Source organism: Plutella xylostella, chromosome 9 (genome assembly GCF_932276165.1).
Source record: "Plutella xylostella chromosome 9, ilPluXylo3.1, whole genome shotgun sequence".
NCBI lineage: Eukaryota > Metazoa > Arthropoda > Insecta > Lepidoptera > Plutellidae > Plutella > Plutella xylostella.
The window spans coordinates 109,271-253,449 of NC_063989.1; the positions used below are offsets into that span (position 1 = coordinate 109,271).

The window sequence follows — 144,179 nt, forward strand, 5'->3', positions numbered from 1 at the left end:
AGTAGGGCTCCTCATACCTATCAATGTTTCTTAGTATTAATAATTTAATAACAAGTTTTTTTTTTAGTTGACTGAAGCGTCTTATTTAAATTTTTGTTCATTTTATTGAAATAAATGCATGCATATTACTTTATTTTTATGGAGTACATTGTTTTATTTAATTACCCTTATATTTCAACAATAAAATTTCTCAACTAATAGAATAGTGTTTCTTCAAATAGTTATTCCATATTATTTTTATTTTTTAAATGTGAGCTCATTATACTCTGCTCATTAGTGTATTTTTCAAAGTTGTTTTTGTATTCGAAACACTTCATTTAAGATAAAATGCCGCTCAGTATAAAAAATACATTTGCCAAATATTGAAAAAAATGCAGGACGTAACGTTGACACTCAAAAAAATATTAGGTCGCTCAAATATTATGAAGCTGCTCATTTTGTATTTTAAGTAACTCAAATTCATGTTTGTAAGTTGCTGTTCTGTTGATTTCTCGTCACTCGCAGTCAGTCGCTCACTTAGTAATTCTATAACCCAAATTAATTAATTTTGACACTTAGAACTGTAATTTACAGTCACTCGTTTTATTGCTACCCTTTATTAAATACGGTCTAACTGAGGGAAACATAACATCATATATAATTTTTTCGAACAGTTTAGGAATAACATTGAGCTTAGATATGCCTCTATAATTGCATACGTTGTGCTTATCACCACCTCCTTTATAAATAGGTGTAACCAGAGACTGCTTCCATTTTACTGGAACTACGCAGGTATCCAAAGACATTCTAAATAAAACAGTAATTGGAATTGAAAGTTGACGATGGCAGCGTTGCAAAAATAATGGATGAAGACCATCAGGCCCACATCCCTTAGAGGTGTCTAGCATTTTTAAATATTTTTCAACTAGATCAATGCTTATATCCACAGAGCAAAGTATTGTGGTGTTGTTAAGATAATTCTTATTGTCAGGAATATTGTCAGCAATTTGGTCCTTTTCGAAAACTGAATGAAAGAATGTGTTAAAAATGTTAGCTATTGATTGGCCGTCTAAACCCATAGAACTTTCACCAAAGTAAATTGTGTCTGGGATTTCATTAATACTTTTTCGTGATTTTATGTATGACCAAAAATGCTTTGAATTTATTTTTATATTATCTTCCGCATTTGAAATAAATGCGTTAAAGCAATCCTTTTCTAACTTTTTTTGCATCCGGCGCAACGAAGAGTAGTTTTCGTAGTCGGATAGCCTGTTGTATATTTTCCATTTTTTATGAATTTTATTTTTTTTGTTGATAAGGCTAATTAAAGGTTTTGAATACCACCGCGGATATTTCATTTCATTACGAACAACTCGACTGGGAATAAATCTGTGTATAATATCATTAACGACAGTGTAAAAGTTATCTACGGCAACCTCGATGCAGTCTACAGATAAATGCTGTTCCCAATTTACAGAAGCAAGAGCTGTGTTAATGATATTATAGTCGGCAGCATGGAAGCGGCGCACGGTGCGCGGGGCGGGCGGCAGCGCGGGCGGGGCGGGCGCGGCCAGCACGCGCGCGCGCAGCGGCGGGTGGTGCGCGTCCGCCGGGACCAGGCCCTCCGCACCCTCCACCGAGCACGACATGTTAGATACAACTAGATCCAGCATTCTGTTGTTGTGATTTAATAAGAAGTTATGCTGTGTGAAATTTGTAAATGACAAAAAGGTAGAAATATTATAAGTTAGGGAATCCTCGGATGGATTCTCTAAAACGTAACAATTAGAACTTTGAGGGGCGGAATGCCATTTACCGTTAGTAATATTAAAATCACCAATAATAAGGAATTTATCATCTGGGCATTCGATGAATAAGTCGGAAATAAATTCAAAAAATGCTAGTTCCGAATTAACTTGGTCTGCATTATGAGGAAAGTAGCAGCAATATATACGAAGTAAGTTATTTAAAGGTGGTTCGGATATTCGTATGTTAACGCAGGTAATGTCGGCGTCGGGCATGGCGGGGGGCGCGCGCACGTCGCGCGAGTCGGCCGCGAGCGCGCGCCGCGCGGCCACCAGCGTCCCGCCGCCGAGCGACATGTTCCTACCCACATAGTCCCGGTCTGTTCGGTATACACTGTAGCGTGAATCTACTAACTCGCTATCAAATATGCCAGGTAGCAGCCATGACTCACTGACGCATATTAAATCATATGTCTCACTTGAAACATTTTTTAGGAATGTGTTAGTTTTTGTTCGTAATCCACGAACATTTTGGTAAAAAACACTAAGCGCTGCCATGACTACATTGAATAAATAAAATTACTTTAAATAAATATGCCATCAATAATAAAAACCAGATGCTTAGAAACAAAATCATCACACCCGACTTAACACAATGGGCCAGTGAGAATTAAAAAAATAAATAAATATTTTTAGCGTCAATTAAATAAAGAATAATCCTTAATATTATCATATAGCTCTTTATTATAGTTCTCAAACGATAGTCTGGATCATTAAAGTTAAAGAGGAACAATAGACCAATCATCAAAATTGAATACGCATTGAGAGAAATAATTTTTATCGGATAAACAAACTCATTCAATGAGACAGAAGGCAATGTTAGCGCGTGACCGCTCGCTGCCGCAAAACAAGTTAGTCTGTCGAATGAATAGAAAAAACAAGCCCGAATAAAAATCACCTTTAAAGCACGCTGTGCAAGACTTACAATAAAATGAGGTGCGTTATCAGTAGTGTTCGTACCATTACAATTTGCGCACAAAAGCAAGGCAGGGGTTTGCAACCTTTTGTACAAATAGCAATAACATGTAACAAATGCAATAGCGAAAGGTAACAACAACATATTAAAAATATAGTTAGCACTTATGTAATTTTTTTTAAAGCATCGGCTGACGTTATATAAATTATTGGTGATTTTTCGTTGCGTCGAACCATTACAGTGCAATTACGAACCCAGCAGAAAGCGTAATTCTTGGCCTTAACTTTGGCTTTCGCCTGCTGCAAAAGGTATCTATTTTTTGTTGATAGATGGTCATTCGCATAAATTCTATCATCAACCCCAACAAAGCCAATATCGGAACATTTAATACCTTTCATTTTCCGGAGAGCAGCCAGAAAATCGTCCTTCTTATATCTCGCTTGAAATTTAACGATAATTGGTTTCGGACGCTTTACATCGGTATCGTTTTTGGTCGCGATTCGGGTTATGAAGTCGATATCGGTATCCGGTTTCAGAGAAAAACTGCAATAATCTGCCAATCTGTTCAAAATAGAAATGAGGTTTTCACCCTGCTTCTGCGGCACACCATTAATTTGGATGTTTGATTTTCTCACCCATTGCTCATTCCTACTGTTATCCTCAGTCAGGTCGGCGACAGTCTTTCGCAACTCGTTCACTTCGCTGCGTAGCTGTTCCACCTCCGTGACGCGGTTTTCCACATCAGAGATCCTATGGGTTAATTCTTCGATACTCTTACCGAGGTTACTGTTAAGTACCATGATATCCCCTTTCATCTCCTTAATGTCCGCTTCAATGGAAGAAACAGAGTCAAGCTTTTTCAGGATAACATCCATCTGCTGAGACATCTGCAACAACATGTCTTCCTTACCCGCCGTTTGCTTCGGTTCAGCCTTGGACGTCCAGGTAGTGTCGAGATCGGTAGGCGGCTTCACCTGCTTGTCCCGGCATGATGAGCATATCCAGGTCGCTTTACCGGTTCCAAGTCGGTCATATCCTCGCTCACTAATTCCAGCGCAGGAGAAATGGTATCTCGACTTGCAGCTAGAACAGTCCGGACCATGCCCGACATTATCAGCACAGGTAGCGCAGTTGGCAGGAACACAAGCTTTAGGCATTTTCTCGAAATAGTGTTGTAGTCGAAAATGTTGACAACCTCTGACTTAGAATAAACGAGTTTAATATGTGGTGATGTTCTGAGAGCGCGTGCAAGCGAGACGAATGCACGATCGCGAATGAATGTAGTGTGATGAACTACGGTTGGTAATGAAGATGGCTACTGTAGCATTAGCATCTAGAATTCTGAAAACTCCTGCACGAAAGTTAATAAGTAAATAAGTAAAGTACCTATTAATAACATGCCTAGTAATTTATTGCATTAGGGCACTTTGATTCGTTTTTATTAGCTTTGAGTTTGCAATGCGCAAATATAACTGTTAATGTAAATAAACACATTACTAATAAAGTATAATTATAAATTTTCCTCAAGAGTATTGCCCCGCAGTCAGAGGTGACCTATAGATAGAACAACGGTAACTGGTCCCTAGTAAATTTAAAGTTTTTTTTGTCGTGTATTTAGTAAGTATTGCACCCGTGTAAAGGGGTGGTCGCTAGTTATTTCACAACCCTTTTATTGATGCCCAAGAAGCCAACTAAGCAAAAGCGCACACTCAGGAGCCGGTGTCCGTGCACAACTAACACACTGTCACCCACTGCCAACCTTCACGTGGATCCAAGTCAAGTCACGGTACTCAATAGGTTTTTTTTTTTTTTGTAATGTTGTCCATTGGTCGGTCTCAGTTCATGACGTTCATGACCCATCGTTACCCATCGATCATCATAGACGAATTTGGGTATCTAACGAATTAACGATCAGTACCCTCCATATCGGTAGGTTGGTGGAGGGTGTAGTTAAAGTGATAATGCAATCTTGACACGCTGCGTGGCCTCCGTGCCTCAGACAACAGCTAACTATTGTAGGGAGGCTGAGTCAGTCAGTCATTTGTTTCATTTCAATTCGCAAATAAGGCAGAGGCAGAACCCAACAACACCTACAAATACAGTAAGTAATAGTTATTTCTAAGTAGCTGAACAAATAAGCGCCTCTATGTGAGGCAGGGCTTTCACCTTCGTTTATGTTTGTTCAGATTTATTGATTTTGCATGTGCATGGTTTATAAAAAGAGCTTCGCATGATCATGGCACCGTATTCAAGGAGTCGCTCCGTCGCTCGAGATCATCTCCTGGTTCAGAACAAGTCGACGACATGAAGTACTTGTCCGTGATGTGTGTCCTGGTGCTGGTGGTGATGGTAATAATAGTTTCACAGAAGAAAAAAAAAAACATTTTTAAACTGAGTGAATTAATTGAGTCTTCGTTTATGGTCAAGGAGAAACACCCGAGAAGACCCGAGAACACCCGAGACGCGAGAGTGTGATGAGTTTCCCGCCCTCTCGTTCTATCGCTCGGGTGTTCTCCGATCGTTGTCGGTCTTTTGGCCCGAAACAAATGAATTTCACGGGAGAGAAAGAGAATTACATCACACTCTCAATCGTTCTCGCGCTAAACTCTAGGGCTTTAAACAACAACAAAGCAGCTGCACCAAAGTCTACGGCCATGCCGGATAGAGATGAGAACATAAATGAGACAAAACCGTGAGTGTGGGTGGTTCACCGAGTTCCCGAGGAGTCTCGACGAACCTCTGAGTCTGGATTAGGCAATACACTCACGAGCAATTACAAAGTTCCACCTGCCGTTGAAGTTCCATATGCCTCTGGAACTTTTTCATTGCCCGTGAGTGTATTATTGTGTTTGATTTCATTCTCTGCACAAAATGTTCGTACTCTCTCTAGTAGTCTCGAAAACTTAGATGTTTTACCTTTTTTGAAAACGGTACTATTCTGCCCAATTTCATGAACTCTGGAAATACACCCTCATTATTATTGTAGATGTAAGCTAGTTTGTTCAACATCAGTAATAGGTATATTCTAAATGATAAGTTGTGTATAAGCTGTGTCACGTGCCCCCCAGCTGGCGCTGCCCGCGGCGCGCGCGTGCGGCGGCGGCGGCTGCAGCCCCTGCAGCACCTGCGGCAACAACCAGAAGAACGGCCCCGGCAGCAGCAGCAGCAGCAGCAGCAGCGGGGACACCGGCAGTAGCACGTCCAGCACACAGACCGGTGAGTTGACGCATCCCAGGTTGTGGTGGCGGTATCATTAAACCCTATATTTTCCTCAGCCATTCTTCACAGTGTGAACGTGGACACTGAAGGATGAATAATTAGTCTGCTGATTTAAAATTCTCAGCGTGCTATGAGAAAGCATTGCTCCAGATTGGGACGCCCTCTGGTCCGCTGGATCGTAGTGGCTGGTAGTTAGCTGTTAGATGAGGAAGGCTGACAACAGAGTATTAATTGTGGCATACCCATACCTATCACATGTCATAATATCTGTATAATATATTCAATTAAAATAATAAAACGTATAATAATAAAATGGTTTCAATTAAAATGTAGGTATGTGAGGAAAATATATTTCTTAGACACAAACAATAACAATGCAAGGAATCTATAAGTATATAAGTTACCTAGCAAAAAAAAAACTGCGGCAGGCTTCAGTGGTGGCGCCTAGAATATTTTTATGACGACAGGACTAACATACTTTTATTGCTTTTGTTTACAGGTGGAATTTTGAACAGTAAGTCAACCTTTATTATTATCACTCACATGGCAACACACAAACACACAGTGGGTGTTCAAGCCCGCGGGCTGGTGGTCGTGGGTTCGAATCCTGGCACGACAGTTATAGCTAAAGGAAAAGTATCTCAGGAGATATGTATCTACTAGGGTTTTTTTACAATTACATTATTATTTTATACGGAACCCTTCGGGTGCCCTATTCTGATTTTTATTTAATAATTTGCGCTCAAAAAAATAATTATCAAGAAATGGTTACGAATCTGTTTCATACTAACAACCATTGTCGAGGCATCTACAATGTTGTGTGAAAGTTAATCTATTTATTCATCAGTTCTATTATATTTCATATAAGTTATGATTGTATTATTTCTTACAGACTTCATGGCTACGACGAACAACTGAGCTGCGTGGATCCAACGAACCTTTTATATTTGTTAGAGGTATTATCACGCTAAGAAGTACAAGATTATTTTATAAACATAATATGTTATGAAATATTATGGCGATAAATAATAATAACAATTTCTAAACTGGGCCAACATTTTCATGTATGTAATTTTAACGTTAACGTTAACGTTAACGTTCCCTATTTCTTAAGTATTTTTTAAGCATGATTTATTGTTATTTATACCTGAATTAGAATAAGCCCTCTCTTATTGCCTAATGTAACATTCTTGTTTACTATTACAAACTAAGTGAAAATAATATATAATATTTACTTATTAGTAACATTATGTAAACTACTTATTATTTATCATTCAGTTACAAGTTAAGTGTAATTAAGTTTTATTTGAGTTTATTAAATAAAATGTATACTTTAGTAGAATTGAATTCGTATGAAATTATCGACTTCAATAAAAAACTGACTTTAAAATCACTGAAAAGTAAGAAATAATAACATTTTGAGACCAAGTTTTAACAGTGATTTTTGAACTCGATTTTATTCTTTTTTTGTTTATAAGTAACTGTTTTTTGATTATTTGAATAAATTAACAATGAATAATGTCAAGCTGCAAATGATACGAATAAGTCCTTCTAGTCTATATGAATCATTCAAGCCTAAACACGAGCTATGTGTTATATACCGTAGAGGAGTTCCCCTTGACTGATTTCTGTTTCAATCACCAGGTCACTATTATATTGTTTCTTATAAAAAACGAACTATGTTTAGGTTTCAGATTTCATTAGAATCGGTTAATGATGTAGATTCTGAAGGCAGAAATTCTAATTTTAGAGCTGTCAAAACCTTAATTTCTTTATTTAAAATTCGACTTTATTAGTGTTCCCGTAAATGTTATTTTTGGCTAGAAAAATTTATAGTTTGATTATGTGCCCAAAATGGAAATTCATAGCCAATTTTTACCTCTTTTTCCACGTTTTGGGGTGGAATATTTTTTGAAAATTTAATTGGGACCGCCCGTGACGTAAACCCAATTAGGTACATACATCAACTTTTTTTTAATCAATCCCTAACTGGCTAAAAAATATATAGTTACATTTATAACAAAGCCTACTATTTTTTGCGTCATCATCAGCCAATAATCATCCACTGCTGGACATAGGCCTCTCCCAAGGTGCGCCACAACACTCGGTCATCGGCCTTCCTCATCCAACCACTACCCGACACCCGCCTAAGGTCGTCAGTCCAGCGGGCAGGAGGGCGTCCCACGCTGCGTTTGCCTGTTAGTGGTCTCTACTCGAGAACTCGTCTACCCCAACGGTTATCGGTTCTTCGGCAGATATGACCAGCCAACCGCCACTTCAGTACCCGTATCACGAATATTCGAGCTAACGAATAGAATCGAATGCGAGTGCGACTATTGTCAACTTGACAGCACTTTCGAACACTTTTTACCTTTCGAATGAGTTTCGAAAAGAATGACCACAGAGTACATAATATTATTCTGACAATGACCTATGGAATGATAGCTGTCAAACTTTCGCAAATCTATACACCGCCATTTTGTTGTTGACAGGTTGACAGCACTTTCGAATAGACTATCGAATAGAATGTGCTGCGTTTTTTCCGGATCGCTCTACTGCTTGCATATTTTGACAGCTATGTCGGTAACCTTAGTCCTCTGACGGATCTCTTTTTTACGAAGTCGGTTAAAAGGAGATTTTTTTATATATATTTATACGGACGGTCGAATGGCGTAGTGGTTAGTGACCCTGACTGCTATGCCGAAGGTCCCGGGTTCGCTTCCCGGCTGCGGCAGATATTTGTTTAAAAACAAATATGTGTACTCGGGTCTTGGGTGTTGATATTTATATTTAATATTTATCTATCTATGTATTTGTGTAGATATATCAGCTGTCCGATACCCATAACACAGGCTCTGCCTAGCTTGGGGTCGGATGGCCGTGTGTGAGATGTCCTCACATATTATATTGTAATGTTATTATGTAAGTATGACTTAGTGCGGGTTCTAACAAAGTACAGTCATGAAACAGCAAGATAACATAATAATTTTGATTTTAGTGTAATGCTAATACAATAAGAGGGTAATCTTTAGGTGGATACTGATTGGTCAGTACGGACTGTAATGTAACATTCCCCGCGAGCATGTTACGCAACGCTCTGTTCTAAAAGCGGCTCGTTGCTCGCTGGTTTTCCCGTAACACTGATTGCACGAATGCTCGCTGTGTAACATGTTACATAAGACCCCGTAAAATTGGTCGGTACCCACCTTTTAATCCTGAATTGTATGGTATAAATACCTATTACTAGATTTCAACGAAGTTTGAATTTTTCTCTGCGATTATGTCACGTTTTTGATGTTACATAATAGGATAGTTAGGAGAAAAAAAACCTAGGTAAGTACCTACGTTTATAACGTTTTGACGTTATTACCGACTTAAATTAATGTATTTTTCTTATACGCTTGACATTCAAATAATTATGAACTTTAAAAATTCTAAAATACAGTCGCGAGCAATGTTTAAGTTCCACCTGCCATGCCGTTCCATAGGTATGTCAGTGGAACTTTAACTTGTATTTTCCCACAGAGCGATAGCGAGCAGGTTCACATATTCCCGTGTAAAATACTAAATTCTGGTGCCAAAAACATGGGCCATTAGTTCCCTCCGACCGAGATATCTCGCGTTCTGATGGGTGTCATCAAGTCTGGAGGCAAAAATCAGTGACTTACTTATAAATATTGTGAATGAAACACAAAGCGTTTACTCTTGGCAACTCAAGTGAATGCCACCATGAGATTGACATCTGGAGGTGTCCCACGCTGAGTCCGCCATGGCCGGGGGATCTCCCACCGGTCATTTTCTTTCTCCGTCCTATCCTGCAGTGAAGGGAGTAAAACTATTTTTTTACGATGAATAAAAAATCTATGAAACGACTAAAATATTTATTTTATTAAATTTAATATTGGTAATTAGGGTTAAATAGGATTCTTCTTCTTAGTGTGAGAGTGACAAACTCTTCTTTCTTCAGAACATAGAACAATAAATAATACAGGAAGTCCGTATAGTTTGTAGAAAGTATGGTTGTACCGGGGGTCCGTTGACTCTACGCTGCTTAGTTGTTTGAGGTAGCCATGAAGTCTGTAAACAATAGTATAAAATTAAAAACACCCGAAGGCTGTCTTGAAAAACGATATTTCCACCTATATTCATTTGAAGATACGATGACGTTTATCCACACTAGGTATCTACGTTAAATACATTACATACAAACGTTAACTAGCTAGGCTAGGTCATATTTAGTATCAAGTGAGAAAGCCTGCGGTCCTGCACACATTGGAGGGTTTCAAGAAGTGAGTGTGTGTTGCAATGTGAGGGACGTAACATTGAGGTTTACGTTTACTTACTGTTCAAAACTCCACCTGTAAACAAAAGCAATATTGTTAGCATCGCGTATCGTTATCCAAAATGTATTTACTTAGGTACCTAATTAAAATGTATAGGTTATATAAAAAAATGGTGAATCTTTGTTTCATCGCATCGTGACGCGGCCTACGGCGTGACGCTGGACTCGACCTGCGGCGTAAATAGGAGACCCAGGCCTTAGTTAGTGGCCCTGACTGCTACGCCGAAAATCCCGGGTTCGATCCCCGGCTGGGGCAGATATTTGTTTAAAGACAGATATTTGTACTCGGGTCTTGGGTGTTGATATTTATATTTAATAAATAAATAATAATAAATATGTGGCCACATCTCACACACGGCCATCCGACCCCAAGCTAGGCAGAACCTGTGTTATGGGTGTCGGACAGCTGATATATCTACACAAATACATAGATAGATAGATACTAAATATAAATATCAACACCCAAGACCCGAGTACAAATATCTGTCTTTAAATAAATATCTGCCCCAGCCGGGAATCGAACCCGGGACCATCGGCTCAGTAGTCAGGTCACTAACCACTACGCCATTCGGTCGTCGTTTAATATCTATCTATCTATGTATTTGTGTAGATATATCAGCTGTCCGATACCCATAACACAGCAAGCTCTGCCTAGCTTGGGGTCGGATGGCCGTGTGTGAGATGTCCCCACATATTTATATTTATAGACGACCGAATGGCGTAGTGGTTAGTGACCCTGACTACTGAGCCGATGGTCCCGGGTTCGATTCCCGGCTGGGGCAGATATTTGTTTAAACACAGATATTTGTTCTCAGGTCTTGGATGTGCCCGTAAAATGGCAATAGGCCCGCCCCCTATTACATTGGGACTAACATACACTCTGGCGAAAAGTGGGTGCAGCAATGCACCTCTGCCTACCCCGCAAGGGAGTACATTAGTACAAGGCGTGAGTGCGTGTGTGTGTGTGTTTATATTTATTTATTTATTACTGGAGAATATCTACCTAAGTACATTATAGACTTATGACTTTAAGGAATGGGTGAGGAAAGTATGTGTGGTAGCACCCGGAATGCAGGCCGACCGACGCGGGTGCCTTGCAGCCTCTTGGTCAAACTTGTTTCTGTAGAATATTCACAACTTCGATGGAGCATTCCCAACTATAACTTTACTATTACCTACTAATTAATATTCCATCTGGTTCAAGTTCATTCTAATGCTCTCAGGTGGCAGAGCAATAGCATTAAGGCCATTCAGTTTTCCGCCACCACAACCTGTGCTGACTGTCAACTCACCGGTCTGTGTGCTGGACGTGCTGCTGCCGGTGTCGCCGCTGCTGCTGCTGCTGCTGCTGCTGCTGCCGGGGCCGTTCTTCTGGCTGTTGCTGCCGCAGCTGTCGCAGCCGCGGGCTGAGGGCAGCGCCAGCTGCGGACACCACACGAGGCCTCAGTATGTATAGGGTGTTGCAAAAATGGTTTAATAAGCCGAAAGAGGGTGACTCAGGGGGTAAAATTCTAGATTGATGAAAATAGCTTCTCTCTCCGTGCAAATTCTTCAGATTATTGCTCCCCGTCATCCCCATCCCGCACCGCCCCATGCTCGCATCAACAACAACTCACCATCACCACCAGCACGAGGACACACAGCAAGGAGAAGTATTTCATTTTAACGATATGTTCAGAACGGATGAGAGGCCGTCGAGCGATAGAGCCGCTTGCTGCAGAGTAGCTGAATACGGTGCTACGAGCATCCGCCAAGCTTCTTATAATCCATGCACATGCTAAATCAATAAATCAGAACAAACATAAACAAGGGTTACTACCACATATAGTTATGCTAATTAAAATTTGTTCAAGTGCATAAAAATAACTTTTTAGTTTATTTATAGACATTTATTTATTTAAGATAGGTGCTACTTCAACAGCATACAATATAATTATTCTTTTTAGCATGTCGGTGTCTAACAGCTGCTTTGGGGGTTTTGTCACCGTGGTGGGATAGTCAAATTAGTTATGAGTAGCTATCTACCCAGGGTGCTCCTGACAAATATACTTAAGTTGATAGGTTATTAGATATATAAATGGGTTGTACATGATATTAATAAAGGGTATGTTATGGTATGACTCAGGGGGTCATTCTGAACATTCTGTGCTTTTGTTTTTTACGATTTATTATTATTTTTCTCTTCGAAACTTCGTTAGGGTAGGGTAGGGTAGACGAGTTCTCGAGTAGAGACCACGAACAGGCAAACGCAGCTTGGGACACCCTCCTGCCCACTGGACCGACGACCTTAGGCGGGTAGCCGGTAGTGGCTGGATGATGACGGCCGAGGACCGAGTGTTGTGGCGCTTCTTAGGAGAGGCCTATGTCCAACAGTGGATGATTATTGACTAATGATGATGATGATGATGAACTACGTTGGTCACGTGACGTCTTAGGCTGACCGCTGACAAGCCGACGTGAGTATTTCGCTGGCGAGTCACCACTGACTGACTACCCTACGGGGATTACAGGCGTGAACATGAACATAATGTATGTATGTATCTGAGCATGCTGTTAGATACTGCGTGCTGCACACGCTCCGAGTAAACATTCATAAAATTAAATTTATTAATCATACTTACCTCCATTGTACGAACCAATATAGGGTGTTGCAAGTGGTATAGTCTGGGACTCTGGGTCTCTGGGAGGGTCGAGTCAACCCTTAACAGTCACATGACCAGAAGAGAAATTTCTAAGGAGAAACAAAAGTAGTTCAGAGTTACCTTTTTCAGCTTACTCTTTTATTACACCGCGCACCGTATGTAGGTGTGCGTTGGTGCACCTTAAATAAATGATTGTTCATTAATAAACTAAAGCGGTGATACACGGTCACGACATACAGCGGAAATCCGGTGGCTCTCTTACGAGTCACCTCTGACTACCCTCTTCGGTACGAAATAAACGGAGAAGGTATTTCTACTCGTATGTAAGTACCTAAAGAAATGTACGATAAGTATATTGATAAATAAATGCCTATAAATAAATTATAAAGTTATTTTTATATACCTGAACAAATAAGCTGAACTATTTATGGAAGTAAGTCAACAGTAAATTTGTGTTTGTTCTGATTTATTGATTTATCATGTGCATGGATTATAAGAAGCTTGGCGGATGCTCGCAACATCATATTCAGCTACTCTGCAGCAAGCGGCTCCCTCGCCCTCATCCTCTCTCTCTTCCACTCTGAACAAGTCGACAAAATGAAATTCTTCTCCGCACTGTGTGTTTTCGTGCTGGTGGTGATGGTGAGTTGTCATTGTTATCAGCAAGTGTAGGTCTGTAGAAGCCGAACAGATAATTTTGTACTCGGGTATTGCATGTTGATATATGACATCCGCGCTCACTGCCGTAGAAGTCCTACTAGCCCCTGCTGAGGTCGCCGTCATCTCGTCATGATGAGGAGGACATCGTCATCATAATTATGTGTCTCTGCAGATATATCAGCTATCCGATACCCATATACATGCTCTGCGGCAACCTAGCTTAAGATCGGATGGCCGTGTGAGAGACGTTCCCACATATTATTAATATAATTTTACATACTATATAGCTGGCTCTGGCGGCGCCGGCCCGCGGCTGCGACAGCTGTGGCGGCAACAACGGCGGCGGCGGCAGCAGCGGCAGCAGCAGCAGCAGCGGCAACACCGGCAGCAAGACGTCCACCTCGCAGACTGGTGAGTCCACGCGCCTCTAGTTATGGAGGCTGAATGCTTAGTGGCCTTAATGAATAATTCAATTCAATTCATTTTATTGCAGATATAAAATCCATAAAAAAGAGTTAGTAACAATGTTAACTTACGCTAATGTTAGTACCTTATGCTAAACACAATAATGATAAATAATAAATAAAAAGTGTAAGTACACAGGTGTAAGCCTACTCACCGATCCTCCGTCCACCACGGCCGGACATGCAGACTGCACCAGTGGCGCAGGATCGGGGAGTCCCACCTGTCCACCAACGTACCTAGCAAGCTGTTGGAGCTGGCGCGCACTCGCCCGAGCAGAGACGCACACCTTTTCCGTAACACGGCATGGAAGCCATCGGTGTGCGCCTCAGCAAACATGCCGGAAGCGCTACAAAAGCGTCTCAGCCCCAGCAGCACCCTAAATGCGTTGTTATATTGCACGCGCAGGGCATTGTATGCTCCCTGCGTACAGCTGGTCCACAGGCTGCAGGTGTACATAGACTGGCAGAAAGCCTTGAAAAGCATGATTTTGACTTCCTTTGTACACCTAGCGAACCTACGGGCCAACATGTTAGCACGAACACACAACGCCCTGCGCTCCCTCTCAATGTCTGCCTTGTCACTTAAGTCGCAGGTGACCCAGTGACCCAGGTATTTAAATTTGTCAACTTGTTTGAGCGGAGTTCCATTTAAGGGGATGTCAGGAACAGTGGTGTATGTCTTGTTGACCGCCCTGAACACCATGAACTCGCTCTTAGACTCGTTATACCTGAGTCCATGAGTCACCGCATACTGTTCGCATATCGCCAGTAGATGTCTGAGAGCCCTCACCGTTGGGCTCAGCAACACCATATCGTCGGCGTAGCTGATATTGTTCATAGCTACCCCGTCAATTGAACAACCAACTTGAGCGTTGCTGAGCTCAACGATGAGCTGGTTGACGTACAAGCTGAAGAGCTTAGGGGAGGTTAGGCCACCTTGCCTCACTCCACACTCCAGCCTGTAAGCATCCGACAAGCTGCTCCCCGCCCATCTCACACAATTAGTCTGATTGCCGTACCAATACTTAAGAACCGATATTACCTCTTTAGGTAGTGTGGTTTCCCTTACCAACTTATCCCACAGCACTTTATACGACACCAGGTCAAATGCCTTGGACAGATCCAGAAAACAGGCGTATACCGGCGTCCTCCTGTCAGCGTAGTATTGAACAGTATGCTTGAGGCATAATATGGCAGTTTCGGTGGACAGATTGGGACGAAACCCGAATTGTGCATCGTGAATCTTTATATGCTCACCCAGACGCCGGTCAAGCATACTATCCAAAACCTTCGCTATGACAGTGGCCAGCGATATAGGCCTGTAGTTGGACAAGTCCGAGGCATCCCCAGTTTTGTTCTTAAGTATCGGCACCACAATCGTCTTCATCATCTCCGACGGCAGATATGAGTGACTAAGACAGAGATTGTAGAACATTGCCAACACTCTAGGTAGGTGGACCCCTGCACACTGGAGATGTTCGATGCTGAGATGGTCATGACCAGGCGACTTGCCACGCACCATCTTTCCAATAACTTTGGCAACTTCTTTGGCCTGAAAGCGGACCTCAAGTTCCTGTTGTGAACCGTCTACCACCTCAGCATCATCTACATGTACAGCCGGACCCAATGGTGAGCTAACCTGAAAATGAGATTTAAATAAGTTGGCAATGTCCTTAGGGTCATGCACTCCTCCTACGCTCACAGGGTGGCCCGACCTTGGGTTCAGCTTCTTAGTTTCCTTCCAAAAGGAGCCAAATTTTTTAGAAGAATGTAGTGAGGCAATTTTATCCATCTTGATCTGCTCTTGGTTGTTTTGTAACCATTTCAATTTTGATTTAAACTGCGACCTTGTTTCTTTCATTTTAAGATGGATAGGACCTGACCGGGGTCGATTATATGATACCCATTCAAGAAACCAAAGTCGAGACTCCGCATAAGCCTCCTTAACATGAGCATTCCAACCTGTTATATATTTCTTATTACTAACACGATTTATATTGCAACTTAAATTAGCAGCATCTTGTAAAATATTAACAATACTATGGTACATCCTATCTATTACACATTTATGAGATATATTTAAACAAATTTTATCACAGCAACTTGAAAACTCTTGAGGAAAATCTATATCTCTCAATTTTGAATTACAAAGATCCTTATATGTATCTATTTGAGTTAAATCCCTTTGCCCCCATATAATACAATTTTTATTAGCACTAGGTAACATAGTCTTTGGTTTAATATGATTAAGGTTGCAATTTAACTGTAATGGCATATGATCTGACCAGTATGAGTCATACAGAACAGCGGCGCTAGTTACTACGCGCCGCGCAGAATCGGTTACTAGACAATGGTCGAGCCAACTTGTACTCCCATGTACGTCACTTACATATGTGTACGTACTTGGCGGCAGTAGCTCCATGTCAACACAACACCATTTTTGTTCATTGCAAAATTCTAACATTTCACTGCAAAACACTTCACCAGGATGGGCATTGAAATCTCCTAAAACAAATACCGAGTCGACATTATGACTGTCTATAATGGCACTTATTTCACTCAGACAGTTAGTGAATTCTATAAGATTATCATTTCTAGATTCACTTCTGGGATCTGTAGGCATATATACACAAAATACTAGGAAACATCGCTCCGCCAATGATACTTTAATTGCCGACAGGCGATCACTACCGCACTGAACCACTGACACGTTTGGAAATATACTCTTACGCCATAACAGCGCCACACCTCCATAGGGGCGCCCGCGAAGTATTCCCGATGACGTATCGATGGCTGATTTTCCTGTGTATGCGAAGTCCAGGTCTATCTCGCCTAGGTATCCTAAGTTGTGCGGATAAAGCCATGTTTCTTGCAAAGCAACGATATCTGCCTCACGACATATGTTTCGTATGCAATCGGTGGATCGTATAACATTTTTACAATTAAATGACACAATCTTTGTTAAGGTAGTGCTATCCATGTGATGTCGTAATAGGTTTATTAGCACTATCTGTGGCTTTATCCGTCTCTTTCGGCTTAATAAACACGAATTTTCTGAACGATACACCCTCCGGCCAAAAACAATCATTTAGAACTGTATCTGTTTGGGATTTTGGGACATATAATTTAAAAGAGTTGTACTTGTACGGCTTATCAAGTTTCGGATTCATTTTATACACCGGTACTTCTACTCTTAATTTATCTTTTAGGTACTTAATAATATCCTCCTCAGTTGTCTCTTTCGCCACTCTGGATATGTAAATAGGTATCTTTGTTTCAAAAGACTTAATAATGCTGCTGTCCCGCAACGCAACGAGTGTGGCTTAGAGTATTATGAACTTAGACGAGATGGAAGTACTAAACCGGAGCCGGTGATAGTTGGGAATGCCACCATCGAAGTTGTGAAAAGATATATTATGTCTTGATTTACTCCAACGAGAAATTTGGCAATTATCTTCTACAGATTCAGCTAAAACTTTATATATATAAACTTAAATACCAGTAGGTACTTACTTAATACATTTTGGATGACGATTTTAACAACCTTGCTTTTGTTTACAGGTGGAGCTTTGAACAGTAAGTTAACCTCAATATTAGTTACTTCATTATTTACGTCAATATTCACTCACATAAAGTGATGTGCAGGGGTCCACCTACCTAGAGTGTTGGCAATGATCTACAATCTCTGTCTTAGTCACTCATATCTGCCGTCGGAGATGATGAAGACTATTGTGGTGCCGATACTTAAGAACAAAACTGGGGACGCCTCGGACTTGTCCAACTGCGTTGTTTTTGGTGCCTTCTAATAAAATATATGATAATATAGAAAGGTTCCCACTTTCCTTCCTCGTATAATATTGTATTTTTATCGACTCCTAATAGCTTTCAGGCTTCGAGCGAATGTGTTTGACACTGACTAACGTCGCTGACATATCTACTAGTATATTGTATCTGTCTGGTTTTGTATTAATGTTGTAATTATTTTATTCTTCTTACAGATATTTTGGCTACGCAAAACAGCTAAGCAGCGTGGATTCAAGCAAGCCTCGTTTCCGCAATAATTTCTATTTTATTTTGTAATGTTTGATGTATATTCTATCTATACTCGTACCTACGCTGAAGATCTATCAACATCACCACAGTGACAAGCCTTAGTCTAGTCTACAGCTGTAGTCTTAATCACGCTTATGTTAAGAAGAAAAATATTACTGTACCTATAATATAACGATCCTATTTATTTAATAAAATATATTTGTTAGTATTTTATACTGTTTTCATAAATCACATTGCCAGCTTTATATCTTTATACGGCCTCACGGTTCAAACGGTGAAACCTCGAGAATGGTAAACAAATCAACAAGGTAATAGAGAGAGAGAGAGAGAGGGAGAAGTTATCCAGAGGAGATTGCAACATTTTTTACCCAAGCTAAACACATCAGTTATATTATCAGCCATTTTAAAATTTAAATTTAACTGAACCATTTATTATGAAATAATAATTTTACCGATATCAGGGACACAAAAAGTAAATTAAAATTGGGGCCATTTCTGTCGGCATTTTGTAAGTGGAACGTTTTTATTGCTCGTGGCGTTAAGGTTGGACGTGTGGAGGGTATTAAATTATATGATTGTGTTTATTTGTGCTGGGCTGTGATGGTCAGCCACTAGTAGCTATGTAATGTTCCATCGATGCCGAAACATTAACTATTTCGCAAATAATGAATTTAAACTACGACTGGATGTTCCGAGGGATTTGTTGCGCTTTGGAAGGGTTTTCCCGTGGGATTTTTGGAAAAGTTGTCTATTAAATCATTCAGGGTGTCTGCTAACTTCATGCCAAGCTTCGTTGTACCGATTTCGGATCACAGAATAATCAAGATAATTATTCTGAGTGTAGGTGAGCCTTAATATTGATATCGGCGAGATGAGGGTAGAGGATAATATCCACGTAAGCGAGCAGCGCGTGGGCACTTTTCACTTTTTTGTGAGCAGCCGTGGTGAGCAGACGGTCAGATGGAGGGAGTTAGAGAAGGACGCTAACCCACGGCTGCAATTTCCATCACACTGGTACAGGGATTAGATAGGTACACTAAAGGTCTTCTACCTCGCTCATTCAGTATTTAGCTAGCTAGAGAAAAACCTAGACATTACACATTCCCTAGCTTTGGTTCAACTTATTTTAGTTTAGAATAGGGACTTCTGGATAGATACAAATACGCAGAAGCGGGCTGATGATGATGATGATGATGATTATCAAATAACTAAAACCTGACAATAGATCTCACTTCAAAAATAATAAATTCTTATCAAATAAAAAATATACCCCTACCTTCAAATTTGTTCTATGGTTCTTTGTTCAAATTATTGATTTTTCATTAGGTAAATAAATACTTCTATAGAATTTATGCTATAGTAATTATTCAAAGAATAAAGTAGATACATACTTAAATAAACTTTTCAAAGATGATTTATTGTAGTATCCATATGGTAAAGAAGATTATTTGACTTTGAGTTTTACAACAAGTATCAGCGCAGGGAAAGAATTGATTAACGGAGGAACATACTCTAAAAGTGTCAAGATATCACAAATAAGGGTTCTAGATACTTAAACTAAATCATTTCTGGTCCTATATTGCTCAATAAATACAAATGGCTTGAAGGTAGATCAGTTTCCTGTCCAATTTGCATATTTTCAGAAAGTTATGTAAATTCTTACCCATAGAAGTGTTTGTTTCCTTGTTAAATCAATAAATTCTAATGTAAATAAAGATAGCACGGATATAGTAGGAATAAAGTTAGCTAGGATATATTTATTACAACTATTTATAATATATTTGAATAAGATTATATAATATTCACTATTTCATAACAATTATCCTATATTCCAATAAGATCAAAGAATATTCACTAATTCATATTATATATTTAATCTTTTAAAATAATACCTAAATCACTTCCCACTTGGCTACAAAATTAGAGTCATATTATTATATTTTCAAATACTTATCTATTATGAAATTCATGATTTAATAAAGTTACTATACTGTAAATTATTGAACTATTCTAGTTTCAGTTAATTTATGATTATAAATAAAATTGTCCCCTTTAGCTTTGACAACATGTATTCATGTTGATTTATTTACATGAAAATAAAGACAAACCATGTAAATATATAAGTTAGGAGCAAGGGAAGTGATTAATAAGTTGGTCGGAGGAATGTCCAAGTCAATGGTTGTGTTCCACGAGGGCTCCGATTGAATATTTGCTATTATTTATCTATTTTAGAGTCTTATATATTGATTCAATCGGGTGTAGTGATCAAGGCCTACAAAGCGTATGGAGGGGCTTCCCTTATTAACCAACACCAAAAAACATTATTATCTATATTATTATCTTTATGTACTTACCTGTAAATATGTATTTATCGTACAAATAAAAGTTATACATCAAAGTTGTAGTATATAGGTCAATAATTATAGGCAGGTAGGAAGTATGTAATCAGTTCTAGGTCATAGTTTTATTTAATTCACTATCTTTCGTTTATTGGGTTACAACACAATATAGGGTTTCCCTGGATGTTTCATGGCCAATTCAAAGCAGTATTTGTTTCACTTTTATTTCACTCAAGTAAGTTTTGTTGTAGTTTCAAATATCTTCTTAGTAAATCCAATAGGTAGGAGTTAAGTAGGCAGGCGGTAGAGCGAAACGTTACAATTTGGCACCGTAAAGACCAGGATATTAGATTTTGCTTCATCTCTTCATGTTACATGTCAGGTAGGTAGATTTCTGTTCTTTTATCTGAAATTTTACAAGTCAATTTGATTAAGATGGTAATTATTTACAAACAGATCACAATATTGAACACTCTTTTGCATAGTATATAGGTAACTTACGTTTGTCTCGAAAAAACATTAAGTTTTGTTGTTTGCCTTTGCGATTAGTAAGTAAATATTTACTTGTTATGGTGGTTTTTACATAAAGGCATTTCTTTTAATGTTATGGCTAGAAGAAACTTGAAGAAAGTTTCAAAAGTTTGTTTTTTAGTTGGAAGGAAAAACTTTATGCAGTATTGCACCACAAACAATACAAAGACAAAAGGTTATTTTTTTTAACAGAGTAACTTTTATTGCGTCACAGACAAGTATAATATTTGGCAGTGTGCTGTGTGCATTATTTTACATTACATAAAAATCACTGCAAGTTATAATTTTTCACTTTACTCGTACTAATACTCTCAATATGTTTACGTTATAATAAGTCTCTTGTTCGTAATGATTTGTTACATACTAGGGGTAGGAAAGTGATTATATCCTTGATATAATCACAATTTGTTGCCGTGGAGTGATCGAACTTATAAACGAAAGAATTATTTATCATGAAATAGGAAGCGCAAGAGGCTAGGTTTTGTATTGGAACGGAATGTAATAGGGAAGCATTTGTGAAGATAGATAGGTAGGTAGTTGATAAAGTTAGGATGAGGAAATGGAAATAATCCATTTATTAAAATGTACTTAATAAGTAGGGATTGTAGTAATGTTATGTAGCTCATTAAAAAATTACAAAAGATTAGGGGTTGTATACTCGTATGTATAAGGCTATGCCCCTTGTGGAGTGAGAAGAAATAAATATCATCATCATCAGGGGTTGGATAATATAATGGATTCTTATTCAGGACATTATCTATAAAATTTAATAGGTAGGTACTTACCTTTAAAGAGAATAACATAAAACATAGTTGTATAGAGACTGATTTATTTGTAGGTAGGTCATATTAGTGTTGCTCTGAATCACTATGAACGGTCTCTCTGATTATGTAGCTGATTAGGGAATTATAAGTGAATAGGGGTTGTAGGTAAAATAATGATATGGTTTTATTTTAGGTAAAAGCAGTAAAAAAATTTATTAAAATCAATAATTATATTTAAAAAAAAAAAAAAAAAAGAAAGGTAACGAAAACGCGGCGCATTTTTGTCCTTATGAACAACCTGAAATGATTAGAATAGATAAAGAAATTCTGGCCGAGGTAGATGAGGGGTGGGGATTTTGGTCTGGAGGTGCGATCGGCTGCATCGGTGGATCGAGGAGTTTGCGTGGCAGAGCTTGTGTGATTATTGCTGGGCTGGACTGGCCTGGTTGGGGGGGGATCGGTAGTTATAGCAACTAGTCTATAATTATTAATCATCCTTTTGGCTGGGTTGGTTCGGTTTGGTATTGATTGTATGAGTTTTGTTGTGCGGGTTCTTTGGTTTGTTGATGTGGTTGATTGTGCTTCTGGATCGGATCTTTGCTTGTCATTGACTAGGTACTTTAAAAACTGGGCTCTAAAATTATTATAGGTACTTGAATGTTTGAAAAAGTAGATATATTATACAACATTGATCATAGGAGTTGGGATAGAACTGTAACACTATCTATGCTATCATCCAAACTTAAGAGTAACCGGAAAAGCCCAAATGTCTAATTATCAAATTCCAGAGAGCCAATTAGTAGCAGATGTTATCGGACATTTCCCTAAACAAATACAAGTATGAGTTACAGTAAATAAAGAAAAGAAAATTTAACAATAATCTCATTTGAAAAAAATTGCGATAAAAAGGTAGCGGTCCGACATAACAATAAATTTAGAAAACAATTAATGTGTAGCAAGTTACTGTTGTTGATTAAGTGTTAGACCAGGTGTAGTAGGCTAGGACCTCATTTAGTATCAATATATTGTTTGTAAGTTAAGAACTATGTGGGTAGTTTAGTTGTTCCTATTTTGAGCGCGGTTGCAATACACTTCTTCATCTGATTCAGGATGTTTACTTCATAGTATATAATCTCAGAGTTTGGTTGTCAAATAAAGGACATCATCATCATCATCAGCATTCAAAAAGTATGTCATATCCTGAAAAGAAGAATAGAATTTAATTAAAAAAGCTAGATATTATAAGAACTTACATAGTTATACTAATTCAGGAAAAGATTATTTAGACTATTTAGTCTGATGTATTTAGTTCAATATAAATTAAGTAGATTAATATCATACATTTAGGGAATGGTTTTATGATAGGTAATCAATATTGGATCTACAGGGGTATGATTTTCATAGCAGTCTAACAAAATCTAAGTACAGGCGGTATAAGGTGAGTCGGGGCAAGCGCGCCTACGGGGTAAGAGCGCCCCCCCCTATTATCTCAAAAACTACTGATGTGGGACTCTTAACGACATCTTACATCCATGGAACAAATCAAATGAAGTTCCGGGTTTAAATCACAGATGGCTCTGCTTGCTCTAATTTGAGATAATGGACATTCTATTTTTAGTGTCATTTTAACATCAATTACGAGATGAGCACGTGTTACAAATCCATTAAAATCTCAGAAAATCATCAGTGTTTGGGGAAACTAATAAGGTGAGTGTATAATTTAAAAGATTTCCTTTAAATCCTTACTTGTATTTTTCTTTTTAGTAGCGAAATTAATAATTTTCTAGCCAATTATAAATCTTAACCTAAAAATTTTCGAGAGGGGTAAGTGCGCCTGAGTACTAGCACCAGCCATTTTTATATGGCGCATTTGCCCCAAGGCAGGGGTTACCAACCATAAGGTGGCCGATTATTTCCAAAATTGCCTTTGATATCTTTTTTTATTTATTTAGCCAAATTCATACTGGAAGCTTTCCTAAGTGACTAGTATCACAACTCGAGAACACTTTATGCTAATTTTATAATATAAATTGGTAACCTGCCATAGTATAACTGACTCGGGACTGTCCTTGCGTTTGTAGGGAACATGTATGTTATTGTATTGCAGATTATTGCTCTAAGACCTCGGTAGGTACTGAGTTCTTACCGAATCTTCGGTAAAAATTTGGCTACATACATTTTATTAATTTACAGTGGGGGCCAAGCTAAATGTGACGCTCGCAGTTAAATTTAACTCTTAAATACGACGCATTAATTAAGAACGGTACAAAGTCAAATCTGTTACGCTTAGCTTTTCCCGTACTGTACTAAACTATGTTCAGTTATTAAAGACCCACAATCTGAATATAATCTGAATAAATCTATATGAAAATAAAATCATACTATATATCATTACTTTAACTTACACTGTTCGAATGTTTAAGTTTTGTTAAATTTGTTTATGAAAATTTTGTACGTTTTGTTTTTATGCTAATAAATATAATTATAGCCTGAAATTAAAGTTTTTTTAAATTTGTGTGTGAAAATTTTGTACGTTTTGTTTTAAGTAAATTTTGGTATGTTAAATATACAGTAATTCATACCATTTTATGCCTGTTGATTAAAATACAATAATTAGTACAATATATGATTAATACAATACGAGTTACAATACTGATTACGGGTTACAATACTGATTACAGGTGTTTATATTGTCTTTTCTAAAACATATATAATTTGAATTAAGTAAGCGAAGACTGCTATTCGACTGAATATCTATTAAGTGCTAGGTAATAAGAAAAAATGTTTAAGTTTTGTTAAATTTGTTTATGAAAATTTTGTACGTTTTGTTTTTATGCTAATAAATATAATTATAGCCTGAAATTAAAGTTTTTTTTTCCTATTACTGTGATTTGTCATAATTTATGCCAGTATAAAATTTCATCTACACATACATTAAAGTTTTTATCAAAATTCAAAAAGCTACCCACCTATGATTGTTGAGAACCCCTGACTCGAAAGATATGGCGCACTTGCCCCGAATTTCATTTGATGGCCGTAACTTATTTTGTATTGCCATTTTCAAAAATAACCCAAAAGTATTGTGTTTTTTTGTTGACGTTCTTTCAAGTAAATTTGGTGTTTTTCTGCTAAGCATTACTTTTGGCGGTTTATTTTGTGTAGGCGCACTTGCCCCATTTTCAGAGGCAAGTGCGCCTATCTCCATGTTTTTAAAAACTAGCATTATATCCTAAATTTATCAGTATATTCACTTAATCAACGTAACATTATTATCTCAAATAACCAAAGATTGTAAATTTTATAAATTTACATGTTTAGGTCAGTAAATAGAGAAGATATATTGAGTTGAATTCATCTATGAAAAAACTATGGCGCGCTTGCCCCGACTCACCTTAAATAAAAAAATGTATTACAATATGTAGAAAAGAAATAGGTACTTACTTATTGAAGAATAGTAACTTTGGTCTATAAGTAGTGAGGGATTGTGAATGTTTTGTCACAGTGGATGGTTGATCAGTGGTTTATCATGGGTTTTAGTTCAACAAAGAGTGTAGTTGGGTTTGCATTGTTATGTTTGGTCCTGAAATAAAACAAATAATGATATAGGTATAATTCAAATAAAATTATGTAAATATAGGAGTTGGAGACCAAATGATTAGGATAGGTACTTATTTAAAAGGTGAGGGGTTGACAATAAGTTAAAATAAGTTGATTAGTCTTGTCAGTTTTAATTCAAAACTGTATGGGAGATATTTAATTAAGTTAGATTTTTATAACAATAGGTCTATTATAAACACAAGATTCGTAAAACAGAGCTACCTATTGTATGTATAAATAACTAACAATCCAGAGGTTGTTTATTTTGAATCACGATAATTTGGGCATGAGGACTTAGTTTAGTAGCATGCAAACAGGGTATTTGAAAGAATAATGACACTTACCTGTAAGATTCACTCATTATTTTAGAGTTTCGTAAGTTTAATCGAGTAAACTTTAGATTTCTTCGTGCGATCGATGTTGTTGAACACAACGACGCATGCTTTTGTTTTGATTAGTGCGGAAAAAAAAACAGCCAAACAGGTTAAGGTTATGTCAGGTTGACATTGACAGTTTAGTTTTAATAAATTTGACAGTTAGACAGGTAAGGCACATTTACACAAACAGCCTAGAATAAAGGATATAGAAACCATGTTTTTCAAATAGGGGTTGTGAGGGAGAGCTGTAATATCTCAGAAATATTTTTAGTTACCTAGTAACATTATTTTCGACTTAGGTAGTTACGGATGGTAGGAAAATATTTGAAGTAGTTTAGTAGTAGTTAGGTACCTACATATTTGATAAAATAAATAGTGTATTAGGTTGTAGAAAAACAAAAATAGATGGCGGTATTTTGATGTTTTGGAATTGATGGAATATTGGGGTGGATTAGTCTGTTAAATGTGATTAGGCACTTAGAAATTTTGTAACATTGATCTGATATAATTATATCTTTCATAGAGAAAACAAAAGGGTAGGGTATTTACATAGCCATTTCCCGGGGATTATGTCGTGATTATAATGTTTCGAAAACCTGAAAGAGCAAAGAATGTGGAAGGAAGAAAAGTACTTTAAAGGTCATTTTAAAGTCTGAATGATAATAGTGTTAAAGGTACCCGGCCGGGTCTTACATAGTTGATTAAAGGATGATGAAGAATGAAGTTTTAATTATTTGATATTGAGTGCGATTTATAATCATGACAAATACAACTGGGAAATGAAGGGTTTATTGATACTTCGTTCAGACACACACACACACACATTTATAAGGGAAACTTTGGTATATTTGTTTCTGTAAAACTTGATGAGTAGTTATCTATTATATATATTTAGCTAAATAAGAAATTTATTCCAAAAGTTACCTTTATTTCACTAATATTTTCCAAATGATCAACTAGTGTAGATACAAGAATTATTGCTACTTATGTAATAAGTATTTTAATAATTAAAAAAAAATGAGTAAAATCTTAAAAGAAAAAAAATATTTTTATAAAAAATAGTTAACTTCATTTTAAAACTACTAACTTAATAATATGTGGGGACATCTCACACACGACCATCCGACCCTAAATAAGGCAGAGCCTGTAATATGGGTATAATATCGGACCGTCAGTTAGTAGTGTGCAAATTGGTTCAAGTAATTTACACACCATACACTCTTAGTCTTGCTTTTGTAGTAAATTGGCGAAGAAAGGCGGTTCTACTCGGGCACAAACGTGGTACAAACGCTTTAGTCGATTTATTATTGAAGTTAGCTATGCACGCATTAACACATGAGACGTCTATACAGGCTATAGATGTTTTTACAAAGTACCTTTTACAGACTCCACACGACACACTACACTTTACACAAAAAAAAAAAAACAATTACTTTGAAACAATTTGCTTAGAAAAATATCTACATAACAAAAGTTGATCATGACGGAAAACAAATACACTTTACACCAAAAACACATTCTGATCGAAGTGTAAATAAACTAGATGTATTTTCTTTTCAATTTAGGTAGGTAAATGATAGAAAAGAAAATTAATAATTAGATACATGATATTTTATTGATTTAATCAGTGGGGAGGAAGAAGGCCTTGATGTTTATTAGAGTGGCGTGAATCAGAGAAAGAGGATGAGAGTTGTGGTGAATTGAATATCTAAGAACCTATGTATTGAAAAAAATAATACCTACAAACATATAGTTATGTGAAAGTGGCTTTAGTAAAATATCATGGCTGTTCTCCTGCACTGAAGGAAAGATTCCGATTTCACCTTAATGACACGACACTATACAAAAGAGAATATTTATGAAGATTTTGGTGTTAGGTTAGGACAGCATAGTCAAATTATACTGTTGTATGTACAGTATCTTCATAATATTCTATACTCAACATGTAATTACTTACTTAAAGAAAAAAATATATTTTCAACACAAATTTTGTCATTTTGCTGAATTGGAGAGGGACTGAAAAGTTGTGAATCAGTTGTAAACATGAGTGCAATAATGGTTCACAATAATAATTCTCTTTCTAGTTTTGGTAAAATGATACTTGATAATTCTACACTCTACATCAAGCTCGGAGATTGGTGGACATTGTTCCTGGGGATTGTTAGAATGAGACTTGAACTTTATTAATTTCTATTGATGATGCATCGTCGAAAACATAGGGCGTGGGAGAGTTCGTGCTCTAAGAGGGCGTGTTAAAGATGCTATAGAATTCTTAAAAATAAATTTAAGGTTTTGTGGTTTCTCATTTAGTATTGGATCCTTCTGATCGACAGGGTATCCCCTTGTTCCCGGTTTATTGGAGCATGAATAATCTACTAAGTATTCGATCAATAGTTATGTAAATAATAAATAATAATAGGGATGGTCGTTGATTTTTGATAATTTCTGGGGATCTTGTTGGCTAATCATCTGAGTCATTTTACACTCACACACACAGACATATTGAGGTGATGATCGGAATTTCCTTTTACAAATTTTTCATCGTTTAAATTCAATGAATTTGATATTTGCGAAAATAAAGGGTGGTGTATATTATTGTGTATATTTTTTCCATATCTCAATTATAATATACTTGCGATACTACAAAAATATAAGGGGTTGAATGTAATGTTCCATCGATGCCGAAACATTAACTATTTCGCAAATAATGAATTTAAACTACGACTGGATGTTCCGAGGGATTTGTTGCGCTTTGGAAGGGTTTTCCCGTGGGATTTTTGGAAAAGTTGTCTATTAAATCATTCAGGGTGTCTGCTAACTTCATGCCAAGCTTCGTTGTACCGATTTCGGATCACAGAATAATCAAGATAATTATTCTGAGTGTAGGTGAGCCTTAATATTGATATCGGCGAGTTGAGGGTAGAGGATAATATCCACGTAAGCGAGCAGCGCGTGGGCACTTTTCACTTTTTTGTGAGCAGCCGTGGTGAGCAGACGGTCAGATGGAGGGAGTGATCGGTGCCGTGGGAGCTTGAGGACCAGGCGCGTGGAGCCGAGGCAGAACACCGTGTGCGAAGCTAAGTCACCTTTCTACTCGTATTTACTTTTTGTCTCTCGTATATGATTGAGAAGTTATACCTACACTTTATTTCTTGAAGGACGCTAACCCACGGCTGCAATTTCCATCACACTGGTACAGGGATTAGATAGGTACACTAAAGGTCTTCTACCTCGCTCATTCAGTATTTAGCTAGCTAGAGAAAAACCTAGACATTACACATTCCCTAGCTTTGGTTCAACTTATTTTAGTTTAGAATAGGGACTTCTGGATAGATACAAATACGCAGAAGCGGGCTGATGATGATGATGATGATGATTATCAAATAACTAAAACCTGACAATAGATCTCACTTCAAAAATAATAAATTCTTATCAAATAAAAAATATACCCCTACCTTCAAATTTGTTCTATGGTTCTTTGTTCAAATTATTGATTTTTCATTAGGTAAATAAATACTTCTATAGAATTTATGCTATAGTAATTATTCAAAGAATAAAGTAGATACATACTTAAATAAACTTTTCAAAGATGATTTATTGTAGTATCCATATGGTAAAGAAGATTATTTGACTTTGAGTTTTACAACAAGTATCAGCGCAGGGAAAGAATTGATTAACGGAGGAACATACTCTAAAAGTGTCAAGATATCACAAATAAGGGTTCTAGATACTTAAACTAAATCATTTCTGGTCCTATATTGCTCAATAAATACAAATGGCTTGAAGGTAGATCAGTTTCCTGTCCAATTTGCATATTTTCAGAAAGTTATGTAAATTCTTACCCATAGAAGTGTTTGTTTCCTTGTTAAATCAATAAATTCTAATGTAAATAAAGATAGCACGGATATAGTAGGAATAAAGTTAGCTAGGATATATTTATTACAACTATTTATAATATATTTGAATAAGATTATATAATATTCACTATTTCATAACAATTATCCTATATTCCAATAAGATCAAAGAATATTCACTAATTCATATTATATATTTAATCTTTTAAAATAATACCTAAATCACTTCCCACTTGGCTACAAAATTAGAGTCATATTATTATATTTTCAAATACTTATCTATTATGAAATTCATGATTTAATAAAGTTACTATACTGTAAATTATTGAACTATTCTAGTTTCAGTTAATTTATGATTATAAATAAAATTGTCCCCTTTAGCTTTGACAACATGTATTCATGTTGATTTATTTACATGAAAATAAAGACAAACCATGTAAATATATAAGTTAAGAGCAAGGGAAGTGATTAATAAGTTGGTCGGAGGAATGTCCAAGTCAATGGTTGTGTTCCACGAGGGCTCCGATTGAATATTTGCTATTATTTATCTATTTTAGAGTCTTATATATTGATTCAATCGGGTGTAGTGATCAAGGCCTACAAAGCGTATGGAGGGGCTTCCCTTATTAACCAACACCAAAAAACATTATTATCTATATTATTATCTTTATGTACTTACCTGTAAATATGTATTTATCGTACAAATAAAAGTTATACATCAAAGTTGTAGTATATAGGTCAATAATTATAGGCAGGTAGGAAGTATGTAATCAGTTCTAGGTCATAGTTTTATTTAATTCACTATCTTTCGTTTATTGGGTTACAACACAATATAGGGTTTCCCTGGATGTTTCATGGCCAATTCAAAGCAGTATTTGTTTCACTTTTATTTCACTCAAGTAAGTTTTGTTGTAGTTTCAAATATCTTCTTAGTAAATCCAATAGGTAGGAGTTAAGTAGGCAGGCGGTAGAGCGAAACGTTACAGCTACACTACAGTAACTCAGGACCAGGCTCCCACGCAGGTATCACGGGTATAATAAGAGTGTAGGTATAGGGTATCACTAGGTAACACCGTATCCTAACTTGAGTTATAACTGCCTAGCTGAATTTATAAGATTTATGATTGGAGAAATGGAGTATGTACGAAAGGCGAAGAATGAAATGTTATTATTTAACTTTTAACTATAGATTTTATTTAAGCACTAGATTATAAGTATTTACAAAAGCAATAGCACTAAGATATTTTAAAAAGCAAAGCGCGGATGATTCGCGTGCGGCGCAAGTAGCGAGAGTGTGCGAGGCGGAGTGGGGCGGCTGCCGCGGCGGGGCAGGCGGCCGGTCCGCATACCATGGGCGACGTCACAGCGGGCGTTGGCGCAAGCTTCATAAGCGGAGCGGATATTATGGCGATTCTCGGAATTGTAAGGAGTTGGTCCAAGTGTGGTGAATTGATAGTGACGCCACATATCCCCTCTGCTTAGACCGTTGCTACGGTCGGTAGAAGTCCGGGAAGCGTACTTTTCGGCCGCTGCGAGTCTGTCTTTCAGCTGTTCGTGCTATTGTAGGTTGGCTGGTTGGTTGCTCGATCGTCAGGTTTGGGTCTTCTTTTTCAGTGTACGCCGGTTTCAGCCTGTCGATGGATACGCTGACTGTCTTGCCTTTGACATCGAGGGTGAAGAATTTAGGCTGCCTCTCGATGACCTTGTAGGGGCCAGCGTATGGTGGTTGAAGTGAACCGCGTACATGGTCTTGACGTAGGAAGACGTGTGAAGAGGTTGACAGGTCACGTGGTATGTAGAATGGCGATGTAGATGATGAGTGCCACGAAGTTGGTCTCGGTCTCAGCTTGGCCATGTGTGACTGCAGACGGGAGGCATATTGCGTGATGTCTGCGGTGGTGAAGCTGTCGTCTGTTGACAGGAACTGGCCTGGCAAGCGAAGTGTCTCGCCGTACACGAGTTCAGCTGGGGAGCTCTGCAGGTCTTCCTTCCAGGAACTGCGCATGCCGAGGAGAACCAGCGGAAGAGTCTCAGTCCACTGTGGAGAAGCATGACACATTATTGCCGCCTTCATTTGCCGATGAAGTCGCTCGAAGATACCATTTGCCTGTGGATGGTAAGCAGTCGTGTGGAGGTGTCGTGCGCCAATCAAGGCGGTGAGGGCCTTGAACAGGTGGCTCTCGAACTGTTTTCCACGATCGGTGGTTACCCGGGTTGGGCAGCCAAATCTGGCTATCCAGCCAGACACGAAGGCAGCTGCGCAGGTCTCCGCAGTGATGTCTTTGAGTGGAAACGCCTCAGGCCACCGTGTAAAGCGGTCGATGGCGGTAAGGCAGTATCTGTAATCAGAAGACAAAGGTAATGGTCCTACGATGTCGAGGTGGACGTGGGAAAACCTCGAGGAAGGGGGAAGGAATGTGGAAAGAGGAGATATGGTGTGTCGGGAGATTTTGCTTCTTTGGCAATGTAGGCAAAGCCGTGACCACTCTCTACAGTCTTTCCGAATCCCTGGCCAAACGAATCTGTGTGTTACCAGTCGTACTGTAGCTGTGATTCCTGGATGATGTAGACCGTGCAGTGACTGGAAGACTTGCTTTCTGAGCGTAGGTGTGATGTATGGACGAGGAGGCTGTACAGAAACGTCGCAGTATACAGGTAAGTTACTTCCTGCTACCTTTCTCTTTTCCAGCTTCAAGGCAGAACCATGTAGAAGAAGACCTTGCAGTTCAGAATCGTTTTCCTGAAGTCGTGCAAGAGTCTCGTAATCGATGGTGTAAGAGACTTCCTCAATTCGAGAGAGGGCATCAGCGACGACGTTCTCCGGGCCAGGTATGTATCTCAGATCAGTAGTAAATTGAGAGATGTAGTCGAGGTACCTGAACTGTCTCGGAGAACACTTCTCTTTGCTCAGGGAGAAGGCGTGAGTAAGTGGCTTGTGGTCAGTGAAGATGCAGAAGTTCCGTGCCTCGACCATGTGTCGAAAGTATTTGATCGCCTCATATATGGCCAATAGTTCTCGGTCGTATGGACTATACTTCCTTTGAGCAGTATTGAGCTTGTGTGAGTAAAAAGCTAGGGGTTCCCAATCCTCACCTTTCTGCTGCTGAAGGACAGCGCCGATGGCAGCTTCAGAAGCATCTGTAACTATGGCTAGAGCTGCAGTATGCTTCGGATGTGCAAGAAGAGTAGCTTGAGACAAAGATGATTTACATTTCTCGAAAGCTTGTAGCAGATCCGGTGTCATATTGACTGGGTGTGATCCTTTCACTTTAGGGCCGGCAAGTAAGTCATTCAGAGGCGCTTGAAGTCGAGCTGCGTTGGGTATGAATCGGCGGTAGAAGTTTAGCATACCTAGAAATCGTCTCAGCTCCTTCACAGTCTTAGGTATTGGGAATTCCTGGATGGCCTGGACCTTGGGTTGAAAAAATCCTCGCGATGAAATTGAATTCTCTATCTTACGAGAACGGTGCAGTAAATTTCAAAGAAAATGCCTGTCAAATTACCACTTGGACATCGAAAACAATATCTGTGCAAATCCAAAACTATTTTGGGGTTTCATTAAAAATAAACAACAAAGTAACAGTAAATATCCTGCTACTATGTTCTTGGACGGCGAAACTGGTAGTACTGGACAAAAAGTTAGTAACTTATTTGCTGAGCATTTTTCGTCCGTTTATAACAATGCATCTACTCCAAATATTGTTGACACTGAGGTATCCCCTGACATCAATAATCTTTTAAGCCACTTTATATTGACAGAGGCAGATGTCTTACGTGCTATTAGGAAATTAGACCCAACTGTCGGGGCTGGTCCTGATGGAATACCCAGTATTTTTATTAAACGCTGTGGTAGGGAACTTGCTCTTCCTCTCACTATCCTCTTCAATTTATCACTATCTACAGGCAATTTTCCTAACAAATGGAAAGAGGCTAGGATTGTACCAGTTTTTAAAAAGGATGACAAAAGTAACATAAAAAACTATAGACCTATATGCATGTTATCTTGTTTGGCAAAACTCTTTGAATCACTTGTTTGTCCATTAATGAACAATCATGTTAAAAATATAATTGACTGCCGCCAACACGGATTTATGAAAGGGCGTTCAGTTGATACTAACTTAGTTTCCTTCATCAGTTATGTTAGTGATAGAGTTGATAAAGGTTCTCAAATTGATGTGGTATACACTGATTTCACGAGCGCCTTCGATAAAGTTGACCATTCAATGCTTTTATCAAAATTAAAGAGATATGGAATCTGTGGTAAATTCTATCTTTGGTTGTCCTCTTACCTAAGCTCACGTCCTCAATCAGTTGTAGTAAATGGATATTGCTCTAAAACATATTTTTCTACCTCAGGAGTGCCACAGGGATCTATTTTAGGACCTAAACTATTTTTGCTCTTTGTTAACGACATTACAAACAGTGTTAACAACAGCTCTTGTTTGCTTTTTGCGGATGATTTAAAAATATTTAAAGAAATAAAACATTCAGATGACGCATTAACCCTTCAATCTGATCTTGACTGTTTATTTAACTGGTGTAATAGCAATAACATGACAATGAACCCTACAAAATGCTTTCATATAAAACTTTCTAAAAAGAAGATACCACACCGCACTTCATATAATTTAAATAATATAACACTAGAAGAGGTTGATGAAATTCGTGATTTGGGCGTTATAATAGATAAAAAACTATCGTTTATTCCTCATGTTAATAATATTGTCTCAAAAGCAGCTAGGACCATAGGATTTATTAAAAGGAATACGAAAGATTTTCGAAGTACAAAAGTTAAAATAGTTTTGTATAAGGCTCTTGCTCGTAGTATTCTCGAGTTTGCTAGCGTTGCATGGAATCCTATGTATTCTATTCACTCTCAGCGGATCGAAAGACTACAGCGCGCATTCACTAGACATTTGGCCTATAAATCTCCAGGAATCTCAAATCGCGCTAGTTATGATGACCGTTTAAAATATTATAAACTGGATTCTCTCCATAGCCGTAGGCAAAAGGCAGATTTAATATATCTGCATAAGGTAATTAACGGCTTAAATGACGACAATAGTATTCTGTCTTCCATTAGGTTAACAGTTCCTCGGATCCGTCCAAGGGTACCATTAAAGAACACTTTTTGCTTGCCAGTTAGCCGAACTAACTTGGGTCGACAATCACCAATAACTCGTATGTGTAAACTGTACAATAGACTCAATAATGTAAATTCTGTTTGTAACTTAGATATATTTGATAACCATTTGGCATTGTTTAAAACTAATATTGATAAGACACTTATATAACAAAAACTCAGGTATAGATAGATACATATTTGCTTAATACTATAGTAACCACACAAAATTATCACTCACATTGTTAATTTAATACTAAATGTAAGTTGTGAACACATTTAATTTGTATAACTTCCTAGATTATTACCTTATTGTACTGAATATTGTGTATTTTACGGATGTGTACTGTTTGTGTTCCTAATAAATAAAAACTAAAACTAAAAAAAAGTATGCATTTGGCGGTGTTGACCAGTATGCCGTATTGCTTGAGTCGGTCGAACAGCTGACGCAGGTGCTCCTTGTGCTGCTGTGGTGACGCGGAGAATACCAAGAGGTCATCGATGTATCCGTAGCAGAAATCTAAGCCCAGAAGCACTTCGTCTATGAACCTCTGAAAAGTCTGAGCCGCATTACGAAGGCCAAGGTCATGTAAGGGAATTCGTACAGTCCAAAGGGCGTAGTTATTGCCGTTTTCGGAATATCGTCTGGGTTTACCCTGATCTGATTGTACGCCTTGACGAGGTCTACGGTGGAAAAGATGGTGCACCCAGAGAGCTGATGTGAGAAGTCATGGATGTGACGAACGGGGTACCTGTCTGGGATTGTCCTGGCGTTCAGTGCTCGGTAGTCACCACATGGTCTCCATCCGTCATCTTTTTTCTTGGCCAGGTGCAGTGCAGATGACCATGGACTTTCTGAAGGCCGTGCAGTACCACTGGCCATCATGTCCTCAAATTCTTTCCTGGCAATCTGAGTTCTAGCTGGATCTAGGCGTCTGGGTCTGCAAGTGACAGGTGGTCCTGGTGTAGTTTTAATGTGATGCAGAGTATTGTGCTTTGATGGAGATCCCTTACCTGCAGGTCTGGTTATTTCAGGGAATTCTCGGAGAAGTTCATGGAATTCAGAATCACCAGAGACAACTTTAATAGATGAGATGTCCTCAGATGATCCTGATCGTAGCCCGTTGACATAGAGGGAAGTTGTGTTGTCGATCAGGCGTTGGTTTCTGCAGTCTATGAGTAGATTGTAGAAGCTGAGAAAGTCAATTCCTATGATAGGCTTCGATACATCTGCAATGATGAAGTTCCAGGAAAAGTCTCTCCTAAGTCCAAAGTTGAGGTGTAGCTGTACCGGTCCGTAAGTGTGAATGACTGAGTTATTGGCTGCAGTTAGATCATACTTAGTCTTAGTACAGGGCGTCCTGACTGCTGACCGCGGAAAAACACACAGGTCAGATCCAGTGTCCACGAGGAACTGCATTTTTGATGCGTGGTCAGTTACAAATAGACGGCCTGTTGATGAAGGGCAATCGGTAGCCGCTATTTCCGACAGCCCTGGTAGTTTTCCGACGAGTACTTGCACGGTGACTTGCACTTCCTTGCCTTGGATCCGTAGGTAAAATGATAAAAGCAGTACGGATGGTCAGCTGGTGGTTGCCTGGGGCGAGAGCGGCTTCGCGAGCGGTTTTGGCTTCGAGAGCGTGAGCGGGAGCGTGAGTGATGTGTCTGGTTCACCATAGTACTGAGCATTGCTACTTGCCTGGTCAGTTCGCTGATCTGCTTAGTCAGTATGTCGTAGTGTGGTGGAACTGCTGGTGCTGCAGACGTACTGGCTACCTGAGGAGATGGTGGAGCTATCTCAAATACCTTGTCGGCCAGCTCCGCTAGTTTTTCCAGGGGAAGATCCTCCATTTGTGTAGCAATAACCGTTTGAATGTTTTGCGGTAGACGACCCGTCCATAATGTGCACAGGAAATCGCTCGGTGCAGATGGACCTGCTAAGGTTTGCAGGTGGCGCAGGAACTGCGATGGCTTGCGTTCGCCGAGCTCCTCATGCATCGCCAACTGGTTGAGTCGTTGTTGCTGTGAAACTGACAGACGTCTAATTAGCTCAGTTTTTAACTTTAGGTATTTATCTGTAGCGGGTGGATTTTTGATAATGTCCCTGACTTCTTTAGCATATTGGTGCTCCAGTTGCGAGGCTAAGTAATAGAACTTTGTTTCATCCGCAGTAATTCTCGAAAGTTCAAACTGGTGTTCTATCTGGGCGAACCATAATGTGGGGTCTTCCGGCCAAAATGGCGGTACTCTAACACCAACTCGTAGGACTTCACCACTGATTGTATCAGAATCAGGAACTTTTTCACGACCAGAATAGCGTTCCATTTTATAAAAGTAAAAAATCGCTCACCGCTTATGTTTTGGGCCACCACCTTAGATCGTGCGATATCAACTCCGGCGAATCTTCGTACGCTACCTCCAACTTGCAATAAAAATGCGTTGTCCAGCTCACCAATGTTCTTCTGGCTTCGTCGTGGGTCACCAATGTAAGTATAGGGTATCACTAGGTAACACCGTATCCTAACTTGAGTTATAACTGCCTAGCTGAATTTATAAGATTTATGATTGGAGAAATGGAGTATGTACGAAAGGCGAAGAATGAAATGTTATTATTTAACTTTTAACTATAGATTTCACACTACCTGGGTCCCCTTCCCAGGTGTCTGTGTAGATTTTCCTCCAGGAGTGCAAAAAAAAAACAAAAAATATTAATAATATATAGGTATATATGGAGGGTCGGCAGACTAAAGTACATAAGTCATAATTCATTTTCACTTTAGTTTTTACAGGAACAACAAAAAACATAATAAAAATCAATGTATTTGGAATTTAATAATTTATTTATTACACTTTCATTGTTAAACATGAAATACATTAGATGAACATAAAAAACTATAAAAAATAAGTCAAAAGCGGACTTTGAGTGACTTATGTGATACGTATTATTTACTGACTACACCTTAGATATGACTTAAGTGATTAGGCCTAGTGAAGTGTTGCTTTTTTTTTTTTCAGATATAATATTTATTTCAGATAATAATATTAATCATACACTCACAGAAGATATGTGTGTGTGTATGATTAATAATTATCTAATTGTTGAACTCTTGTTCACTACTGAAAACATCTGGGAGTGTGTTCGGAGCTGTTCCAGAAGAAGGCAAATTATTGTAAAACTAAGAAATATCATCTTTTTTCTCTTTGAATATTGGTTTGTTGGACATCAATGGTATAGCATCGGGCACTATCTTCTCTTCAGATTCATAGTCTAGAAATCACTATTTCGGTCTAAGGTTTTCTTGAACAAAATAATCATCATCAGCCTATAGCAGTCCACTGCTGGACGTAGGCCTCTCCCAAAGCACGCCACTGGATGGATCTCATCAGCTATATGTACCGAAATATCCCAAATATTGAATTAGTTTTATACGCAGATGATACAAACGCGGTACTGTATGCTGACGACCTTAACACACTGAATCAAAACGTTAGAGCAGCTCTCACAGCTTTCGATACATGGTTCAGTAGCAACAATCTCCACTTGAACCCAAATAAAACTAGTGCTATTATCTTCAGAAACACAGCCAGAAATCATGATACGCTGGATATTGAGTTCAATGGAGATAAGATCGGTTTGGTTGAAGAAGTCAAGTTCTTAGGTGTTACCATTGACACATTCCTGAACTGGAAGCAGGAGCTTATATCAATAGAGGGTTCAATTAGTTCAGCATGCTTTGCTATCAGAAGTTTAAGAGATGAGCTTAGCCTCGAACGTCTCAAAATGGTATACTTTGCATTAGTGGAGTCGAGGTTAAGATACAGCATAATGTTCTGGGGTCAAAGTCATTACTACAATATGAGGAAAGCGTTCGTAAGTCAAAAACGGGCCATACGAACAATGGTACGAATTGCACCCTGGGTCTCCTGTAGAGAATTTTTTGTTAGGTTGGGCATCTTAACCGTCCCTTCCTTATACATTTTAGTACTTTTAACTTACCTCGCTAAAAACTTGCCTAGGTATGAGTCAGCTGACGAGAGAACGACAAGAAACAAGTCGAGACGGAAAGAAATTCGTATTGAAATGTTGACGGCTAGACTGAAAATTGCGAAACACTGTGCGCGATACCAGGCAGTTTTCCTATATAACAAGCTTCCAATCGACTTAAAACAAATTGACAATGTCACAAGGTTTGAAAACGGTTTGCGTGCCTTCTTGTTGGAAAAGTGCTTCTACACATTAGATGAATATATCAATATGCATGATTGATTTTGACATTTTAATTGTATTAACTTCATAATAATAATTATTATTTTTTTATTTATTATTAATTTACTCTAATTTATAACTACAATTTATTTATTCAATACTATTAAGTGTAAATATGTACTGCATGCAACAATTTATATTTTAATTTTTCTTGATTTAGTTTTTAGTTGTAAGTATTTTTAAGTGACATTCAGATACAATTTATTATTGTGAATTGAATAAATGATTGATTGATTGATGCGAAGTCGTCACCCCATCTAGCCGGTAGACGTCCCACACTACGTTTGCCTTGTCGCGGCCTCCAGTCCAGAACACGTTTACCCCATCAGTCATCGGTTCTTCGACAGATGCGACCAGCCCACTGCCAGTTAAGCTTACTAACTCGGTGTGCTAAGTCGGTGACTTTAGTTCTCTGTCGGATTACTTACGTTCCGGATGCAATCTTTCAGAGAGACTCCAAGCATCTCTCTCTCTCTCGCATTAGCTCTTTCCATTGCTCGCTGAGTGACCTGCAGTTTGTGAACCAGTTCCACTGTTAGTGTCCACGTTTCAGCCCCATAGGTCATAACCGGTAGGACACACTAATCAAAGACGTTTTCGTCTTGAGACTTTGCGGTATGGGCGACGAGAAGACTTGACGAAGTTTGCCAAATGCTGTCCAGCCCAACTGTATTCTTCTATTCATGGAAGTAGATGCTTCTATTGACCTCTGATTGGAAGTTGTTTCTACCCAGCTGCATATTGTTGAACAACTTCTAGGGTCATGCCATCAACGGTTATTGGACACGGTAAAACGTGGTTATTATACATAACCTTAGTTTTATCCAGGTTCATCTCGAGGCCAACCTGGCGTGAAGCTTTGAATAGGCTGTTCAGCATTTGTTGAAGTTCCTGCAGATTCGGCTATAATGACGATGTCGTCGGCAAATCGAAGGTGCAAGATGTTTTTGCCGTTGATGTTTATGCCTTGTCCTTTCAAGTCCAGCGTTTTAAAGACATCGACCAAAGCATTGCTGAATAGCTTCGGGGAAATTACGTCTTGTCTGCTGTTTTATTTTCTTTTCTTACATTTCATTCTACATCCTGTCTGAGCCTGCAACCTTCTTTCAGGAATCTGTTTGCATTTTAATGTTTTGTAACTTTGGCCTGTACTACGCATTTTTTTTTGTTGTTTCAACACACGCAAGCTTAAACCAGCAACGGCAGGTGGTTCATTTGTAATTTCTAAGTCTGGAGTCGTAGAAGAACTATAATTTGTAACATTTTCAGTTCTATGTGTTCCTGTTTTCGACTAGACCGGTTCGTTGACAAATAAAAAGTCGGGGTCAGCTATAGAATCATCTGAATCTTCGTAACTGATCTCAACTCCTCTGAATGTGTTTGATGTGTATGGTACTGGCTCCATGTATGGGTCATTGGTTGATCCCATTGCTTGAGAAGTCATCACCACACTTATGGTGCCTTCGTTTTCCTTTTGATTTTTACCGTGTATAAAGTATAAGACAAACTAAGCATAATCAATTTCAATTAATAAGTATTTATGAAAATATGCATGAGTTTATACTTTATACATATTGCAGTTAAACACTTACTTGCTGTGGGACTTTAATCCTAGCTGAGCTAGCTGAGCTGCGCAAGTTCCACTAGCTTTTTTCTTCTTCCTAAATTCATTTTTAACAATAATTCACTTCACACAATATGAACGATTAAACGTACTGTTTAAAATAGAATCAAAGTTAAGACTGAAGCAAAATAAAACTTATATCCCACAGGATTGTAATAAAAAATATCGTGTAGGTACCTAACCACTTGTAGACCACCCGTAGTTGACTGCTGTTCAACAAAATTCTTTGAAGATATATTTTTTATTTAGTGGGTAGTAAGACACTTGAGAAACGGTGTTAAAATTATTAGGTACCTTATAACATAAGTCGTTCCTTATCGGCACAACGTGACTGTGGAGTGTTTGTTCCTTTTCACATAAGTTCACTTATGTTGTTTAGCCTGATTACAAATTGGTAGCTTTCAAAATGTTCATAAGGAACAATTTGAGACTTAGCTACTTATAATAGTGATTTGACATGTGTGTTTTAGTCCAGCTATGAGTCGAGCCAAAATAATGCCCCTGGCGATTAACAAAAAATATAGGAAAAAATGACTTATGTGCTTTAGTCTGCGGGCCCTTCATATATATAAAAGATAAAATATATATATATTATAAGCTTCCACATTGAGTAGTGAGTAGTTAAAAGATGAAGACAAAAAACAACCAAACTCTCACAATATATTGATCTCTCAAAAAGGCACGGACATAAAGTCTGTGGAGTGATAATAAAATCTTTAAAAAAAAAAAAAAAAAAAACTATAGATTTTATTTAAGCACTAGATTATAAGTATTTACAAAAGCAATAGCACTAAGATATTTTAAAAAGCAAAGCGCGGATGATTCGCGTGCGGCGCAAGTAGCGAGAGTGTGCGAGGCGGAGTGGGGCGGCTGCCGCGGCGGGGCAGGCGGCCGGTCCGCATACCATGGGCGACGTCACAGCGGGCGTTGGCGCAAGCTTCATAAGCGGAGCGGATATTATGGCGATTCTCGGAATTGTAAGGAGTTGGTCCAAGTGTGGTGAATTGATAGTGACGCCACAAGAGAAACTCATAACAACTTTATTGAGGTTCTTTTCATTAGTATTTGTTTAAGTGTACGTGCCCAAAATGTTAATTCATACTATACCTTCCTATTTTCATCCTAGACGGTGTGACGGACAGACCATAAGTGCGAAGATATCAGTAGACATACATAAAAAAACATAATTATAAACAAACAAAAAACCCGACTGCACACAAAAAATATGAAAACAAGCTCCAATGTTAATGGAAAGTATCGCAGGCGGGGACCAGCAGATGGTTCACCATTTAGCTGAATGTTACCATAGAATAACGAGTAAGTACTACTGTACTTGTTATTTTATGATGTTACTTAGATATATTGAATAGGTTGAAGATACCTTGTGTGACGGTCAAGTTGGTCCCCGCCTGCTTTACTTTCCATATAAGTATAAAATCTGTCCTTCCTTAATTTTAAAAGTTACATTAAATAAACAAGTTAAAAATAAATTCAATTATAAATTGAATAGATTAAAATTAAAAAATAGAATAAAATAAATCAAATTGAATAAATTGAACTCAAATACCCTCAAATTCATAGAGGTTTTTGACACTATACAATGGCTTAAAATTGACGTCTTGACATACGAATTTCAACCTTTTCACTGACATAAAGAGTTGAAACTCGTGTGTTTCAAAGTCAATTTTAACCTTGTTGTAAATTTACAATACGTTCTATGAATTTGAGGGTTAAATTGCAGCACTATAGTTAACTCTTAAAAGATCATATGACCCTCCTCACCAAGCACTTCACAGGGGGGACGTCAGGTCATCAGCCACTGTTTTCAGAATTCTGGTGTGACTGTTCCGCACGAATTCAGAACCTCGTCATTTTTTGAAAATTGAACAAAATATTTACATTCGTCATAACATTCTGATGCACCTTTAAGTGTACTTAAATATTGCAGAAGGCGTCATTAAGTTTATGTTTTCCGTTAAACAAATTGGTGATTTTCTCAATGGAACTTTTTCCTTGCCCGTGAGGATAAATTTTATTTTTTATTTATTTATTTAATTACAAAAGTTTACAATATATTTTTCGCTTAACCTAGTGATACTGAAACTTGTTACAGTTTGTACGACCACTAGTCATTCCTCTAGTTTACAATTAATAGAAAAAGGACTTATTATTACGTAGGTATACAAATCAATTTACAACGACATAAGGTACAGTCAGCTGATTCAGCAGCCATATACTTCCGCACCCTGTAAAAACACCTACTAAACAAAAGGTCAATGTTTGAATGAATGAATAGGCAGTTAGTGAGTTTGACAAGGTTCAAAAATGCACAGCTACTAAAGCAGCCGACCGTACGTCAGTAGCTGATTACTAATTTTATTGCATAAGTAAGATAGAACCTAGGAACAGATTTATAAATCTTAGGTAATATTTATTTTACAACGGTCATACTAGCAATTATTATGTGCAAAGTTGTAAATATAAATAATTGATTTTGTGAGGTAGTTGTAAATAATGAGAACAAAAAATATGATACAAGTTATGTTTTACGAGTGGCAATTATAGTCCTTATGGACTGTAATTACCACTCATTACGAATGAAATTTGCAAGGCAAGATAGTTCTTTGATGCTAGTGAGATAGGTGCGTTATACAGAGTGAATTTTATTTTAATGAAGACTTTCCCATAGATTTTTATTTTGTGAAATAATTTGTTTTAATTTAGTTTTTAAGTTTTTAATGGTGATTTGTTTTTTTAGATCCAATGGTATGTTATTTATAAGTTTAGGAATGATATATTGTGTAGTAAATGTTAAGCTGAAGTTTAAAAAGCTAATAATAATAAAAGTGGGGACATCTCACAGAAGGCCACCTGTCCGACCCCAAGCTAATCAGACCCTGCAGCTGATATATAATATAATTATCTACACATACATACATAAAAAATATGTAGATACATATTGCTCAATTACTTTGGAGACCTTTTTACATAGGTACCTTGGTATTTCTGTACGTTTGACGTTACAGTTGAATTGACGGTATGTACAATGAAATTCAGATGTAAATTTACAAATCATTCCCTGTAAAAACACAATGCCACTACATAATTATGCAAAAATATTTTTAGCAAACTCTTAAACTTAATGATTTAAAAAATAAGGGTCATTCGGGGTCGCCACTTTGTAAGTGGAACTGTTACACTGCTCGTGAGTGCAATCGTAAAGTTTTTTTACGTCGAAAAAAGAACGTTTAAATTTTATGATTATGATGTTATTATTATGCGGTTGGTGTATCTTAATAAATAAATGCCTATTAATAAACTAAGGAGCTATTTTACGAAGCTGAACAAACATGGGATTGTGATGATTATAAGTATACTGTTGGTGTAGGTACCTACCGTAAATAAATAAAATGTGTCTATAAATAAACTTAAATGTTATTTTAAGACCTGAACGAACAAGGTATACAATAATTACTATTTATTTTGTGGCAGTAAGTACTTTCACCCTTGTTTATATTTGTTCTGATTTATTGATTTAGCATGTGCATGGATTATAAGAAGCTTGGCGGATGCTCGTAGCACCATATTCAGCTACTCTGCAGCAAGCGGCTCCCTCGCCCACATCCTCTCTGCATCCTGAACAAGTCAACAAGTCGACGTCATGAAGTACTTCTCCGCCCTGTGTGTCCTCGTGCTGGTGATGGTGAGTTGTCGTTGTTGTACTATATAATTATAAGCAAGTGCAGGTCTGTAGGAGGCAGACTAGACACCTAGACAGCCTCCGAGTTGCGTACACCGCGGCTGTGGCGGTGGGGAGGAATAATTACGAACCTTTAAATTATTATAAAAGCAAACTTTATGATTAATTACCATTAGGTTATTAAGTTTTTTATCTTATATTTTTTCTATATAATGATACTAAGGCCTCGTATGTTGTGTACGCAGCTGGCGCTGGCATCGCCGGCCCGGGGCTGTGACAGCGGGTGTGACAACAACAGCGGCGGCGGCAGCAGCAGCAGCAGCAGCAGCGGGAGCAGCGGCAGCAGCACGTCCGGCTCACAGACCGGTGAGTGGACGCGTGGCTGGGAGTGCAGAAACGTGCACAGTAGTCCGCCGATTATTAGTCGCTCAGCGTGCTATGAAAAGAGCTACATGCTCCAGGTTGGGACGCCCTCCAGCCCATAACTTGATTATGGAATGCATTCGATGTGATTGGCTGAATTGTCATTGAGGCGGACTTCACTGGCACTTCCCTATAATTATTCAGTTATTTTTTTTTATATTATCTTTATTATAAGAAATATATTTTGTGTGAAGTTCTAATTCTATATTAATTTTGTTTACAGGTGGAGTTTTGAACAGTGAGTTAAACTTTATATATATTATTATAAAATATAAAAGCCTAATCGTGAGAGACGTGGTTTCCTGGGTTCGAATCCTGGCTTGTAGAATCCACTCTATGAATCCAGTCTTTGGTTGACATAGAAATTCAGAAACTTACACCATTGGATTAGATTTTTCCAATAAATTATAATTATTATTTATATACTTAAAGAATTTAAATAGTGATAGCGATTCTGGATAGTTTTCAGACCTGGCTCCCTATCGCGAACTTATTTTTACAAGGATCTTCGAATTTAACTATTATACCTATTGAATTTGACACTACTTTATTACTTTGCAATTGTTACTTCATTTGACTTCGCGATTGGGCCCCTGGATCCTGGATGTGTTTAGTATGAGCTACCGTCGCTGACACATCTGTAACGTTGTATCCATCCGGTTGTCCTATTACTATATTTTAATTATTTTATTATTCCTTACAGACCTCTTGGCTACGCAAAACAACGGCTAAGCAGCGTGGATTCAAGCAACCCAACTACAATACTTTCTATTTCATATTTTCCTCTATTCTTTTTTATTCATTCTATACATACTCTGAAGATCTATCACCACTGACAAGCCTTCGTCTAGTCTAGTCTATGTATACAGTCTATAGATCTTGTGGCTATCGCCTACATGCTAAGAATAATATTATCGTATTTAATAAAGTATATTTATTAGTAATTTTATAGTGTTTTTATAAATGGACACCAAAAAACGAAATACTGAGTTTGACCTGGGGACAATTTTCGCTATTTCGACATCATCTCTAAACACGACATATCATGTGTTGTACGAATAATATTACACTTAGAATACGAGATGTGTGTGCTGTATTGTATAATATGTTTGTTAAACCGATGTTGTCTAAACCGATTTGAATGCAAAGTGGTCCTTGATACCAATAACCATTTGGCATAATAATTTCATTAGAAAGGTATTCCAATACACTATGGGAGTTACTAAGGGAGCTCATTTTAGCTTACTGTGTGAAAAAAGCGATACTAAATACCTACATTTATTTTCATAGAAAAATAGAGAATATGCATGTAATTCAAATGTAATATTACACACGGTGCGGCTCGCCAGTTCTGTTTCTCGAACTTGGCTTGACACGCTACCGCGTGTCTAGATAAAGGTTAAATATGATATTTAATAAACTTTGTTATTTCTAAATTATGCCTCCATCAATATTTTTATTAATGATTAAATGATTTATTTTGAGCAATTCAATAAAAAAAACTTAGGTAACTTCAAATCTTTGAAACATGACACATTTTCTTATAGCGGATGAGCGGATGTGACGTAAAATTTGTCGATAAATGCCAATCTTCGAATAATCTATGCCTATAAAATTCTAGCGTTGGCGCTTACGTCGGCGCGACTGGTGAGACTCATTATTCTGGGCCGTGAAAAGACACTGTGACGTGACCCTCAGCGCGTAGAAATGACGGACGTTTATAAATAGGGGACGAGACGGTTGTAAATTTTTTACTTTCATTAAAATACCTTAAGCGGTGTAAAACTATCGAATAAGAATTAAAAAAGACATACATATTCACTATTACTCACAAAGCGAAAGCAAAACATTGACTGTCGTCTAACGTGGACGTAGGTCGCGGCGTGCGTCGTCGGCGGCGCCTCGCAGGTCTGGTCGGCTGTCCCATTTTAAAACACAGTAACAGCCATGAGACAAAATGTTCAGGAGAGCCAAAAAACGTTTTTGTACCTTCATTTCAATGCCCTGGTAAAACTATGATAGATATCTGAACAAATGTAAGCTTAAAAGAAGCGGCAGAACCTAGGCTTTATATACAATACTATTTCATTTAAATATGACTAAAATTGTTGCTGTAATGCACAAAAGAAAACACTTACTAGGTTTTATATGGTTTTCTCACCCTAAAACCGCCCTCACTGACCATTTCATAACCTAGTAAGGGCCATTATTGTGTCATTTAAGACAAGTTAAGTATATTGAAATTGCAATAATTGCGTAATAATTTCATTTTTTATATGTTTGGGATCCTTCACATATTATAAATCCAATTTTGCAGCACTTTTACACGACGGCACTATAAGTACCTAATAGCTGAAATACGGGCATATTTTTTTGTTTGTTTTTTTGTTTTATGTAAATGAATTAAATAGCCATATTCATAAGGCTCTAACATGAAAATTATTTATGGCTGCCTAAAATTAGACAATATTTCCTAAATTTCTATCTAAAAATCAGTTTTATAACTTGTTTTTTTTTTTGTTTATGCAAAATAGGGCTAGTAGAAAGGTTCTAACGAGAAAGGTCTCTATAGCTTTTATAAAGAAGACAAAATTTACTTATGTTCTACTTTTAATTCAACTCTCTAAGTTTCATTGGTGCAAAGATACAGGTTCTGAAATGTCTGATATTTTGTTCGAAAAAAGTGTTAGTAATAATGTATGCCATTTGTGACTTACTAAAATTAACGGACGAAAATTGTCCTTTGCTGACCATTTCAAAACCTAGTAAGCGCCATTGACCATTTTAAAACCTAGTAAGTCATTTTCACTTACTGTGTTTTAAAATGGTTGGTGGCTCTTACTATGTTTTGAAATGGTTTTCGTGGCATTTTTGATTTCGCAGGGTGGAGTTACTAGGTTTTTAGAAATTTTATTTTCGTTTCTAAGCGGTTTTTTGATATTCTGACAATGCAGTTTTGTGCGGAATCGCCTAAAATAATGTATAAATCAAAGACCCGTTTTTTTTTAAAGTTGGCGGTTACTGTGTTTTGAAATGGGACAGCCGTGGTAGTTCCACCGCACTTGCTACTTACCTACCTATAAAGACATTGAAACTTGCACAATTATCTTTACAACATCATAAAATTCATTTGGGTAAAATTTAAACCGTCACCAAAATATATTGTTTTAGGTCCAACCACCAATAAAATGAATTAAGTCCATAATATATTAATTAAACCTACATAAACACTTCGATACACATACACGATAATGCGGGCCAAAAATAATTTTCCTTAATTCTTTTTAGTCATCAAAATTTATAAAGCGTCACTAAATCATGTTTGCTATAATATTGTAGGTACTTACCATAAAAGTATGAGAACGTATTAAGTAAAGTTTTTTCAAGCGCAATAAGGTATATTGTCACGAAATAGATGTGATGTGAGTGATAAAACGGGCCAACATGACTGTATGAACCCTTACCTACTGACCAATAACGACCAGACGTATGTCGTTCTAAAGCTGAAAACAAGAATTAAGATAGATCATGACGGGCTGGCAAAAACTCTAACCGAAACAGATTTCTCAGATTTACTTAATTATAAAGATCCAAATGATGCCACTAATAGCTTAATTAATAGAATACAAACTGCCATCCAACTAAACTCTAAAATTGTAAAAATACCACAGCGTCAGAGAACAATCAAGCCCTGGATCACACCAGGATTGCTGAAATGCATTCGTAATAGGGATAATCTCCACAAAAAACTAAAACAATCACCTAATAATGAGATCCTGAGATTGACCTACAAAAGATATCGCAATTTCTGCAACTAGAGGGATTTACTTTGTCAGACTATTGTATTTTAATGATAGGAGAGACCGACTTTCTCAGCACTAACAACTACGTAGAACTCGTCACTACTATAAGAGAAAGAATATCCAATCTTACTCATACTAATTTTATAATATGTCTACCTACCTATATCTGTGGAGCTGGATTGTATAATTGTAGAGTAGAAACATTTAATAATCTTATGTGCCTTGATATATTGACTCATAATTATGCTATATTGTTCGATAGTAATCATGATTTGACTTACAGTATGTTCTCAGAACGCACAGGCAAATTAAACTCTGTTGGGCTACAACATATATGTAAAAACGTCAATGAGATCATCACATCATTGATAGAGACCAGGCTTAACGTTGAATATAGAAAATGTAATCAAACTGCCACTACTAAACATAGTTTCACAAATGTATCATGTAATAATAATAATTCATCAGATTTTTTTCGTGTATAATTCAATTTGTGTCATGCATCAAAATATCAATGGACTTATAAATAAATCGGACTTGCTAGTAGTGAATTTGAATGAACTTTCTGATAACAATACAAATGTTGATGTTTTATGTGTCACAGAACATAAAATGATGGCCTCTGATGTCAATCAACTGTCCATACCAAACTATACTCTGGCTACACATTTCTGCAGGGATAATAGAAATGGAGGATCCTGCATCTTAGTTAAAAACAACACAAGGTTTAAACCTATAAAAGAAATTTTGAAACTTAGCTGCCCAAACCGTTTTGAGTGCTGTGCTTTGGAACTCATTGACCATGGAATTATTATAGTATGCATATATAGAATACCAAAATATACTCAGGAGGCATTCAATATATTTTTTGATAAACTTGAGGTAATTTTATCTAAATACAGCTTAGGGAAAAAATGTGTCATATGCGGTGACTTTAACATAGACATTCTAAAAAATAGTGAACAAACGAAGACCTTTGAAAACCTACTCCTTAACTTCAACTTAAAACTTAAAATTCGGCAACCGACACGCTTGAGTAGTGGTACTTGCATTGACAATATCATACTTAATATTAAGGGCGGAAAAGCCCAAGTCATCGACTTGGGGCTATCGGACCACACTGCGCAATTAGGTACATGCCCAGTCAAAAAAAGCTGTCGTCTACCATATTGGTTCACGTATAGACGAAATTACTTACCAGAAAATCTCGCAAAGTTCAAAGAATGCCTAGATAGTCTTAGTTTTAATGATGTCAATGAGGAAAAAGATTCTGATAGAGCATTCGACGCCTATTTTAATATCTTTAAGCTTTTATATGACTTGTGTTTTCCACTTAGAAGAATAAAAATTACGACACTAAATAAAACAAAATGGATTTCTAAAGGTATTAAAGCTTGTAGCAAGCGGAAACGAGAGCTACTGTGGGCATATAGACGAGCTCCAGACTCCAATAATAAGAAACAGCTCAATCTCTATTCAAAAAGACTTAAATTAATAATCAGGCTCACTCAGAAACACCAGAACGATTATAAAATTTACAACTCTACGAATAAATCTAAAACAACGTGGAAAATCATAAACCAGACTAAGGGAAATTTACCACCTGAACCAATAAGCCAAATAAAAATTAAAGGGGAATTAATAAAAAATCCTTCGGACATTGCTGAAAATTTTAATAATTATTTTGTAAATGTAGTGAAATCTAATTTAAATCCTAGTAAAAACTCTGATAATAATAATTTTAATTCTCATGATGACAAAAAATACAATTATAATAATTTATTGGACATTAAAAACTACAAATCATTATTTATGAAACCAACAACTGCACATGACATCTTTTTGATAATAAACTCGCTGAAAAACACTAATAGCACTGGTTACGATGGAATATCAACGAAAGTTGTAAAATACGTTGCAGCAACTATTGCTCCCGTTCTTAGCTATCTGATCAATCTAAGTATTGAAACGGGCGTCTATCCGATTAAACTTAAAAAGACGGTTATAGTACCATTATTTAAAAAGGACGATAGAGAAATCATGGACTTCTATCGGCCTATAGCACTAATACCAATATTCTCGAAGATTTTTGAAAAATGTATGTATAATAATCTATATTCATTCTTTGAAGATCTAGACATCTTGGCAACAGAACAACATGGCTTCAGGAAAAATACCTCCATTAATGTTGCAATATATAATTTCATCAAGAAAATAATAACTAATATCGACACAAAGCAATGTGTATCAGCGCTATACATGGATCTGTCAAAGGCATTTGACTTTGTGAATCACAAGGTACTCCTGAATAAATTGGAGAAATATGGTATTAGAGGTAACATACTATCGCTGATCAATTCTTACCTTACTAATAGAGTTCAACTAACTCAGATAAAAAAGATATGTCCTTTTACTAAAACTGAAATAACTTATTCATCAAGCGAAAAAGTAGTTGAAAATGGTGTCCCACAGGGAAGCGTGTTAGGTCCTCTTCTATTTATTATTTATATTAATGATCTTCCAAAGATTACCAAACATTCAATGATACTCTTTGCCGATGACAGTACTATTATATTTACTAAAATGAATGAAAATGATTACGAATTTGACATTAATAATAACGTTAATAACGTAGTTGACTGGCTTATCGCTAATAATCTTAACCTTAATGTAAGTAAAACGAAACTAATGGACTTCTATAATGACGATACTACAAAATTAAATATAAATATCTTAGGACATACAATTAGTGAGACTGACGAAACCAAATTTTTAGGCTTAATAATAGATAAAAAACTTTCATGGAAGAGCCAAGTTGATCAAGTCTGCAAAAAGCTTAGTCAGTACTCATATGCTCTTTATCAACTATCGAAAACTGTAAGTCAACATATAGCTCTCATGTCATACCATGGCTACGTGACATCAACATTAAGATATGGGGTCATATTTTGGGGAAACTGTACAGACCGAGAAAATGTCTTCAAAGCACAAAAAAGATGTTTACGCTCCATTTGTAACTTGCGCAAAACAGACAGCTGCAAAGATTACTTTAAACGTTTAAAAATTTTGACTTTCCCGTGTCTCTACATATACGAAATATCGGTTTTTATAAGAAATAATAATAAGCTTTTTGATAAAATCAACAACAGACGACACAGAAACTTAATAAAAGCAATGCCTCATAAGACTGCACTATTTAGTAAAAGTGTACTTGGTATGGGCCCAAAGATTTTCAATAGACTGCCAAAATATATACGTGACATTGATAACCTACTCTATTTCAAAAGAGAATTAAATAAGTTTTTAATAGAAAAGACCTACTATAACCTAAATGAATTTTTTACAGATAATATTATATGACAATATATTTAAGTATGCTAGCAGGTTTGAATATTTATAATTTCTATTGACATAAACCCTCAATTAATAAATGTTCTAACTTACATATAAGACCATTGTAAAACTAACCTGTGTTTATGCAAATAAATTGAATTTGAATTTGAATTTGAACATGATTCTAAGGAAAGTAAAGGTAAATTATGAAAAAGAGGAACTAGACAAAGCTAAAGGCAACAGTAAACGTCTATGGGACGTCATAAAGAAGCTTACTTATAGAAACCCCAATAACTCTACAGCTAAGGAACTTCTTACTATATCTTCTCTTCCAAAGGACAGCGTTAACATAGTCAATAACTACTTTTGTAATATAGGCAGAACTCTAGCTCAAAATGCAAATTCAAGTGCAACTGTTCATAACCAAATTCTCTTTCCTTCCCCAAGCAATTTCAGTGACTCCTTAGTCTTTTTACCAACCGACAAAGAGGAAATCAGCCAAATGATTGATTCACTACGGCCCGATTGTGCTATCGGTATAGACGGTATTTCAACAAATCTGCACTCACGCATATATTCAACTTGTGTCTACATAATGGTGTATTTCCAGATTCCTTTAAAAGAGCACTTGTACACCCAATCTTCAAGTCTGGGGATAGAAACCGTGTCAACAACTATAGGCCTATTTCCATTCTACCAGCAGTCTCAAAAATTCTAGAGCGTTTAATCAACAAGCGACTTACCCACTACCTAGAAAGCAAAAATCTATTATCTAATGCTCAGTATGGATTTAGGTGTGGGAAGTCTACAACAGATGCAGCTCATGATCTCATAGACCATATTATAGCTAACATGGACAAAGGCAAGAAGTGCTTAACTATCTTCCTAGATCTTGCTAAGGCCTTTGACACGGTTTCCACCCCCATCCTTCTTAACAGGCTGGAAGAAATTGGCGTGAGAGGTACCCAACTATCCTTTTTCCGTAGCTACCTTTCGGGCCGTACTCAATCCGTTATTATTGATGGTCACATTAGCTCGGACTCGCCCATTGAATACGGTGTACCTCAGGGGAGTATTCTTGGCCCAACCCTCTTCTTGATTTTCATTAACAAAATGTGTAACCTTCATATAACTAATGGTAAAATAACCACTTTTGCTGATGACACTGCAATTACATTTATTGGGGACGACTGGGACCAAGTTCATTCGTATGCGCAGCAGGGCCTCGGCGTCATCCTTAATTGGCTGATAACGAATAAGCTGACTCTCAATGCAGATAAGACTACATACATGCTGTTTTCTCCTCGGAGCTGCTCTCTTCCACCAATGAGCAGATATTCAATAGTCGCACACAGTCAAGGCTGCGCAGTCGATGTATGTGATTGTCCTAAAATAAAAACTTGTGACCAGATTTGATACTTAGGTATAATTATCGACCGTAACCTTAGCTTTTTTCCACATATAAACGCTCTTGCTTCCCGAGTTCGTAAATTAATTTATATCTTTAAAAAGCTTCGTCACATCTCTGATCCACCTATCCTGAAATCAGTTTATTATGCTCTCTGCCAATCCATTTTAATGTACGGGATTACAATATGGGGCGGAAGCTATATCACACATTTATTAATTTTAGAAAGGGCCCAACGCTCTATTCTCAAAGTAGCCACTTTTAAACCGTATCGCTTCCCTACTTATGCCCTGTATCAATATTGCCAAGTTTTAACTGTACGTCAGCTTTTTATCTTGTATTCAACTCTTCGCCAACACTCTATGACACACTATAATGATATGACTGCACAAAAAAGAAACCACATCATTGTACCCACTAAAAACTTTAAACTTACTCTATCTCGTAACTTTTTAGCTATCTTGGCGCTTCTCTATATAACAGAGTACATAAATTATTGAACATTTATCATCTCCCTAAATTCATAGCTAAACTGACCATAAGTAAATGGCTACAACAGCTTAACTTTGCTGACACTGAAAGCTTTTTACACCCCGCTGTATAGTGCTCTAGCAACCTCTGCACGTTTGCCCCACGCACAGTATATTTTCTCTTTTATATATATTATGAATATTTAATGGTGATTAAAAATATGCATATTATAAGTCTTGTATTCAACATTTAATATCCTACGAGTGGTTTTTTTTTGTCTCTTATTGTCTACAAATGATTTAAGCATTAGGTACACGAACGTTAACACTGACTGGCCTACAATCACCAGGGGCGTTCGCTAGTGTCTATAGCTCAGGATTTATCCTATTTTAGGCGCTAGCACTTTATTTGTATACTTTGATTAGCCAATCTATTGTATCTTATCGTTGCAACAACCTAACATTGTTTCATTTTATAACTTTAGTTTATATCCAGCTCTGCATGTTAGTTATAAGTTATTTTAAGTTTTCTGAAAAGGTTTGTAATATGGCTATTGGAAAAACAATAAACATTATTATTATTATTATTATTATTAAAGCTCTTGACTAGTTTGATAAACTGAAAACTCCAGGGCCAGTTATAAATTAAACATCGCGTCTGTACTCTGTACGTTTCACCACTGAGTTGTTCACTATTAGTTCAATATTGTAACACATCATTCAGGGGAACTGTATACGCTTTTATAATGAAACAAAAAACCTTACTGAGACTAAATTTAAGAATTTTGTAAATATTATAAATTATTATTTAAACGACAAAAACGCGTGGTGATGTCCACCTCGGCTAAGGCTGTTGAAAAAATGAAATGGATACCTATGCTTGAGTAAAATTGTACAAGATATAATATGTGAGTAAAATTGTACTAGATATAAGCGCAGCTGATACTTACACAGCAGGCTTCGTTGAAAAGATGCTCGAGGAGTTTCCTTTGCAATTTCTTTTGTGAAATATTATATTCTAACAATGGTAAAAAAATGACGTCCAATAAATTATATTCTATTCTATTGTCTAAATTGGCTTTCAGAAAATAAAATACCATCCTGAAAATATGTTATAAAAATTGTATCTAGGGTGTCCAGAACAGCAATGGAAAGAGAGTGACTGAATTTTTTTTTATTCCCTATAGTATTGTCACGTGACTTTTAACCCCTTTCCGTTGGTCCATTAATTACGGGACAATCCTTATATTTTTTGAGCAACTGATCTCGGTAAAATTGTTTTGTAGTCATAGTCATAGTCATAATCATAGTCATGGTTCAGTTAAATATAAACTTAAAAACTTTTGATTACCATTCTCCATGTTTTCAACCTTATGAGAGTTTTACTTATAAAAAAAAAAACACGCACTCACGCCTTGTACTAATGTACTCCCTTGCGGGGTAGGCCGAGGTGCATTGCTGTACCCACTTTTCGCCAGAGTGTTATGTTAGTCCCAATGTAATAGGGGGCGGGCCTATTGCCATTTAACGGGCACATCCAAGACCCGTGAACAAATATATATGTGTTTAAATAAATATCTGCCCCAGCCGGGAATCGAACCCGGGACCATCGGCTCAGTAGTCAGGGTCACTAACCACTACGCCATTCGGCCGTCCAATTTTTTACTCTAAACTTTTACTTATACATGTAAGTAATACAATGATGCCTTTAAGGAAATATTTCAAGATTTGTCTCAAGAATTTGAAAACGTGTTCACTAAGAAAGAAGTAGATGTTAATTGTAAACTAAGTCTTAATGACTGGGCAACATCGGGAATTTATAAGAGCAGACGTAAATTATATGATTTCTATGAACAGCGTACATTTACTCATGACGATAACTTTAGAGATTATGTAAAGAAATATACAAAGATATTCAAAGCCGTTTGCCACCAAGCTAAATCAGATTATATAAATAGAAAGATTAAAAACTCTAATAACAAGATTAAAACCGTATGGAATATCATTAATACTGAAACCGGGAAGAATAAACCACGTGATTTAAATTTTGAACTTAAAATTAATGATAAAATTGTTTCATCTAGTGAAGAAGTGGCTTCCGTCTTTGAAGATTTTTTCCGTAGTACGAGTATACCGATAGCTACAACTGAGAACCTTGATTCATCTTGCGCTGAAGCTGAACGTTTGCTAAGAGGGAATGCACCGCCTTGCGATCTCGACTTTCAATTTCATGGTATAAATACACAGACCATAATTACCACTTATAAAGAATTAAATTTAAAAATGACAGAAGATTTATGGGGCATGTCCGTTAAAGTTATTAGTCATGTTATTGATATCCTAGCACCCCACTTGGCTAATCTTTTTAACAGATGCATTGAGGTCGGTGTATTCCCCGATTTGATGAAACTTAGTAAACTAATACCGCTTTTTAAATCTGGTGAGAAAAATGATCCCAATAATTTTAGGCCTGTATCAGTTTTGCCAGTACTGAGTAAAATATTTGAAAAAATTATGCTGCATCAAATGCTTTCGCACTTTAGTATTCACGGCCTTCTCCATAACCAACAGTTCGGTTTCACCAAAGGTCGATCTACAACTGACGCTGGTGTCGCGTTGGTCAAACACATATTTAGTGCTTGGGAGGAACGTCTTGATGCTGTGGGTGTATTTTGCGATCTATCGTGTTGGATAAATATATTTAATAAAATAAATATTATATAGGTTTTTGCTCACGTGATGGTTCAAGGTCCAAAGCTCGGCGTGGAGGGCCCTCCCGATGCTTGAGTAATCCGTTTTAATCTTGAGGTTCTCACACACAAAATCACATGTCCACTTATAATCGTATACACAAATATAATGCCTAATAGCAGTTGGTAATATTTAACCGAAAATACAAATATTGCGAATATCGAGACCGCGCCGAAATACAAGAGCAGATAACCCGACGAGAGGCTGCCAACGACTGACTAGACTGTCAAAAATAATAGAACCTACCCACATACAAATATAAGAACCTACCCACATACAATTATTAAAGTGTTCGTCGGTACCGAACATATCGAAAGCATTTGATTGTGTGGATCATGCCACTCTACTTATGAAACTTAAATATTATGGGCTAACTGGCAAAGCTCTTACATTATTGGAATCATACTTGAGCAACAGAACTCAACTAGTTGACATAAATGGAGTGCGTTCGGCTGGCTGTCCTGTCAGTATGGGTGTTCCCCAAGGCTCGATTTTAGGACCATTCTTGTTTCTTGTATATGTTAACGATTTACCGTTTTTGGTAGATAAATTATGTGAGATAGTACTGTTTGCTGATGATACTTCACTTATATTTAAGTTGAAGCGACAAGAAGTCAATTTTGACAATGCAAACAGTACTCTTTCCATAGTTGCTAATTGGTTCACTGTAAATAATTTAGCTCTTAACTCCAAGAAAACAAAATGTATCAAATTCACTTTGCCTAATGTAAGACAAGTAGAGACATATTTGACATTGAATAACGATAAGCTAGAGTTAGTAAATGAAACGGTATTCCTGGGTATTACAATTGACTCAAAGTTGCAATGGGGACCCCATATTGAGAGGATAGCCGGTAGATTGAGTTCTGCAGCTTATGCGGTTAGAACCATTAGACAGTTAACAGATGTAGATACAGCCAGGCTTGTGTATTTTAGTTATTTTCATAGTGTTATGTCTTACGGAATTCTATTGTGGGGACGAGCGGCTGACATTAATCAAATCTTTGTTCTGCAAAAACGAGCAATTCGAGCCATATATGTATTAGGGTCTAGAATTTCATTAAGAGATACGTTTAAGGAAATAGGTATACTAACTGTTCCATGCTAATATATCTATGAAAATATTATGTATGTTCGTAAAAACTTAAATTCATTTAGTAAAGTAGGAGCCACTCACGGTATTGAGACCAGAAACAAAAATAAGTTGCTTTTCCCCACACTCAGACTTTCGAAAACAAACACATCATTCATGGGGAACTGTATACGTTTTTATAATAAATTATCAAATGAAGCAATAAACCTTACTGAGCAAAAATTTAAGAATTATGTTAAAGCTACATTATTTAGTAAAGTTTACTATAGCCTCCTGACGCCCAGCCGTTATTTTATTTTTTAAGACTATCTGCCCACGGTACTCACACAAGGACTATTGCTTTTACCTAGCTTACGGCCCAGAAACTTAAACTTGAATAAATGTCGCAAAAAATATTATATAGTGTTCCTAGTAGTATGTACGGGTAATGCATTAAAAAGGAACCAGTTTCAATAGGTTTTAATTCGAAAATAATTAGTCCTCATGTGAGGACCGTGGGCAGTTAAAAAAAGTTTAATTTATTGGTAGAGAATATATCTATTAGGTAATTTGTTAGAAATAACAAAACTTATGAAATAAGAACCACTTAGGAACACAATTAACACTTTAAATCAGTCTTACATAAGTTTAGAACTTATATTTATTCTAGATAAACTCTTACACTCATCAACTATTATAATTATTGGGATCAATAGAATAACAAAATAAGATAGCTCTCGATAAAATGAAAGGCTCAGCTAGCTGCTCCTGGATATCATCATCACAAAATTCAAATTCTACGGGTTCATGGTGAGTCATTTATGTCGTCGTCATCGTCCTCCGAGAGATCTATTGTCCGACATAGCTAAATCTGCTTCAATTTCTTGGATTTCGCATTATATTCTGTAAAAAAATACATAAATAAATCTATCTAAAATTATAGTATAGCGGTCCAGAGTCCTCAAGTGAGGACTAATATAAATGGATGATCATAGAATATTATTTAGAACCTTAATTGATAAAATATTAGTATTCGTCACTTGCTGATATACTTAACAATAAGGTTTTATTAAAGTTATTGTATTAAATGATTAGATCACATAAGTAAAATGAGATTACAACTTACTTAGTCGCAATAGTCGACGGTGGCCCCGCCATGGTTCCGTTTTTTGACGTTTTTTCAATGAACCATTGATTATCCTCAGATGACACTTAAGACAGCTGTCAGTGATGGAATGTTAAATCCATAGATGCAATCCCAAAAAATAATGGCGGTAAATTCAAATGTGGTTCAAACTCAAAGTATTCGTCCTCGGAGAAGGACCGTGGGCATTTAGTCCAGAAAAAATATATTATAGCTTGGGCAGTAATAACTATACTCGTTAAGTACTCACAGAAGGACCGTGGGCATCAGGAGGATAGTATAAATGATTATTTAAACGACAAAAACGCGTGGTCTTGTCCACCTCAGCTAAGGCTATTGAAAAAATGAAATGGATATAGGTACTTAAGTAAAATTGTAGGTACTAGATATAAGTAAAAATTGTAATAGATTATAAGGAAAAAGTTGAAAAGATGCTCGAGGAGTTTCTTTCGCCATTTCTTTCCTTCTCAATGACGGGGCCTTTGTGAAATGGTGGTAGATGACTATCGACAAATAATTGTAAAATTTTACGTCGATTAAACCATTTGAATTTGAATTTGAATTTGAATTTAATACTTTATTCTGCGTTCAAATCGGTTTATGCAAAAGCGAGAATAAACCTATTTACACAGCACACGACATGTCTCGTATTCTGTGAAATATAATTCGTACAATGATGTCGAAAGAGCTAAAATTTCCCCATAGATCAAAATCAGAATCTCGTTTTTTGGTGTCGATTTATAAAAACACTATAAAATTACTCATAAATATATTTTATTAAATATACCAGATCGTTAAATACGATCATCTTCTTCTTAGCATGTGGGCGATAGACACAAGAGCTATAGACTAGACTAGGGCTTGTAAAAAATAGTAGAGGAAAATATAAAATAGAAAGTATTGTTGTTGGGTTGCTTGAATCCACGCTGCTTATCCGTTGTTTTGCGAAGCCAAGATGTCTGTAAGGAATAATACAATAATTAAAAATTACAAAACAACTCATTGATGACTGCAGAATTGCTATGTCTATTTAAATGTATAGGTATATAAATAATGTAAAATTAAGTCAATGGTATTATAAGTTTGTGAATTTCTATTTCGACAAGATAAAAGTATATTTTATAGAGTGCAGTGTACAGCGCTAGGATTCGAACCCAGGAGTCCCAGGACGCCACGTCACTCACGATGAGACCTTTATATTTTATAATAATATTGAGGTTAACTTACTGTTCAAAGCTCCACCTGTAAACAAAAACAAAATATAGGATTAGCATCGGCATGCAAAATGTATTCCTTACAATAAAGTTAATATATTTTAAAAAATTGAATTATTATAGGGAATTGTCAGATTTCTTATCTTAAGTAAGTGAATCAATCTACGCATGAACCTAAAGTCCACCTCAAAGAAAATTCAGCCAATCACATCGAATGCATTCTATAATCAAATTCTCTCTTCTCTGCAGCTCTGGTGTGAAACAGAAAGATAACTGGAGGGCGACCCAACCTGGAGCATATTGTAGCTCTTTTCATAGCATGCTTAGTGACTAATAATCGGCGGACCACGATCGAAACGTCCACGTTTCTAAACAGTCTTAGGAACTTGAGAAATGGCGGACGAAAGTATGTGACGTAGCATCCAGAATGCAGACCGACCCACGTTTGTGCGTCCCTGAGCACACTGCTGCGATGCGTCACTCACCGGTCTGTGAGCCGGACGTGCTGCTGCCGCTGCTCCCGCTGCTGCTGCTGCTGCTGCTGCCGCCGCCGCTGTTGTTGTCACACCCGCTGTCGCAGCCACGGGCCGGCGATGCCAGCGCCAGCTGCGGACATAACATACGGGGCCTTAGTGTCATTATATAGAAAAAATATAATTCATAAAAACTTAATTACCTAGTGGTTATTATTAATCATAAAGTTTGCTTTTGTGATTACGAGCCTAATTTCGTGTAATTACCCAGATTATTCCTCCCCACCGTCACAGCCGCGGTGCATGAAGCTCGGAGGATGTCCAGTGTGTCTAGACCACCTCCTACAGACCTGCACTTGCTTATACATACATTACAACAACAGCCACTCACCATCACCAGCACGAGGACACACAGGGCGGAGAAGTACTTCATGTCATCCACTTGTTGACTTGTTCAGGATGCAGAGAGGATGTGGGCGAGGGAGCCGCTTGCTGCAGAGTAGCTGAATATGTGCTGCGAGCATCAGCCAAGCTTCTTATAATCCATGCACATGCTAAATCAATAAATCAGAACAAACATAAACAAGGGTGAAAGTACTTACTTGTTCGTTCAGGTACTTAAAATAACATTTAAGTTTATTAATAGCCATTTATTTTATTTATTTAAGTTATGTACTTACAGAATATTTACTAAACATCACAATCACACATGAATTTGTTCAGCTGGATAAAAATAACTCTGTAGTTTATTAATAGGATTTTATTTTATTAAGATAAACCAACCGCATACATACAGTATAATATTTATGATCATAATTATAAAATTGAAATGCTATGCCGTATTAAAATGATTTTTTTCATTATTTCTTGAAAATTTACCTGATTTTTAAAATAAATCTTCTATAAGAACTAAACATACTGGAGCATGCTGAAACGGAACGAAGTCGTTCTGAAACAAGTTTTTTGTCGACATCGCCGAGCATGACACCCGAGCATTTGCCAGAACTGAAGTAGGTACCTACTTACTGCCGGTTTCTATAACTCTATCTATCCATAACTGGTAGTTACTTTCATACGATTTTGACATAATGAAAGTTACAATCTGTCAAAATCGTATGAAAGTAACTACCAGTTAAAGATAGATAAAGTTATAGAAACTTGCAGTTAACCGTCCTTGTTTAAAATGTCTTTCGTTTTTAATATAGATTGTATTTATGTAAATTGTATCATTTGTTTTTGGCAAAAAATACTATTTTACTTTCATGGTACTTAAATTACTTATTTCTAAATAATTCATTCGAACCCACGGCTTCACGAATGAGAGCGGAGATGGCAGCACGTAGCAAACTTCCTCAGAGCGGGCGACAATAACAATGAAGTTTGATAGATGCTCGAGGAGTTTCTTTCGCCACGACTCTCCTTCGTGACTGAGCCTATGTCGAATGGTGGTAATCTGGTAGAGTAATATTATGACCCATGACTAGCGACAAATAAATTGAAAAAAATACGTCCAATGAAGAACATTTCAATCGTATGATTATGATGATAAATATTGTACTGTAGGCATTGACATAATAAATTATGTATTACTATTGAAAACATTGACTGTAGGTGTGTAGGTATACGGCTTGTTTAACTCAATAAAAAAGCCTATTAATAAACTAAAGAGCTATTTTTATGTAGCTGAACAAATTAATGTGTAATTGTGATAAGAAAATATTCTGTAAGTACCTTAAATAAATAATGACTATTAATAAACTTAAATGTTATTTTAAGTAGCTGAGCAAATAAGCCGTATAATTATTAATATTTAATTTGTGGCAATAAGTGCTTTCACCCTTATTTATGTTTGATCTGATTTATTGATTTAGCATGTGCATGGATTATAAGAAGCTTGGCGGATGCTCGCAACATCATATTCAGCTACTCTGCAGCAAGCGGCTCCCTCGCCCACATCCTCTCTGCATCCTGAACAAGTCGACAAAATGAAATTCTTCTCCGCACTGTGTGTCCTCGTGCTGGTGGTGATGGTGAGTTGCCACTGCTGTAACAATGATGTATAAGCAAGTGCAGGTCTGTAGGAGGCGGAGTAGCCAACCTCCGGGCTCCGTCACCGCGGCCGTGATGATGAGGAGCAATAATACGGGCAATCACACGGAGGGAGAAAGTGTTTTAAAGGCTCGTAATTATAAAAGTAAACTTATTTACATAATACCTAACTTTTTGATGAACTGAGGCGTTTTTTTGTGTCCCTAGCTGGCGTTGGCGTCGCCGGCCCGCGCCTGCGATAGCTGTGGCGGCAACAACAACGGCGGCAACAACAACGGCGGCGGCAGCAGCGGCAGCAGCAGCAGCAGCGGGAACAGTGGCAGCAGCACATCCAGCTCACAGACTGGTGAGTTAATTGACACATGGCAGACTAGCTGATTATGATGATTATTATTATATACTTGCTGCTAAATTTTACATAATAGTTTTACTTACTTGACTTTCCTTTTTGTTGACAGGTGGAGTTTTGAACAGTAAGTTAACGTCAATATTACCTCCATGTTCAGGTTCACAGCCACTGCAACGAACACACCCACACACACTGTTAGGACTTTATAAATTGGCACGTATGTTGCGTACTGCGCTGGCAACGCTGCCTCTTCTAAGGCCTTGTTGTCTTCCAAACCCTGCTTCATTATGGTGAGGCTCATTAGTGTGGAGCCCTAGTCTCAGGCTGATGGTTACTGAAAATGTGGTCCTATGCATTAGCGTGCGTAGACTTGTCGAAGGGTGGGCATCCAGCGTCATTTAGCCAACATCCCGGCTCGAGGCTGGAGGAAGGAGCGACCCGGGCCGCGGATTCGATGACGGTTTCGCCCACTTCTATACCCTTCTTCGTGCATTAATGTACATTAGAGCTTATGAGTGATAATGTTATTTAACTATCTAGTGTTTCATTTGAAATGCTCACAAACAAGTTTCATTTACCACTTAATATTTTTTAACTACATAGTTTAGCAGTTTTACTTTCGTATGGCTGCTATAGCGTATTTTCCTTTTTTGAACTTAGATATTTTTGAGAGTTTTAATTAAATGAAAGATTCTCAATTTATGTCCTCGTATCACATTGTCCTTTCAGGCTTTGAGCAGATGTTGCCTGATATACTCACTAACATCGCTGAAACATCTACTATAATTATATCCATCCGGTTCTTCTGTTTTAATTATTATATTACTCCTTACAGACCTTTTGGCTACGTCAAACAGCTAAGCAGCGTGGATTCAAGCAACCCTCGTTACCACACTACTTTATACTTTTTTTTGTAATATTTAATGTATATTCCATACCTACTCTGAAGATCTATCACCATCATCACAGTGACAAGACCATGGTTTCAAAATAATTATGTATTTTTCCCCAACAAATTTCTTGATATGTAAAATTATTTTAATATCGTTGAAGAGGAAATATTATTATGTAATATATTATATATTTAATAAACTTGATATATTCTATAACTAATTTTATAGTATTTTTAATCGTCCTTAAAAACCCTTTGACCATTATAATATATTTTTTGTTCCTGATTATCTCAAGTCTGGCTGACCAAGACCATCGCCCTCAGCATGCTAAGTAAATTTTTAGAACCCTCCCGCAACGGTTAAAGACCCAGATCCAGCACAGTCAATTGAAAAAAAACATAAATTCCGTTGAAAAGAGTTTCTCCCAAAACTGGCACTTTAATTCTAATTTCATTTTTAGTTTACGAGTAATATTTTATTTTTTATTCTGTTTAAGAATAGCTCATAATAATTATTTTTTACTTTGTTTAATTATTTTTTTTTGTATCACAAACTGTCAAATCTGTAATAGTTAAATTGAACCGGGAGCCCGCGTTACAGGTTTTTCCTAGTGCAGGTCCCACTGTGTATTTTCTTTTGTGAATACTTTTTTGGCTAAATAAAGAATTTATTTATTTATTTATTTATAATAGTTTCAAACTTACATTTAAAAGATGCAGAATTGACCATGACGTAGGTATATCGATGTAAGTACCTATGGCAAAATATAATTTCAACTGCCAATATAAATATGTTTTTTGAGAGAGCTTATCTTTGTACGGAACCCTCAGTGCGCGAGTCCAACTCGCACTTGACCGGTTTTTAAGAACCTACCTCACAATACCCTCTAAAAAATACGTTTGCCGGCAGAAAGAACTAAGTATCATAGTAAAAAAATATATTATCCTACACATAGATAAAGGCTATTTTCCTTTAAATCTTATGTTAAAAACCGTTTCCCAAAATAAAGTTAGCAAAAGAAGACATAAGTTACTTTGATAAGACACTTGTCATGTATTATCATTATTATTGTTATATTAGTCGTCGCATCACTCGTTTCATCCTTTGATAAACAATAATAAAATATGTAAAACCAGCTGGTCTGTGTCGGGAGGTCCTCACGAGATAGTTGAGATCCCTACTACTACCACCCTACACTATACTCTAATTTTTAATCCCGCGGAATTCTGACAGTTATCAATTTTTAACATGTCAGAGATCACAAACCTTTTTTGGCAGGGTACTTTTTTCAATACGAGTCTGAACATCAGTTGTATACGGTCAATTTTCTATATTATATTTTTAAATATATAGAATGATTGTCTTTTCGTTTGACGCAAAAGAACCACGAGGACGCTTCTTTCTGGGAGAAAGAAAGTCTGACTCTTGTGCTCGGAACACTACGAACAATAGCGACGCCATTCGCCGCGTCACTTCGCTGGTAAAAGAGTATGAAAACCAAAAAAAACTTCATTTTAAAAACGATCGATTTTAATTCGTCTATATAAAAAAAAAATCGACTCACATCTCGATCACCTCATATCGTCATATAAACTATATAATAATATTATTTACAGGTAACACAATAGACACGGCGACGCGACGGGACGAGTCGTTTGGTGTAACAAATATAAAAATTTCGTTTGATTCATAAGTAGGTAGGCGGCCGGAACGCGCGTTGACACGGCTGGAGTGGCTCTAGCACGGCTCTAGCACGGCGCTAGCACGGCTGGAGTTGCTCTAGCACGGCGCTAGCATGGCTGGCGCGGCACTAGTGGCACCAGCCGGCCTCACGGCGACTAGCATGGCGCCAGGTGGCCTCACGGGGCACTAGCGTGGCGGCAGTGGCGGGCGCGGCTTGGCGGCGGTGTAGGCGATCTCGGACAGGCGCACGTCGATGGGCGCGCGCTCGTCGTACAGCGTGGGCGCCTGCAGGATGATGCCGGCCGACCCCACCAGCACCGCCAGCGTGAAGATCCACAGGAACAGCCGGTCCAGCACCATCGCCACGTACTTCCAGTCCTCCTTCACCTGCACGGAACAACCACCTTGTACTTTTACTGTCCTCTACGATCATAAATTATTACGGTCTGACGATGATGATGATTAGAGACTCATCGATGTTTATCTAAGACCTCCTAGAGGCGCCAAAAACGAACCAGCGATATAGCTGAATCGATCGTGAATTTTATACATTTGACTGCTATATATTTAATTGAATCATAAAAATTACAGTTTTTTCACACGTCTATCATGAATCTATGAAGGTGAAGAGCACCTACGCCGCCCATAAAAATATATATATATAACATCAGTACTGACCCTCGTGGACTCCTCCTCCTTGCGCGTCTGCTCGGCGATGTAGTTGATACCGTCGATGGCCTTGTGCAGCTCGGGGCAGCGCGTGCAGCGGCGCAGCGCGTCCCCCGCCCCCGCCCCGCCCCCCGGCGCCCCCGGCCCCGCGTGCAGACGGCACGGGGAGCCCGCCACCTCCGCCGCCGCCAGCCCCTCCCACACGCCCGCGAACCGAGACCTGACAACAAGACAAGGTTAGTACAAACAGTAAGACGAGAAGAACTGGAGCACCCTGAACAAGCAGGTGACTTTTACTAGTTAACTACAAATTGGGGGCTTAAGTGACTCGGGCGAGTCAATGTGGCACCTGTTGAGAAGGACTGAAGCACCCTGACGAAGAAGGTGTCTTTTAATTAGCTCGAGGAAAAGCGTGCTTTCAACAGATATATTACTTATTGGCATTGGGAAAGTGGTTACTATGATGCGATTCGTTAAAGAACTTATCTCTGTTGAAAGCACGTTAAAGTCTATCACAACAATGATTCTGTGCGGGTCGGGGCGGTAGTGCGGGTACCTGTGCGGGTCGGGGCGGTAGTGCGGGCGGCGCATGGCCAGCAGGCGCGGCAGCACGTGGATGAACACGCGGCGCACCCACGGCGCCATGGAGTGCGTCTGCGGCGAGCGGAAGTGCACGTTCAGCACCACCACCGTCACGCAGATGCTGCAACACGAAACATGTCCACGGTCTAGACTCTTAGACTCTAGAGGTTACGTAGTTGCGGAAGGAACGGTGGATGCGTAGACCTTACTGCGGTAGTAGTGGTACTCTCTTGTTATCAGAAGGAATAAATTTTTAAAATGACGTAAATAATGCAGCTTAATCAGGTGAAATTTTATAATGCCACCTAAAAGAGAACCTAAAAAGTACCCTTAATAATGAGGACAGAAAATTTTACTCAAAAAAATTTTCCTATATTACGATTAACACACTAATAAAACTCTAGTTCCACTAGTGTTACCGAAACGCTACCAAGAAGAACATAGATAGCCAGAATGCTTCACCTGAAGGTGTCGAGGATCATGGTGAAGAGCACGAACTTGCCCAGCAGCGGCACCACGAGCGAGGTGGGCGGGATGATCTCCGCCAGCAGCAGGAAGAACACCGTGAGCGAGAGCAGGATGGAGATGGACAGCGACACCTTCTCGCCGCTGTCCGACGGCAGGTAGAACACCAGCACGGTGAGGAACGAGATGCCCATGCACGGGATGATGAGGTTCACGGTGTAGAACAGCGTCTTGCGCCGCATCGTGATGTTGAACGTGATGTCGAGGTACGGCTCGTCGCAGCACGTGTAGAACTTCTCGTTTCTGCAACGAAGAAGATTTGGCTGCTTAGGCATAATTTTACTTTTATGCTTTAGTATTTTTGGAGGAGCTATGGTTCGTGGTACACTTCACTACTTACAAAATGAAGCTAAATGAGCAGCAGTTGAATGTCTTGACAAATGCCCAAAGCCCAAGGAATTACATATAGGAATGGGCTGCATAATTTTTTATAGTTTCCATGCGCCAAACACCCTGTCTGCTGCACAGTGGCACAGTTAACTGTTGGTCGGGTACCTCTGACGGCGCCCTCCCCCGGCCTCGCCTGTCCCACCCCCCCTCACCTGACGGCGGGCACCTCGAGGATGTCCCACTCCACGCTGGTGTAGAACTCGCTGAGGTCCACGCCCAGCTCCACCACGTTGGTGCCGCGCGCCTCGTCGATGTGCCGCAGGTCCACCTGCCCAGTGCAGACAATCAACGATTAGAACCACTATCAACTGTATTATACGAAGATTGGATTTAGACAGGGATTACGTTGTTTACTTTTAGGTAAACATCATGACATGCAGGCATCCCTACGCTAGGAGAGATAAAATACGAGTAGCGCAGTAGAGTATGAACAGTAGATATATCATTCGGAGAGGTTATTATCTCTCTACTTTTGCAGCTTGTAATGGTTCATCTGAATAAAAAAATAATGCTGCACAATACTACAGCTGTCAAGAAGGTTCAATATTTCAGCATGACCGTCCATCCAGAAATCTATAATCATGATGCCTATTGTGATCGCTGGTGGTTACCTGGAAGCCGTCGTAGGTCCAGGAGCCGAACTTCATGACGCAGGTCTGCTGGTCGAAGGGGAAGTACTCCACGTCGATCTCGCACGAGCTCTTGTAGATGGCGGGCGGGCGCCAGTCCACGCGCCCCGTGTAGTTCAGCGTCGCCTTCGTCGCCAGGGTTACTTCGAAGTTGCCGTCAGCGCTGGAATATACAACATGAGCTGGTGAATAAATGCTCGCGCTTGTTTTATTTCAGAAGTCACTACCAAATTACTTGCAATTATGTAGTTAGTGAGTACCTATGTATCGTGATTCATCAGATGTGGAATAAGGGTTAGAACGTACGTAACTTATTGTAGAGCACAATATGTATCAAGGTGTGGGGGCCAGATGTGGAACAACGTTTCATGGACACATGTGGAAGGCAGTGTACTTACTTATTGTAGAGCACGATGTCGGGGTGCCAGATGTAGGAAAAGGTGTCGGGGTCAGATATGGAACAGCGTTTTATGGCCAGGTGTGGTACGTACTTATTGTAGAGCACGATGTCGGGGCGCCAGATGTGGTCGGAGGGCACGTGCAGCATCTCCACGCCGCCGTACTCGCGCGGCTCCCACGACAGCTTGTAGTCGTACCAACTCTGCAACATCACAATACCACTATGTCAACTATCAACTCAAGAAAATTAAAAGGATCTATTTTTTAAATTGAAAAATAAAAGTTTTGTTGAACCCAAACTATAAAATATTAAATCATAACGTTATGTACCTAACTGAAATACATACCTGTTCTACCCATAAGTTTGTGGTCATAATCTGGTTTTTTAAATTCTGAAATGGAAATACAATTAATTAGAATTATTGTTTTATATTATTCAGTTATTATTATTGTGTTTGTTCTTGGTATTGTGGTAACAATCGCATAGTAGTAACAATAACTAATTTACCATAATATCTAGATTAAGTGGTGGCGGTGTGTGTGTTTGTGTGTGTGCTCACCACGTCGATGAGCTGGCTGAGCTTGAGTTTGATGCGCACGGAGAGCGCGGCGGTGACGTTGCGCACGGGCCGCACCAGCTTGTTGTAGTTGCTGAGCAGGTCGTCGTACAGGCGCTTGGCGTCCGGGTTGCCGCACACCTCTGTAACAAGTATGACAGATATATCACGTATCTGTTTCATTAGCACAATAAAACACAACGTAACGAACGCTTGAAAGGGACTTTCGCTTTAAAGGTACCTACTCGTCTTTTCTGCGCTTATGTTAAGACAGTCGTAAGCCGCAGTGCACGGAATTGCACCTCATTGTGATAAGCTGCGTATATACCAGCGAGGTAGCGACGTAGTTGGATCTTCACGTTGTCAAAATACATTTATTTAATACACAATTTATTTGCAGTACTATCAAACATTCCAAAACCTTCTATACTGAGTGATTCATTCGTAACTTTGTAATGTAGCAGCTCAGCTGGAGTTGGTCTGGACCCCCGAGGGGCGACCCCTGGGTGAATCGACCTCTCTGGCCTCCCCCGAGAGCAGGGGTTTGGTTTAGGTAGAGATTCCTTAATAGTGCTGGTGCAGGTACGTACCGGTGGCGGCGAGACATAGCAGCAGCGCGAGCAGCGGCGCGGGGCGGAGGGGGGGGCGCATGTCGCGCGCATGGCGTCAGCGCATGGCGGCGCCACTAGCGCTGCAATCAAACAATACGTTGTTATTTAGAATTTATACCCGTTGTATAGTATAACCTACCCGTGGCATTGCGGTGAGACATCCTGTGGAAAATATTGCAAAAGAAATTTTTTCTCGAATTTTCTAAAGTTGAAGTACAAAACTTGTTCAGAATCATCCCCTGAGTGAACCCTCTTTCGGCATACTATACAGTCTTTTAACACACTGTATAGGTATAGGATATCACACGGCCATGCCACAGGAAAGGGAATGACACGGATTTATAGAGACTTTGTAAATAAAATTAGTGGTCCTGCATGCATATCCTGGGATGAGTCTTTATAAGCCTTCCCGCGAGCTTCGAAGAATAGGCTTTATCCGGAATAATGAAATTCCTATATTTAAATTGTTAAGTAAACTTTGTAAAAGGAAGGGTGGCGAAAGGGATACCTAATAACCATAAGGTTACCTAATTCAAGTTTAGAAACTGTATCAATAACTATAAGTTTCTCATAAGGCACTACATACCTCTACATAATGTTAAGTCACTGAAAACCTTTTTAACTACGATAGGTATATATAGTAGATAAAGGTTTTTTATTAGGCTGGTGCCCTGGCTATAGTTATTTTTATCACGTATTTGCACGGTTTTTTTAACATTCTCATGCAAACATATATGTACATACCATTTGCCTATTACTCTTCACCACAACCAACCTCCCCCTCCCCCCTGTTTCCAGGTCTGCTAGCGACCATCATGGTGATGCACGTGTTCAAGCACTTTGTACTTATGCATAATTTTTTCAATAACATACTTGTGTGAGTCATATTGTAAAAATAATAATTTATTTAAGTACCTACAGCATAGGCTGAACTTAACTACAAACACTCTGAATCGGCAAACTGTGTACCCAATCGCTGCACAGTTCGAGCCGAGTACGGTGAGCGACTCCGCAAGAGGACATAATTTCTCAAAGCTCTGCGATAAACCGTCAACCCAACATAAAACTTTATCAAAGGCGAATCAACATAAAAGTAAAAGTTAGGCGGCAAAATTTTAAATGTGTATAGAAGGGATCAAAGACATGCAAATATTCAAATATGCGATTGTAGAGCGAGCGCCGGTGACTGGAGGGTTATACTAGCTTTACAAAAAACTATCAAAAGAGAGCAAATTGGTCATGCAACAACCAGATAGAAGATAGGTACGTGGTTATTTATTATTGTTAGGTTTACTCAACGGATTAACATCCATTTTAAATATGCCTTTCGGCTTTGTTCATATACCATTTTTGCAATACCCTGAATAAATAAACGGTAAATATTTTTCTAGACATTAAGGGTCTGCAATAGGGAATCGAGGGTTGGCATTGTCATAGAATTATGTAGTAAATGATGTTCTACAGCCTTGAAAAAAATCACACAGGTAGTTGAAGAGTCTAGCTAGGTGCTGAATCATTCGAATTTAAGTAAATGATTATGGATAACTGTAAATTAATTTCAGAATATCAAGAAAAACCAGTCAATCACACTCCCGTATTGTAACAAATGTGTCGTAATTATAAAGAATTTTCATATGATTTTTATCATATTATAAAGTTAAAGGCTTGGACTAGGCGCTAAATACCTTGTTTTTTAATAAACACACACTTATTTTGTGTAAATTAATCCCAAAGTTGAGCAATTTTTTTCCCTCAAATCTTCATACAAATATCTATGGCGGCTTTCTGTGTTATAAAATCATAAACACAAGTGACGTTTGACTCAGTTGGCCGCTGGCCTCCAAAGAAGGGTCACGTCGGTTTAGGCAGCACTGACAGTTCGCGATCTTATCGTGTACAGATACAAAATCACTGCACATTGGTTGTCATTGCACTTTTTCAACTTTTATGACACCAACATAATTTGATTTGAAATTGAGGAAGCATAATTCTTCCAGTATATTCAATACATTATATTAAATTAGATAGTGTGCAATATTCTCGTGATATTACAGTCTCGTAAAGGTCTGATGAGGAGCAGGAATATAGCGAATAGATCTAAGTGATGACAATACGCACGAACATTAGGTTAGGGATCAAAAATACAGTCTCTTGGTGCTGGTTGAGGTATGGTCTCGTGAGGATCTGATGAGGGCAGTAGCACGGTGGTGGCTCAATTTTATTTCAAAGATGTTAATAGCTAAAAGCATCGAGTTTGGGCTATTAAGTATGTTTTTCAGAGAGAGAGAAAGAGATTTTATTTTTCCTCTGGATGTGTTAGGTTTACTGGGTTTACTAAGTTCATTCTGTTAATGGCATCAAGTTGTTATGTGTTCATAAGTAATAATTATTTATTAACAAAATGCTGTTGATTCTCCACGAAAATGTAAAAATAAAAATAAAATAAATAAAAATAAATTCGTAACGTAAAATTGTCAATGACGGAATTTCTTCTATAGACAGTAGCCACAAAAAAACAAACGATAGATGGCGTGATTTGAAGATAAAGATACATTTTTTCGACACATAGACAGCAACAACAAAAAAAAATACAGATTTAAAGAAAAGAAACACATACTTGTACAAAACAACAAAGAAAAAAAAAGGATACACATCAAAATAACTGGAAAAAATATAAGCCCCAATTTACTTGTGTGGGACAGGGAGTATCATAATATTTTTTTTGGGGTACTCCCCATCTATGCGAAATATAAGCTTGATATCTTTACCCGTTTCTGAGAAAAAGGGCGGTGACAGACAGTCAGTCAGACAGACGGACAACAAAGAGATCCTATAACGGTTGCTTTTTTTCTTTTGACGTTCGAAACCCTAAAATTAAGTAAAAATATTATGCTGCCAAAAAATGTACTTACAGGTATTGAAAAAGCGGTATATAAACAAATTATACCAGCAGAGGGTTCACCATTTACCTGAATGTTACTTAGAAAACGGCCTTGAGTGGCGGTCAAGTTGGTCCCCGCCTGCGATACTTTCCATTAACATTGGGACTCGTTTTCATGTTTTTAGCGTACAGTCAGGTTTTTAGTTTTTTATAATTGTATTTTTTTATTTGTAACTTTTTAGTTGTTTTTATTTTATGAAATTTTACGTCGGTAGGTAGTTCATGATCATTTTTTATTTCAATAATTTTGGTGTTGTTATTTAAATACCTCCAATAGGCATATTTTTGTAATGTGAAAATCAAGTCCTTTCATTTGATACCTTACACGGCAAAGTTGAATTATTATTTTTTCGATCATCACGTTATGTCCTCAAGAGGGTGCTATGTACATTTTAATGGAACGTCACATAGCCTATAGCCATCGCGCCATCAATACGCTTCTAACAATACCTCATACATCAAAATCTATCAAGCCGTTTAGGCTACAGGAGGGAACAAAGAAACAGACAAACATACATATATACATACATACAATCAAAAAACATTACCCTCCTCCTTCGGCAGTCGGGTAAAAAGGAGTAAGACAGGGGGTCATTCTGAACTTTTGCTCTACGAGTTTTGGAAATTAACAAAAAAAAACCTTTTTCATAGAAACTTTGTTGGACATGTGACTTTTTACCATGGAAAACGAATATTTTTTTTCGCGAATTTGCAAATCTCGTAGAACAAAAGTTGTTCAGAATGACCCCTTGAGTCATCCCCTTTTGGCTTAGTATAGCCCTTTTGCGACACTATGTATTTACTTTGCTTTGTCGTCGGGGTTCAGTTGGCTGGAGGATGCCCGAAACTATTATCTACACTTTAATACTTTTAGTTACCTTTCTACAAGTAAATACCACATTTGTTTGAGAAAGCTAATCGGGTTCCGAGTATAGAGTAAAGTGGCACCCCTATTAATTTCTACTCTTTCCTGGTGCCTACCAGTGTAAGTAAGAATTATACTTACTTACCCTAAAATCACCCAAAATGTACTTGAACATAATTGTCAATAAAGTTGGCGAGTAAAAGTTTATCGACCCACTGTGCAAACTTACATGTGAGCGTGTCACTGCGTGTGCTGTGTGAAGAGCATTGAAAACCCAAAATTGGCGCGGCACGTCACCCTGTACGGGCCCTTAACCCAAAAGGCGTGTATAAACAAACATTGAAGCTAAAGCTTAAAATTATATTATATTGTATGTTGATAAATAGGTACATGAATTAAAAAAATATAAATTAGACACAAAAATATGAAATGAAAGGAATTTCTTTATGAATGTTTTATATTTTTTATTCTAAGCAAAGCTCTGAAACTTGGTTTTTGTAGTCTGAAGTGACCTCCGAGGGCCCGGATGGGATCCGGCGAGCTCAAACAATCTTCGTGAATGTTCACGCGCCCAGTGGCCACGGAATTTTATTCAATTCAATAAATATTATGCGTTTCCGTTACATTCGCATGAATACTTGTGAACTGTACCATCTTATCTGAGATACAGATTATGGCTATAAAAAATATTAGTACTACGCATGGTAGAAAATTTTAATGTGTTTTATAAGGAGGATAATATACATACCTTGTATTTTTAAACGTATATCACCTTGACTACCCTGATTCTGGGGGTTTAAACTGGCAGGTTTTTTCTTTATATACTTTAGTTACCCAAGGCGAAGCATTATAAATATAAAAATAATAAAATAAATAGTCATTTATTTCAGGTAATGCAGTACCCATATTGTCTTAAAACTAGCTACAATAAAAAATCTAAAATCTAAGTCTAAGGTCTTTTGCAAATAACCAATATAATGTATAGGGTTATACTAGTCACTTGCAAAAGACAGTCATTTACGATTCGCGTCCTGATGAACAGATATCCAATGCTTGTAAAAAGGATTGGTGATGTCTTGCGATACAACATTCAAGATTGCATTTCCGGAGCTGCTCAGCCCCGACCAGAAAGAAGCGATACGTGACCTGAGGACGGCAAAAAAGTCGGGCACCCCCGCCTCCGCGAACATGCTCGACGCGCTACAGAAGCGTGGCAGCCTCATGAGCGTGCGGTATGCATCATTATACTGCACCACTCAAGGTGCTCATCGCCCTTCTGGTGTACTTGATCCACAGATGGCAGGTGTACATATTTTGGCAGTATGCTTTAAAAAGAGTGATTTTGACATCACTGCTGCATCTGTGGAATCTACGCGCGAGCATGTTGCATTATAAAGAAAGTGAATACCCATGAGAAGTTGTTGCAGAGTTATTGACATCTATGCAAGCATCCCATACAAACATCTCATCTTCACCCACCGGTAATCCCGGTTAAGCCGGTCGCCTCGGCGGATCATAGATAACCAGATATCGGATTTTATACAGGAAATTGTAGACTGAGAGCCGTGTCGCCGCCGCCACGGGACGGTATCGAATTAATGCCTTCATTGAGGAGACACATTCACACAATATATAGAATGGAGTTGTTGGATTCAACTTCGATGGGGCAGTCCAAACCGCCTTCAAAGATTTTACTGAAACCATTCGGGCGGCCGAATGGTTTTTTTAGTAAGGGGATCAATGAACTACCTATGAGATGGCAAAGATGCATACATAGCAATAGTACATACTTTGATTAATCAAAAATATTTCATAAAAAAACTACTTTATGTACCTCCCATAGAAAACGCCAATTTCATATGTAAGGACCTAATATTTACATGTATAATTAAACATTTAAGAAATTATCCAAGTGGGATTCCATACATGGTATGTATTCCCCCATATTACGATAAAAAAATCAATTTATTGGTAAATTTACCCAATATCGACTGCTGTCGACTATCTCGCACTATTAATGACTCCTAACTGAGTTTATACGGATTCATCTAGAACTTGGGCTATTACCCCCCACATTACCCCCGCGCCAGTTGGCGCCCGCACTAACTCATGAGGCATTAACGCTGGACGCAGGATGCTGGTTTAATGAACTTTCCGCCAATCAAAATGCCTTGACCTTTCCTACTCGAAGCCACCCGAAAGTTACTAGAATCATTATCATCGATAAGGAATTATTTTAATTTCAACCCATTTTGGATTTAGGGACTCAGTAAGGGATTAGTGTAATAAAGGGTTCTGGCACATATGGCTATACGTTTAGAGCTGGTTTATAGGAAGGCTGGTTCTCTGCAATTTATTAGGATTCTGTGCGAGTGCTGTGCAGTGTGCACGGCGCCGGCTTCAGAGTGGCTGAATGCAGCTCGCGATTTCAGATGAAATTCGGCTAGCTGTGGTGTAGGAGGCCAATGCAAACAAACAGTAGGGTAATAAGCTAGAAAATGACACAGCATATTGTATAGGTACATACAATAGTAATATAAAACGGAAAATGGGAAACAGATCATGATCTCACGATAAAAAAGGCTGAGAATATTGACAGTATGTTGTATACTCACGAGCAATGAAAAAGTTCCAGCTGCTCGTGAGTGTATTATTATTTTCGTTGGTGATATACTCAGTAATGACGATACGATACAGTTCTTAAGATGATAATAACAACATAACAAAAGAATTGTTAAGTAAAGTTTATAATGCTCATATAAAAGCAAGCTTGTGTGAACAGCCGTTCATTATTGAAGCGGTGAGTAGAGTGCCTCGGCGGTGCCGCCGCGGTGAGACCGGGGCTCGGGGGGCTACTTCACTCCCACGAGGAGGCTGCAGAGCGCATTCTAATGGGAATGGTAAGCTTCGAAACTTTTAAAACAATCGTTTTAACTTTAACCTTTCACTGAAAGATGAGTGTTATAGGCTTTAAGTCATTTATGAGAATCATACGATTTTCTGTCTGTATGTATATGTAAATAATAAACATAGGGAGGCCTTTGCCCAGCAGTGGGACACTGAATTGGCTACTTAAAAAAAAAATGTATATGTATATAACTGTAGTTTCCTGGTTAACACTTTAAAAATATTATGTTCATGTATTGGGTCGAAATAGTCAATGGTCATCTAATAAGTTATTAGATAACGATCTAGCTCTTACCTAGGTATATATGCATCACCAAATTAATTGAGCGTGCTGGATTAACACTTAGCTTGATCATTAATCTGTCATCCTAATACATAGGTACAATATAATCATATGAGTTTTATACAGTGAAAATTCATATTTTCAGTATACCTACTATTATTTTTATATGTAGTACTATTTTGTATAATTTTTGGACAAACCGGATGGTAGTCGTAACTTTTTAGTTTTAAGGTGAAATTATTTAGAACGCATTTAGTTTTCATTCAATCTGATAATATGAGCTATTGTAATGTTTCCAAGAAAGTCAAGGGTCATCAGGAAACTATGTCTTGCCTTGTCGACTGCAATCGCACTTGTCTATTTATCTTGGTTATTATTATTTGTTGTCGCAGCGGCTTAAAAACTACCAAACAATTTGCATGTATAGGGTATAGGTAACTACTTACACTGAATGTAACGTTCAAAAAAATCTTTTCATTGATTAATAAATATTCGATGAATCGTTCAGTCGAAGCAGCGTTTAGCGACCAAAAGTTGTTTCGCTATAAGCTATTCACACAATCGTTCTGACGACTTAACGTTAATCGAAAATACTTTAATAGTATTATAACTGTCGAAATTAAGTTACGGAACCCTTGCAAGGGTGTTATCTGTTTTAGCGGATCTGCTAAGCATAAAACAATGGCTGTGGAATCATATCAGACATTTCCAAAAACGCCACAACAAATATCAAAACGGTCTGTATAGTTTTACCTACTTTCTTTAATATTGCCATGCTTCATGTATCTACATAATATATACCACATATACTACATACAAGACATAGAAATTGTTTTGCCCAGGCAGGACTAGTTTTGCCTCAGTAGCGCAGTCACAACTACTACACATGACTGATTGCTCGAAATTGCATTGTCAGACAGGACGTGTTTTGCATAGTGCAACTACATAGTCATACCTGAATAGATTAGACACAAATACAAATTCATTTTTAATTAATTTTGTTTTAAGTAAATATTATGCGTGATAAGAATTAAATTTAAATCAATGATCACAATAATATTATAGGATTATTTCAAGTACTTTTGTTTAAATAAATGTTTCTTTCTTTCTTTCTAAATCATTGAGTGGTCAAATAGATAATTACACTCGCGACCAATGAAAAAAATCCTCTTATAAAATGCTGACACCAAATGGCCCCAACTGCTTAAAACATTTGAATAAAATATTTCCGTTTTTAGTTGGTAATTTTCTGATTCGTTGTTAAATGTACTTCAATATTCCAGGCAACGTCATTAAGCTGGTTTTTTTTTTGTTTTTGTGTAATTTTGAGAAATCATGAATTTCTACACAGTGGCGACTAGGCAGAGTTCATAGAGAAGACGCTTTCTATCTGAAAGAGGTTTTACCTACAAAAAGCGTATACCTACGAAGGCTAAAGAAATAGTTTAAAAAGTAAGTACAGAGATAGTTTATCATATTAGTGTGTCGGTCGCAAACGTCAGGGTTTTCACCGTGATGAATTATTCTATGACTGGCCAGGGGGCGCACATCTACTGTCGACACGGGGAGTGCTGGCTCGTAGTTATACCAATCAGGATGTGTATTTGAATAATGTGCTCAATAGTGATAGTAAGATGGTGCACAAGCGCTGGGTGACATCCTCAGTGTCACTGCATGCGGGCGAAGGGTGCACTAGGTTTGGGTGCATTCGTTGTGGGTACACTAGGTGTTTGTGCACTAGGTGTGGGTGCACGGGGTATGGGTGCACTAGGTGTGGGTGCACTAGATATGGGTGCACGGTAGCGCACCTGCAGGCTCCGGGCGCGGGCAGCTCGCACCAGCTCCGAGGGACTACTAGCTCCTACTCAATATCAATTCACTGTTGTGGCGGAAGATTCACTGGTCAGTATCGGCAGTGTGGCACTTATCACTAGGCAGTAAGGAACACGAGGTATCAGTGTATAAGGTATTCAAAAGTGTCGTCCGGAGTGTGGGTGCGCGGTGAGCCGGCACGTGCGGCGCGTAGGGCGGCGCGCCGGCGACTGCGGCCCGCCCGCCCCGCCGCCCCCGCCGCGCGCGCACCCCCGCCCCCGCCCGCGCCCCGCCCGTCCCGACACACGGAAGTGGCGATTTTTATTAATCGCATCGGTTGCGTAACGCCGGAACAAGCCCACTGAAATAAAAGTTACGAGATGATGATCGCAGATACGAACCTGGTAAACGGAAGTAAATTGGGACTTTACAAAATAATTTATACTTTGGATGGATTTCCCATCATTGCTGTCAGGTTCATTTTGTCGGCCGTAAGATGTAGTACCATATAGTCAAACTTTTCATGAAAAGTCCAGGCAGACTGTATTGATATACCTCTACAGAGGCAGAAACTACTTTAATGAAATCAAAACCAATTCATATTCTGCTCGTTGCAATTTGACAAACCCGCGCCGGTAACTGAATGTACATCACACTGATTGATTGCATTACCTCCCGCTGTCCCCGCTCCGTGGCGTCCCGGCAAGTCCCGGTGCCGGGGATTTCCAACACTGTTACTTATCAAATGGTTACTGCTGCATGTCTCCTCCTTACTCCTGTCTGCGGGTGACGCGGCAGCCGCCCCGTGCTGTCCACATCATCAGCCTCGCGTCTCAAAACGGCTCTCTCAGAAACACATAGATGCCATATGGCAGAGCAAAAGTACAGTATCAATTAGTGAAATAATGCCACGGCGTAACAAGAATATAAAAAATGCAACGGCGTAGCATCAAAGGAAAATACTTTGCTACGGCGTAGCTATGAATAGTTTCATAAATAATAATATATTCTTTACTATTATGCATAATAGTGAAGACTACAACTGCTAACATTATTTAGAAGGTTTTTCTTGTTTGGATTGCACACCAGCAGGTACTGGCTGGTTTGCTGACACTGTGTTGCAGTACAGTGTATATGATTGCACACTAGTTAAGTATGAATCAGACAATAACACGATCTGTAGCTGAAAAATATGTAAGGGAAACAGCAACGGCATGCACTTATCATCTTCTTATTCATCAACACACACAGAAACTTTAACCAACATCTAGTTTGTTATTTTTGTATTAAATTCATTCAGTAACTAGCTAATTACGATTTTTATTATATATACTTTCGTTACTAAAACTTACTTGAAAACACACTCTCTCTCTCTCTCTTGCTTTTCCAGATATTCTTGGCAAAAAATGTAAATGAATCAGGCATCTCATCTCTTAAACAAAGAAAACTAATTTTATTCACGGGTACGTTACTCTTTGTCTGACAACACAAATGAATTCTTTCGATGAAACTTCATTTAATAAAATTTTCTTTTTAATCCTGGTTTTATCGTGAGAAGTGAGAAAATTTCAAGGAAATTTTACTCTCCGCAAAACTTATTGCAATTATTGAGAAGACAATATTTTCGTAGTCACCCCTTATTTGTTTACTATACCACTATTGCAACACCTGCATACAAAGAGTGGCCTTTTCAGGGAGTACACGTTAATAGTGTAAGAATTTTTAAATTTACAGGCTGCGACGCAGATATATCTATATGTTTAAAATCTAGGCCTCCTAGGCATATCCAGGAAATCTAAAAAATCAAATAAGTCTGTTTAGACATTAATATTCATCGTCGAAAGTAAAATACTATTAACAACAAATTCAAGTACCTAGTTACAGCAGGCATGATGCATACCTAAAAATCGTTTCAACTATTGCATAAAAAACATGACAGGTTTAATTTGGTTCCAATTTTTATGTTCATTTGATTACAAACGGATGCAAGTGACGGCTGTGAAATGAAACGTCCCCCCCTCCCGCCACCGACACCGCTGTGCCTACAAACTGATTTCATATTCAATAGATTATTATCATTTTAGCGAGACTTTTGCTAAAAAATAGCGTCCATCCATCAAGCAGCGGGCGCTGTACACCGCCGATAGCGCCTCCACCGCCGCCGCCGCCGCCGCCGCCGCCGCCGCCGCCTTTATCATACAAATCTTATTATAAATTGATGAAATTTGCATTTTGAGATTACGAGGATTTGTTACGTGTCAGCTCTTATCTTAAAATTAAACAAGCGCTCAGCGCCCAGTTCCACTGACGTAGAGGTACAGTGTTGGGCAACTCATCAGTATCATCATCATTATCAGACAAAAATTGTTGACTGCTGGACATAGGTCTCCTCCTTCAGCATCAATATAATATATGTAGTCTGTCCTCGTCATAAGAGGGGTCTATGAAATACATCATAACTATGCATTATTATCCATCAAATTTTCCAAAACAACAGTGAAAGTGATTAAGCAAGGCCGTCTACTGATACATCTCTTCAGAAGATTGGCACAAGGTTCCATACAAGATTTTATTCATGTTTACTGGCACGCATCCCATTATTTTTGTAAATATATCTGTATTACGTAGTGATTCAGGTAAACTCCTACCACTGAAGTGAATCTATAATTTACACTTCATTTTTGTTTCTAAAAAAGATATAAAACTACCAATTAAAAACACAATTAGGTACCTTTTCTGAACGTGGCTTACACTTGTTCCTAGAAGCCGCTGCACAAAGAATAAATAGGACATGAGTATTTGAGCAATCCCTTTCAATAGTGTATCGACAAGGAGATTAGGGCTGAGTCGAGCACAACTCGGCTGAGCCGCGCTCACAGCGGAATCCCACGGACCTGCTGCAGGCACAGACCAACACACACACACACACACACACACACACACACACATACGTGTACACAGGTGCAAGTTTATATGTGTAACATCCGAAAGCCGGCAAAGACTAGCACTTTGTTTTAAACGAACGTGTTTGTAGGCGCAGTGTTCACTACCTCGCAAGCGGTAGGCGATAGGGAGATAAAAGCTGTAGTAAGTTACTGCCTGAGACGCAAATCTGCGGTTCTAAAACCTTCAAATGTACGAAAATATTTTGTTGGGACATCTCATATACACCTTAGACCCCAAGCAAGGCAGAGCCTGAACCACGGCCGCTCAAACGCCTGAAATTCTAACACATACTTAAAAAAATTGTACTAGAAGGCTTGTAAGCATTTTTGGTCAAAATACGATGAACGTTAGATGACGATCGGACGGTCCATTCTTCATACAGGATGACTTCAGTAAAGCTCCCGCAGGTCGCAAGTGTGGGCCGGCGGGCGTGGCGCTCCGTGCGTGGCGCAGTGCACGCGGGTCAAGGCCGTCCTTCCCGCCCCCCGCACCCCCTGCGTCACGGGGGGGGGGGGTCATCTATTAGTTCAGACTCGCTCGGTCCACACACTACGCCTTGTGACTACTAGCCTCACTACAAAACATTGAGCTGAGCCGGTTGTATTGTTTGTTCGCGGTATTTGTTAGAGAAAAGTTTTTTTCTTTCACGGCGCAAATACAGGTGAAAATGGGTTTGTTTTCAGTTGTATAAAATGTAGATAGACTAGAACAACTGCAAACTCAAAGTTCATTAACGTGTAGTATATCCATTTTCTTTAATTTTTTTAAATCATTAAGTATCACTCTACGGATAAGTCTAATACAGTTGAAATGAAAGCAAATAATGCATAATATTGTAATCAAATATACTAATTATACGTACCTATATATACGAAAGTGAGTTACAGTTCAAACATAAGTTACTACACTTAACCCCGATGAATAAATGAATAGAAGTGTCTTGAGCCGGGCGCACCATTAGCACAAGTACTTACACAAGAGACACCCACTACAGGCCGCGTACTTCGTGAGAGAACAACCAGATAATAAAATACAGAACTTCCGCGAACAACTTTACTCTTAACGTACTCCGAACTGGTTTCTTTTCATAACTGTTTTACAACAATAAATAAGCTAAGACTGAAAATAAGTCCCAACTCCCAACTAAAACATGATTACTGCAAAATCGCACTCTAAATGGAAATCTTCTTGTAATTATTATGTCACAAAAATAGTGATCATGTGGCATACATAATTAATAATTATGTATCGACATAAATGTTTTGAACTTCATTTTATTGTAATTGGTTAGGTCTTTAATTGTAGACATACCCTAAAAGCAATCATTAGCCTCAATGTAGCTGCCAGGCGACAAGAACCACAAGAAACGTCACGTGGCGACACCAGGCGACGCGAGGCGCGCTACTCGCCGCTTTTTATCTGAAGTCGATGTGTGTCGCCGCGCGGAATATCAAGTGCCATGAAATTGGGAGATAATAAAGAAATATGGCCGCAGAATTTAAATTACAAGCTGCCATCCGCCAGGAATTAAGAGTCTTTTCTTTGATAATAAGTTTGAAACATGATAAATTACAACTCTGCAGGCGATGGCTACCACGTTGTTTTTGTCGTCTCGGCCAAAAGTTTACACTCATTTTGTGTAAATTATTAATTAAGCGGCCTTGTCATCGATCTGGGGCGTCGCGAAGTTCGGCAGCGTCGTGTCTCCACGGCTCCGACACACTGCGCGGCGCTTCCTCCTCCCTTCCGCCCTCCGCAGTAATGGCTCATATCTGCTCTGAACGGAGTTATCTGGGAGGATTCTTCAGCAAGATAGTCTGAGACGACTTCCTCTGCAGGGGCTCCCTCACTCACTCACTCACTCACTGCGTGCATCGATACTCAGTTACAGAGCTCGCTAATGTATTCTGTATTATATTGTCAACGTACCGTGCATCTGTATGTGTGTGTATGTGTGTGTAGGTGTCACGTGCTGAGCTCGTTACATTTTTACGGCACTTTTATACTGCGTGTCGGTGCGTTTGATGTCCCGCGGTGATTGTCCCACAGAGTAATCTGTGGTGGTTCGTTGTGGTTCTGTTATGTACTAGCTGTTTCTCGCGAACTCTTTCCCGTAGGGATTCTAGAATAGGACGGCAATACTTACATGTTATTGTAATGTATTACTCTAAAGTTTAATTTCAATCCCTGAAGTCGTTTTTACAACATATAAAGAAGGATAATGCTATTGGATATCTCTTTAACTATAACAGTTTATTTAAAAAATCGCTAGGTTAGGAGGCAATTTGTTTGAGAAGAGGGAGATAATAATAAGGTATACTGCTGAACCATAGAAATACATTTATGAAATACTTTCTAGAAGAAATATTTATTTTTCCATTGGTTGTTCAGTTAAATATTGGTTTAATGTAAAGTGTACCATCTGTTAGCGTATCTTATGTAAATAAATTTATAATATTAATATGTTTACCCAATTAATACACCATCAAGTTTGTTGAGTTATATATAATTACAATTATCACTATTTGAAACATACTATTTGTATAAAAAATCATAAGGTTTTATTTATTCAAGTGTGTTGTTCATTTATTTATCGCCAGCTGAACGGTGCACGTAAGTTTCCATTAATAATATGTTTAACTATTTTTTCATCTTTTCACTCTTCTCGTGAGTCGTATTGCCTCGGAATAAATGGGTCTACCGTGGAAATACTGACATCTTCCATGCCGTGGTATTAAATGTCTTAATTATTGGTTTTCTACAAAAAATCTACACATGGTGGCACGATAGAACATTGATGTTAACATAGAAATATGAAATTTGGCTATGTCATTATTCCATATTTCATTATAATTTAATTATATTTGTATTAGTTCTAGTCCTAAGACAGTTCTGGCACCCTGTAGGCGTCCCACGCCAACTCATCTGTTCGTAGTTCGGGAATAAAATAATATATTAAAACAAAAAAAACTGTTTTCATAAGTTAGGTTGCCTGTTCGGTACCGGGTTTCGAATACTTTTAATATTTGTATGTGGGTAGATTGAAATCAATATATTCCTTTTGTAGGGTAGGTTAATTTTACTTTGACAAGAGGTCAGTCGTTGTCAGCCTTCGTCTGGTTGTTAAGCTTTTTTATTCGGCGCGGTCGCGATTATCGGAATAATTGTGAATTTGGGAAATATCGGTTAAATATCATTGGCTGCCACTAGGCATTTTATTATATTATAGACAGACAAGTGAATTTTGTGTGTGAATCGCGGGACTTTTTGGATTTCTCAAGCATCGAGGGGGCCCCCTACGCCGAGCCATGGAGGTACTCACGTGAGCAAAACCTATCATATTTATTATTATGTTATATCTATTTTAACACAGATTAGGTACAGATTTGTATATTCCTATATGCCATAGAAGCAGTAATTGAGCAAAATCGGGGGTCAAAAGTCTTCGTTCAGCAACTTGGGAGAAGCCACTTGACGAAGTTGAGGTCTGCAGATGGTAATATCGTTGCCTCTAAGCCGGAGGTTCTTGCCGAAATCGAAGGTTTTTAAGGACAACTTTATGCTTCACACGCGCAGAAGTCTGTGGCTCAGCTCACCGATTCCAGAGCGCCACTAATACGCAACTACACTGACGACATCCCTGACGTCGACATAGGCGAGATTAGGATTGCCCTTGAGCAGCTTAAAAAAAACAAGGCTCCGGGTGAAGATGGAATTACTACAGAGCTTCTGAAAGCTGGAGGTATTGCAATCCTCGAACAGCTCCAGAGGCTCTTCAATTCGGTTCTTCACAATGGCATTACACCGGAAGCATGGTCTGAGAGCGTCGTGGGGAACACCCAAATATTCCGAAAAACTTTTTTCCGAATTTGATAACCCCGAATATGTAATTTACGAAATATTGCAATACCGATTTTTTTAAATACCGAATTATAATAATCACGAAAATTATAATTTCGAATATTATATTCACGAATATTGATATTACGATTGTTAAATATACGAATGTTAAAAAATACGATTATTTTAATAAACGAAAAATAAAATACCGATTTATTATAATCACGAAAAAGTCAAATCCCGATCGGAAATATGATAATTCGTGATTTTGACAAAAAAACATAAACGTCTTTAAAACTTTAGAACCAAAACCAAAAGATAGGTGCGACGACGAGCAAAGCGAGGAGGAGCGTGTTAGGTGCACATAGATATCGAAAAACAAAGCGGAGCGCAGCGAAGCGGAGCGGAGCGTTTCAAATTTAGAGTAAAACAATTGCTAGGATTTTTATGGTGTTTCAACTTAAAAACCTTAGGACCTAAACCTAAAGATGGGTGCGACGACGAGCAAAGCGAGGAGGAGCGTGTTAGGTGCACATAGATATCGAAAAACAAAGCGGAGCGCAGCGAAGCGGAGCGGAGCGTTTCAAATATAGAGCAAAACAATTGATAGGATTTTTATGGTGTTTAAACTTAAAAACCTTAGGACCTAAACCTAAAGATAGGTGCGACGACGAGCAAAGCGAGGAGGAGCGTGTTAGGTGCACATAGATATCGAAAAACAAAGCGGAGCGCAGCGAAGCGGAGCGGAGCGTTTCACATAATATAGCTTAAAAAATATTGTTTTTAACGCATTATGCTGCATTATCCATAATAGATAACCATTTCTTGTTAACTAAGAAACATTCGGGAATTTGTATTTTCGGAATATTAAAACTTCGGGATTCTTAATTTTAACAATTCGATATAATAAAAAATCGTACTTTTGAAACATCGAAATAATAATATTCGGAAAATTGACTTTCGTCATTTTAATAAATGTGTTGTTTGAAATTTCGTTTATAAACTATTCGTGATTTTCGTTATTCGGAAACTTAAAAGTCGGGATTGTGAATCATTCGGAACTATGAAATTCGAAATTTTAAAAATCGTTATTTTCATATTCGTAATAAAGTAATTCGGAATTATGTAGTGTACCCGGTCTATTGTACTAAAGCCTTTTTGAAACCCAGCCTGCTCTGGGGGCTGAAACTTGTCTAACTTTTGGGCAAGACGGTTCGTGATAACCCTTGAGAACAGCTTGTATACATGGCTTAAAAGCGAGATCGGTCTATAGTTCTTCAGAAGGGTTTTGTCACACTTCTTAAAGAACAATACCACGACGCTGGGTACACTGTTTCAGCCCCCAGAGCAGGCTGGGTTTCGAAAAGGCTTTAGTACAATAGACCACATCCACACAGTAAGGCAGATTATACAGAAGACCGAAGACTATAATCAGCCTCTGTGTCTAGCCTTTGTGGACTATGAAAATGCCTTCGACTCCATCGAGACCTGGGCAGTTTTGGAATCCTTGCAGAGATGCCAAATCGATTGGCGCTATATCGAGGTGTTGAGATGTCTGTACAATGCCGTTACTATGACTGTCCAAGTACAGGACCACAAGACAAGACCTATCCAACTGCAACGTGGAGTGAGACAGGGGGATGTGATATCTCCGAAACTGTTCACCAATGCATTGGAAGATGTCTCTAAGACGTTGGACTGGAAAGGACATGGCATATGTATAAATGGCGAGTACATGTCACACCTCCGCTTCGCGGACGACATCGTTATTATGGCAGAATCTCTGCAACTCAGCGGGATGCTAAGTGGCCTAAATGCTGCTTCCCGACGTGTAGGCCTCGGTATGAACTTGGACAAGACGAAAGTTATGTACAATGCTCACATCAAACCGGAGCCGGTCGCCGTTGGTGAGGCAACAATCGAAGTTGTGCAAGAATATGTCTACCTCGGGCAGACTATTCGGCTAGGCAGAAGCAACTTCGACAAGGAAGGTTGGGCTGCATTCGGGAAACTTCGTCATTATTCGTATTCTCCTCGGCCATTCCTCAGAGCCTGAAGACAAAAGTCTTCAACCAGTGCATCCTGCCAGTTATGACGTATGGTGCAGAGACGTGAACACTGACGGTAGGTCTGGTCCTCCGATTTAAAGTCGCTCAGCGTGCTATGGAGAGAGCTATGCTTGGGGTTTCTCTGATGGATCGTATCAGAAATGAGGTTATCCATCAGATGACTAAGGTTACCGACATAGCTGTCAAAATATGCAAGCTGAAGTGGCAGTGGGCTGGTCATATCTGCCGAAGAACCGATAACCGTTGGGGTAGACGAGTTCTCGAGTGGAGACCACGAACAGGCAAACGCAGCGTGGGACGCCCTCCTGCCCGCTGGACTGTCGACCTTAGGCGGGTGGCGGGTAGTGGTTGGATGAGGAAGGCCGAGGACCGAGTGTTGTGGCGCTCCTTGGGAGAGGCCTATGTCCAGCAGTGGATGTTTATTGGCTGATGATGATGATTTTATATTCCTGCACCTCCGTGGAACCTCACAGGCGCCAACACTCTCGCACCCCAAACATAAAGAAATATAAATACTATATCCATTCCGTGGCACCGCTCGTTCTGGTAAAAACGTGTGAAATCTAACACTGGTTTTAATCGAGTAGTCGGTCGGGACTCGGCGCCTGTCAGTTATGTTCGTTAGCCGGAGTTATTGTATCACACACTCGGCGTAATGCGCCATCGCTGCTAATTACTCACTTGAAGAGGCCTCGGCCCGTACCACGAGCTCACACAGTACCGATCGTATCGCAGTACATTGATACACTGCGGTGTACGTACTAATGAGAGAAGGAAGTGGTGGTGCTCAGCCGGCGATGCATCACTCGGCAGGTGACAAACCATTATGGTTTGTCGATTATCACAGTCTGTGTCAAACAGCTTCCGAGTGTGATGATTGGGTCAAATTTATGCACACTAGTGAAGTGGTTGGCTCTATTAAATGATTTTATTATTATTCTCTACTAAAATCACCTATTGCCATAATATTTACGTTGGATAAAATATTGTATATTTATCAATGTTTGTTGTCAGTACTTAATGTCGCTATACGCTGAATAACATAATGGTGGCATCCTTCGTCGGAAGTGCGCGACAAATGGTTAGATTCTTGTTCAATATCCTCTTCAACTACATGACAAAATGGAGGCAGTGGCGAACCCTACGCTCGCGGCGCGCTGTTTTTTTTTTTAAATACCTTCTAGGCACTTCTGATCCTCCACGAGTGATACCTGGGCCACCCTGCCACCCTGTGCAGACAGCGACTAGCGCCATTCTGATTCGCTGATCCATTCACCAAGGTGACAAACCCAAAAAGTGAAGGCACTATAGGGTAAATTGGCTTTAAGATTGCACCAATCCTCATACACCACTATCTCGCAATTATAAACTATTTGCCTCGTTATTACATAACAGATATTGTACTTCCTGCTACAAGCACCACGAGACGGCACGCGGGGCGCAATAACACGCTGTTTACCTCATAATGGCTGACAGAATATTAGATAGTAATTAGTTCCCACTGGTACTGCTCGCGGAGTGAGTTGCTCCGCAGACGTGCATGTTACAGTATTGTTTGTCGTTTGTCGATCAACAGCTCTAATGAACTGTGTGAACTATCAAGTATAAACTCTTCCGCGCAAGCTTTGAGTTGCTTTTAAAGGGTTGCTGTGTGAATTCGGGATTTAAAAAAAACTTATAAAAGTCTAGGATTTATCCTGTAGCTTTATAATAATGAAAACGTTGTTAAAATTTAAATCAATTTTATTTGCAATAGTGTGTATTAAAAGCCTTAGATTACATTAGAGAAACCTCCCCAAATCACAACTATATCTTATACTCGCTAATCCTCTCACGACGGAGACAAATGCTAGTCTACCAACAAACACATTATAGTGATAATGTTACTTGGTATATGAAAGTACACAAGTAAGTGTATGTGATGAGCATGGGCCAAGTTCCGGTGGGAGCCGTGTGTGCCGGCGGCGGCTGCCACTGCACATCCACCTGCACACTGCACGTCGCCCGCTCCACACTACCCGTCGTCGCTCGCTGCACACCCCGCGCCGTGCACCCCGTGCCGCGTCCGGAATGCCCCGGATGTTCCGGCCCGCGCTTCCGGCCCGGAATTACACTACGCCCTCATTTAGAAATACTGTAATCGCCAACTTACAGAAGCGAAGCAGTTCGGTGCCTAATTGTTATGCGGACAAGGATCGATTACTCCTTTCTTCATGTACTAATAGGAACATAGTTTGTATGAAACTTAGCTCCTCAAAATCTCCAGCTCAATATTTTATATTGCCAAAGTTTTATAAGGTAGATGTTAAGGCCCGCCCGGGGCGCGGTGCGGGACGCGGGGCGGGAGCCCCGCTCACCGAAGAACAGCCAGCATCGGAGGCACTCGGCCATTACCCCTCGCGATCTTACTCAGTGAACATCATATTACTTAATTCTTGAATATACATACAAATCTATATACAGTCCACTCTTTTATTTAAAGTTCCGACATTAGGGACCCTAGAACAGTAGAAAATAGTAGAATTTTCAATTTACGATACAGCGACTGCGGTTGTTGGATGAAAGGACTTACCGAAGTCCCAGAGAACACTTCGAATTATAAGCTGATGCGATTGTGTTCTGATTGATTGATTTTGATTTTTTGATTTTTAAAGTTCTTTATTAACATAAAAGGTTGATACATTTTTAAAGTCTAGTGTACATTTTATTCCTAGGCTAAAAATATCTTAAATTCTAATGTTTTACAAGACCTGTCGGTCTTTTACAAAACTTATGGCATGAGGTAAGTATATATCAATATAATTAAGATTTAATTTATTTATTTATAAGACTACATATACGTATTATAACAGCTATGCACGTTTTGGTTAAACGATACATTTTATGGGCATTATCGAAGTTAAATATTATTATATAGAAAAGATACATATTGTTTACGTACTTACATAATGTAACTGCTTATAACTATTTTAACATGCATTTAACTGATTACTTATATCTAGGTATCATGAACAAAGCAATAAGGCATTTATTAGTACCAACTCACTCGGCTTTAAAACGTAAAGTTGAGGGTAGATACGGCAAACAACGCAGTGAGCGAGCGTCGCCGCGCTGGCTGATGCCGAGGACCGCGCGTGACGTCAGAGAGCGTAGTGATGGGGTAGCTTCGTTACATATTTATATCGATTACTTAGCTGAGGTCGGGTTTTACCTAACTTTGCGATTAATTTGTTATCATTATGGTCTGCATTTATATAGAACTTTTTTGTTGTCTTAGTTATGAATTCTTTAATGGAGGGAAATTTAATTTTTGTATGAAGTTTCATTAAATTGGTTCGGAATGGCGTATTATAGGCTATTTTTATTGCCTTGTTCTGCAAGACCTGAAGTTTATTTAGGTTTGATTTAGATGTGCAACCCCAGACTGGACATGCGTATGTAATGCAAGGTCTAATAAGAGTCGAATATATGCATAATTTTGTATAACTCTTGAGGTTGGATCGTCTGTTAAGTAGTGGTTTCAGGGCATTAAATGCCTTGATGCCTTTAAGGCGGAGGTTGCAAACGTGATCATTCCAGTTCAGTTTCTTGTCTAGAATAACTCCTAGGTATTTAACGGAATTACTCCATGGGATAGGGTGTTTGTTGACATGAAGGCTCCTTTTCGGGGTTTCTCTTTTCCTTGTAAATATAATTGCTTCGGTTTTAGTCGCATTAATCTGTAATTTCCAGTTTCTGAAGTAGTCAATGAGTTTGTCGATAGAAAGCTGGAGTCGATCGATGATTAAATCGATATCGTTTGATGTTGTAAAACAAGCAGTGTCATCGGCAAAACATGCTAAATTGGTTCGTGTTTGCCTTGGGATGTCATTGATGTAAATCAAAAACAGGTGTGGACCAAGGATTGACCCCTGTGGGACTCCAGCTGGGACAGAATATGAAGTAGAGGAAATTTTTCCAATGTGGACTTTGAAACTGCGTTGTGAGATGTACGATTTAATTATATTAATCAATGATAAGGGTACGTTAATTGCCATGAGCTTGTGAATGAGACCTTTATGCCACATGGTATCAAAGGCCTTTTCCATGTCTAATAGGAACATCCCACTGGATTCACCCTGATTCAATGAGTTGGAGACATGCTCAGCTAATCTGGCGAGTTGATGAGTAGTCGAGTGAGCAATCCGAAAACCAAATTGCTCATCTATAAGTTTGGAGCAAGTGCTTTTAAGCAAGCGGACGTTGATAATTTTTTCAAGTAGTTTTGCCAGGGAAGGTAAAAGACTTATTGGACGGTAACTGGTTGGTATGGAACCGTCCTTACCAGGTTTCTTGAGTGCTATGACTTTAGCTACTTTCCATGCAGAAGGAAAGTAGGCTAAGGAGAGGCATGCATTAAATATTTTTGTTAATACAATAATAGCTTTTTGCGGTAAGTTTTTAATTAGACAATTGACTATATCGTCGACTGTGTTCTGATTGGGTGAGTTCGGGGAAGGTCATAAAGGACCTTTCATTATTAAATACTACGTAGGTATATAACCTAATATTACCCTAGCGTTTCATTTCTAAGTTTAATTTAACGGTTCATTTTACTGAAGTATAATGATCTGAAGTCTCCCGAGCCGCCTCTAGCACGCACAGAATAAGGAAAAAATATTATTGCCACTTGGGAAATTAATTCCAATTTGAAGCAATATGTGCCTTGTAAAGCTGGCTCCGTTTTATCTTTTCCTGTGTAGAGATACTGGAGCCGATTCTGAAGGCATACATTTTGTAATAAAGCTGTCAAAACTTAAATTTGAAATATGGAAAATTTGATTCACGCATCCAATTATAAAGTTGGATTTGGAAGAACCATTTTTAGGTTTTGACATCGCAAAATTTAAAGTTAGTTCTCGGAATCGCTACCACTGTTCATTTCATTTATTTCGTGTAAATTTAATTAGAGGTGACGTGGCTTTACTTTAATGCCAACGGGCTTACGAGATATTGCTTTTAACTTTTAACAATTGAATGTATCACCGTCGTATTTATTACAGAACGGGCAATGACTTCAGCATAGTCCTCAACATAGTTATTTTCTGAGTTTACTGACACAGTCACACAGCAAAAAACAACATAATATTATGTATACGTGCGACTATCATAAATAGATATATCTATAAAAATATGGCCGGTATAATTAAGTGTATTTTGTCTTTTTGGTATATGTGTATTGTGTAGGTAATATTATTAATTAAGTAGGTTAAATATTAGGCAGTGTGGTTTTTTTCATATGTTTTTACAAGTTATAGTGTTTTGAAATTTGAAACACTTATAGATTATTTTTTATCCGCATGCCTGACTGTTCGTCTATCTGAGTAACGTTAAGACAGGCTATACTCATAAGTATAAGTATACCTACATTCTTTATTGTTTTCTTGATGCTACTTGGTAGACTTTGTTACTACGTAAATCCGTCTCCGGAAACAGCAATGAATCTTTTCCGGCTAAACATTTTACTGCTCACATTCAAACGAGGCTTCGCTCTTGTGAGGCTGCGCGGAGATAGATCGGGGGATTTTTGCGTTTCAGAGTACAGTGGGACACGGGTGAGTGTGAAAATATCGACTTAGAATTGTTCGTAGTTCCTGCGTCGTAAGAGTTGAATTAGCGCTGTAATATTCGCATTTGCGATGTCCGCCTCTGTACATTAGAAGAGTTCTCATGTCGGCCGGCGGGAACACTCGTGTTTAAATATAGATGTTCCTGTCAATAAGATCATTAGCCTGCCCCCCTCCCTCACTGCCCCCGCCCCGCGCCCCCCGCCCCCCGCTGGGACACGGGAACCACATTACAGCGGCGCCGCCAGCGTCTTACGTTACAACTTTACCCACTTTTGCTGATTTTCCGCCCATTTTCTTCAGTTTTCTACGGAACCTTGCACATGGCAATAATGAAGATTCTATATTATACCGTGGAAAGACAGTCGTTATACAGTACTATATAGTACATACGAGTAGATCAGCAAAAAAGGCAACGGGGTTCACTCGCTTTACTGCTTCGATCACCATGCACTGAAAGACACTGAAACTAATTCTTAAAACATGAATAATTTTAATATCCTAATTTAAATATACATATTAGTAATATATCTGTATGTACACTATTGATTCACAGAGAGCGTGTACACATAATTATGCATTCTGTCAATGCATCAAATGGTATTGTATCGACCCACGACACGGCTCGGCACCGCAACATTCCATTCAAGACTTCATCGTCTCCATCAGCTCTCAACAACCTCACAGTGTCCTCGTCAGACGTCCAGCACTCGAGTCGCACGACAACTAGTGAAATTAATTAAAGTTATCAGCGTCCGCGCTACAATCAGGCGATAACAAGCGAAGTTGCGCCGAGTGCCTCGCGCGGCGCCGGCTGCAGTGAGCCTCGCTTAGTGGACTTGGACCGCTTAATCAAATCAAATGCCATTGTTTCTGGAGAGCTTTTTAAGTGAATGTTCTTCTTGTAGTTGAGTATTATAATATTTCTTGTAGTTTCATTAGAATTTCGGATTTTAGTCCGCTCAAGAAAGATGTTATTTAATTATTTATAGGTTTGGGTTTTATCTTCTACCGTTTTGAATCTCGATGAAGAATTTTAAGGGTTCACGTTATTTTATCTCTTATTTTATCTCAAGACGCTGTCCTCAACCTCCAAAATGTAGCTTAGTTATATTTTTGGGTTCGCACAAAAATCCAATTAAAAAAGCAAGATTGAATCTGAGGATGGTTATCAGTTGAAATTGTGTTGTAAATGTAGGTCGTTATCATTCATCTGGCAATCAACGCCACAAGAGAGCAATCACGCCCCCCCCTGTGCCCCTCACCTCCCCTCCCCTGCACGTGATCTGATACTTTTTAACGACTGAGGAGAGTCCGCGCCACGTGCCGCATTACGCGCTATTGTTTTCACTTATTACAATATTGGAATGGAACGGTGGTCGTAGAAATGCAAACAAGACTCGGACAGTTAATGGTATGAATCATTACAGTTTAAATATTAATGAATTCTTAAATTCTTAGACGACCGAATGGCGTAGTGGTTAGTGACCTGACTACTGAGCCGATGGTCCCGGGTTCGATTCCCGGCTGGGGCAGATATTTGTTTAAACACAGATATTTGTTCTCGGGTCTTGGATGTGCCCGTAAAATGGCAATAGGCCCGCCCCCTATTACATTGGGACTAACATAACACTCTGGCGAAAAGTGGGTGCAGCAATGCACCTCTGCCTACCCCGCAAGGGAGTACATTAGTACAAGGCGTGAGTGCGTGTTTTTTTTTTTTTTTTTTTGAATTCTTAAAAAAATATTATAAAATTACTAAACAAAAATTGCTACATCGTAGCGGCTACGGCGTAGCTCGTAGCAGCGTAGCTTTGTAGTCGCGTAGCTTCGTGGCCGCGTAGTATAATCATTTTGAGCGCGTCCAGAATGCCAAACCTCTAGAACCGGGTCGCTCTCGAGTCACTCGGGGGCATGCCCGGGATGCTCGCAGGCCGCGGCCGTCATGCAGATGTAGAACCATCACACAACCCAGCGCAGTTAATATTGTTTATACGTCTGCGTAATTCGAAACGTAAAACATAAACAACGCTTTTCTTTTGGTTTATTTCCGCTGTACCGATAAACGGAACACTTCCGTCCGCTTTATGAATTGTAAACTCAGTTTGCGGGCCTTTTGTCGATGCAGCATATTTTTTAGGACTGTACAATAGCTGGTTATTTAGCTTTACAGGTTATGGCGCAGTGGCTCTTTCACTGCTGACGGGATGAGGGTTTAACTGACTGCCTTAATAATAATTTCAAAAAATAAAAAACCGACTTCAAAAAACCACTAAAATGTAAGTCCAAACCAACATCAAAAAAGAACAGTTCCTGCTTAGGTATATTTGTACTGTCACATATAATTTGGGTAAACCTTAAATTATTACTTACATTTTAGTGGTTTTTTGAAGTCGGTTTTTTATTTTTTTAAATTATTATTTTATTTTATAGTTTTTAGTTTATTTGCAATAATTTTTAATCAAAAGTAAGATGCAAATGATACCAAAAAGTCCTACTAATCAATACGAATCATTCAAGCCTAAACACGAGGTAGTTGCTATATACCGTTGAGGAGTTCCCTTGACTGCCTTCCGTTTCCATCATCAGATCAGCTCAAGGTCACCATCATATTTTATTGTTATAAGAACTATATTTACGTTCTTAATTTCATTAGAATCGGTTAATATGTGTCCAAAATGGAAATTCATACCCTGTTTTTACCCCTTTACCCACCCTTAGGGGTGAGATAAAATTCTGAAAAAAATGGGACCACCTGGAAGCTCAACCCAATATAACAAAAAAAGAATTTTCAAAATCGGTTCATAAAGAATTGAGAACCTCCTCCTTTTTTTGAAGTCGGTTAAAAATACATTTGTTTAACCTTTACAAAATCAATGCGCATTCTTGATTAATAAAAACATTTGAATTAGTTAAAACCTAGGAACTAATGATATCGTGCCTGGACAATAATATAACTAGTTAAATAGTAGAGATCCAAGGTCGCTGACCCTGCGCCCGTCACGTTCATTGCTGCTGCATTTAATTTATGAGGCCTGCACTATGCACGATTATAATAGCGTTTTTTTTCTTAAAGTATTAAATACTAGTTTTTTTTTGTGAGAAATTAACAAACTAAAATTTTAATGAATAGGAGCAGGCGCATGAAGCAATAGCAAGGAGTTCTCCCGCGCGCACTGGCGGCCACCACCAGGGGGCGCCCGCGACCGCCAGGAGCCGCGGCCTCGCGTCACTAACAGTGGAACCTCTTCACAAATGTGCAACAATAACAACTCAACCTTCGTGAGATGGAATAATCTTTTCAAAGAATACTGAAAAATAGTTTGCAGCATTTTATTTCAGAAACGTCTTAAACCGTCGAGTGTAACATAAAGTGTCTGCCGGACGCCGACATGCGAGAACTCACACACACACACACACTACACACAGCAACACACACACACACACACGGGTGCGCTGTAAGCACTGGCAGGGGGCAAGTTGCAGCGGCTAATTAACTACTTTTATTGTGTTTTCGGAGCTCCTACAGCACTGCAGAGTGTGCGACGCTGAACTTTCATGTTTTTTATTCAGGTAGAAGCCGCTACCAGCTACAGTTTAATTCGGCAACCGATTTGGAGTGAACTGAAATTGAGGGACTTACTATCTGCTAACTAAGTGCATGCTAGTTAGCACTCCATGGAGATGGTTTGCATGTAATGGACAGCAATGTTGCTGTGAAAATAAACAGTAACGTATTGTCGCGCGGGACTTATCACACCGCTCCGCCGGGTCCGTTCCCGTTAACAATTAATTCAACGCAAAAAATATGAAAAAAGTACTGTCGACTCGCGGGACTCATTCACTCACTCACATGACTCTCAGTTGTCCACTCGTGGCCCCCGTGCCCGGGCCGGGTGGTGGCCGCCGCCCGGGCCGCGCGGACACCGGGCCGGGTCGACCCGGGCCGCGCGGGCACCGGGCCGGGTGGACCCGGGCCACTCGCCCGCGCTCGCCCGCCCCGCGTGTGTCGGCGCCATTCTCACTCGAATCACCTGTCGGCCGTGCTCTGTTATGTTTTAGCACCAATCCTTTTTGTTGTCACTTTGCACAGTGAAAACATGAATGCTTTCATAGACTTTTATGGGACTTGAATTAAAGTTGTTAGCGTTATGTGCCCACTCAGTTAGTTTTTAATTGCTGTGTATTTTCGAGGCTAATTTAAATCTTAAACTTAATATTGTAGTCTCTGCGAGGCTCAACGGCTCAACTCAGCTAACTTGTTCCCCAAACTCTGTGGCCCGAGTGCGAGGTGCAACTTGCGAACATATTTATGTATTTAACTAACTTCACTTCACCGCAACAAATTAGATACCTACTCCTACTTCTAAAAAGGTATTAAAATGCTGCTCGGCCCCCTCTAGTGGCGGTAAGTAGCCGAGTGGGGAAGTACTTGTTGTAATTCCGAGAACAAGCCACAATTAAGGGACGTTTTGTTCGGAGCTCGACGAACTTCGTTACAGCGCGCTGCGCATAAACTTCACCTTACACGGAGGTACAGGCGGCCCTAGATACTGTTAGCTTTATTTTATGCAAACGAAAAATTAAATCGCATTACTTACGTACTAACCAAAAGGTTACGTCTTAACTCTCCCACAGATTTATGTTATAGCTTGTAAACTGTAATTATAAATGATAATCCTACAGTAATATTATTAATGTTGTACACGAATGTTAATCAGTAGGTCATCAATCAAACACATTAACTCCTGCACAGTTGGCTAATCTCTGTATTATTTATACATATATTATGTCCTGTACAATTGTCACGTTTCTACTAAACTAAGCACGATCACTTTATTTTACTCAGTAAAATAAAACAAATAGGAACTAGGTATTACGGAACGAGATCTGTCTAGATCCAGGGCGGCGGCGGCGGCGGCGCTAGCGGGTAGGTATCAGAGCTCGGGCCTCGTGTGAATTCCGTCCTCATCACGGTTTCGTCACACAATGGCGCCCGCCACGGCACACACTCCATATACTACTACGGACAAAGATGTTAAATATAGAACCCTTCTGTACATACCATACACCTATTGTAATGTTATGTATTGAGAGTGTCATTAGCCTCTGTTATAAGGTTATTAAATAAATAAATAAATAAATATGTGGGGACATCTCACACACGGCCATCCGACCGCAAGCTAGGCTGAACCTGTGTTATGGGTGTCGGACAGCTGATATATCTACACAAATACATAGATAGATACTAAATAATAGACGACCGAATGGCGTAGTGGTTAGTGACCCTGACTACTGAGCCGATGGTCCCGGGTTCGATTCCCGGCTGGGGCAGATATTTGTTTAAACACAGATATTTGTTCTCGGGTCTTGGATGTGCCCGTAAAATGGCAATAGGCCCGCCCCCTATTACATTGGGACTAACATAACACTCTGGCGAAGAGTGGGTGCAGCAATGCACCTCTGCCTACCCCGCAAGGGAGTACATTAGTACAAGGCGTGAGTGCGTGTTTTTTTTTTTTTTTATACTAAATATAAATATCAACACCCAAGACCCGAGTACAAATATCTGTCTTTAAACAAATATCTGCCCCAGCCGGGAATCGAACCCGGGACCATCGGCTCAGTAGTCAGGTCACTAACCACTACGCCATTCGGTCGTCAACTGTTATCGCTTCAGAGTTAGTCATTGTACAAAGTACCTAAATGAGAAATGAAAAACCAAGCCGAAGTTAAAACTCAGATGAAATAAAGCTAGATACAGTTTCGATCACCACGCTTTAAATACACAACAAAAATGAAACATCCACACACTCCGTCAGTACATACTTTATACAACAGCAACTACACACGTATTTACATATTATAAAACGAATTCAAACGATAAGTAAGTATGTAAGTGACAATCGTTTCTTCCCGTCGTCCTCGAATGCGCGACGGAACGTAGATAAAACCAGAGCGGAGGCGATGGGAAAGTAATAAAGGAACAAGACTAATGCGACTTGTCTCCCGCGACGCGCGACAGAGGTGTGTGGGGACCGCTCTATATAATATATGTATGTATAATAGTGTGTTGTATAAGATGGCTATATACTTACACGGTTGTCTGTGGGGGTGGGTACTGGTAATTTGGAGTTAATTTGTGCCTTCATGACTGTATTATGGAAATATGGTAGGTATTTATAAATGTGAGAAGGGCTAACAAGTTTTTTTTTTTTTAAATACATACACATATTATTTCATTACTTGTATAATATGATAAAATGTATACATTTTATACGAATGTATGTATGTATTTGATATACGAGTAAAAGGGAAGCTATTCCATGAAAATGTAATCGTACAGAAACATGGTAGACACAACGTCGCTGCCTTGTCCGCGGCTAATATCCATTTTTTGTGATGTTCTATCTTCTATCTAGCTCAAAGTAAGGTTAGGTTACTAGAAATACACATCTGCAGGTCTTAAAATTAGAATCAAATATGTAAAAAAAAAAAGTAAAAAAGTAAAAAAAAATGTTTATTTGCACATAAAACACATAATACCTAAGTAAAAATTTAATCTTATTTTACAAAAACAAAAAGTATTCTTGCGCACATCTTACATTTAAAATCACAAAATGAACAGGGGCCCCCGAACTAGGCTTTGCCCGTATCTCGGGGTACCATTAAAAATCAAAATCTTATAGTAATATAACATAAAATGTAATTATTCTAAAAAAATATATATATTTAATCAGTCTTTTAACTGTAACACATTATAAAAATAGAACAGAACAGAAAATAATAAGTTATTGTAATGGACTAACTTCAAATTGCACATCTTATTCTATAATAACCTCAGTAGAAGCATAATCTAATTTAAGTAAAGACTCTTTTAACTTAATTTTAGCTTCAGAAACAGAAAGGTGTATTAGATTAGAGTATTGAAGGATATTGTTATAAACGTGTGCTCTTATATATTGTCCGAAACGTTGACCGAAAGAAGTATTAATGTAAGTAGTAGGAATTTTAAAGACACGTTTTTTAAGTAAGAAGTCATATAAATCAGAGTTTATTAGTTTTTTATGAGTCTCTACTACTACGACTATGAGGCATAACCGAAGGATAAACAGTTGACGAACATTAAGTAATTTAGCATCGTTATAAAGAGTTTGAGTCGGGTATCGAAAAGGTTTTCTTAACATAACTTTTATAACACATCTTTGTGCTCTTTCGGCGTGAAGAAGAGTTGTTTTAGCTGCACTTCCCCAAACTGGGATGCAGTATGAGATGATTGATTGTGTAATAGCAGTATATACTTTAGTCAGAAGCGAAGTTTCTGCAGAATTGCGCAGTTTTTTAAGGATACTTGCAGTTCTTCTGATTCGTTTAGATAAGCTGAGAATGTGTTCTTTGAAGTTTAAGTTTTGGTCTATAATTACTCCAAGATACCTTATTGAGCCCACACTTAGGATAGAATTACAATCACAGTCTTTATTGGCGGTGACGGTTTTGCAGGTATGTATTTTAAGGAAGTTGGGTGTACTTGGTTTGGACGCTGCAGTTTTATGGAAGCATATATATTTAGATTTTTTGTGGTTTAATGTGAGTAAATTTTTAGATAGCCATTCATTGATAGTAACCATGCCCTTTTCAGTATTTTCATAAGTCTTATTCCAATCACTACCTTTAAAGATAATAGCTGTGTCGTCAGCGTAACATAAAATTTCGGCATTTATTTGGAGATCATGTATGTCATTCATATAGATAAGAAAGAGTGTAGGTCCAAGAATGCTACCCTGCGGTACGCCGTACATAACGGGTAGCGTGTCACTTTTGTGCGATCCGATTTTAACCAGCTGTTTACGGCCGGATAGGTAGCTATTGAACCAGTCTAGCGCAATGCCTCTGATACCAAATTGCTGTAGCTTGCTTAAGAGGATTTTGGAAGAAACAGTATCAAAGGCCTTGGCCAGATCGAGGAATACTCCTATACAGCCATTTCCATTATCCAAGTATTGGGACACCAGATCTGAAAGAAGTACTACAGCATCTTCTGTAGATTTATAATGTCTGAAACCAAATTGGCGGGGAGATAAAAGATTCCGAGATTCTATGAATTTTACTAAACGATTATTGACTATGCGTTCGAGAATTTTTGAAAGTATGCTGAGAAGAGAGATTGGTCTATAGTTTTCAGGGCAACTTCTTGGTCCGTCTTTATGAATTGGAGTTATAGAAGAAGTTTTCCATGCTTCTGGGAAGCAACCATTAGTAATGCTAAGGTTAAAAATGTGAGCTAGAGGTTCAGCAATTATGTTTTTTGTATTTTTTAGCAGTAGTGGTGTTATCCCGTCTAATCCAGGAGCACTCTCTATTTTTAAGCTATTTATTATGGTAATTATTTCATTTGGATCAGTAGGTTCTAGGAAAAGCGAGGTGGACGATTCTTTACTTTTTGTGTTTAGAGCTAGTTCATGTTCCGTAAAGTTATTTTTCTTAAGAATATTGTTAGCCAGATTATGGCCTACTGAAGCAAAGTATTTATTGGTGATATTTAAAGATTCTATAGGGTTATTATTAATGGTAGTGAGTTCGGTTGCATTGTTACTTTTTGTTTTAATGTTACATATTTTCTTTATTTTATTCCAGAGCATTTTACTATTTTTCATATTACTTTGAAGTTCGCTTTTATCATATTCTGTCTTTACTTTTCGTATTAAATTTTTATAAAAGTTTCTATATCGCGTATAAGTTAATTTTAATATTTCATTTTGTGGATCTGATTTAAGTTTCATGTGTAATTTGTCCCTATTTCTAGCACATCTAATCAATCCTGGGGTCATCCAGGGTTCTATAACGAGTTTAGACTTACTTAGTTTTATTGTTTTGGAATTGTTTAGAATAGCATTATTTAAGATGGAGAGAAAAATGTTTGCAGCAGCGTCAGTTTCAGATTGCTCTGTCACTACTGACCAGTCAGTCTTTGAAAGTTCTTCAGCAACTGAATTGTGATCTATAACTTGACGAAATCTGGTAGGAATATTTTTTGGTGATTTTGCTCCTAAACCTGCTATGACAATTTTGTGGTCAGTGATGTCGGATTCGCATACTATACCAACGGCAGGTAAGTCAGATTTAATAGAAATGTGATCCAGGCAAGCATTAGACCGCGTTGGCTTAGTTATAGCTTGATCAAAACTGTGTTCGGTATAGAGACACAAATATTCTTCAGAATCGGGAGACAGTAAATCAATGTTTATATCACCAATGACTATTAAACATTGCTTATCCTTGAACGATGAAAGTTTTTCATCCAATGATGAAAGAAAATTACTAGTGTTCCTAAACGAAGGTGACCTATAAATGCCAAGGATGGTGGCGACTTTTGGAATATCGATAACAAGACAACATGAATCATTAAAAGTGGGTTCGGATACGACGGCGTTCCATGAATCTTTGACATATGCAACGACTCCTCCATTTTGGTTAATATTTTGATTAGTATGGTACGTGTTGTAGCCCGGTAAGTTATCTATAATACTCGAATCATTAAGTCTACACTCAGTTAATACTAAGACGTCAAAGGTTATGTTTAGTCTTCGTAGATACACAAGGATCTCGTTGAAGTTCTTACTAATACTACGTATGTTCATAGAGAGTACTCTAAACTTAAAATTAGGGGTAATTATTTTCATACAATCTTCAGGATTAGACAACAAGTGACAAGGAATTTCTAGTATTGAATCAATATTAGTAGCTACGTCTAAATTATTCATAATGAAAAGTGTAATAATCAAAATTAGAATTAAATAAAGTTGTGTTCGATGCTTTACATATGAGTCTGTGATTATGCATGGTAGGTATAAATGTAATTACTATGAAAATGTTCTGATCATACAATTTAGTTTCAGAAATCATCATGAAATTGTAATAAGATTTTGTTATAATAATTATGATATTGAATAGGTATTGTGCATGATTGTTTACAGCGAGGTTACGAGCAACACAATTATAAAGATTATCAACGCAATTATTTACAGAAAACTTTGGAAAACGGCATTCAGTGGTAGCATTTAAGAGCATTAAAAAGGTACATGGTAGCATTAAGACAAGTAGCTTTACATAATGTAGTCTAATTGGTATTGTTCTGAAATGGAAAGGGCTCGTTTTTCTGAGGCAACTCTTTCCCAAGCTTTTCAAGAGTAGCTTCGGATGTAACGCGAAGCACAGAACTCGTTTCTGAGCGACGCATGAAGATATTGCCGTTTGATGTCCACACATACTTGAACTTGAGTTCAGCCCCCAAGGCCCTAGCTTTGCTGAAAAGAACTCTATTTTCCCTAGTAAGGTGTTCATTTACGTAAACTCGGCGAGAGTTTCCCGCTAACTCAAGCATGTCTGTAGTGAGTCCGCGGCGCACCTTGGCAGCGCGCAGCAGCTGATCGCGGGGCGCGCGCCGCGTGAACGTGAGCACCACCGGTCTCGGCCGCTCCGTCGCGCCCGCGCCGGCGCCTCCGCTGCCGCCGCCGCTGCCGCCGCCGCCGCCTCGCGCTCCGACTCGCCTCACGTCGTCCACGTCGCGCGGGTCCAGCTGCACTCCGAGCTTGTTGCTCAGGACGTTCACCACCTGAGTGAGGTTCTCGCCGTTTGACTCGGTGAGGCCGGTGATCTCCACGTCCTTCAAGAAGTGCCGCTGCTCTTTGTCCGCTAGTACTTGTCGCAGCTCCAATACCTCAGCCCGAAGTGTCTTGACCTCACTTTTGTAAAAGTCAAGTTCTTTAAGTTGTCCCTTCATTTCAGTTAGTTCTTGACGGAATTGTACTATGTCGTCGTATGTATATATACTTACATGATATTACTCTATAAATATGAAACATGTATTAATACGGTTATACAAAGTGAACAGAATGTATAAGTAATGACATTTGAAGGTTCAAGTGGTGAGTCGACGGTGACTACGCTCGACCAACATTCACCATGTTTTATTAATAGAATGTTGAGAACCATAACCTGGCAGACCCAGTGTTTACACTGCCTTCGCTTGACGAGGTAAACCTTTGCTATTTTATCTATATACGCTTATATCTGGGGTTAGATCTGTATCTGAGGGTTACGCAAACATATCAAACTTCAATTTACAAACTAAACTTCGATATGAACGTAATTAATACGAGGTTCACGTCACAGACCGCGCTCTGAAACGTACAGATAAGAATAAGAACGGTTGACCCTTTAGGAATGGATACAGAGGAACAAATATGCTTCATATTCCGTGGGTGTAGGGTCGTGATTCGGTCGGAACGCGGCGGCGCGCGGCCGGCGTAGATTATCCCGCACGTGGGCCGGGAGGTTATCTCGTTAATCTTTCATGTTCTAAACATGCTATTTATATGCTAATGTGTTTATTGTTATTCACGTATAGTAACCTATGATCTAGGTATTATAGCTTATTATAAAAATAAACAATATCTGTACTAAAAAGACATACGCGACCTATGACATGAGTAATGTAATGTTACGCGCACGCAAAATCTTTAATTAAAACAGACAATACGTGAGTTCAACCGTTGCCGTATTAGGTCTCAATAAATATTTTATTTTAGATTGGCTAGTATGAAGTTAAGTATAATTGAAAATGCAAAATATATACCTAGTTATCAAAGAAAGGTAGAGGTACGCCACGACAGTTGAAAGGCACTCATCAGCAAATACGAAGAGCAAACATAATGTTGATCCTCCCGCGACCCGCGTGGGGGGCGCGGGGGGGGGGCACAGAAACAACAACAAACATATGAAGAAAGTTACCAACTCACCGACGAAGTTACAAATAATAATAACATAATGTCGCATCGAAATATAAATGAAATTGTGCTTCCATAAAATACTGTTCATTATTTTCCGTCTTATAGAATTATAGGAAATTATAGGCATTTTGTTTCTAACCTACCTCGACTAGCCAACAAAATGGTAGGTAATCTTGTAATTAATTACTAGATATTGGGATAATGGTACTCAACTCGACACAAACAGAAAGAGTGGGTTTCAGGTGAACAGTAGTCGATTTTATAAATAGCGTTCATTTGTCGGTTTACTACACTGCTGGTGAAAGTGTCAATCAGTATAAAATGTGTGTTTGTTGACGACGATCCTGAAATACCGATAAATATCACGTTTTTATCTGCACCGTAAAATATGCTTTATGAAAATGTTTAGAGCACAGATTTATGGTAAACTGATACATATAACACCGGCGATATATTTCATGGCAGGCAGAGTAATGCAAACATCGAGAAGATATCACAAACAATATGTCTGTGTGAGTGGATATACACAAACTGTTCGTGTGTTGGTATCTACAATATTGTTTTCGGTTAAAACAAATATTTACAAAGAACACCTGATCAATTATTTTATTTATTCAGCTGTCTTTTTATGCTAAATTAACTTGAACTTCACATCAGGTAGCTATATGATGAAATGAAACGAAAATAATACTATGACGACACTCAGAGGGAGACATATACGTGAGTACGTTCAATCCATGTTCAAACATTTCATTCAAGAAAATAATTATAAGTTATTTACTTTTTTTCTAAAAAAAATGTGTCTGGCACGTAGGCATTCACACGAGTATTAGAAGGCACGACTCTCCGCAGCCATGTCCAATCGTTGCCAAACTTGGCTTAACCGAATACCTATATCAAGTGGTAATGCCATTTATGTCACAACAAAGGTATTTCATGATTTTATTTAGCCAATTCCTATAAGAAAGACTGGAAAGCAGAAGTCCAGTACAAACTTGGCTAAATGTATATGAATAGGTAGAGGTTATTGTTATTAGTGTTATTTTATTACAGATACATATTATTAAATATATGATAGCACCTGTCGTATCTCTCGACTCGCATTCCCCACGTCGCTCGGGCGCTGCTCGCCTCGCCGGCGACTGATGAGGCCGCGGTAGCTGATGAGCCTCGCACCGTGTTATTGCGACTGCTTTACGACCAGTGTTGTGTGCTATCTCACGTTCTGATGACGGCGCACGACTCGTATAGGACACATTTACTTGTTTATATTTTAGTATATTTTCAGTATCAGCAATGATAAAGATGTAGTTACTTAAGCATATTTTCGTGAATATCTTATCATTGCTGATACATACGAAAAGATATTCAGATGTGTTATGTAGAAATAGCATCTAGGAATAGCTCGGCATTGTCTGGTAGTGGATTGCGTGTATTTCCCCGGTCGGTCGCAGCTGTAATGGCGTATTCATTATGAACGAGGCGTTCTTCCCGCGCAGCCTCGAAGTGAACGCCGGCTGTACCGCGCCGCTGCTGCCGCTGGAATTATTCACGCCGATCTGTTACGCTGAAGGGTTCATTGCATTTTCATGGGGACATGACGTTAAACAACGTGTTAAAGTTTAACATGTGCCTTTGTGTGTAATTTTTCCCACTTGTAGGTTATTAAAGTCATCAAAAATGTATATAGGTGTACTTACATAGAAGACAGAATATATTTTTTCTAACAGTGATGGTATTTTGTTAAAGAGATTAATAAATATGAATACATACATAGTAAACTGGCCTGCGGCGGCGGCGGCGACACCTGCTGCCCCACGACGCATATTTCAGGCCGCAAGTGACATCAAAAGCCCGCGACAAATACTCGGACCATTCCCTCGTTTTATTTCTTTCCCAAATATTGCCTCTGTTCGGGAAAAAATGAATTTCTTCCGTCGAGTGCGGGGCGGCGGGGGGAGGGGAGGGGGGCGGATACTATCTATTCTCTGTAACATTCAGCCGTTTATATTGCGGTCCTTTAGCGGCGTCTATTCAAACTGAAAATTATTCTTTCAGTGTGTCTTTTATAACTTGAGTTCTCTGCTTTTTATTTATGATGTTGTTAATCTGGTACTTTCCTCCTAAATCGTAAACGTGGGCAGGGAATAATATATAAATTATTAGTATTTAACATGCCAGGAAAATATCAGAATTTACACAAAAATAAAGTCGGGAGTGACGAGCGCTCGTATGGAAAACTGACCTATTTGTTTAATGCAGAACTGATGTAAGCCATCCATTCAGATTATTGTTGTTAATTATACGGTTCAGTCGAGTGTTCGCCCGCACCAGAACACTCGCTGTGAAGTAAAATAATATTGCAGCAGATCCTATTATTATTCAAATTGAACTAATTCAGCTCTATTCCCTTCTCCGATGGTAAAATAATCAATCTGGAAACGCGATTCTTTTATTTTTTGCCTACAACTAAGCTTTAAATTTGAAGGATTGTACATCCAATCAAATTCTGTGATTGTTTTCTTCAAACTTATTCCGTCGGTTTTAATGGACTTTTACGATAGACGCGACGGGCGGCGCACAGCGTACGACCGTACGTATCGCAATAAAAGCGAGAGTGTGTCGCACAAGCGCCGGGACATAAACTGACACTTGTATTTTATTTGTCGTAAAACATAAAACCCATTGGACTCGGACCGAGTGTGGAGTCGCAGTCACGTGACGGCGATGGCGGCGTGTCAGTGGCCGCGACTCTTGGAGACCTATTCCAACCTGAGTAATCCGCTGCATAAAAAATATAAAACGTAGATATTATTATGGCAATAGCAGGACCGAATGTTATGCTCTAATCTAAATGATAGAGCATAACTTCAAAACGGTGTATTAGTGCACCGCCACCTAGGAAGCTCTGACAACCAAAATATCTACCCCTAAAACTGTTCATAAGATAAATGACTTGTGGAATACTTCATCGATTCACACACACACCTACACATATTGATTGAGTGTTCTTCTTATGTACCGTACATGTACGTATCATTCGTCAGTTTGTGGGAAGATCGCAAATCGTTTCTTGACTTTCTACGTATAGTAGTATTACGTAGCACGATGACTCAGTGAGTTTTCATGTGTGCGGATAAATCCAAGGATTTCTTTGGCTGGCAAACTTGACGGTTACGTGGGTGATTGTACCAAATCATCAATTACCAGGCTCCATGAAATTATAGAATCTAATCATTTAATCAAAGAAAAAGAAACGATAACAACTTATTTAACCGTCAAAACGGTAAACACATTATTTAACGCTATATACCTACATGAGTTTTGCTGCTCAATACCTAATGATGATAGTTCCTTCACCGATTGCCCCCAACACCCGCCCGGCAGGGTTACTCTACATCAATATAACCAGAGTAAATCAAGGACCAAAAATAGTTTTTAATTCATGATATCGGTGCGTTTAATGCAAAGGGACAAGAGTCGTGGTTAGCGCAACAGCAGCTAATGGCTTTTTTCATAAGATAGAGTGACCGTCGTTGGGCCGGGTCGGGACACAATACACGTCCCGCTCGACGGACGGACAGTCATTTGTCAGACCCTCCGATTGCATGTCCTCCCTGATTCTATTGCCGCCGTATTCAATTACTAACATCGTCACACGAAATACTTCCAGTCTTATAATTTCGTACCATTTTTCTCGATAAAATTTGAAATCCCATAAACAATAACTAATCTATCTGAAGAAGAGGCCCAATTAGTGAGCATTACCGATAGGTGGGTGGGTGAGGGTGCTCGGCACTGGTCGGTGAGTGGGCTGCAGCTGGAGAGCTCGGTGTGGTGGCACCCTGCCTCACGTTGTCGCCTGTTAGCGCGGTTCATTAGGCGCCGAGGCCTCTCGAGTGGACAACTGCAGCTTTGGGTCAACCTCAATCTTATAATTTCTAACTCCAATTTGTATCAGTGTGTACTCACTCGGAAATATTTCATGTTGTAAAAATAATGTATTCGTTTAGTTACTGCTATATTATATTTTATTTATTTAATACTTTATTGCTCAAATATGAGATATAAGTGTACATTATAAGGATACACTGTTATAATATTCTGTTTATAAAATAAATAAATACTTTAAGGAATATGTAACATTAAAATCTTAGAAAATTACGTGCCAAAAGGGCCGAAAAGATAATTGTAGTTTCTTATAAGCTTTTTTTTATTAATAAAGCTGTTTGGCTTGTCCTGTATTGAAGGGATCCATAATCTGTATAAAATAATTATATAATTTATGAACATACGCAACTATTTCAAAGTAGCAGAGCTAGTGGAGTGGATCCTCCCTACCGCTAACTCCAGTCGTCAGAGTTGCGGCCCCGAGGACGGACGAGGACTGAACTGTGAACTACTAACTACTGCCACTACTCAACTATATGCCAGAACTTAAGAGGGGGAATTTTATCAGTAACCTTAATTCTCGATAGCAAGTCTAACACAGACATAAATAAACGACTTTCAGTATCGTTTTCTTCAGAGTCACGCAATAATAACATATTTATTTAGGTTTTTTTATATATTTTGATACTTATTACATTGAGTGATGATTCTACGTTAAAATATCACCAAGCTATAGTCCCATAACGAAGGTTTTACAGTATGACCTGCTAGCTACATTTACTTCTACTTCTTCGCGTGTCGGTGGAGAACACGAGGCACTTCAGCGCATCAAACGTTTACCACTTTGGTGAGTCTACTTATAAAACTGCACTCCACATGTCAGTGCTCAGTGTACATCCTCGGCAGCTCAGCCGGGTATCGCCGCCGCTCCCGGGAGCCTGCACCTAGACAAGTTACAGAACTAAGCACTTCACCGGATGCAGGTGGCGGTAGGGCTCCTAATTGCGCGCTATTGTCAATACGTCTTGAAAGTACCAAGAGTTGTGGCTTTGAGAACAGTTTTGACTCTAGTAAAGTTACATATATCGGCTGATTTGATAAATGATATGCACTTCACAATATTAGGTAAGTAGAATTTCTTTTTCACGCGTATTAAATAAATTAACTTAATTAACCCTTCTCCACTTATAATAAGGTTTCGTATCAACGACGTACAGTCGTAATTTTTCTCAATACTTACTACGAAATTTATGGCAATTTCGGAATATCAGAACCATATAAGTTTGAAAAGTAGCTTAATTTAAGCTCGTTGCTCCCCGCATTTAGTAAATGGTGTTATAGAGGTAGACGCCCAGATTTGTTTCTGTAAAGGTCTATTGTGTAAGATCTAATATTGGTTCAAAGGCGAAGGGATCTTTTGTGAGTCTTTAGAGCGTTCCAAAGGCTTATTACGAGGGTTTCCTAAGTGGCTTACAAACCGCTTTTCAAAGAAAAAAAGGGAAGACCACACTTTCTATCGGTACTTAAAAGCAAAAATCTATATAATTGTAAAATGTTTATGTTTAGAGTCGTGGTGATGCAGCGGACAGCGGGCGCGAGGGGCTCCCACAGTTTTATCGCCGAGTCGACATTTGCATACAAAGTGGCGCCCCACGCCGCCAGTGCTCGATCGCATTCCGCTTTTACGACGATCCGCCTTATAACTGAGATCAGATGTGCCGATGATCTGTGCCGCAGGAAATAACTTTACACACACAGAGTACAAGCTTATTCAGTGAGTCTGCGCTTGTGAAAAAAAGAGCTGCAATAAAATTGCTTTTCAATGAACTTCGAGTGTTTCTATTCGTGACTATGTACCTGTATCGTTCAACACGAGGGTCTATTCAAGCCCCGTTATTCGCTTCACTGCTGAAGGCAATCCTTCAGGCATTCTGCTCTGAATGCAGGCGGTAGATACTCTAGCCCGGCGGTGAATGCCTGCGCCGGGCGGCGGCGGCGGCGGCGGCGGCGGCTAATTTGTTTACCGCCGCGGCGAGATTATTACATTACTCGGTATTAGATCTCGAGAGTCTTCATGATGAATAGGAGCCTCCCGCTCGAGAACAAGCGATCTGTCAGCGAGCATCCGCGCCCAGGGGGTCACTCTAGCTAGCATATAAAAAACGAAGTTAAGTAGTGCAGCAAAGCATTCCATCGGTCTTATTCATAAAAAGTTACGGGAGACCTATAGGCCTGCTATAAGCAAATGTCAAAAAAACTTTATTCATAAACGATCAATAGCGCTAAAGAACTCTCCAACTGATTCGTAAAACCTTGATATGCTAAAGTTGGCTGGACCCTACTATACACCTTCCGTAAGCCTCCTCTTGTAAAACAGTCCTATAAAACAATTTAAATTCAAACTTAAAAACTGGCTTATTAAAAATGTATTTTATACAATGGATGAATTTTTTAAGCATACCATATAATAATTATTCAATTGTCAATCAATATTTAGAATTCGCTAACAATTATTTTATTTCATGACATTTGCAATTAAATTATATTATTATTATTATTATTTTATAGGTATAATGTATCAAAATGTTCTAATTATAATGTGATTTTGTAATATTGTGTAAATTTTTGCTTAATTATTATTTAATGTGAGCATGAGAATGTATGCATGCATCTGTAAATTTGCATACCGAACATTCGGTGAAACTTGCCAGACACTATTTTATTTTTTAAGATCTCATGTAACCATGTTTCTAGCAAATAAATGTATCTGAATCTGAATCTGAATCTGTACAAAAACATGGCGGCCGGTCAACAGCTGTTCTGCTTTATTGACGATTTGACATTTGTTGTGAGTTAATATTTGCTGAAAATAAGTTGCCATGGTAACGTAAAAATTTAATTATTTTTTTTGTGGGTTTTGGCTTGGCCAACTGCGCCTTTAAGCCAACGTAAACTTTTTTAAGTGCCGCGCCGTGGCTAACATAGATAATAGAGATTGATAAATGAATGAAAGTTTTCGCTATTTTTGTTTATGGTTTCGTCGGACCGGCAACTTAATAGGGTAAATGTCAAAATGTTTGGTCTGTGAAATCTATTAGCATCACTATAGTTATTGAAGGTTTACGGAACTATTATGAATAGAGATTTTTACGAAACCTCAAATAGGCTTAATGTGTTCCGTAACTATTGAGCTCAGTAAACCTACTTTAAGGTTTTTTTATGAATAAGACCGTAAGACTCTATCTCGTTGCCTCAACCGTATTGATATTGTGTAACCGCTCTCGTTCGTTAGTTTTTTGCAAATTTAGAGTAACCCTACTAGCAAAGTAGGTCGCGAGCCGGGCCAAGGTGATAGGTTGACCGGATTAGAGATACCTACAATATTTAAAATTTAAATCTTGCCTTTGTTAGTTTTTTATAACATAGGTACACATATATGAAAGTTTTAGGTTAGACTCGTCGTGAAAACTTTAATGACATCGACTGGGGCAATAGAGCTACCTAGAGGAGGTGGGTAGAGTGTAAGCACTTGGGAAGTGCAAGTAAAGTTGCTCAGTATCGGCATATAAGCTGCCTCCGCCGAGTCCTCGGAGTATCTAACTGCCATTAGGGACGTGTCGCCTCCACCTCTCACTGCACTAATCTATAAACGACTCTGTAAGTTATCGAAACTCGGTGCGCCTACTTTAGCAAAATAGTTTGAGATGACAACATTCAAACATTATTATGAACCATGCATTATCATCATCATCATCAGCCCTTATTCTGGACATAGTGGACTCTGAGCATCACAACATTCTATCCTCGCCCTTCCTCATCCTGCCACTACCATTTGAGGCCGTCCCACGCTAAGATTGAATCACGGTGAAGCGGCGTGTCGGCGCGGCGAAGAGTTTATTTAAGTTTTGTCGGAAACCCCTCAATGGGACTTCATCCAGAAGAAGGCCCGTGCCCCGTGGTCCCGGGACCAGGGCGGGTGCCGCGCGGGACGTGGGGGGGGGATCACTACCGGGTGGCTGTCGGACGTCCGCTTCGTCACGATCTCACTTTTAAAAGGAATTTATTAAATTTCCCCGCCGCGTCACTCCGCCGACAAACACATTAGTGTCAGCGCCGAGGGCCGCTGCCGACATTTTTGTGTAGTTAATATAATTAGTGTCGGCGGAGAGTGGCGGGACATAAACGCGGGTTATGGCGCACATAAAGCCGGGGCCGCACTGGCGGACTCAGCAAATGTATGAGAGACATAAATATCTGTGTTTATGGCGGTTTTTTGTCAGATCGCCTTGCATTGTTGTGTAGTACGCGGTATGTTCGCAGTGTTAGCAGGACACATCAGCCCACACTGCCAGTACTGCCACCGACGACGCACGCTGTGCACACAGTGAACACGTATTCAATGAATGCGGATTACACATTTAATATAGTTATAAATATTCTACGTAAGTACTTACCTATATTTCATGTCAATCCAGATCCTCAAAATACCTGCATGCTGTGGACAAAAACGCCATGTTAATTAACTTGTATGTGAATGGATAGCCAGCGTACTGAATGGTTGAATTAAATTGAATCGGGGACTCCTCTAATTAGGTACGGTCAGCTGCATAAGTCCTTATACACTTCTGTGCCTTGCCAAACTGACGAAGCGTCAATGTTTCAATGAATGAATAGCCAGTTTCAGATTGACAAGGTACAAAAGTGTATAGCTACTTATGCAGCTGACTGTACATGTGTATATATTAAATACTGCTCCTTTCTGAAATACTTTCTTTATTTCTATTCTTTGAAATAATATGACATGTATGTGCCTTTTTGCAAAAATAAAACATCAAGAGTTTGTATTTAAATATACTGCATTCACGTTTTTATTGCATTCCATTTAGTCGTATGAATAACGTTAAACGTTAATACCCGTGTTGGGTCGCAGCCACTCGCAGCGCCGCGCACGTTAAATTAAATACCGCCACGTTATGTTGTGCGAAAATATTTTTCATACTGAATCGTTGCACATTTATAATCTGAAACATTCGCAGATATTGCAGCGCAGTAAGACAACAATGTTGTAGTGTTTAATTTGAGCTTTACAGCCGCGTGCGCCGTGCTCGATCACTGAGAATAATAACTCAACGGCTCATCCCGGATTAATCGACGCGTACAATACTGTTTGGATACTCAAAACGACATTCGTATAAGTATTGTTTATTGCTGAAACTATAGTAGATATAGTAGAATGTGTCCAATGTAGAGTGTAGACCGTACAAATAAAAAAGAACAATTTAAACGGAACGACTCGTGAAGTCCCGTGAATATGGAGCAATCACAAGATCCACTAATACAGGAGCCGCTCGGGAATTAATTATTCCTGCCATCGACACACCGCCGCGGCGAACAAAACGCCTCCGATGATTTAGATCCACCGACGATTACCTCCCGCGGTTTCATTATCGCGCCAATATCAATTAACTCTACAAACATTAACTGGAATAAGGAATACCTCGCGGCACCACATGTAGGTACACACGGAGTTTCCTTCAGGTTTTCATCAATTCCTTGTAAAGATTTCCTGCTCCATTATTTGTAGAGCTCGGAGACGTAATGTAAAATGTCCCAATAGGCCGTTAGACAAAATGGAACGGAAAATTTGGTGCCGACGTAATGAGCTTTGCCCGATCTGTAGAGAGCTGCCGCCGCCGGGCCGATCCGTTAATGCGGATAAAACTGTTTGCATAGTGCAAGTTTAAAACTCAAGTTTCGAGTCAAGAGTTTGTAGTGTTAAGGACTTATACATAATTTACTTGGTATTAAACAATATAATACTGCTATAAGTACATTATATTTGCTGAATTAATGATAATCCCATGGCAGCCGCGGACGCACGTCGCTCGACAGACAATATACGAGGCTGTAAATTTACACTCGTGGGAAGCAATTTAGTAAATGTGCAGTCGACAGCGGCCGCCGCCGCCGCCGCCCGCGCGTTGGCAACCGATGGATTATTGTAGAATTTAAATAATGATATTTGCACCGGCAGATCGCGGCTTCAGGCTTCATTAGACGTTAGACGAGGAGCGGCGGAGGCAATTAGCGATCGCGGAAACAATACGATTCACAATCAGCGGAGTGTAACGAGGCATTCACGCGAGTGCCCCTCGGCCCGCGCCGCCGTATTATGGACCCTCAGGCGAGGGCGATAAGGCGCTGAGGGCCGCGATGGGCAGAGATAGAGGCAAAGAGCTTCTTACAGTTTTCTGGCCGCGGCTAATTACTGGAGGGCTGCGGGGCGGGCGCGGGGCGCGGGGTGTGGGATGCGGGGTGCGGGGCGCGGGGCGCGGGGCGCGGGGCGCGGGGCGCGGGGCGCGGGGTGTCACAATCACGGCTGATTCCGGCGGCTGGCGGCTGAAGGAGGTCGGATAACAAACGATTATTGCACTCTTCCTGGACGGTAAAGCCTTCTTTTACGGCATGTCGCTTTGAAAAACTTGGATTACAGACTGAGTTACGAGTGTAGAACAAACAAACGTCTGAACGTCTTCGATGGAATTTATAAATGTGCCGTAAATAGCCGTATTGGTTAACAAGCCTTAGAATCTATAACACCATAATTAATATTTATTACATTTCAAAATTATATAGGCGAATTTCAGGTTATTTCGGAGCTAACAGCAACACGCTGAACGCTGTGAGATCAACAAGCGGTGTTTGGTCCAGTAATCACTTGACGTTAGCAAAATGTTTGGGGTTAAATAAAAGTCATAGGAGCGTGAGTCAAAGGTCAGTAAATATTGTGCGGAGCGGCTGAGCGGAGAGTTGCGAGCTACTGAGTCGCGCGAGTGAACCAGTGAGCCAGTGGCTACGGCGAGACGCAGTGAGCGGGTCAGGAGCTCGGAACCAATTCTTTACAACATGGCTTGAAAGTCACATTTCAGTGGCCCGTTGTTAGTGCAATAGTTACTATCTAATCTGTCTATATTCTTGAATTTTGATACACGCTACGAAAATCAAGCGATTTAGAATTAGTATGAGTAGCCTGCCGTCTACTAGTCGTCTCTAGTAGTCGCCGCCGGTCGCTCGACTCCGCCGCCAGTCGTCTCCGCTGCCGGTCGCCGTCGCGTCGGTCGCCGCCCGCTGGTATATTTATCCCCGCACTCGCCCCTCGACGGTTCTTTAAGACAAATTGCTACCGCCGTGCGCCATGTTTACATCGTGCTGTTTAAATCCCGAGCCAAATTGAGGGCACACACGACCTCACACCATATAATATTACTTAGTAGCTTGAGCCAACGCTACTTTTACTCAGCAACTTCATGTATTAAGACATCCAGCGTGATTTTAGCGTAATCCTGTTGAAGAGCAATCTTATACTAACCTACTACTACTGACTACTAACCGACTATACTTACCTACTACAGTAATAGCTGCACATCATCCCCATAGCTAAGGATATAGAGCTAAGTATGAAACATACATATTAACTTTGCTAAAGTGTATGAAATCCTATTAAGAATATTTGCTTAAAGATTACGGCAGTAATAAGTTCTACATCGCGGAGCGAGTCAGGAGCGAACTCGTCGATTAATTAAACGTTCAGAAATTTCTTCACTTCCGCACGAGGAAACTTTAGCAATTAAGACAGTGGTACTGTACGTCGGTGGTGCTCCGGACTCGCGGCGGAGGCTCCGTGATGCAGGGCGGCGGCGGCGGCGGCGGAGGATGTATCGGCAGTATCGGCGACCGCGGTCTGGCGCACCGCCAGAGACCTCACTCCAGATTAAGAAAAACTAAGCTTTGAAGGGCACTACGACTCGTTGTCGTTATGGTGAACGTAACGATGGAATAACAGCTATCGTTTGATCGTTTTTGTGAAGCTAGAGGGACCCGTGCAGCGCGAGCGGGTGTGGAGGGGCCAGGGGAGGGCTCGTGTGCTGTTGCAGCTGACGGAATTCTCTACCACACTGTACAATATACATTTTCAGGGTGAGTGGTAGGAGAGTCTCATAACTGGCTATTCTGATCAACTTAAGTCGCGATTTACATTGTAAGTTTTTCTGAAAGAAAAGTCGGATGTCCTCGCTAACTTCTAGTGGCCAATATGAAACTGCAAATAAAACGCAAATGTCCGTCATCCGTATGTTAGAAATCGCAAAGGCACACTTCTGAATATAGTGAAAGTGTTGAAAACCTACAACAGTTTAGATGTAAATTGTGGGTAAACCTTTCATGGTTGTAGCGACGGCCGCGACAAAATATTCGAATGAACATCCTCAGATGTGCCGCCGCCACCGCCGCCGCGGGCACAGCCTGACTTATTAATGAAGGAAGGAAACGTGTAATCTAAACCGCAAACAAAAAATACGGGAAAAATAAGGAAACAAAAAAGGAAATTCGCGCTCAGATCCAGTTACTTTAATCTTCCCGCCGCACCGACGAGCAAGAAACATTATTAAAAAATATATAAATCTTTAATTTAGGTTACGGGATGAGATTTCTTTTCATTTTGGAAGAATAAAGATTACCGTTAAGATAATAATAACCTTCCAATCAAGGAGTGAACAATTTTTAATTAAATTTCATTCCCCTGCCGTATTAAACCTCCCGTTAAATTTTATGAAAACAATATTAGGATCAGATAATCTATTTACAAACCCCGAACATTCAAACACAATACAATCGAAATATGTCAATTCCCATAACAACTTCGGACAGCCGATCCGTTTCCCATTTTTCAGATTAACTTAAAAGTAACCGGCAAAAATTGTGGAAAGTTTTGCGAAAGTGCCAGCTCCTGCTGTTTGGGCGCCATCATTCCAGAACATTCGCGATTTATGAAGTTGTTTGTTTTTCGCGCCGAGTGGAGTGGAAGCGACGGAACCAGTAATTATGCTAATGAAGGAACCCTTCCGGGGCGGTTCACGGGATCAATCACAGTGCTGGCGAGTTGCGGAGCGCGGCGACGGGTGCGCCGCGGCTGGGCAGTCGAAACTCCGCAATTTGTCGGTTTATGAGACTTTTACACCCTGTTAGGAACTTTTTACGAGAAGAAAGTTAGTGCTAACCCGTTATTATTATTACTAGTAGATCATCCGTTTGTACCTATAGTTATGTACTTACCAACATAAATTATTATGAGTAGATATTTTGGTATTCCAAGTTCCTGAACAGTATCTAAATCATTCATTAATATTTAACTCTCCGACGTTAGACCGGGTCGGGTTTATCAGCTGTAAGCTGTAAGTGCTGCGACTTATCACTCGCATCGGCGGCGGGTAGCGGGGCGCGGGGTGAGGGGGCGCGCGTGAAAGCCTGCATACTAAACACTCTCCTTACTGCTGAGTACCTTATTACATAGACACCGGCCTTTAAAAACACCTGGCGGGTTTGTCCCTATACAGTTTGGTAGATCTTTAGGTACAGTATTTGTATATTTAATCATTTAATCACCAGCAAGTATAGCCTTCCTTCCTGAAAATAAAAATTAAAATACATCGGAAATGCTATTGAAGAAAAACATTATCACGGGAAAACCTGTCCAGCAAGTTTACAGGAAAAGTGACCCGCCACGCGCGGCGGCCGCGCAGGGCGCAGGGGTAACGTGTCCCGTCAGAGGCCATCCATCAACCTGTCCGGGTGTATTTAGTTACATACATCGATGAGATGATTGCGATGATTGACAAATGTAAGGGAGTCCCGCTCATAACCTATGTAAGTAAAGTAGAATAATAATAATAATTTAATAATAATAATAATATCCATTTATTTCAGGCATCAATGGCCCATAGTATAAAATATACAAATACATTTTAAAATTAATCAAACAATATTAATATATACTCTAGAAACTTATAAAAAAAAACTAAAACTAACTAAACTCTAATCTCTGATTTTTAATTGGAAAGAATTCTGACATTTTATAAGTGATGCTACTAAAAAAGTTCTTTACCGAAAAAATGAAAAATTGCGATCCATTTCTGGGCAATAATTTTTTCTTAATATTTTTATACAAAAAGATAAATCTAAATATTTACTTGCTCAAGTAAACTAATACAAAAATAACAAATATTTCAATATAATAGCTGTTCCCGCGAGATTCGCTTCGCCTTAATAAGTTTTCCCGTGGGAATTCCGCGATAAAAAGTAACATATGTGTTAATCCAGGGTGTCAGCTAACTTCATTCCAAATTTCATTAAAATCGGTTCAGCCGTTTTGACGTGAAGAAATAACAAACATACACACATACATACATACATACATACACATATACACTTACAAACTTTCGCATTTATAATATGAAGTAGGATCACGACTCACGACCCATGTATCGAATTAATTTTTATTGCTTTATTTTATTCTTTAGCATGGCATCACTTCCTACTAAATTCAGGGATAATAAACCTTTTTAATCAATTTCAAAAAAAGATTGTCTATTCGGTAAGTAGGTACATATAATATGTTCGGTATGTATGTAAGATTATTGGAACTGCACCATATTGACATATGACAATATACGAGTATTAGGGCTAATAAACAAATATTCAAAATTTTATAAATGTTTATGTACCTATGTACGTTTATATGCTTGTTGGTATGTATGTTTGTCCACGCATATCTCCGAAACGATTGATCCGATTGTCACTATTCTTTTTGAGGGTTCCGTACCTCAAAAGGAAAAAAAGGAACCCTTATAAGATCACACTTTGTTGTCACCACCTTTTTTCTCGGAAACGGGTAAAGATATCAAGCTGATATTTCGTATAGATGTACATAATTATGATGAAATTAAAAGGAAAACTACCTCAGGTAATTAAGTATACTTGTACGAAACACTCACTGCGCGAATCCAACTGGCTCAGTCGGGTAAGCGCCCGCTTCTCAAGCAAGAGATGCGGGTTCGAATCTCGGCGCTGACATGTAGGTAACTGTTGAAACAATGTAATACTTATTCTAAAGTTTAAATAGTTTTAGATATAAAGTTTTTGTTCGTTGGCAACACTGCCCTGATAGATTTCATGGACGTTTGTGTGTTTTATTGTGCCTGGTGTAAAATAAAAGTTCAGTACAAAAATACCTGCGTTTTACTCATTTCTACAGGTTATGGGCCCAGGCCGTAACATACCACAACTGTTTCGAGACTTGAGTAAAACCAGGGAAGGATACTTTTCGCTAAAAGTTTAAATATCGGCGTCACGGCCGGCGGCCATTTTCGACGCGTGCGCCGAGAAGGAAAATACTTGCTCAGCAGCAAAGAGTAAGGAAGGTTGGCGAGAAGGAAGGGAAAAAAGGTGCATACCATGGAGGGTAGTCAAGCTGGAATCAAGCTGGAAGGTTCAAAGAATTGGAATGTTTGGAAATTTCAAACGATGGTCGTGCTTCGAGGTCATGGCCTCCTCGATGTGGTTGAGGGGCGTGAAGTGAAGCCCGAAGCTGCCGGTACTGCAGCGGAAGCCTGGGCGTCCAAGGATGCCAAGGCTCAGACGTTCCTGGTGACAAGGATGACGGAGGAGGTGATGCTACATATTATCACCTGCAGCAGTTCTGCGGACATGTGGAAAAAGTTGGCCAGTGTCTACGAGCAGAAGACGGAGACAAGTGTACACATTGTACAACAAAGATTCTTTCAATACAAGTATGAGGAAGGTATAGAAATGGCTGTATTTCTATCAAAGGTACAGGAGATGAAGAATCAGCTCAAACAGATGAACGAAGACATTTCAGACAAGCTGGTAATCACTAAGGTTCTTATGTCTTTACCGGAGGACTTCAGCCACTTTATATCAGCCTGGGAGTCTGCGCCTGATGACAAACAAACTTATGACAATCTGGTGGCAAGATTGTTGGTCGAAGAGGAGCGAATAAAAGAAAAAAGAAGTGAAAGTAATCAAAGTTCAGCCTTTATGGCTAAAAGGTTTGATAAAAAGAGTGTAAAGTGTTATAGATGTAATAAACTTGGACATTTTCAAAGCGAGTGCCACAGTAAAGTGGATAACCAAAACAGTGCAAGCTCAAGTGTTAATAATAGGCATCAGAACTTTAATAATTCAAATCGAAGGTGTTTTTACTGCAACAAAGTGGGACATTTTAAAAGTGAATGCCGATTTAATAAAAATAAAAACAATGGTAATGCGTTTGTAGTGCAAGAGACATTCAATGAACATTTTCAACAATCGCAGTGGTTAGTAGACTCGGGTGCAAGTGAGCACATGTGTTGTGATCGGGAGTTGTTTTCAAGTTATTCAACTCTGTCTCAAAAATCAGTGATAGTCGGAAATGGGACTGCAATAAGTGCCCTGGGTCGTGGACAGGTGGCAGCACAAGTTTTCAACGGAAGTGAATGGATTGATACGACCATAGACAATGTGTTATTCGTTCCTGAACTAAAAACGAATTTGTTTTCTGTGAATCGTGCGGCTGACAGAGGATATGTCATGTTGACAGATGACAGCGGATGCAAGTTTTATAAACAAAAACAAGTGTGTGCGATTGCAAATCGCGTCGGAAATATGTACTACATGGACTTACGATACAAAAATAGTGCAGCAAATGTTACCCAAGTAAAATCCGAGTTATACGAGTGGCACGAAAGATTAGTGCATCAAAATATGCAGTATGTGAAAACTGTACTTGCTAAAAACAACATTCAAGTGCAGGATAGCGACGTTGATCAGTGTCAGGGATGTTTAGAAGGGAAGATACATAAATTACCCTTCAGTACGAGTGAGACAAAGACAAGCAGAACTTGTGAATTAATTCATGCTGACACTTGTGGACCAATGGAAGAAACCTCAGTTGGAGGTTCAAGATACTTCGTCATACTCAAAGATGACTACTCAAACTACAGAAGTGTATTCTTTGTGAAAGGGAAGGACGAAGTGAAGAAGTGTATCGAGGAATTCATAAACCAATCTCAAAACATAACTGGAAATAAGGTTAAGACCTTTCGAAGTGATAATGGGCTTGAATTTGTAAACAAAGAACTAAAACAACTGTTCCAGTTGCATGGCATAGTGCATCAAACTACTGTGCCATATACACCTGAACAGAATGGAAAGGCAGAAAGAGAGAATAGAACACTCGTTGAAGCAGCTCGCACTATGCTGTATTCAAAGGATATGCCTAAGAAGTTATGGGCTGAAGCTATCAATACAGCAGCATATGTGTTGAATAGAACGGGAAAAAGTAATGAGCCAGGAAAGACTCCATTTGAAACGTGGACAAAAGAAACTTTTGATATAAATACTCTGAAGATCTTTGGTACGCCTGTGTTCGTACACATACCAAAGGAGAAGAGGAGGAAGTGGGACTCTAAAGGAGAGAAAGGAGTTATGGTTGGCTATGGACAACATGTGAAAGGCTACAGAATCTACTTCCCAAATAAAAATGATGTTGAAACCAAACGAGATGTGGTGTTCATAGAACAAAAGGAAAGGACAGAAGTTCCAGAAGAGAGAGAGCCACTGGTGAGCCTTGATGTAGAGGCTGGCATGTCAGAACCAAGCTACGAGGGACACGTGAATGAAGAATGTGCCGTCATACAGCAGAATGTGCAAGACATAAATGTAGGGAGCGATGAAAGGCTGTTGCCAGGAGAATCTTCTGATAGTGAATATGAACCATGTGCAACATCTGAGGAGTCTGCTGAAGAAGTAGCAGAGAGACCAGACCAAGAGGTACGGAGAGGTCAGCGTACTCGGAAGCCGAATCCACGCTATATGTGTAACAATGTGACGACAGAGACGGAGTACCCTTCTACGTACCAGGAGGCTATGAGGAGGAAAGATGCGAGTAAATGGGAGGAAGCAGTGAAGAGGGAACTGGACACTTTGAAAGAGAATGAGACGTGGACAATCTGTGAAGGACATGATGGACATAACAGTGTTAGTTGTAAGTGGGTGTTTAAAGTAAAAAATTGTAACAACTTAACGCAATATAAAGCTAGGCTAGTTGCTAGGGGCTTTCAGCAGAATGATATGTTTAATTTAGGTGAGATCTATGCCCCAGTTGCCAAAATGTCAACATTTAGATTGTTTATAGCTGTAGCAACTAATATGAATTTACCTATTTACCAAATGGATGTAACCGGAGCATTCCTTTATGGAGATATTGATGAAGATGTTTTTATTAAACTTCCTGAAAGGGCATATAGTAATGAAAATGAAAGAATTGTAAAATTAAATAAAAGTTTGTATGGTTTGAAGAAAAGTCCCAAATATTGGAATGAGAAGTTTAATTCTGTAATAACTAAAGAAGGATTTGCTAGTTCAAAATGTGATTCATGTTTCTACTCGAGATGTAACAGTAACAGTCAAACTTATGTATTACTTTATGTTGACGATATTTTAATTTTTGGAAATGATGAAAAACAAATATGTGACCTTAAGTCTAAGCTAAACAAAGAATTTAAAATGAAGGATTTAGGTCTGGTGTCAAACTTCCTTGGTATAAATGTGAAACAAGATTTGGAAAATAATATAACCACGCTAGATCAGAAAGAGTACTTAGAAAATGTTTTAAAGCGATTTGATATGCAAGATTGTAAGCCTATGTCTACCCCAATGGATCCAAATAGCACAGAGATTTTTAAAAATTGTAAACTAGACAAAAATTCAGAGAATTTATGTAGACAAATTATTGGTTGTTTGATGTATGCTGTATGTGGAACGCGACCAGATTTATGTGTAGCTTTGTCGATATTAAGCAGATATCAAAATAGGGCAGATAATGTTTTGTTAACAGCACTTAAAAGAGTGCTTAGGTATGTTAAACACACCTTATCATATAAGATAGAGTATGTATGTAGTGGTGAGACTTTAGTTGGATGGGTAGATGCCGACTGGGCAAGTGATGTTGAAGACAGAAAGTCTACCACTGGCTATGTATTCTTTTACAAAAACTGCTTAGTTTCATGGAGTAGTAAGAAGCAGTGTTCAGTATCATTGTCATCAACTGAGTCTGAATATGTAGCTATGAGTGTAGCGGCTAGTGAGGCGTGTTGGCTTATAAACATGTTAGATGATTTTAATATTAAAAATGTATGCCCTTTGAACATAATGTGTGATAATCAATCCGCAATGATGGCAGCGAGCAGTGATAGTATTAAGAGGCTTAAACATGTAGATATAAGATTTCATTTTGTAAAAGAGTTAGTTAAGAGAGAGAAGTTGAAATTAATGTATGTTAAATCTGAAGAACAAATTGCTGACATGTTCACAAAGCCCTTGAGAAAAGAATCATTATTAAAATTTTGTTTTATGTGTGGTTTAAAGAATTAAAGTATAGTAGAGTCATGTGTAGAGTAGAGTCAAAGTTTAAGAATGAATGTAGAGTCAAGATTAGTTACTGTATTAATGTAAGTATTACATTGAGGGAAGGTGTTGAAACAATGTAATACTTATTCTAAAGTTTAAATAGTTTTAGATATAAAGTTTTTGTTCGTTGGCAACACTGCCCTGATAGATTTCATGGACGTTTGTGTGTTTTATTGTGCCTGGTGTAAAATAAAAGTTCAGTACAAAAATACCTGCGTTTTACTCATTTCTACAGTAACAATGAGTTCTTTGAATTTAAGTACAATGTATACCATCGCTCTTACGGAGAAGGAAAACATCTGTGATCATATGTGAACCCACCAACACCGCAGTGGACCAGCGTGGTGGGAAATGGTCCAAGCTTAGGAAGGCAGTATGGAGATGCTGGAGGCGGGTTCCGCTCATCTGGCATAATCTTTATTGACCAAAACTCATTTCGCATAACTCGTATGGTCTAAACTTTTTTGGTCGAACCATCACTTTGCCAAGACTTATGTGACATAAGGCTCGTTTCGTCTAAAACTCTTTAGGCACAATCTTTAAACACCTAAGTTTCGTTTGCTCAAATTTATGTTCGTCTATACCTATGTATAATCTTGTTTCTCCTAATGTTATCTTAATAAATAATATATTAAGTATGTAGGTAAATCCCCTTTTAATTTGGAGCGCCGCACTTAATAAAATGGATACAGGGACTAAAAAAAATATATTATAGTCTCAGATTTCCAGACTCGTATTGAAAAAGTGCCCAGCCCAAAAAGGTTTGTGATCTCTGATTTGTCTAAAATTGATAACTGTCAGAATTCCGTAAGATTACTAATAACAGTGTAGCACTATTATGAGGGGGTTTAATAGTCTGTTTGGCCTCCCTGTATCGGCGGAACACTATCCCCGCAGGCCAGAAGTTTTTATCCTGCAGAACCTTCTGCTGGGCCGCGGGAATCCGAATACGGAACGACTTGAAGTCCGTCTGCTTGGCCAAACTTGGATAAACCTATTTAAAAAGTATTTATATTATTACAAGTGATATAAAACTGTATCAGATCCCTGCCTCGTCGAGCGTTAAATCTCGCTCGACCCGGTGAGCGACACAATAAAACATTTACAGTCAAATAAGCTTTATATCCTTCAGAAATACATATTCAAATAGAGGAGCGGAGCAGGTAGTTCCCGAAACTCCTTGCCTAAACAATTTACCTTTTCACACCCTCAGGGGTCGAATTACCAGAACAGCTAGTTTAGAAGATCCTCGATTCTTACAAATGTGCTCACCCGCGGGTCTGCTCGTGTAATCAGCGAGTGTCGGAGATACCTCACGAACAGTGATCAGCCGGATGTAGCCGACCGCTCGCTCGACTAGTCGCCGGATCCATCCATGCCGCGTGAATTACGAGCTGAGTACCGAGATCATAGGATTTGTTCGACGTTATTGCTTCCAATACTGGGGGCTTACACCGAGAATATGGCGACCTTCGAGCTTCCAGCCTAACTGCGAATATAATGATGATACATTGTTCCTTTCAAGTTATTACGATTTATTTGTTACTTAGGAGTGAGCGAGCACGGTACAATTTAAGAAAAGCTGTGCCTCATTTATTTTCCTAATCTGCCTAAGAGGCCGACAAGTGTAGAATATTTCTCTGGAGGCCTCGTTGCCAAAATTATAGGATTATATTGAATCGAAGGAGCTCGGAATGCGTGTTGAGCACAAACACGGCCCCCCCCACGCCGCGCCGCCTCGGCACACGAAATATCATTAGCGTGTAGTGAAGCCAGTTTGCGTGGAGTGCGATGTGTGTCAAAGAGAATATTCCGTGTGAACAAGCAGCCAGCGGGCGCACGTATTCACGTGAACAGCGAATATAGGACGTACTTATCATTATTATTTCATGTTTTTAACATCACACTGAAAAGCAAAATAACGTTATAAACATTCCCGTTTTAAATTCCCTCTGGCAGAAATAAGCAAGGCTGAAAAATAAATATTTGATTCAATAATAAGGTAATAATTAGGTACTGAAATAAAAGTTCAGATAAATTCATAAAATACTTGTAAGGTAAATATTTGCAAACGCTACAAAATGAAGCGGCCGAGCTAACTCTGGATTGTGGAACAACACCGCGATCGGCTGATTTCCCAATTTCAGGTGCAAATATTTACGTTTTTGTGGCGAGCCGGCGCGCGGCGGCAAAACTGCAGCCTTCGGGAAATGAGGAAAACCGCTACTCGGCACATTATTCATACAAAAATAAATTATTGTAAATTGCGGTTTATTTCAGGGATCACAGCTTCGCACAATTTGTACACTTAATAATAATAATATATACCTACTTACTTAATTACAAAGTTAAATGGCGGTCTTATCGTCGTACTTGTTTGGAGTTACTAGAAAATGGAATGTTGTGAAAAGGGAGTTATATATTGTTATTACCTACAGTTTACACCTATTTATAATAGACAGGTCTGGTGTTCACTTGACTGTGTCTACTAGCGATACGGCGGTGATCGTGTGGGCTTGTCCCGCGCGGGTCCACGCTTGACCACTCTAAATAACTCTCAATACGATCGCTGGCTGCACTCTCCGTTTAAACTTTTACAACTATTTTATCTACCTGTCTTATTTATGTTCGACTTTATAATGGAAGATCAGATAACATAAATAACTTCTCAAACTATTCGAGTATTTATGACTCTCCGCTAAGTGATAACTTTTATGAGCTCTTTCGAATTGACGGTGTAGTGAAGGCGTGGCGTTGTTCAGTGAAGAATAATAACATTGCGTTAAAGTGTACGGAACACCTCATATTTAACGCTTCAATTACGAATTAGAAGGTTTTGTAATATAACCCGGGTTTAATCCGGGTCTGGTATTAACACTCAGTTAATGAGCCGGGGGGCTCGGGGCGGGGAAGTGCCGACACACCCGGGCACACCCGGCCCACGGAACATGTCATCACACGTCGTCACACATCCATCATTGTTGTGTAGTGGACTAGTTACTATTTGTATTGGGAATAACCCGGAAACGGCAAAGGCTCTTAAGTTCCACTCTGTCTAGTGTTCTGTATGTAAATACATAATACTTGCAAAACTATTTAAAAATATCTGACTTAATCTCGAGACTGTATAAATATAAGTTGGTACCCGCTATTGGCAATAACTGATCCAAAGTATGCTTCATTCTATTGTGAATGGGAAATAGTATTTTTTCACCTGTGAACAGTAGTTGTGTGCAGACAATATGAACGGCGCGTCGCCCGGTCGCTAATCCGGGCGCGGCCGGGTCGCCGCTGTCCGGATCAATCGGGTTAAACCTGAAACAATACACTCGATACCCTCCACGGGGCTCGATAAACGGGTTCGTGCATAAACGACCAAATATGATTTGTTTTCTCGTTATTTTCCTCCTCACAGTGTGCAAAGGCCCCTGTACTGAGCGTTGATAATCGTTTTATTGAGTGCGTGCCGGCTGGCGGCTGGCGGCGGAGGGTGAGGGAATGCCGTGTTTTATTCCTAGCACATATTTTGTTCCCTTAGTTATGAATTGATGCGACACTAATGCTGTTGTAAAAGTAAAATACGGATGATTTTTTACGAGATTAAAACGACATAATAAATATAGGAGAGCACACCTCGATTTTGCTTAAAATGAAAGCGGAGGCGGCGCGGTGTGGAACAAGTTATAATTAGACGTGGTTTTGTTTCGTCCTCATTATAATAATGCTGGATCGAAGTCGCGGAGTGACGGAGGTGTCGGAGATGACTCTCGGAGATACAATTAATTAGCGAAGTTCCGCGCCGAGTGCCGAACAACTTTGAATCGTAACTCTTTCTGTAGAAAACCTCAATTTAAAAGTTGAAATCTGGCGCGCGGTGCCGACTGTGGCCGCGTCTGTGGGTTGTGTCTGTGTGTCGTGTGGGTGTGTGTGTGCGGCGCGGCTGTGTGCGTGTGCGGTCGCTGGACGGACCATCTTGCGGCATTTTCCCGATCATTACACCACCACCGCTATTAACTTACACTTCTACAATTTCAATTCCATTTAACAAGATATTTTTAAACATGTGGCAAATGTGCTACAAGATTGCAGCAAGATGTATGCGTTATATGCGATGAAGCTGCCTCCAACTAAATGTTTGATAAAACAAATTCCTGGCTTGTTAAGTGTATGTTTTTAGCTGTGGTGTGTCTACAGGGTGCACCGCGCGAGGGTGCGAGCTAATCACGACCGAGCCAACTGCTGGGCCTACTAGTCACTTTATTGTTTCTCTCTCTCTCTGTGTGTGAGTCTGTTGAACCGTGCATACTTCTCGGGAGACTCTCGGTGCTCAATTGCACAATACCACGGCCTGCTTGTGCTGTGATTATTCGGATGAAATGCCTGTGGGTGCGGTCGCCACCGTCGACGCCGCCTACGCCTCTGAGGCAGGGCAACACTAACTTCTAGTAGCTGCTATCATCACGTACAATAATGCTTTTAAATAAAAGTACGTACTTACTTGTCTAATTGCTTTTAAAAAAACGTTTATTTCACGTTACTTGATCCATGTTTTGAAGTTAAAATGTATAGCTATAAATTGTAGGGGGTGAAATGTATATCAATATTGGTAAACCCAGCAGATATCATCTTGGCGGCGGCGGCGAAGGCTGTGGCGGAGGCGGTGGAGGCACCGACGGAAATGAGCCAGTTTATAGTGAGGAGATTATCCCGCGCCGCGATATCGCCTTCTTCATGGCCGCTTCGAACACTGAGAAAAATCACTTCAGCGCTGATACGATTATAGCTTTCGTTTACTATATTTTGAAGTTTTGAAAGTATTTTATGAAAATAGGTTTACCTATGTTAAGGATTTATGTTATAGGTACTTAATCAAAAAGTCATTTTAAAAGTTTTCTACCGCGTACTATTTTAATGTCTAACATCAACGGATTTACCTAAGTACTAAGGAAAATAAATATATACTTGTACATTTCATGAGCTGCTATAAACGACGGCACCGTAGCAGCTACGGTGCTTAAGCTGCCTAAGCTGCTTCCGAAGCTTGGGGCCGCGGGTTTGAATCCTGCCGAGGGCTAACATTCGTGTGATGAACACTTGCCTTGTGTCTGGTTGTCGTTATTTAATATGTATATATCTAGGTAGATATATCAGCTGTCCGACACCCATATCACAGGCCCTGCCTAGTTTGGGGCGAGATGTTCCAAAATATTTATTCCCAATGTAGTTTCGGTCCTGCGGGCTGTATATATGTATATGTATAGCACCTTTTCTACGTGGCCTATTCTAAAACTCATATTGCAGCATTATGTTTGCAAGAAGCCTCCCCACCGCCGCTCAGTGATCGCGCCGAGTGAATAAGTGATGCGGCTATTCCCGGCGCCGACTGACAGCCGATACCTGATCACCGACACACAATACATTATTGATACGAACGCTCAGTTCAGATTATTAGGTTTTAACTCGATTTGAAGGATGCTTATGAGGTCTAGCGTCTAGCTGTGAGTCTCGACAAACTAGGCCAAAGTATCGACTTAACTTTATTTTTGTATCATCGCTATAGGTCGTGGAACTGGTGGTTAAATGGATGTATAATAGATGTTCGTGCATCTTAGAAATAGATAGGCTCATAACGATTAAGTTCTTCTGATTTAATATGATTTTTAATATATGTTTTTATCAAATTCGATATTTTTTATATATTTCCTAAGTACTTTTGCAAACAAAGTGGATGAAATTAAGTACCTTCGATTAATACAGTTTTTTGCTTTGAAATGTTCGATTGGTAACTGAAGTACATTAGTACTGGTTATTCTATGGTATAACTATATAAAGAAGAGATTATAAAGACATTTGTGCAATAAAGAATTAAATAAATAAATAAAGACTAGAAAAAAGATAAATCAATTAATACTACAAACCACTTAGTTTCAAAACTCATTTAAACTTTAGTTAAATAATAGCGTCTTCAACTGTGGTTTACATAAAGCAGGCCGGAAGCTTGCAGCGGGCCGCCTCGCCCGCACAGAGCGACGGCCACTCAACTCACTGCCACTACCTCCTGGCCCAAACTTCTACCACCGGTCGATGCCGGCACCTTTCCCCGCATGATGATGATGATGTCCTCTTCGGCGTATCCGACAACAGCGACTCTTGCTGCACTCTGTTATGTGCTCTCATGTGGCTGGCAAGTCCGAACTTTGTCTTGAACACCCTATCACACTGAGCACAGTAGAGTTGTCCCCGCGTGATGCCGCGTGCTGACATGACGAGGACCATCGAGAGGCTCCGAGAGGAATCATTCAAGCCGCAGTATCGATCTCAGCGGCGTTTAGCTAAAAATAATGCCACTTAATGAGGTCAGGCGCCGCGCTGACACCGTCATTAGTGCAGACAGGTGCAGGCAGCTCGCGTGTTTATTTAATTGAATTGATTATCTTTCTATCAACGTTAATAGATGTCGGATGAAATGAAATATTTTTCTTTTGTTTGGCCTATCAATTGTGAGGCCGTTGTCTGTGTAATTAATTTGTTGTGAATGCATGATGAACAAACACACTTTAACATTTATGATACACAAGGTGCTGTAAAGGTAGTATAGTAAGCTGAAAGGAGGTGATGCTAATTTTACCCCTTTGGGAAGATCATGTAATAATAATTATGAATAACTACGACATTACGATAACATGTTCAGCTTCCTTATGCGTTACATTTTCTCGTACATAATATTTTACACATTCAGCATCGCTCTGCATAAGAAGTAAACAGCTAAACATATTTTAGTGACAAACCAGACTTGATTGAGGTGTTGAGTAAAGTTTATTCGTTCTTAACTCGAGCGCTGTAAGACTCAAACTTTGGCTGTAAGTTTTCGTCAGTAGTACACAGTGCTACGAGCTTGCTACGCGGTCGCTACGGGTGCTACGAGAGTGCTACGCGGCTACGCGGCGCCAGTGAATACTAAACTCGACCTACTTCACTAATAAATATTAACTTGCAGCAAACCTCGGCCTCGCTACCACCTACTGGGATATCACATCGCGATTCAATAAATGTGATATTCGGTCTGGCAACACGGGGCCAGGTTTCAACCTGAATGGATAATAATATTTGAAATACATTTACAAAGTTTAATTTTAATACTGTGCAAACGTGCTTCTCATAGATCTTTTTAATTCTATGGATTTGACCACTGTATAAAGACCACAAAGTCAAAAAATCACTAAAGCATGTTACGAGTACTTTCAAGGCATGTTTATTTTATGAAAATGTTTTGTCAAAACCAGTGTTTATTTTAGAGTTGAACAACAGCAAAAACATTTGCTTATCTAAACAAACTTTTTTCACGGTATACTTTTATGTCACATGTACCTACATGTTCATAGCTACGCACAGGTGGGAGCGCAGGTGTCGGGGGCGGTAACTACTTACAATATTCATTTGTTTTCAGCGCCCCCGCACCCCGGCGCGGCGCGCCGACATCTCGTGGGTTATAGGTAGTGAAACAAAGAAAAATGGCAATAGGTTCTTTGATTGTCATTAAAATCCTACTAAATTATAAAGATATAATATTATAAACAGGAAAGTTTATCAGTGTATGCTTGTTTGTTTCGTTTTCAAGTTAAAATTACTAAAGCAATTTCAAGCTGAAGAGAAGCTCAAATTATTTCCGACGTGTCATAAATAGCTGAGCCAAATTTTTCCTATGTATTTTTTCGATAAAACTCTCAATTAGAGTATTGAGTACTCAATCTTTTATTGCATCCATAAGTAAGTTTTACAGGTGTTCAATACATTAAATTAGGAACTTTATGGACCCTGTCGGGCACAGCAAATTAAAACTAATATAAAGGGTTTACAAATATCCGTAGTATCTAATAACTTTTAACCATCATATAGGTATTGACGACCGAATGGCGTAGTGGTTAGTGACCTGACTACTGAGCCGATGGTCCCGGGTTCGATTCCCGGCTGTGGCAGATATTTGTTTAAAGACAGATATTTGTACTCGGGTCTTGGGTGTTGATATTTATATTTAGTATCTATCTATCTATGTATTTGTGTAGATATATCAGCTGTCCGACACCCATAACACAGGTTCTGCCTAGCTTGGGGTCGGATGGCCGTGTGTGAGATGTCCCCACATATTTATTTATTTATATTTATTTACACATAAATTATAACAAAAATAGGTATTTACCTTACAAATTAAATCAACATTTACTTAGTATCTAAATAATATTCTTCAATACTATAATAAGCTTTATCCAACAAAAAATCTTTTAATGTTTTTATAAATAAACTTAGACTCTGATACTATCCATTTACAATATGTACATAGTACTGTATGTGCCGCGACCTCACGCTCGGGGTGCAACTGAATCACGTCACAGCTTTTAGCTTTTTGTCTACAACTCAACTCTTTTGTTCACATTAATATTTTTCAGTTAGCTTTGTGTTAGAACACCGCACTACAGTGAAATGTTTATGTTGCAGGCGATCCATCAATCACTTAGTTGTAATGTTCCGTGAGAGTTGTGTGAAAACATATTTTTTGTATTAATTTCGATTCGCTGAAGTTTTTGTCAAAGTTATTTTTTTATAGTTAAGTACCTACATAATTTATTTTAAATATCCTCTCGGTAACTGGCTGGATATACGAGTATGGTATCATAAATGTAGCTTCGCCCCTTGTTAAAGATGTCCTCGGGCACAAAGGAAGAGGCCTTTAAAAATCTCCTTCCGCACTCCTCCATGCAATATTATAATCACAAGACTTCCGTTCTGTAAAGGGACAGCAATCTCCGCATCGCCCGCGCCCGGGTGTGACACACACACACACACACACACACACACACACACACACACATGCACCAGCGAGATATTATATATCATTGATATATTCAGGATTTTATATAAATATGTATGGAGCTTTATAATCTTTAGATCATATTTTATGGCATATTGCATAAATAAGGCCTTCATTTTACAACAACATAGCATAAATGTTTATGTTTATGGCCTTTACAATGGCATTAATTTTTTCGATAACATATTTTTTTTTTTTTATTTGACCTTGCACCCGCGGGAGGGCCCTAAGGAGGGTTACAATAGCTTTATAAAAATCAATTTCTTATGCAATTGTCAAGTGTAATTCAACGAGTTAGAGTCGTGGGAAGCGGACTGAGTTTCTCCTTGGGCAGAGTGACACCACTGATCTCCTCATCGCTCGACTCCTACCCTCGTCACAGTCTCCGTTGTTGTGCTCAGGCGCCTCACCCGGGACCCGCCCGGCCGCCGGGGCGTCTAATTGGCTACAAACATTTTAATATCGACAGATTCATCGTGACCGGTCAAGCGACATCAATTTGCGAGAATTTCTTCATTATTTTTAACCCTTCACTGAGAAGGAATGGTGATATTGGAATATTTTTCATGACGGCTTACAAAACAAGTTTACTTTAGTACTTATTCAGTTTAGGTACTTCATCATCATTTTCAGCCCGTTTAGGTACCTAACTAATATTATTATAAAATTTGAATAATCCCAATGGGTAATTACCGCTCTTATCGGTATAGTAATTCAAAAGCTTTGTTACTTTTTAACCGACTTCAAAAAAAGGAGGAGGTTCTCAATTCGTCGGGATCTTTTTTTTTATATTTTTTTTTATGTATGTTCACCGATTACTCCGCCGTTTATGGACCGATTTTGAACATTCTTTTTTTGTTGTATTAGGTTGAGCTCCCAGGTGGTCCCATTTTTTTTTCAGAATTTTATCTCACCCCCAAGGGTGGGTCAAGGGGTAAAAACAGGATATGAATTTCCATTTTGGGCACATATTAACCGATTCTAATGAAATTAAGAATGTAAATATAGTTCTTATAACAAAAAAATATGATAGTGACCTTGAGCTGATCTGATGATGGAAACGGAAGGCAGTCAAGGGAAATCCTCAACGGTATATAGCAACTACTTCGTGTTTGGGCTTGAATGATTCGTATTGATTAGTAGGACTTTTTGGTATCATTTGCACCTTACTTTTGATTGAAAAATATTGCAAATAAACTAAAAACTATAAAATAAAATAATAATTAAAAAATTAAAAAACCGACTTCAAAAAACCACTAAAATGTAAGAAATAATTTAAGGTTTACACAAATTCTACTCGTATGTGACAGTACAAATACTCGTATACCTAAGCAGGAACTGTTCTTTTTTGAAGTTGGTGCCATATTTCTTCAGATTACTTTGTCACCGCACCAACATCAAAAGAGAACAGTTCCTGCTTAGGTATATTTGTACTGTCACATACGAGTAGAATTTGTGTAAACCTTAAATTATTTCTTACATTTTAGTGGTTTTTTGAAGTCGGTTTTTTAATTTTTTAATTATTATTTTATTTTCCTTTTTTGGAGGTTTTAATCAATTATGTATATTAGGCACACGCACGTCACAAAGAGTGACGTATAATCACGCGATGTGTGCGTGTGTGAATAATTATATGTGTGTGTGTGTGTGTGCGTGTTGCGGAGTGTTCCGTGCGTGTTGCGGTGGCGCCCTCGCCGCCGCCGCCCTCAGCCGTCACTCCACTTGAGAGCGACATGTCGGAGATAAACTTACTAATTAGTTTTACCCGCCATTTATACCTACTATACTTGTAATGAGCTGCTCTATATAATGTTGCTCATGTAGTAAATTTTAATTAGGTATGTGTAGATGCGCGTCAACAACTAAAAGTTATTTTCTACGTAGGAACTATAAGTTAACGTACGTGTACTGTTAAATGGGGTGCATGAAAAGAGTCTTCAAAGTTGGCATATCAATAAATACAGTTGCAGGTAAATCTCTGAACCACAGTTTATTATGAATCTCGTAATACCCAACACAAAATATTCTTCATTTGACCTAAGTATGTCGACAAGGCAACGTTTTCTCTTCAAAATAAGCCGTAGTAATGAAGTGACACGGGTCTGTGCTCGCGGGGTGGTGAGATCCGTACTCATTATGTTTGCAATTAGATAATAAACGCTCCATTACCGCGGGAGGGGGAGGGGGGGGGCGATGCTAAACCGATTACCACAACATCAACATGACATTATTCCGCTCCCTGCCTCCTGAAGCCGCCCGCTGAAAGCCCCGCGATAAGAAATTGTGTTGAATAACCCGCTACTCGCCAAATTATGATCTCGATTTCGCAAAAGCGTAATTCCAACATTGTTAAAGAAACAATATTCAATTTCAAATTCATTCGGCATATTATAGGTATTGTTTACAAAATCATTTTGCGGAATTCATTTAATTTTACAATCTTCTTGTTTTGATTGAGTTACTTCGTTGTTCTTGTTTCGCAATCTCTTATTAAATGTAATTTCATGTTATACTATACTACAGTATGGCTAAATTCACAGTAATTTGTGTATTTAATGCATGGTTTAATTTCCAATTCGAAGAACTCTCTTTCAGAATAGCTGTGGTGTGACCTTTACTCCTTCTTCTAGATTATGCATTTGAATAGATTTATTCGCAGTCAAAAGTAGTTATAGTCACACTCAACATGCGGATCACTGAGCTGCCGTCAAAGAACAATATTGGAGTTATGAAAGCCGCAAGTTACATACAAGCATCTCGTGAGCGGTAACTAAACAGCGCAATATATATATTTAAAAGTTAAAAGAGAACAATTTAATAAGCCTACCCGCGCCGCCGCCGCTCCACACACGGCGTCTGAGCCTTTGACGATCTTCCACGAGGCTTCGAGCATCAAAATCGTTTTATTTCGCTACCGGCTAGATTGAATTTCACGTTCAGTTTATGTTTCAAGATAACAATATGAAAAGGGGTTTCAAGCTTGACAGAAAAGAAAATAAATGTCGTTGAAAATTTTCTTTGTGTATCTTTGCTAGATATTAAATTTCTCGTGGTTAAACGTGTTCCTCGCTGCTCGAGTGGATCCCGCAGTACACGAGCGCGGCTCCACTGAAATGACGGATGCAGGGAGCGCACATCTCACTGCCTCCAATATCGTACCTTAAAAGAGGCCTAGAAAAAAAGGGCTTTGAAAAGAAGCCGCTGTTATGTTATTATTATCTAGCTAGATAGATAAAAATTAAGGAATGTTTTCCTAAAAAAAAAACATTAACCACTTAATTGAAACTTGGAAATTATACCAATTATACTGCAAGGGATTTCAGCTAAATAACGAAAGTTGTAAGAACCTCAATCCTACTGGCAGAAGTCAGAAATCCTACAAGTTTGTCAAGCGAGGGAAATAAACAACTAAGCAGAAACTTATGTTTGTACCTCGCTACTCGCAGGAAAAGTTAGTTCTTTCCTATCATGTGACTCGACATGACGCAGGCTTCAACAAACATTCATAATTGTAATTTACTTATTACTTATCAACACACAATTACGATCCTGGTGATATGAAAATCGGGAGTGAGCTTATAAGCTCTGGTAGATAGCGAATATTTTGGTAGATTGTATAGAATTAAATATTTAATTTATTATTTATTTTATAATAAGTATTATAGTAAAGTAAAATTAAGTATTATTTAATTTATTATAGTAAGTAAGTAAGTTGGTGTATGGATAGAATACTCAACATACACTTTGTTTCAATAATTTGTTGTCTTATGTACCATTGATGCGTCTGTTTCCGTAAATTAATATTAATAAACAAGTACCACTACAGTAAGTTATGAAACATGAAAGCATGTGCCAAAGAAATGTTAATTTTAATTTTTAACTCCAGTCCATCTACTTCTCTGAAACTGTATTGAATAAGTATTAATATTAAGTAGTAAGGTAAACTTAAATGGCACGCGAGTTTGCTTGCAATGGCGAGTGATTAAATGAAACGTGCAATGAGAAATTCTTTGCGGCGGTTGAAGGCAGCGGAAATTGCCGCCACTGGACGCCACTGGTCTCGACGCCACGACCGGGACAGCCCGGGGTAGCGCGGGGCAGCGCGGCGCAGTGTGGGGCAGCGCGGGGTAGTGTGGGGCATTGTAGAGATACTCGATACATTCAGTATCGATGCCAGTGGTCGCTACATTTATAATAGAGCAGGTTAGGATTAAGTAATCGGTAGCGTAGCGATTCTCTGCCACAGTTACTTAAGCCATATATGTATAAGCCATAGCCTTATTCTATGATAAACGGCAAAATTTACAATATGATAAGAGAAGTGAGAACGGTAAGTACAGTCACCAAAAAAATATAGAGGTATCAACCCCCATAAATAAAATTTACCGAGTGATATAAAATATCGTATTATAAAAATCAAACCGTTTGCGCTGGGAGTGGATATTTACTTATTTTGTTGCATGTACCTACGTAGTAAAATATTATGATTGACGGCCTGTTTGTTAATAACAAACCATACTGTTCCGTTTCCTGTGTGAAACTTTCACTATTTAATAATAATTTATGTAGCAAAGTTATCTCTTAGGTACGAACATTGCGCTCAAAGGATCGCGGGTGAGATGTAGATGGGTATTGATTGAGCAACTTTTATGATACGCTTCCGCCGAGCTTCCATGGCAAAGGCAATTAAGGTAAGTCGGGCGGACGACTATTAATAAAGTTTTTGAGTCGTAACACAGGCAGCGCGGGGTAGGCAGCCAGGTCATGCTGAAGGCTATTTTTACACAGCTTATGAACCAATATCGGAGGCGGACGCGAGCGCGGATATAAATCACTTAACGAGTTGTGGTCCAAAACCTAACTTAGAATAAATATCAACTACAACTATACTACCAGTAAATGAAAAACTTTAGAGTAGTGGCAGGGAGGGAAGCCCTCTCGAGCCTGCGAGGTCCTTTCATCTCCGCGTCCGCTAGTAGGGAACCCTTCATTACATCGCACTCGAGCAGTTAAACTTTCACAGCCTCATAGTGTTGTGTAGAGGAGAGGTGATTGTGTGACGCCGCGGGGCGCGACCTCGTGGCGCTGACGCAGTTACACCGACCTTCAAGCTATTTTTATATTTCTGCTGGAACTTGACCGATGACAGAAATTACTGTGTTTTTAATTAACGTTCTAAACATTTTTTTCAATATAACGAATTTCGTAGCCGATTACTACGGTGTAATACGCATTCCATCTGCTACGCCGCGCCGTAGCGCGTGAAACGGCACAATAGCACAATCGGATTCTCATTCGATCGAGCACAATAAGCGTTATTATTACATAATAGACTTCAACAGCGGGTGCTAGAGTCGAGATCGGCGCGGCGACGGCGCCACCTTTGCTTTGTCACGAGACTCAAACTGCGACGTTTCAATTTTCATTTTCTGCGGCCGCCGCTGCCGCCGCCGCCTGCATTCAACTCTATTTTATTATTTGTATCACCTTCCCGCTCCGTAGTGCGGATTTACATGTTCATCTTGGCTGAACACGTGCTGAGCTCTCAGTTTTCTATATCCGTATCAACTGATACCATCAGGTAATCTGAGGTTTTTTATCTCTACAAATTATTGAGACATTGTTTAAATTTGATATATACAAAATATATGGGCAGCGAGAAAGGAGACCACCCGAGTAAACTATAAACTGTTTACCTTATATATACGTATAAGTCTGACGCACTCTGGGCAGTTAGCGACTGCCATCTTATCCGGATAACCCTTTCAGCACGGTGACAAACCTAACTTCAGTTTTCGTACTTGTCACCGACTCACATAAAGAAGAACAAACACTGGTTTGCAACGGATTGTTTAACGAAATCTACTTTCTTAGCACTTAGTTGGTTTATGTTTGACGCGTTTCAGCTGTCTCGCCCCGTCGGGAAACTACTATTCTCAAACAGAAAATATACTTACTTTTATAATATAAAATAATAATTAAAAAAATTAAAAAACCGACTTCAAAAAACCACTAAAATGTAAGAAATAATTTAAGGTTTACACAAATTCTACTCGTATGAGACAGTACAAATATACCTAAGCAGGAACTGTTCTTTTTTGATGTTGGTGCGGTGACAAAGTAATCTGAAGAAATATGGCACCAACTTCAAAAAAGAACAGTTCCTGCTTAGGTATATTTGTACTGTCTCATACGAGTAGAATTTGTGTACACCTTAAATTATTTCTTACATTTTAGTGGTTTTTTGAAGTCGGTTTTTTAATTTTTTTAATTATTATTTTATTTAATAGTTTTTAGTTTATTTGTAATAATTTTCAATCAAAAGTAAGGTGCAAATGATACCAAAATGTCCTACTAATCAATACGAATCATTCAAGCCTAAACACGAAGTAGTTGCTATATACCGTTGAGGAGTTCCCCTGACTGCCTTCCGTTTCCATCATCAGATCAGCTCAAGGTCACCATCATATTTTTTTGTTATAAAAACTATATTTACGTTCTTAATTTCATTAGAATCGGTTATTATGTGCCCAAAATTGAAATTCATACCCTGTTTTTACCCCTTTACCCACCCTTGGGGGCGAGATAAAATTCTGAAAAAAAAATGGGACCACCTGGAAGCTCAACCCAATACAACAAAAAAAGAATTTTCAAAATCGGTTCATAAACGGCGGAGTAATCGGTGAACATACATAAAAAAAAAAAAAAGATCCCGACGAATTGAGAACCTCCTCCTTTTTTTGAAGTCGGTTAAAAAAGCTATTCAACTATAGGTGTAGCTGCCAGTCAGTAGCGTTTCTTGTATTTCTTAAATTAAATGTAGGTATTTCAAATTCAGGTGTAGTCAGGTAAGTAAATCCATAATTAACATGAAACTTAGCCCTCTTATTTGAGTTTTTTATCACCTCCCAAATGGTTTTTTCTTTTCCTACTCCGTGCAAATTAGAAAAATACGTTCATATCGGATGCGTTAGTATGATCATAATAAAATTGTGAAAATAAACGTATCAAAGGAAAGCGGGCAATTATTTGTAATTATTTTTCCATAACTGTATAACCTATCTTCTGTATAATATATCTTCTTTGTGCTACTGGTCTCTACAGTAGCGTAAGTTAATTATTTTTTTATCCAGAGTATTGTTAATTATCCTGAATACTAATTTCATATCTTAACTTACCCGTCGCACATAAGATCCGAGACAAATAGCGTTTCCCTTTATAAAGCTAGTCCCACGATGTGGACGCTCCCATGCTGGAGACAGTGTAGTATTGTCAGCGGGCCGCGGGGAGCGTGCGGGGGGCGCGGGGGCGGGGGCGGGAACTGGGTCACGCCGCGACCCGCCGCGACACACTAATAGTCGCGCCAGCCGCCGAGACGGGATATCTGGTCCATCAGCGGAGAGCGATCATCCATGGGAGAATTCGGAGACACGTCTTGTTGATGATAGTTATATGTGATAAACGTGGAGTTTAAACAGTCATGTAACATTGGGCACCCATCCTATCTACAAAAAATAGGTTTTTTTGTATTTAATTTCGATCTAAAGTCAATAAATTGCAAGTAGATTCAGTTTAGCTTGCATCGATTTGTAGAATGTAATGTAAAAATATTCTGTTTTTTTTGCCTTTCTTACATCACTTGTAGTAAGCACTATAAACGTTTTATCGCTCTTCTAAGTACATGACGTGGAATGTGGAATGCTTTAAGCGTGTAGAAATAGAATTGGAGTGAGTATTGAGATAGTGGCTGCTAGACGCGAGAGTGAGATGCGATGTATCGAGACGAGAGCCCGCGGGGCGCGTCGACATCGTGAGAGTGCTTTCTGTTGGCACGAGACACTCGACAATACTAATGGAGCCAGTTATATTGTTAACATTGTGTACTTTAACTGCTGTACACTCCAATCTCATTTAAATTCGAGCCAAGAAAAATGTGCCTTTACAAAGTTCAGACAGGTAGAATTCAGATTGAGGGTAAAATAATTAAATTCTATCCTCGAGGGCTTTCGAACTTTATCATAACTGACTTTCTGTCTGGTACCAGTTGAACCGAAATATAATTTAATTTAAATACTTTACATTTTGTTTCTGCTTTTCCTTGTTCAGTTTTCAGTGAAAGTTGAACGCTGAACGCTACGGTAAAACCCTAGAAGACATATTGTTAGAGAGCCGCATTCAGAAGTCGTGCGGTAAGCTCGGTGGCAACTGTCCTCTTCTGAAACTAAACACTGCTCCGGTGTTTAAGGAACTTAGTACAAAGAGATATTAGACGTTACTGGCACTTCATTTTATGTATTTATCAACTATGTACAGTTGTACACAGTGAAGAGAGTGGAGTGGAGAAGGGCCGTGTGTACACTAAAAAAAATTACTATTCTTCAAACCCTCACAAACCTCGCTGGTTCCTCGCGATGCGCAGATGAAGCTTATCTAAGCTCATTTGAATGTAAATTTAAATTTACACACAAATTGAGATGTCTTTGCGCTAAATAGAATTAAACAATTTGATTTATTCGCGGCACGACAACAACAACATAGCCCAATAATTACGAACACAATCTGATTTATCCTCGTAACGTAACACAAGTAGGAGCCGTTCTGAGAAGTTTTTACTTGCACGTGTTCAATGATAACAAAGAGCTTGTTAGCGAATGCCAATACAATACACACGTTACTATATCGGAAAACTTTAATTAACAATGAGACATTCGGACATCAACGTCCGAACAGTGCGGAGCGCGGGCTGGGGGTCGCGGGAGGGGGTGCGGGGTGCGGGGCGCGGGGTCCTCGTCCACTCTCCGGCCATGCCTGGGCAACTCACAATTCCACTTGAACTCAAACACTCCACAAAACTTCCTCTCAGTAATGAACATCTATTCCTAATGGATAGCTTTTTAAAAGCTTCTCACGTGAAAGCGATCTGAGAGACCCGTCTGTATTCCTTTGAGCTTTCAAACGGAATATTGTCCTTTTGCTGGCTGATGGGAAAGTTTCAATTATTTTTAGCCGCGCCGAGTTAACGACGGAAATGAATTTAACTCGTAGTTGAAAAACTCGTTAGGTTTCCACGTGCACATTAAACCACTGCCGGATTCAACAATGAAATGCAGTTTTACTATTTGTTATCATACTAAATTTTGCAGATTTAAAGCGGTGCAATAATGATAATGATAATGGCAATTACTATTATTTATGAGGTTTATAAAAGTACATATTTCTTAAAGAAGTGAAATGAACCTCTACACGGACACGGACCTGAGCATGAGCAAGAGCTTAGCTTCAAAAAGCCCCTAAACTCTGTACATAATACTGTAATGCTACACATGGCTAACGGCACGGCCGCCGCACGGCACGACGTCGCCCGCATGCGGCACGACACGACACCGCAGGGGTTGGGGGGTCACTCTATACGTCAAAAAACAAAGCTTCGGATCACTACTGCGCGAACCACCACTCGATGTCGTACTATATTATTTAACGTGCCGATTGCACGACAGCTCTCTTTCGTTCGTTGTTTGTCGGTATAGAGTGACCCCCGGAGCGGGGTAGGGCGGGGCGGGGAGAGGTCGCGCAAGTGGGTCAAGGATCGTGCTGAAACTCCTTCGTCCTTCGCGTCTTGTGCTCGCTGCGCGTACATTTGCTCCCTCGCTCGGAGCTGGAGCGGATTCGCTGTGCGGCTCTTTTTCGGCTTGTACCTAATTTGTTTTATACTTTCGTATTTCATTCATTTGTAGAGGCAACACTTGTAATGACGAAAAACTCTTACAAATTTTCATGAAGAAAATCACTTGAAAGTCATGAAGGAAAACACTTGAAAGCCCAATATTAATCTTTTATGGTGCTAATTGGATGATCTGTAACAATCGAAGCAATAGAGTCAAAGTACTCGCTATTCAACCGACTGCGCAGTTTAAACAGGCACAAACAAATAGAGATTTTTTTTTGTTACCTACAGAGATTCATAATTACACATCCCATAATTTCTAAGAACAGATCTTCATTATCTTTTATTGTCTATTTCTTCCTATACTAGCATTTACTGTTCATTTACTATTTGTACAATGGCATTCGCTCCGTACTTTATTAAATTGCAACTAACATAAACCATTACAAAGATCTTGTGATTCTAAAACGGTCACATAATTCGCCGTTCTGAGCAGCTTTTGTTCCGAGAGGAGCTCCCAAGTATTCGAACAAAAGTTCCTCTAAATTACAAATCGTGTGACCTACTTTCAAATAAAATAAACCTTCTGCAACATGCAGTAGAGGTCATTTTCCCGCCAGAGCCTCCGCCGCTATTCCCAAATGAAGAGACAATCAATCCTGGCTATGTGATAATTTTGTATGTCATATATCGGACATCTACTTCGGAGTGGTTAATTCTAGCGCGCCAGTGGGACTTGTATACATTTATAGATACTGTTTGTCCTTTGTAATATACAGTTACTTTTATTATTACTCAAAAAAACGGTAGCTTTAGATTTAAGTGTTATTAAGAACAAGGTGTTATGAAGTGTAAATTTCAGAACATACATTAAGAACATACAGTACATTATAGTGTAACACAATAAAAAACATATTCAGGAAAACTATTTTCAGGTTTAAACAATATTAGGGTAAGATGGTGCCCATAGCCACTTATTACCATTGAAGTTCTTACAGTGGAAAAATTAGTGCTTTCAGAATCGTCTGTATGACGTTGCCAGTGTGTAGCCCCCCCCCCTGTATTAGCTCGCACCTCTCCGCATAATGCCGTATGAATATTTGAACCACTTGAATATTCCTGCCGCATTATACCGCTGCTTTGCATACTTCTAAATACACTTTAAAATCAATAATTTATACGTGAACACGTTTTAAACATTAAACTTTCAGTACTAAAAGCTCACTTGTCTCGGTATTTTCAAAGGCTACAAAGTGCCACCACAACGCCGGCATATTTAAAAATAATATTCTTGTCCAGAGTGTAGTCATTTAGAAAACAGTGAAAAAAGTTACTTTTCTGTGAAGTGAGCTTTTTGAATAAACAATGTTTCCGCCACAACTTCAACATAATTTTTATGGCATTCTGTAAGTTTCTTCCAGCTTTTCTGTCAGTATTGTTATTCGCACAAGCATAAAATAGAAGCAAATTAGTGATGTTACTAATTCTGATACAAAATGACTTTCAGTTACCACAGACATTCTATCTTCAGTGTACCCATGTCCGACTCCACCGCATACACCTACCTACACTCTCCCTTGACCTAGGGCCCTACTCCAACTTGCCACTAGCAAATCTTCGGGTCTTCACCATGCTAAAAAGGACTTTATCGGCAAGCATCAGTGACAATGATTGCCTGAAGATCCGTTCAAATTTCCCACTGGTAGTAGCGTGCC

General features: G+C 38.9%; 4 protein-coding genes, 3 long non-coding RNA genes and 1 other non-coding gene across 8 annotated transcripts; 2 read left to right on the plus strand and 6 right to left on the minus strand.

Moving 5' to 3' along the window:
- Positions 1 to 9,785: 9,785 nt before the first annotated feature.
- On the minus strand, positions 9,786 to 12,032 carry LOC125488987. Its single transcript, XR_007266643.1, has 4 exons — positions 11,878 to 12,032; positions 11,554 to 11,683; positions 10,263 to 10,277; positions 9,786 to 9,996 (listed from the first exon to the last, which is right to left on the minus strand). It is a non-coding gene; the product is annotated as an uncharacterized LOC125488987 (long non-coding RNA).
- A 10,603-nt stretch (positions 12,033 to 22,635) lies between these two features.
- On the minus strand, positions 22,636 to 25,960 carry LOC125488995. The gene is made up of 3 exons (XR_007266648.1): positions 25,656 to 25,960; positions 25,156 to 25,294; positions 22,636 to 22,914 (listed from the first exon to the last, which is right to left on the minus strand). It is a non-coding gene; the product is annotated as an uncharacterized LOC125488995 (long non-coding RNA).
- Positions 25,961 to 31,031: 5,071 nt separating this feature from the next.
- On the minus strand, positions 31,032 to 32,786 carry LOC125488951. The gene is made up of 2 exons (XM_048623063.1): positions 32,217 to 32,786; positions 31,032 to 31,580 (listed from the first exon to the last, which is right to left on the minus strand). The coding sequence occupies exons 1-2, from the start codon at positions 32,784 to 32,786 to the stop codon at positions 31,032 to 31,034; spliced, it is 1,119 nt and encodes a 372-aa protein (XP_048479020.1).
- Positions 32,787 to 44,128: 11,342 nt separating this feature from the next.
- On the plus strand, positions 44,129 to 45,581 carry LOC125488998. Its single transcript, XR_007266653.1, has 4 exons — positions 44,129 to 44,258; positions 44,501 to 44,621; positions 44,902 to 44,916; positions 45,382 to 45,581. It is a non-coding gene; the product is annotated as an uncharacterized LOC125488998 (long non-coding RNA).
- A 13,835-nt stretch (positions 45,582 to 59,416) lies between these two features.
- LOC119691470 lies at positions 59,417 to 60,890 on the minus strand. Its single transcript, XR_007266652.1, has 4 exons — positions 60,738 to 60,890; positions 60,359 to 60,479; positions 59,887 to 59,901; positions 59,417 to 59,618 (listed from the first exon to the last, which is right to left on the minus strand). It is a non-coding gene; the product is annotated as an uncharacterized LOC119691470 (transcript).
- A 1,328-nt stretch (positions 60,891 to 62,218) lies between these two features.
- LOC119690610 lies at positions 62,219 to 63,831 on the plus strand. The gene is made up of 4 exons (XM_038106272.2): positions 62,219 to 62,376; positions 62,603 to 62,741; positions 62,854 to 62,868; positions 63,580 to 63,831. Exons 1-4 carry the CDS (start codon positions 62,248 to 62,250, stop codon positions 63,603 to 63,605), a joined length of 309 nt encoding a protein of 102 aa, XP_037962200.2. The 5' UTR covers positions 62,219 to 62,247; the 3' UTR covers positions 63,606 to 63,831.
- Positions 63,832 to 65,461: 1,630 nt separating this feature from the next.
- LOC105398184 (acetylcholine receptor subunit alpha-like) lies at positions 65,462 to 78,735 on the minus strand. The gene is made up of 11 exons (XM_038106262.2): positions 78,487 to 78,735; positions 69,662 to 69,762; positions 69,075 to 69,214; positions 68,862 to 68,906; positions 68,607 to 68,716; positions 68,098 to 68,278; positions 67,639 to 67,754; positions 67,034 to 67,339; positions 66,546 to 66,692; positions 65,999 to 66,209; positions 65,462 to 65,707 (listed from the first exon to the last, which is right to left on the minus strand). Exons 2-11 carry the CDS (start codon positions 69,720 to 69,722, stop codon positions 65,507 to 65,509), a joined length of 1,518 nt encoding a protein of 505 aa, XP_037962190.2. The 5' UTR covers positions 69,723 to 69,762; positions 78,487 to 78,735; the 3' UTR covers positions 65,462 to 65,506.
- A 24,333-nt stretch (positions 78,736 to 103,068) lies between these two features.
- Positions 103,069 to 103,731, minus strand: LOC125488952. The gene has a single exon (XM_048623064.1). The coding sequence runs from the start codon at positions 103,729 to 103,731 to the stop codon at positions 103,069 to 103,071; it is 663 nt and encodes a 220-aa protein (XP_048479021.1).
- Between the last annotated feature and the right edge of the window lie 40,448 nt (positions 103,732 to 144,179).

What these genes read in the sequence shown, in the direction of transcription:
- LOC119690610 (XM_038106272.2), top strand. Translation starts at nt 62,248, where the DNA reads ATGCTCGCAACATCATATTCAGCTACTCTGCAGCAAGCGGCTCCCTCG. An exon ending in TCCTCGTGCTGGTGGTGATG is followed by an intron (nt 62,377 to 62,602) that starts GTGAGTTGCCAC and finishes TTGTGTCCCTAG; the next exon opens with CTGGCGTTGGCGTCGCCGGC.
- LOC125488951 (XM_048623063.1), bottom strand. Translation starts at nt 32,786, where the DNA reads ATGACACCGGATCTGCTACAAGCTTTCGAGAAATGTAAATCATCTTTG. An exon ending in TGAAGCTGGAAAAGAGAAAG is followed by an intron (nt 31,581 to 32,216) that starts GTAGCAGGAAGT and finishes GCTTCTCCACAG; the next exon opens with TGGACTGAGACTCTTCCGCT.
- LOC125488952 (XM_048623064.1), bottom strand. Translation starts at nt 103,731, where the DNA reads ATGAAGGGACAACTTAAAGAACTTGACTTTTACAAAAGTGAGGTCAAG.
- LOC105398184 (XM_038106262.2), bottom strand. Translation starts at nt 69,722, where the DNA reads ATGCGCCCCCCCCTCCGCCCCGCGCCGCTGCTCGCGCTGCTGCTATGT. An exon ending in CAAACTTATGGGTAGAACAG is followed by an intron (nt 68,717 to 68,861) that starts GTATGTATTTCA and finishes GTGATGTTGCAG; the next exon opens with AGTTGGTACGACTACAAGCT. An exon ending in AGGAGGAGGAGTCCACGAGG is followed by an intron (nt 65,708 to 65,998) that starts GTCAGTACTGAT and finishes TGTTCCGTGCAG; the next exon opens with GTGAAGGAGGACTGGAAGTA.